We start from the raw sequence: 121,896 nt of genomic DNA on the forward strand, positions 1-121,896 counted from the left end.
CCCTGTAAACCAACAGCAGAAAAATGAGATTGCCTTTGATGTTTTAGTTGCAACTATTCTGTGTCAGGTGGGACTGCATCATGTTAAGTATCCCAAACTCCCACCTGCTAAATGCCAATAGCTTTTGCCATCCCCATTATTGCAACCATGAAAAATGACCTCCTACCATTTCTAAATGCCAGCTATTGGGGCTGCCTGGTTCCTGGTTGAGAACCACTGTGCTGAACTCTGTCCAGCTGATATGTTAGTAGGTTAGTAGATCCTCATCCTCCCTAAGTATACACTTCAACTTGGGCCTTGGGGGCCTCAAGTCAGAGGAATTAGTGCTGTGGACCTTCTAAACACTGGGCCAAGGCAAGGATGAGTGGTTTCTGGGGAGGAATTAATCACACCCCAATCGGGTGTTGGCACAATGACTACCAAGGGCAACACCTGTTATGGCACTGAACACTGTATTGACAAAATGTAACAGAAAGCCCAATCACTAGAAGTTCAAATATCCTGGAATGGGCAGCCAGAGGCTGGGTTTGGAAAGCTCCATTATGCAGAGATAGGATTTTTAGGGGACACCAACCACAGCCAAGAGGAATGGCTGGCAGCCAGTCATTATCAGGCAAGAGATCAGAGGTGTATCAGGTGACCTATTAGAGCCCAGTTGGATTGTCCCCGTTCATCTACAGAGAGAATCTGATTCTTGAGGGGCTGACCTTGGATCCCCCTGGTGAGCAGCTACCCATGGGTTACAAGGTTCTCCTCTGAGGGTCTCACCCACCAAAGGGCCAGCAGAGAGCTCAGAAGGGAGGCTAGGAGGCTAGGAAGGGAGGCTCCAGGTGTCTTTTTACAGCCTTTGATAATGTAAGATTTGCTTTGTGGCTGCTTCTTCTATTTTCACTGACATCCTCTCTTATTTATTTTTTGAATGTAGTTAACATTTGAATATAGTTTTGTTACATGCCTTATTCCTTTATGGAATAAGAAGGTGGGAGAAACAAATTTGTGAAATAATAAATACACCTTTTGATGCTACTCAAATCACTCTCATATCAGGCTGACTACTGTATCAGCCAGAAAGTCTGCCCTGACCATGGTCAGCAGCTACAGCTGGTGGGAAACTCCATCTTCCAGAATCTTCTTCACCGCCCACTTGGAAATGTTTCCTGCTGTTTATCTTCTCCAGGCATCTTGTTGCCTTTGCTTTTGATTCATGGCATCTGGGGAAATTCTTGCTCTCCAAGAGGCCATGCAACTCTAGATGAATCACTTAGCCTCCTACAGTTCCTTAGCTTTAAAGTTGTGATAACAACAATACCTTCTCTGCCTGACTCAGAGGGTCATTGGAGAATGGTTGAGAAACTGTAACAGAGGTGAGATCTTGTTTGCAAAAATGGCCACAATTGTTCTTCAGCCTGTATCCTTGCAATCCGATTTTGTAGCTCCTCTCAGTGGGTGACATTTGTTTCTTGACCCCATGAATCTGGTTTTGTGACTTGCTTTCATCAGTAGAATGAAGCAGAAGTGATAGCATGCCAGTTCTGAACCTCCACCCAAAAGACCCTGCATGCTACTGCTTGCTCTCTTGGACCCCTGCCTGCGTTGTGTGAACGTGCTCAGCCTGGCCTGCTGGAGGATGAGAGCATATAAAGCAGAGATGAACTAGAGGCTGCTTAGACCAACACAGACCACCCAAACCTGAGCCAATCTGGAAGCTGACTACAATAGAATGAATGAACCCAGTCAAGACCAGAAGACCCAACAAGCAAAGCCCAGTCCAAATAGCCCACACTTGGAGTCATAAGCAAAATATATGGTCACTTTTTGAAGCCATGCAATTTTGGGATAGTTTGTTATGCAGCAAAAGCTGACTGATGCACTTGGTGTACGGTAGAGGAAAGCTCAGTGGCATTAAGGCCAGGTATTGTGAAGCCAGGATGGGGAGATCTGGGCAGCTCTTGAGGAAGTGCAGGGCAGTGAGATTCCAGAGCAGCTGCCACCCCTCTGCACCCTCAGGTCAGGCAAGGAAGTGCTGAGCAGTTGGGTATCAGATGTCAGGGACCCAAATTGCATGCAAGCAGAAAAAAAAAATCTAAGGTTGTTATTTATAGCAAAAATTTAAACAGGGAAGCTCTGTCAGTTTTCTGAATTACTGACAGTTGCAGAAATGTTAATACAAAGCTTTATAAGACTGGCCAGATGTTCGATATTAAACAAGCATCTGTTTTGTCTAAAAGACTTTTTATGCCCCCGGCACACTGTCTCTTTCTCTCTCTCCCCTTCTCATCCCCCTTTATTTGTCCTGATCCCAGGCTGGATCAGGGCAATGGCTGAGGGTAATTGCCTCAGCTATAGTTTTATTTAGTTTCTGAATGCTGGTGTCCATGGTGTCAAAAATACACCCCAAAAAATAACCCTGGGAAAGGTTAATAATGGCCTTTCTGGTGTCATATTCTGCACTTTATATGTTGTGGTAATTATTATCATTAGGGCTGTAAGAATGTCTAGTTATCTTTCTTAATCACATACTCTAAAGAAGTACTTCTGAACACATATCTATTATTTAATCAAAATCTCACAGTTATTGGCATTTGTGCTCCACCAGGGCTGTGTTTATTTTCTGTTTGCGAGGGGGAGCTTTGCCTCCCAGAAAAGAGGGGGTCCCGAGTCCATACCCACTTTCATCGCTGTCATAGCATGTGACACTTGGTGCTATTAATATCGGAGACACCAAACACATGTTATTACTCCCCACTCCCCCTTTTGACTGCATTCTAGGAAAAGCACTTTTATTAACAAATAAAGGGGCAAACACATGGCACAGATGAGTCTTGCTGCCTGGAAGAGGAGATTTAGTGGGGCTGAGACCTTTGGGGATATGCTATTTCCAGGGAGGGAGAGCAAAGCAGGTCAGTGGGGGCATTATGGACTCCCTGTGGTGGCCACCTTGAGGCGTACTTACCCACTGCTCAGGAGGGAACTGCTCATCGGAGGAAGGAGACTAACCCCTAAAGGGGGACCACTATGCTCTGCTTGTTTTGAGGGTGCTTCAAACCTCTCTTCTTCTTCGTAATCCTCACAATGACCCTGATATGGTTTGAATTTGCACCCCTGCCCAAATCTTATGTCAAATTGTAATCCCCAGTGTTGGAGGAGGGACGTGGTGGGAGGGGATTGGATCATGGGGGCAGATTTCCTCCATGCTGTTCTCATGATAGTGAGTGAGTTCTCATGAGATCTGGTTGTTTTACAGTGTGTGGCACCTTCCCTCTCTCTTCTTTCTGCTCCAGGCATGTAAGACGTGCCTCCTTCCTCTTTGCCTTCCACCATGATTGTAAGTTTCCTGAGGCCTCCCCAGCCATGCTTCCTGTACAGCTTCCAGAACCATGAGCCAATTAAACTTGCTTTCTTTATAAATTACCCAGTCTCAGGTAGTTCTTTATAGCAATGTGAGAATGGACTTACATAGACCCTATGCAGAATGTGTCACTGTCACATTTTACAGAGAGAGAAGTCAAGGCTCCGAGAGACTTACTTGCTCAGGGTCACATAGCTTGTGAGCTGGAACTTGAGGCTACCGCTTGCTTGATTCTAATGTGTATGGTTTTATCATAAAGCCATGCATGCTTCCCAGCCAGCACTGGCCAAGACAGTGGCCACTCACCTTGTGTAGCTACTGAGCACTTGAAACGTGGCTAGTCCAAACTAAGATGTGCTTTAGATAAAAAAACACTCACTGGAGTTCCAAGACAAAGTACCAGGAAAAAAAAAGACTATTCATTAGTAACTTTTAATATTGATTACATGTTAAAGAACATTTTGTATAATACATATTGGGTTAAACAAACTATATGATTAGAACGAATTTCACCATTTTCAAAACTTTTAAAAATGTCGCTACTAGAAAATTTAAAATTACATCTGTGGCTTGCATTTGTGGCTCACATTGTATTTGGACAGCACTGTCCCCAACTGTGAGTCTCTGCGTGCTTCTTCAACAACAGTTTGTCCTATTGCTTAAGAGCAGTGCTTTCCAATTGGGGGTGGTTTTGTCCCCCAGGAGACATTTGGCAATGTTTGGAGGTGTTTTTGACTGCTGCAGCTTGCGATGGGGAGGGTGCTACTGTCATCTAGTGGGTGGAGGCTGAAGATGCTGCCAAACATCCTACCGCACACAGGACAGTCTCACAACAGAGCCTTGTCCAGCCCCACATGTCACTCGTGCTGAGGGTGAGACGCCCCAGCGTAGAGACATACCTTGTATACTTTGTTCTCCTGCTGGGGTCCCCAGGGATGTCAGCAGTGATTTAAGAGAAAGAGGAACACTGCTGTGACGGTGTCTGTATTGGTAGTTTCTTCCTCCATTTCCCTCTAGAACACCCTCCTTCCTGATTTTTTCACAGAATTAAAAACCAACATCTGACCATAATTGTCACATATCCCTGCCACGTGACCTATATTTTTTGGAAACATATGCAAGGGTGGCTATATGTCTTCAATGGCGTTTTTAAGTAGCAAACTTCTTCTTTCCAGAAGAACACACAGCTCAAGTGAGGGCAGGAAATGCTATTGGAGTTGGGAAGATCTGGCTGGAGGAGGGGAAAGGGGGCTTCCTAGAGAAGAGTGAAGGAGGGCTGACCCTGTGTTGGAAGCAGGCCCTCAGACAGACTTGGGGTGGAGGTCTTTGGGGCTGACATGAGCTCCAGCTGGGAGAAAAGGCCCAGGGAGAAGGAGCTGAGCCCTGGCTTGGGACACCTACAGCAGTGAAAATGATCCAGGCATGTAGCAGGTAAGGAAGGTCATTTTGCATTAGGGGTTGACTCTCCCTGGACCCTGGCAAGAGTGGTGGATTCTCTGGGCAACTGAGGTGGTACAGTGCTCCTGGAGGAGTTAGATATGGCTGAGGCAAACCCACAGGGGCCTGACAAGTGGAGGCCTGGGGGGGAAGTATGGAGAGCTGAGGTGCACCCTTCCCACTTTGAGCAGAGGGGAAGTACTCAGAGGGAAATGCAGTGCTGCCAGAAACTGGAGCCTTCAGGAGCAAGCAAAATAACTAATTGTCTCCAGTTTAGGGTCTGCTGTGGTCTGATGTTTGTCCTGTGTTGAAACTCAACACCCAAGGAGATAGTATTAGGAGGTGGGGCCTTTGGGAGGTGATTAGGTCATGAGGGTGGAGCCCTCATGAATGGGATCAGTGCCCTTATAAAAGAGTCCCCAGAGTGCTACCTCACCGTTTCCACCAGTGCTTTCTTTCTTTTTTTTTAAATTTTTTTTATTTTTGAGATGGAGTCTTGCTCTGTTGCCCAAGCTGGAGTGCAGTGGTGCAATCTCAACTGACTACAACCTCTGTTTCCTGAGTTCAAGCGATTCTCCTGCCTCAGCCTCCCACGTAGCTGGGACTACAGGTGCATGCCACCATGCCCAGCTAATTTTTTTGTATTTTTCATAGAGATGGGGTTTCACCATGTTGGCAAGGCTGGTCTTGAACTCCTGGCCTCAAATGATTGGCCCACCTCAGCCTCCCCAAATGCTGGAATTACAGGTGTGAGCCACTGTGGCTGGCCTTCCACCAGTGCTTTCTATGAACCAGAAAGTAGGCCCTCACCAGACGCTGAATCTGCTAGCACCTTGATTTTGGACTTCCCTGCTTCCAGAACTGAGTGCAATAAATTGTGAAAAATAAGAAGCTGTTGTTTAAAAGTGACCCAGTTTATCGTGTGTTATAGCAGCCCAAACAGAATAAAACAGGACCTAAATATGTCCCCAGAGGGTGTGGCCTGGAAAATACATTTGTTACAGTTGTGTAACGGGCACAAAACTCAGACCATTAGCTTACGTGTGTAAGAAATTTTACTCATTTTCTCATTACTAGCTGTGGCATAAATGGCCAACTATTCACCAGGGATTCATGAATCCCTTCAGGAATGTCTGGGAATGGCTGTCCAGCCAGGGGAGCCCCTGGCCCCCAGCATCTAGGTGGGGTCACCGACTACTTCTCAGCAATGTCATTGCTAGGTTGTGGGTAAGAAACAGATGTGTCTTCTTTACCCAATCTTTTCTCCCTCATTCTTCTCCCTGTCTCTTGAACAACTTCCAGGTGGCTATCAAGGCCTAAGATGATCTTGGAAGCTGCAGGCTGAAGATGGCAGGGCCTGAGTCCCTGAGCTACTGTGTGGAGTAGAGCCCCACCTCCTGCTGACCAGGAATATAGGCACTGGCGGTTACGTAAGTAAGGAATCAACTTCTGATATGTACAGTCGCTGAGATTTGGGGGTTTATGTGTTACGGCTGCTGATGTTACCTTAATTTCTATTTTGAACCCTGTAGTGGGCTGAATTATGTTCCTGCCAAGAACTATGTCTAAGTCCTCATCCCCAGTACGTGAGAATGTGACTTTATTTTAAAATAACATTATTGCAGATGTATTGAAATTATGGATCTAGACTTGAAATCATCTTGGATTTAGGGTGGGCCTTGAATCCAATGATGAGTGTTCTTAGACAGAAAAGGAGGAGATGCGGAGAGAAACAGAGAAGAGATGATGTGAAGCCTGAGGCAGAGACTGGGGCAATGCATCTGCAAGTCAAGGTTTGCCCCCAGCAGCCAGGAGTGAGGCATGGAGCATATTTACCCTCAGAACCTCCAAGAGGAACCAATTTTTCCAACACCTTGATTTTAGTCTCCTGGTCTCTGGAGCTCTAAGAAAATAAATTTCCATTGTTTTAAGCCACCCAGTTTGTGGTCATTAGTTAGGGCAGTCTTTGGAAACTAATCCAAATCCCATTCCACTAACTGATGTTCACCCAGTTGTGATTCTATGCGACCTCACTGTAGCTCTTTCCCGCCTTTCTCCAGGGTTCTAACTATGTCCCAGAGCCTTGCATAATGCATGGAATGAGGCCAGGGAGCAGAGTGTCTATTGCTCAGTCATTAGCCATCCATTATGCCACTGGCTGAGATGTGCATCATCTTCTCTGGTCCCCAAGCTTTGACCTGCTGATGTGCAGCTGAGCCATCGCTCATCCTGACCTTAACGCCTTTCCACATCAGACTGTATGGAAGTCACTTCCGCAGGCCCTCTCAGGGGGAGGGGCAGAGGCCAACTCTTGTCCTGGCCACTCTGAGGCTTCTAGAACATAGAAGAGACTGTCTCAGGTCCTCTCTGCCTAATACCCTGTGTAGCCATTTATACCTTAATGTTCTTTCTCCAGACTTGGTGCAGCTTGCCTCTCCCCCATCATCTTCCAGAAAAAGAGGGACAGACCCTATTGCTCCCAAGTCCTGCCCCATTACTTCTGAGTTTCTTCTCAATCTCCACTGTGCCTCCTGTGAGGCTCAGCCAGATTTTAGAGGCAGGGCTGCTAGGGTTCATGTTCCCTTCTTGGGCACCTACCACCATCAACCCTCTTAATTCCCTCCTGCCCTACTCTCTCCCCAGCAAAGGAAGTTTTAATCTCTAGTGTGGTGTGGTAGGTGGAATTCTAAGATGGTACACACACCCGGCATCTCGTTTCCTTGAGTGTGGGTGGACCTGTGAATAAGCCATTTACATACCTTTTATAGATGTCACTGCCATGATTAAGTTACTCATAGGTTAGTTAGTTGGTTAGGCTAGTAACCTGCCATGATTAGGTTACTTATATGTAAAGATGAAGGGATGTTGCAGATGTAGTTAAGGTCTCTAATCAGCTGGCTGTAAATGGTTCAAAAGGAAGACTCTCCTGGTGGGCCTGACCTAATTAGGCAATCCCTTTAAAAGAGACACAGTGGGAGTTTGTGTACTGTGAGTCCCCGGAGGCCTCTCCAAGAAGCACAGGCTTTTGTTGCTTGAGTTAGGGACGTCTGAGAAATGGTAGGTGGGTTGCAGGTATTTTGAGAGGCATTCACGAAGCACCTATTATGTAACAGGCTGTGTGTTTAGACCACAGGGCTACAGAGATGGGTGTGAGTTCACAGCCAGCAGGAGAGGAGAGTCACATAATAATAATGATCACCTTGATTGAACACATCTTACTTTATGCTAGGCTCGACTGTAAGTGCCATATATTAGCTCACTTAATTCTTCCCATGACCTTGCTGTGAAGGTGATATTATTATTGACATTTCATTTTCACAGATGCAAAAAACAGAAAGGTTGAGTAACTTGCCCAAAGTTATACAGTCAGATGGTAATAGATCCAGGATCGAGGCCAACCGGCTCCAAAATCCACACTCATTACTACCATGCAAGACTGCCTCTTGGGATAGAGAATAAAAAGCATACAACTCTCCCTCCCCAAAAACAAAATAATCTGGATCCTCTTTCTTATTCTCTGGTAGGGTTGACTACACCCTTCACTTGTGTACCCATAGAATTTTGTTAAGATAAACTTAGAAATTTATATGTGTTCACAGTTTGTGGAGAAGAAGCGGGTGTATTGGTTTTGTAGCAATAATGATGTGCAGCAAATCCAAATCTCCAGGGTTTTCTAAATAAGCATTTCCTTCTCTCTGTGGGTCTTATGGCCTTCAGTTCAGATCCACTCTTGTCCCAGGATTGGGGCTGAGAATGCAATGACCACCTTGGACATGCCTTTTCCTTGCAAATGGCAGCAGCACAAGAGCACCAGGTCACGCTGTGCTCCTTAACGCCCCACCAAGAACTGTCATATCATCCTTCCACCCACGTTTCATTGGCTACAGCAAAGTCACCTGGTCAAGTCCACAGCCAATGGGGTGGGAAGTTGACTCCACTCCTAAGGAAGCCACAGTGAAGGCAGGGAAGGAAGGAAGACTGGTAAGAAAATGACAGGTGGCTTCCAGGCACTGATAGGAAGGGGTTTGAACCCAGAAGACAGGGAGAGATGAAGCTCATCCAGAAGGATGGGACCTCCCCCTGAGAGCTCGAGGAAAGTGGGCGAGGTCTGTGGCTGACACCCCTGAGCCTGTAGGTGTGGGGGCAAGAGGTGGCAGATGTTCAATCTCAGGCCTCTGTTTTCCCTGCAGAGTAGTGGGTGAGTCATTCCCAGAGGGTGAGCAGAGGAGGCCACGCCTCCAAAGAGTGTAGAGAGGGTTCCAAGTGCAGCTGACTCTGGGAATGTGTAAGGAGAGGAGCAGGGCCACGGCAGAGATTGCTGGGCAGTTTCAGGGCCCTACTGAAGCTGTAGAAGCTCCTGGCCTCAGGATGGAGGTTTTCTGGCCCCCACCTCCCGGAGGCTCCTTCCTTTTGCAAAACTATGACCTCTCTTCTACCCACCACATTGACGCTGTCTCTCAGTCTGGGAATGAATAGGATGAGAACGGTGGCAAACCATTTACAAAGGGAAGTTATGCATCTGGCCAACGGTGAAGGATTTCTTGAAGTCATTGCAAGTGATATTAGAGAACTGGTTGAACTACTGCAAAAGCCATTGGCAAAAGGAAGACCCACCTTAGAAGAGTTAGTGCTTAAAGTATAATAAAAATTAAAAAAAAAAGAAAAACAGAAATGTAAAAAAAAAGAAGAGTTAGTGCTTAATTACCATCATGAGTGATGATCTGATTGATGTTTTGAATGATTTCATATCAATGGATAGAGAAAAGCCTCTGAGACAATGGATTAAATCCTTGATTTTTTTAAAAATAGATTTTATTACTATACCGGGAGGCCAAACATGGAATGAAGGATGTTATAACCTGTTGTCTTGCAATTTTGTTGGAAAAATCATGCCCCCTCACCAATTGACCACTGATTCATTCTAAGAATTAATGCACAGCTGCTGTTATAATTTAAATTTTATTAACTTTATTAAAAACAAGCTTGATTTTAAGATTTTTAGCTTAACTTTTTAAAACAAAGTGCATCTGTCACATTTTTAACCAATCGCATGTGGATTTATTCTTAGTAGAGATCTCCCATGCCCAGCCTTGAAGGATTCATTTCTTCCTCATGCTGCCTGGGAACTGCACGGCCCTGTGGCTCTTTATCCTTTTTGAAAACTTGGCCCTTTGGTGATGGTCCTATTACAACAGAGTCAGCCCTCCTCTGGGCCAAGGCCATGGGAAGGGTATGTCCGGGGCCCATTGATGGGAAGTGTTCTGTCCTGGATGGAGTTCAACCCTTTGTTGTGTGATATTACGATGACATGACATGTTCTGTGTCGTACCAAAAATAACTGCCTTGGAAATGAAGGCTTAGGACGTTACTGTTGAATTGCATCACACCCAATATGAAATGGGCTATAATTACAGTCTGGGGAAGTCAAAATACAACCCAGCATGGGGGAATTGTTAAAGTGATTGAAACATGGAAATGAATCTGAACAGAAAGGTCTAAATCTTACCTGGGTTAGCATTATTCTTATAATAAATAATCACAATAATCCCATACATTTTATAGCTTACAAAATTCTTCTTATAGATTGCTTCATTTGACTAGGTTAGGGAGAATAAATCTTAAGGTGTAATTTCTCTTGGAAATATCAATCTCTAGTCTATACTACACCTGGCTGCCTTTTTAATGGTCCCAAAACACAGCTTCCCCATTCATTCTCCAGCTCAAAAACTTTTAAAAACTTTCTGCATCTAGAGAATAAGCTCCAAATTCCTTATCCTGGCATTCAAGACCCTCCAGTACCCTGACCCAACCTCTCCTTGCACTGTTTCTCTCGATCCTCCTTGTCAGGCATCTCACCTTCACAACTAACTGAAGCACCTGCTTCCTAGGTGCACAACCCGGTTCCTGCACTGGCACCCTTGTCCACAGAGCCACTTCCTTGTGAATGCTCTTCCCTCACCTCTTCATAGGCATGTGGCTGAGCCAACCCATCTTGCAAGACCCAGCCTCCAGACACTTCCTGAGTTCCCCTGTGGACCTGGACTTTCTGCCTTTGTGCTCTCTTAGCACTTTCTCTGATTGTCCCTGAAGACAGCCTGACCTGTAAAAGTCTAATAGCACCCCCAACTTATTTCTTGCAACTGTAAACTCCTTGTGGGCAGGACCCAAATTTGATCCTGCTTTGTATCTCCTTCCTCTGCTATTGGGGCCCTCTCCACCCTGCCAAGTGACCAGCCCAAGAATCCACAAAACCTTTTCTGTAAATGTTTCTGATAGTAAATATTTTCAGCTTTGTAGGCTATAAGGACTCTTGCAACTACTCAGTTCTGCCATTTTAGAGTAAAAGCGGCCATAGCCAAAATGTAAACAATGGGCACAGCTATGTTCCAATAAAACTTTATCTACAAAAACATCAAGCTATCAAGCTGGATTTGGCCATGGGCTGTCGTTTGCTGACCTCTGGTTCAGCCAGTGTTTAGCAAAGGTGTTATGTAAATGTTTGTTGATTGTTGGGATGGACGGGCGGGGGTATGGATGAATGGATGACAGAAAGAACAACTTGTGAGTATTTGGAAACTGGGTTAACCCAAGTATATAAAGTCGGAGCCCTGCTACTAACCACATGGCCACTTGCACAAGAGGGAAAAAAGAGTTGCCTGTGTTCAGGGAGCATTGCCTCGCTAAGAGGAGGATGGTCTCTGAGAAAAGCTGGAGGGGCCCCTAGGTGTGGTGGCATGGGAGGAGGGTTGGAGGGTGCAGTGAGGCCAGCCTTGTGGATCAGTGATGTGAGCAGTAGCTAGCAGAGAGCAGAAGCTTGCCATAGTCCTGCCCAGGATGCTGCGCCACTTAGCTCACTCTTCTGTCACCCCATTGAGTAAGGAGGCTGGCGTCCTGGGGTTGACGCCTCCATGGAGTTGATATGGTTTGGGCAGTGTGGACCTTCTCAACTAGTATTGTTTCTTGTCTGCCTTTAGTTGGCCCAAAGCCAAGACAGTGGCCTCCATCATCCAGAGAACCAGGCAGGTAGGTCCTGAGTAGCCTCTCCAGTGTGGCCAACATCGTCCTGTGCCATAAAACCTGGAGCCTGGCACCTGTACCCCTGAGGAGGACACCTGACATCCATGTAACCCTTTATTGTCCACACAGGGCTCTCTGTGTCTCACCCCACTTGATCCCTCCTCCAACTTTTCAAGGTAAGCAGCAGTTATTATTACTGTTCCCATTTGCCCTGGAAAGAAACAGGCTTGGAGAGTGTATGCAGATTTTGCTCAGGACCACAAAAGGTGGCTCTGTCTTCTCTCCAAGCAGAGAAGAAGGTGGCTCTCAGGCAGCCCATCTCCAGCCTGGGGCTCCCTGACACCAGCTTTGCTGCCCCGAGGTGGGGCCCGTCCCTTGCAGACACTGCCGTGTTGTATTTGGTTTGAGTCCGTCTGTCACCACGGCACACAGGTATGTTCACCAGCTTTCCACAGGATTTGCAGAAACCCTCGCCTTTAGGAAAACTGTTTGCCAAGGGAGCCCCTTTCAAAGGGCTGTGACAGGCACAGTTGAGGATTTAAACTGGGACCCACATCGGAAGGAAGGGCTATGAACTGCTGGGGCTGATACAAGGACAGGTGCAACATGGAACTGATGACCCACCAGACATTTAACCATCCACATATTTCCAAGCTGAAAGTGGAGAATTTTTCCAGCTTTCCCAGGTAATTAATGATCTGGTGATCATCTGAATTTCCCTCTCCTCCTTCTGTATAACGATGCAGGCAAAAGGAAAACAATAACCACATTTCTTAAAAAGAAATAATATTATAGTGATAGAGTGGTGGTATAATCTCTCATCCATGGTTCTTTGGATAAAAATGCTTCCTTGGACAGAAATATAATTCTCTGTAATAACACCCATGATTTTTTTCCATACACCTGGAGAGCTAGGGGAGAACTTTAAGAAGTTGACGTGGAACACAAAGTTTGATTTTTGTATTCTGTCAGATGGGCAAGTTCAGGACCAAACCATTTAAGAACATTGGGGAAATAACTTGAAATATAATGATCCATTCAATACTTTTATCTTTCTTTTTTAAGAGGTGAGATCTTGCTATGTTGCCCAGTTTGGAGTGCAGTGATTATTCACAGGCGAGATCATAGCTCACTGAGGCCTCGAACTCCTAGGCTCAAGCGATCCTCCTGCCTCAGCCTCCTGAGTAGCTGGGACTAGAGGTGCATGCCACCACACCTGGCTCTATACTTTTACAAATAAAACAGGCCAGGAGTGGTGGCTCATGCCTGTAATCCAAACACTTTGGGAAGCCAAGGTGGGAGGATTGTTTGAGCCCTGGAGTTTGAAACCAGCCTGGGCAACACACTGAGACTCCATCTCTATAAAAAATACAAAAATTAACCAGGCATGGTGGCACACACCTATAGTTCCAGCTACTCGGGAGGCTGAGGCAGGAGGATCATCAGAGCCTGGGGAGGTTGAAGCTGCAGTGAGCCTTGATTGCACCACTGCACTCTAGCCTGGGTGACAGAGTGAGACCCTGTCTCAAAAAACAAAAAATAAATAAAATAAAGGATCTTGAGATCCTCTTCATCTTTCTAATTTTTTCCTTTTAATGGACAAGAGAAAAAAAAGTGATCAAATTATGACATGAAACAAAAAGGGGAACCCAAATGTGGGGTAATACACCATTTCCTTCCATGATTCTAAGAGGGACAATAAAAACATCCACTTGGGAAGGGAGGCCCCACTCCTTTCCTCTCTTTGCCAAGGTTTCCGCTTGTCCCTGGATCACTTCTTTTACTTCTTAAGCCTCACTTCTCTTTCCTGTCTCTACCTCCTCCTTCAGTGTTTAAAGCTGTGCCTCCCCACTCTCTCAACATTTTAAATATTCTTAATGATGCAACCTGAAGTTGCCATGGCAACTAATTTCCTTGCTGAGGCAGAGGTAGAGGCCTGTGGTCGGCCTGCCATTGAAATCTCCAATAATTTTCCTTTTCTTTCAAAATTAAGTAGGGCATCTCAAGTGTTCCACTGTGGTTTTCCCTGCCCCCAAAGAATCAGACTCCCATGCACTGAAATATCCAGTTATTGCATTTCCCTGGTATCTTTTATGACTTCCTTCTTCACTGGCATACACACTATCCCTCTGGAAAAATAACAACAACACAATCTTTGTTATTTCTCTTTTGTCAGTATGAGAAATGGTTCTGATGAAGTCTAATGACATTTGATGGGTTTTCCCTCCTCTCTCTCTCTGTCTTCTTAAAAATTGCCTTTAGTTTCCCATTCTTAAAAACAAGTTTCTTTCTCCTTGAATCTTGAGGACAGCTTTGTAAATAGCACTTCCATGCACAAAACTATTTGAGCCCAAGAGGCTGCACTGGTGTCACCATGTGGACTTGCCTGGGAGCTGTGCCTACCTCCTCTGTGTGCCTGAGTGGTTCTCAGTACAGGTGGGGCTGGGCACCTTCTCTCAGGATGCCACTATTCCTGTAGCACCTTGAACTAGCCCCATCTTTCTGCCCTTCTTGCTTCCCATCAGTTCCTCCAGCCAGGGACATCCAGCTCCTTCCTGTAGCAGGCCACTGAGTCTGCTCTCCCCAAAGTCCAGTAACTCTGTAACACAATGTCAGTGTGGCATGCTTCCTGCCTCAGTTTCCATGGAGAGACCTGTCATTAAAGTGAGCAGGAGAATCTACAAAGGAAACAAGGAAAAATCAGTTCTGTGGTTCTGGGGCCCTCAACCAGGTCCAGAATATTTAAAAAGGAGTCAGAGTGTGGAGCAGGGAAGGGTTTTGCACAGAGGCCATCTCTGGGCAAGTTGGGCTGTGCGGAGGAGGGGGAAGGTGGAGAAGCAGGGGGCGTTTACCGTGGCTCTTCCCACTGCTAGCTGATGAGTCCAGTGAATACTTTTCAGTTCTTCTCTTAACCTCCCTAGGCCCAGGACACTGTTATTACTTCCTTCTTTTTGAATTCTTTCCTTCTTTGCCTTTTACAATAGCAGTCTCTCTGGGATTCCCTGCTACCCCTCCAACTATTCGTTCTCAGGACCTTCCCAGTCATCCTCTGACACTGACATTTGCCAGGGTTACAGACTCAGTTGCTGCTTCTTTCCTGCCCCCCTCCCCCACTCTCTGCGCCATCTCATTGTACCATCTGTACAACTATCCCAAATGTGCATTCCAATCCAAAGCTCCCTTCTAAACAAACTCTACACCCATGCAACTGGCTCCTGAAAGTCACACTGGGCTGTCCCACAGACCCTCCAACTAAATAGGTCCCAAACAGAACTCAACATTTTGCCCTCACACTCTTCCTTTGGTCTTATAAACATGGTAAGTTGTATCATCATCCACACAGGCCAGAAACCTGGGAGGCAGCTTTAAATCTTCTCTCCCACAAGCTCTGTGGTCGACCAGTTACCAGGGCTGTCAAGGTTCCATGTGAAGAGCCCCCTGGGCTATGCCCAGCAGGGCTCACCACCCCTTGGATGGCCCCCTATAGCAGCCTCCCCTTCATGGCACCACCTGCCACCCGTCCTGCCCTCTCTGCCCCAGAGGAGCTGTTTCTCCAATGCAAACATATCTGGGACAGGACCCTGCTCAGAGCAAACCATCCTTGCCTTGAGAATGCAAGTCCAAGTCCCTATTATGTCCTTCAGGTCTTGCAGAGATTTCAAGGGTCAGCGCAGGGCAGGGAATGCCTCCAGGCTGAAAGGAAATAGGAACAAAGACCAGAGTTATTGTGAAGGTCATGTTATTGTCCCTTCCTCACACACGATGAAGCAAAGAGGGGGTCTCTGCAGTATACTCGCAGTGCACTGGGGCAGAGCCAGGACATGAACTTGAGCCTTCTAAGTCCTCTGCTTTTCCTAGAGGACTAGGACTCGTTGCTGCAGGCAGGGGCCTTGGAGTCTTTTTTCCTCTGTCCCTCAGACCCATGGATACAGCCCACAAACCATGACAGTGTGACCGTCTCTTGCCACTTGGCTGGCTCGGTTATTCATTCAGTTCCCATTTGTTGGTGCACCTGCTCGGGGCCAGATCCTATGCCAAGTGCTGGGACGTGGAAACGAGTAAGAAACTCTCTCTGTCCTCCAATAGCTCCCAGTCCTAGGGAGTGTTTGGGAGCTGGATGCTGGATCAGACCCCTAGGAAACAATGGTGGAATCAGGGGAACCTCTTAACTTTTCTAGCTACCAGTTCAGCCTCTGTGAGATGAAGGGAATTATATTTTCCTATGGCTGAGCTTGGCAGCTACACAGGCCTGGTTCAATTCCTGGCACCCCCACTTAGTAACTGTGACCCTGGTCACATTGCATAACTACACAATCTTTGTTTCCTTACCTGCAAAATGGAAACAGTCAGAATCTCCACCTTACAGGACTATGGCAATAGTCAGATGAGCTGATGCATGAAAAATACTCACTGCAGCAACCTAACCTCCAGTGAGCACTTGGGATACCTGAAGGAGAGAACTTAGAAGGGGAGTTGGTCAGGAAAGGTGTGCTGAGGGAATGAATGGCTTAAGTTAACGTGTGGGGATAAGAAACAGCGAGGGAGTGTACACTGTTGCTGGGAATGTGAGTTAGGGTTGCCATGATAGACAACAGTGTAGCAGTTCTCACAAAATTACCATATGACCCAGCAATCCCTGTTGGTTAGATACAAAGGAACTGAAATCAGCACCATGTAGAGATATGTGCACTTCCATATTCAATACAGCTTTATTTACAATAACTGGGATACAGAAACAAAATATCCATGTCTCAGACAAATGGATATACACAATGTGTCTTAGTCTGTTTTGTGCTGCTGTAACAGAGTACCTGAGACTAGGTAACTTGTAAAGAAAAGCTTATTCTCTCACAGTTCTGGAGGCTGGGAAGTCCAAGATCAGGGCACCTACATCTGGGAGGGCCTTGCTGTGTCCTCACATGGTGGGAGGCCAAAGAGCAAGAGAGTACCCAGCTCTCTCTGTCAAGCCTCTTTATAAGGGCACCGATCCTATACATGAGGGAGGAGCCCTCATACCCTAATCACCTCTTAAACCCTTACCTCTTAATATTATGACATTGGCAACACCTGAATTTTGGAGGGGACATATTCAAACCATAGCACAATGGAATATTGTTTAGCCTTTAAAAAAGAGATCCTGCCATTTGTGACAATATGAATGAACCTGGAAGATATTATGCTAAGTAAAATAAGCCAGACACAGAAAGAAAAATACTGCATGATTTCACATGTATTTGGAATCTGAAAAAACAAACTCATGGTGGGTACTGGGGAGAGGAATGGGAAGATGTAGGTCAAAGGATACGAAGCTTCAGTCACGTAGGATGAGTAAGTGCAGAGATATAATGTATAACATGAGGACTGGAGTTTAATAATATTATATTGTATACTGGACATTTTTTAAGAGTAGATTTTAGGTACTCTTACCACACACACACACATATGAGGTGACTATGTGAGATGATGGACATGTTAATTTGCTTGAGTGTGGTAATCATTTCACTATGCATGTGTATATCCAAACATCATGTTGTACCCCTTAACTATATACAATAAAAAATAGCAAGAGGGAGTGTGTGTGTGTGTGTGTGTGTGGTGTATACTATGTGTGTATATGGAGTGTTTGTGGGTGTGTGTGTGTGATTTTGTCATATGTGCATAGTGGTGAGAGATGAGGCTGGAGAAGGAGGCTTAAGGGTGGACTTAGGTAACCAAAGATGACCTTAGGCCTCGTTAGGTGGTTTTGGCTGTAACCTGAGGAGCCCTGGGAGCCACTGGAAAGTTGGTTGCAGGTAAGGTGATGTGTGGCCTGGTCCCTCCAGCAGGCAGGACTGTGGGGGATAGCCTGCAGGGGTGAGCCAGGGAGAAGAAAGGATGGCCAGGAGCTGTCTGTGGAGCCCTAGGGGTAGAGGCAGGCCACGGACCAACTGGCGTAGAAAGTGTCTGGATGACTCCCATGGAGCCACCAAGCGAATACCTCTGAGCCCCCGACGGGCAGGTGTGCGCTGGTTGCGGGCATCAGGACACAAATAAGCCCAGCCCCTGTCGCTGTCATGTCCCTGAGATCTGAGACGAGTACACAGCTCTCTCCACAGATTCTTGATTTCTGATTTTCAGGCCTGTGATTTGGCAGCTTGGAATCACTATTATTTAGCACCTAAAATAAGTAGTCCCTGACACATAGTAGACACTCAATAAATATTTGGGAAAAGAATGCATGATTTCTGGGTGCATTTCCCATCTTTGTTCAAATGGCAGAAGTATTCATGTCTTGATTTAAAGCAGAAAGTGTCCTGAATTAAGGCCTTGGCCTGGCCCTGCAGACAAGCTCTGAGTGTCTTCAGCTGACAAACCTTTCCAGCCTCAGTTTCCTTCTGGGTCCTGCTGCCCTCTTCCCCTTGCACCAAGGTTAAAGGAGAGAACAGATGCGGTGCTGTTTTTGCAAACGGCAGAGGCTAAGAGGTCTTTGCTACAGTTTGCTGCATGAGCAGCTGGAGCAGTGGAGGGGACGGGACAGAATCCATCCCCACTAGCCTCAGGGCTATGCCAAGGGAGACTGCATTCCAGGACAACAGCAGGGCTCTTCTGCACTTTCTATTTTGTCTGCACCCGGGAGGTATTAGGTAACTCCGTGAAACCTAAGTGCCTTAAGGGATTAGAGAAATTCAATTAAATTCAGATAACCTTCACACTCATCATCCAATTTGCACATACCAAACCAAACAGACCCCCGAATCATCTCAAGTTCACCCAGCACTATCTCTCTTCTCTTTGTATTCCTCCTACTATCTACTGAGATAAATGGAGTTCCATGAGGAAAATTCCTCCCTTTGAGCCTTTTCAGACCTCCTAAGCAAAAATGACTTATCCAGCATCATTGGAGGTTAAAGAATGGCTCAAAGCCTTGAATGGAAACAGAAAGTGTATCTATTTACTTGGAGAGTTTCCTCTCCAACTCCTTCACATTAGGCATCAATAGCGCTGGTGGAACAATGCCTGCAACCCATCTGGCGGAGGAGCCCCAAAGCAGAAGGCAATGTGATTGACTGCGAGTCAAGGTCTCCCTGTGATGGAAGGAGAACACTCGGTAGCGATGATAAAGCACTCGGAAAGTAATGATGTACTTAAATGTACACATGAAGCACTTTTAATGTTTCTTCTTTTGACAAAGAGAAAACTGAAGTGGGCAGCTTTGGTGAAACGAACACCTCTGTCCCTAACTTATGCTGAGTGGTTGATCTAGGAATGTGAGCACTGTCAACAAAGGCATTATCACCAACAAAGGATTCTTTTAGAGGCTGAGAAGCAGGCCTTTGCCTCTGTTGCTTTATCTTTGCCTGTGAAAACATTTCTGTTAACATGCTGCTGGAAGAGAGAGGTACTCCACCAGTGTCTGCAGGAGACGGACATTTGGAGCAAAACTTGTACATCAAGGAGGTGAGACAGTATGGCGGTGAGGGAAAAACATGCTAGATTCCTTTCCAGGAGAGATGGGGTCTATTTCAGGCGTCTAAGTTAGCAGATGGCAACCTAAGGAGCCCCCCAAGGAAAGAGATGTATTGGTTAGCTATTGCTACAAAATGCTGCATAACAAACCACCCCAAAACTCAGTAGTCTCAAACATCACTTATTCTTACCAATCTGCAGGTTGTCTGGGCTCAGATAGCAGCTCTGCTTCACACTTGGATCTGGTGGTGCTTGGTGGGGCATCTCTGCTCTATGTGTATCTCCTTTCTGCGCTCAGGCTAAGAGACAGCAGCTACCCAGGTGAAAGGTTTCTTACAGGAATGGCAGAAGCTCAAGACAACAAGGTCTCCTAAGGTTTACGTCTGGAAATGTCCAGCTTACTCCTGCCCATATGCCACTGCCAAGGAAGTCACACCACTAAGCCCAAAGTCAGGAGGTAGGGAAAAGCGCTTTGTCTACAACAAGGCCATCTCAAGCTTGTGAGTGCAGGGAAAGGTGAGGAATTGGGGCCAATCATTTAATCTGCCTCAGGAAATGGCATCTGCTGAGCATCCACCATGTCCCGTTCACATATGCGGGTCTGTGATACATACTTTCTCATTTGTTTTTCTCAGCAATTCTGGAAAATAGGCATTACTATTTCCACAGATGAGATTTGACAAAGGAAAGTAACTTGAAGAAGCTGACACAGCAGCGTTGGGATTAGTACTTAGGTCGGCCTGATTCCAAAACCTAGACTTTTCCTGGCCATGCCACTGACCCATGCTGGGATTTTTCCTGTGGCAAATAGGATTGAAATCCCATTTTTGCCTCCCTTCACAAGCTTGTGTGAAGCTCAAACAAGATAATGTATAGAAAATTGCTTTTGAATCTCAAAGCACCATATAAATGTAAGGCTATATTGTTTAATATTATCCAAACCTTCGCTGTGATTAGTATAGAATTTGAGTGAGGCTACCTCAGTCCCAGTTCCAATTAACTTCATGAGTAATCCTGGTCATGTCCTCTTTCCTTGGTCTACCCCACTCTTTTCATTTTGAAGAGGGGATATGAATTATAGTATTAAATAGTGATGTTTTGGATGGCCATGGGCAAAAGGGATGGGATGGTTGACTTTGGGCACCTCTTGCCTCAGGCCTGACCTCGCCATTGGCTATTCCATTGGCTGGTGGAGTTGCGATCCCCCGGCCTAGCCTCTGACTCTCTGCTCTGCCATTCTCCTTAGAGCCTGTGTCCTTTTGCCCATTGGCATCTTCCTGGCTTGTTCTGACCTCTAGGATTAGTAAACAGCCTCCATTGAACTGATTAACATAACTAGCCTTATTTTGCCTTGACCACATTGCTTCCTGGGCTCCACCCTTCCTCTGGCTTCTCCCAGGATGTTTCTTAAAGGTTCCCAGCTGGGAAGTAAACCAGTCTCAGAAAGTGGGCTGTCCAGGGACTACAGGTAAGTAGGAGTTCTGGCTGGAAGAAAGGGAAAGCGGGCAGAAAGAAGAGTAGAGACTGCCTAAGAAAGACGAGTAAATGAACCCTTTGTGAAAAGACTGAGTGTTAGAGAACCATGACTTGCATCAATATTTTTAGTGGGCATATCATCTCCAGAGAGTTGTCCAGACCATTTGTGAATCCACCTTTCCATCTATCCATCATGTAAACATCAAACATCCATCCATCCATCCATCCGTCTGTCGGTCCATCCATCCATCCATCCATCCGTCCATCCACATATTCACCCTTGCAGCCAACATTTCTTGAGCACTGATCATAAGGCATACAATGAGTAAATAAAGGCAGTAAAAGGGCGAAGTTTTCAGAATGCCTACTATATACAAAGCGCTTTACATAAAATGTCCAGTTTAATTCTCACAACAACCCTAAGATTATGTGTGGTTTGACAACAGTGAAAATGAGATTCAGAGAAGTCTGTCACTTGCCCAAGGTCACACAGTTGTCAAAGACAAAGCCATAATTCAAATCCAGTCCCTCTGACTCTCAAAGCCCTCTTCCTTCCAAGTACTGGTCCATCTGCACTCCTTAAGTTTGTTTCACTAGATGGGCACATGCCGCTGTAAGTCCTAACCATTTCTTGGTATGAAAATCCCATCATGGCCCTTGGCCATGACACCCAAGGAAGCCTGTGCTGCAAATTACAAGCTGGAATTTGCCCCACAACACTGCATCTCTGATTGCTAGAGATAGCAGAAGAGTGACGAGAGCTGGGACAGATGAAGAAGTTTCTTGGTTGCTCATGGTGCCATGTTGACGAGCCTCTTGCTAGAGCATCACCTGCACTTTGTGCTCCTTACCAGGCTTCTGGCTGCTGCTGAGAGGACCATTGTTACTTCTGGATGGCTGCAGTGTCTTCCTGAGCCCCCAGGAATAGCCTTCTGGGGATGGGAGTATTATCTTGAGGTCACATAGCCAGAGAAAGTTTGAGTTAGAGGAGACCTGAGCTCTCACCTTGTCCAGATGGCAAAACTGAGCCTGGAAAGGGTAGCAGAAGCTTCACGTGTCCCCTCAAGTTCACTTGTCCACTTCATCCCCTGTGATCACTTGATCATTTTCTGGCTCACAGGCTGCTGATGTGTCTCCACTCCCAGCAGCCTGCCGTAGGTCTTTGTGCTAGAGGACTTCCTTCAGCACATGTTCATGAAGGCCTGGCCAAGCTTGGGAACTGGGTTGATGTTCTGCAGAGGCCATCCCTTCTCCAGTGATGGACTGGTACAGAGGTATAAATGCTGCAGCTCCCTCACCCTGACTGGGACAACTCTCAGGTCGGGGCACTGAGCCGCAGTTGACCTCCATGGAACTTTGTTCGATGCCAATTCCTTGTTGGCCTCCTTCCCTCCCCTGTTCCACCTCCTCGTCCCCCTACCTGATTTTCCTGGAACACTTCCTCATTGATTATTTCACAGGAATCCTCATTTCAGGAGCTGCTTCTGGGGAACTCATTTTAAGTCAGAGAGGCAGAGTGGTCTCAAGGAGAACCAACTGAGAATCTTGCACCAAGCAGAGCCAAGCTCCGGGTTTTCAACTCTCCGAGTTTTCTCTGGGTCATATAACAGTGAAATTGGTTGCTGCTTCTACTCCTACAGCCTTCCATGATAGCTGTACCCAGAGTTATCAGCGGTTCAAACCCAAAAAGCTGATTTATCACTCACACTACAATCTAATGCAGGTGTTCCTGGCCAGTCAGCCACCCTGTGTTCACTGCGCCCCTTCCATCTTGTGTTCCTGTGTCTTGGGGTGCTCTTCTGTTCAGCCAGTGGATGTGGAAAGAGCTTGCAGGAGCGCATGGAAGGGTGTTATGTGCTGGGCCTAGACGTGGTGCCCATCCCTTCAGCCTGCATTTCCTCGGCCAGAACCCAGTCTTGTGGCCACACCTAACAAAGAGGCCGGAGCATCTCATTAGCTGTGTGTCCCTGTGGAAAAGGAGAGGAGTTTCAATGAACACACACTGTAATCTCTACCACAGGCAACTGACTTAACCTCTCTGACCTGGTTCTGCTGTAAGTGGGGAGCCATAACACCCCCTTCCTCTGGTGGTGTGAGGTTGCCTGTGCCAAGACATAGCATGAGCTTCCAGAGGAACTGCATACAGTAAGCGCATGGGACACGTTGACTCTCATTTCCTTCTTAAATTGTTGTTTTCAAATCTGGGCTCAGCACCACTGCGTGGGGACAAAAACTATTAGTGCCCTTGTCAGCATCTCATAAAAACCTCCACTCTCCAGCCCAAAAGGAAGCCCCACGGCCTCCTCTTCCAGATCCCACAAGTTGTCTGAGAGCTGAGGTCTTTCATCCTCCCCTGCCTAAAAGCATGAGATAGAAACACAACATACGAAAGGGCACCGTGAAGCGTACATTAACCTCCGACCTCGTTAGAAGCCGCGTGCTCAAGGCCTGTTGGTGTCTCCGCATCACAGCCGGTCCCCTGCGCCCCTCATAGGTGTTGTCATTGTCATTCAAAATACCTGGGAAAATGTACTTTATTGAATCTGTTTCCAATTGAATGCAAACATGCAAGTCTGCTTCTTTCAGCAGAAATGCTCTGAGTTCTTTTTTTCCCCCTCATCAAATTCCTCCTTCCTTAAATAAAAGACTCCTTTCCCCCCACCTTGGCAGTGTTGTTCAGCAGGTGGTATTATATGGATGTTTTTCTACAGTGGAGGCCTTCAGTGACCCTCATCTTAAGGAACCGCTTAAGCATTCAATAATAGCCCATACAGTGGCTCTCTAAAAATAAACATCTGCTTAGAAAGAATTTAACCTGAGGACACACTTTAGAGGAGAGGGCATCCTTAATGGACTTTTAGTGCAGAGCCGAAAAGGAGTCCATTGCAGCTGAAAACTGCCGGCTTCTCGTCGTCATGATACCCGGGATGTTGTTAACTACTGGGCCAGGTGGGCTCAGGGAGTGGAGGTGACGGCGGCCTGCCGAGGGCGAGAGCCGGGGAGAGAAGGCGCTTCCTGCCTGGTTCCTTTGTTAGTCTGTGGACCAGCCTTTCTACACACATGAAGAGGAATGAAGGGGAGAGGAAGCGCCCTGGGTGTGACGTGAGGACAGCCGTGGGCTGCAGCCGGGCCTGGCGTCCTGTTCTGGTTTTGCCGCGTCCTGCTTGGGTGACCCGTGGCAAACTCTCTACCTTCTGAGCTTCACGTCTGCATCAGAAAACTGGAGCTGGGAAACCTCTCTCAGAGTGGCTGTGAGGATTAGAGACTGCATCTGGGAAACTCCAGCGTGGGGCCTGGCAAATCACGAACGTTCGATAATACAGTGGGTGTGGTCACCAGATCCCCGAGCTGCAGAGGAAAGGAAGCGGCATTGCTGGTGCAGCTCGAAAAAAGATGAAACTCATGTGTCAAATCCCAGCAAGCAGAATGGGGAAACACCCAGGGCATGGTTTGGAAAGTCCCCGACATTGCGTAGGGGGTTATGTGAGGCAAATTCAAATAACGGATCATGCAAGTGTCATCTCAGGCTCTCCCCACGACAGCCCCATGAGAAAGGTCTCATGATCCCATTTTACAGGTGAGGACACTGTGGCTCAGAGCTGTGCATATGCCACCCAGCCTGCAGGGGGGGCCAGAGTTCAGTCTCAGAACTGGGCTCTTTCTACCCCGCAATTCTACTTCCCTTAGTGTCTGCCTTAGAATTTCTCCCCCAGAAGACACGACCTACTACTCTTCAGTATAGATTCCACCATTTTCCATTGCACAGAGTGCCTGGTATGGAGGTACAGGTAGGAGAGAGTGGCTAAGGTAAAGTTCCTGCACAGCTGCGGAGCTCCTTGCAACGGCATGGATCATGAGTTAGGGAGGACCAGATAATAACAGGTAATGGTGAGGATGCGGAGAAATCACAACCCCATACATGCTGGTGGACATGTAAAATAGCACAGCCACATTGGAAAGAGCCTGACAGTTTCCCAAATAGTAAACTGTAGACTTACCATATGACCTAGCAATTCTGCCCCTAGGTACATACCCAAGAGAAATGAAAACATGTGCCCATGCAAAAACTTGTACAGAAATGCTCATAGCAGCATTGTTCATAATAGCCAAAAGGCAGAAACAACCCAAATGTCCAACAATGGGTGAATGGGTACACAAAGTGTGGTCTATCCACGCAGTAGAATACTATTCAGCTATAAGAAGGAACAAAGCACTGACACATACTACCATGTGGAGGAACCTTGGAAACACTGTGCTAAGTGAAAGAAGCCAGACATCAAAGACAACATAGTACATGGTTCCATTTATAAGATATGTCCAGAATAGGCAAATCTATAGAGACAGAAAGTAGGTTCGTAGTTCCTTAGGTCTAGGGAGATGGGGGAATGAGGAGGGAAGCTAAAAGGGGGTACATCATTTTATTTTCATTTATTTATTGTTTTGAGATGGAGTCTTGCTCTGTCACTTAGGCTGGAGTGCAGTGGCTTAATCTCTACTCACTGCAACCTCTGCCTCCTGGGTTCAAGCAATTCTCATGCCTCAGCCTCCCGAGTAGCTGGGATTACAGGCCTGCGCCACCATGCCTGGGCAATTTTTGTTTATTTAGTGCAGACAGGTTTCACCAGGTTGGCCAGGCTGGTCTCGAACTCCTGACCCCAAGTGATCTGCCCACATTGGCCTCCCAAAGTGCTGGGATTACAGGTGTAAGCCACAGCGCCCGTCCCAGGGTTTATTTTTGAGGTGATGAAAATGTTCAAAATTGGCTGTGGCGATGTTTGCACATAGCTGTGAATATATTAAAAACCACTGAGGCCAGGCATGGTGGCATACGCCTGTAATCCCAACACTTTAGGAGGCCGAGGCGGGAGGATCCCTTGAGCCCGGGAGTTTGAGGCTGTACTGAGCTATGATGACGCCACTGCACTCCAGCCTGGGCCACAGAGCAAGACCCTGTTTATAAAAATAAATAAATAATAAGACAGTAAAAACCATTGAATCGAACACTTTAAATGGGTGAATTGTATGGTATGTGATTATGTCTTAATATAGCTGTTATTTGAGGAAAAAAGAGTTGTAGGGGGTGGGTGCCTAAAAAAAGAAAATTGGGTGCCATTTTTAGAAGATTGGAGAACAGATGCTGGGCAGGGAAAAACGGTCAATGCTCACTTTCACGCGACTGATAGATGAAACGCTCTCATGTGTAAAGGTGCCTCGCCTGTGCCTGCTGGTGGCAGGACTTCAGCAAACATGAGTTTCTTTTCCTTTCCCTCCTCCTTGAATACCTTTGTGTAGACCCCTAGTCTCAATGGACTTACCAAGCGGAACAGAGTTTCCTCCCTGCTTTGAGGTGGGAAAGAAAACTGTTATAAGCCAGTATTTCTAAATGAGAGGAAGCGGATGGAAAGGCACCCATAGTCAAGGAATATAGGGCTGTGCTTGGTGACATAGAAGGTCACTGGCATCTTTTGGAGTGTGCTGTGTGCTGGGCCAGGACCCCCCTCCCCTGCCCCTCCCACCTAGAAGCACCGAGTGTGACTGGTTTCCTACGGAACCCCCTTTGGAAAAGAGCTTGAGTCCACAATCAAAGTGTCAAGAAGTGACTGACCTCTCCCAGCCTCTACCTGCCATGGTCTCTGAGCTCTGGACTTGGTTCCCAGTGAGAGACTCCACATCCCCTGAGGGTCCAGCCCTGGCTCGAGAGCTGGCCCGATCCTTTTGCCTGGGGCTCGGCAGTCAGTTGTACTCTGGATGCTCTTCCTAATTTCATCTGAGGCCTCACTGTGTTGACCTGGCCTCTTCCTGCTTGCCCCTCAGGCTACTCCACTCCTCAGCCAGCAGGTCTCACTAAATATTCCAAGGCCACTTGGTCTTGGGGACAAGGTGAGAGGTCAGCAAGGCTGGGAGCATCTCTTGTGTGTCTGGCCACTTAGGCCATGTGGCCAGGGGAGGGGCTTGATTCTCTTGGAGCCTGAGATATACGTGCAGGCAGCACAAGGGGTTGGGTTCTGACAGGGTCCTTCTCAAAAGACCTTCTGGCTCCCCCACTTGACCTCTCCACTAGCATTGTCACTCAATCCTTCAAGGGCCAGCTCTGTATCTGTGAAATGGGGTCATAATGCCTATTTCTTGAATTGCAGGGAAGTTTAAATGAGAAAAGTTTTGTGGTAACACCTAACAGAGTGGCATAAATAGGTGCTCATTAAAGCTTTTCATCGTCACTATCATCATCAATGATATAGCCTGGTGGGGGGTCAGTCCTTCCAGATCATTCAGGTAGATGGGTCCTTTCTGCAGAGTATTGTGTGCTGTATCCATTTTATTTTTCCTGGATTGGAAAATTGCCTTCCCATTCATTTTGTTGTGGAAACTGAGGCACATCCAGGTGACTTAGCTGGGGTAAGTTCCCCTGTGAGCATACGGTATAGGTCAGCTTTCAACCGAGATTGCTTGGGGTGTGTGTCTCTCTCCTCTCCCTGGGAGCCCCTGCCTTCCCCTGGGATGAGCCTGGCACAGTTTCAGCAGGGGACTGAGCAGGTCATTAATGAGGGACCTGTTCAAAAAGCCAGAAAATATCACCCCCAAGACATCCACATAATGTATTCATGCCATAGGTCATTGGCTGAGCCTCCCTAATTAAGGAGATCTGCCTGTCGGTACCAGTTTTGAGGGAGGTATGTGTCTGTAGAAAAACTGGCTGCTTTCATCAGCCTGGGCAGAATGTGGCAGGCCAAGCCCCTGGGCTGCTGATCTTAGCAGAGGGAAGGGCCTGGGAGCCAGGCTCTGGGGCTGGCTGAGAAACACCCATGGGGGACAGACCATCCCTGCCTGGTAGCTTGGTTGGTGCCTTGAGGGAGAGGGCCATTTATTCATTCGCTTGACAGCTATTGAGCACCTACTACGCACAGCACAGTGCTAAATGGTAGCAGACACGCAGCTAGTAAGTGAGCATCATCGCTGCCCTCATGTTGGAGGAAGACAGAAATAATCACGTGAGAAAACACAGTAGAGGGTATGGTAGTAAGTGCTACTGGGGAAAATAAGCCAGAGTGGGGACGGGGTGAAGGGGGGTGGGAAGGACTGTGACCTCCGTTCCTTGTGGGATGAGTGGCCAGCAGGGTGTCTGGACCTGACTTACACTCTCCCTGGGTTGTCTGTTGACCAAAGTGAGCCTTTCTCCAAGTGGTTTGCTACTCACCTGGCACCCACTATGGACGGGGCACAGGGGACAGACTGCAGGGTGGTGGCTTGGTGTTCTGAAAAGCAGAGCTTATGGAGGGAGGAAGTGGGGTTGCTCATAGTAACAAGGAACCTCGAATGTGGACGTTGGGTAGATTCTCCAGATGAGGTTACGGACACAGTCTCATGGACACACTGAAGGATGGAAACAAGGAGACTCTCTCTGTGCAACTTCTGTGTGTGTGTCCCACAGAGAACCTGATATGGTTTGGCTCTGTGTCCCCACCCAAATCTCATCTTGAATTGTACTCCCATAATTCCCACATGTTGTGGGAGGGATCCGGTGGGAGATAATTGAATCATCGGGGCGGTTTCCTCCATACTGTCTCAAATAAGTCTCACAAGATCTGATGGTTTGATAAGAGGACCCATGACCTTTGCTTGGCTCTCATTTTCTCTTTGCCTGCCGCCATCCACGTAAGATGTGACTTGCTCCTTCTTGCCCTCCACCATGATTGTGAGGCTTCCCCAGCCACGTGGAACTGTGAGTTCTCCATTAAACATCTTCCATTTGTAAATTGCCCAGTCTCAGGTATGTCTTTATCAGCAGCATGAAAACGAACTAATACAGACCCTGTTCCTGGGGTGGAGGCAGGGTGGTAAAAATCCATTAAGCAAAACCAATGCGGTCATTATCTTGTGACTAGCACAGTAAATTATACTGTATTTTTTTCATTAAAAGCGTTGGTTTAGTAAATGTACACATGTGATGTGTATCACAAACATTGTGACTGTTGTGGTGTTTCTGTTTTTCTGACCCTCTCTTGACCTCAGAGAAAGTAGTTCTGATACCTGGGCTGGCTCTCTTCGTTGTTCAGCATGGATTAAATACTTACTGACTGCCTACTGTATGGGCAGCTCTGCTCCGGGTGCAGGGATATGGCAGGGAGTGAAACAGGCCGAAGCATCTGCCCTCCTGAGGCTGTGCTCTCAGTGGGTGGAGACAAACAAGTGGGTGAATGTGTCATATGTCAAATGGATGTGCTATGAAGATGATGCAGGAGTTGAGGCTGGAGATTGGGGAGCTGGGCAGGGGCAGGGGGTTGAGCCTGGGGCAGGGAATGGGTTGCATGGTGGGAGAATAGGTCCTGGGGGTTGCCTGGCTTCCCTGGACCATACAGGGATGAGGAATAATGTCGGAATTCCCAGCACCTTCGGGGAACTGATGAAGCCAGAGGGGGACTCACTGCACTATTTTTCCCCATGACCTCAAGGCAGATGGAGGGGTGAGGCTGTGAGTGGTGGCGGTGGTGGGATGCAGGGAGTGAGTGAGGGGCTTCCAGGAGCAGGCAGGCCTCCTGGGGCCCCCTCTTCACCTGTGCTTGGCCAGAGGCAGGAAGATGGAGCTAGAGCAGGCAGAGCTCCTGGGTTTGAGTTGTGGGTCCGGAAGGGGAGAGGAGGTAGAGAACACTTTGTTGGTGCCCACGCATGCCCCACGGCCTGTTCCAGAGGCTACCTGCAGGCAGCTGTTAGCCCCATGCTGATGATTTTCTGTGTCTTTCTCCCACCAAGGGTGTTCCCTCCCCACAGGGCAGTGGTGAGGCCCGGGAGCTTGTAACCATGGAGGACCCTTCAACCCGTGAGGAAGGGTGGCTGGTAGACAAATGCTCCCCGGCCCCCACTTCCTTGTTCCTATGGGGGATGGGTCAAGGGTTCCCTGAGGGTCCCCAATGCCACCATTTACAGGCTCTTGCCCTACCTCAGCCTCACTTCCCAACTCCCTCACCTGCTTCCTGGGATCACCTCTGAAACAAACGACTTGCACCCAAGTCCTTGTCTCAGGAAGAGATGGGGGAACCCAAGCTAAGATGAGGAGAGAGGCATTCAACCCTCATGTTGCCACCAGCTCCCTCAGCCCTGCTGGAGAGACTCGTGGCCAGGAGGGAGGAAAGTGATCTTGCAAGATATGGACATCTTCTGGCCCCAAACCTCATGGATAAAACTGGTGCAGACACTGTCTCCATGGTGCCTCCTTCCCCTGCCTCCACGTGCCCTGTGTGGCAGGGCGGCCAGCCCTCCCTGGTCTCTAGATGGTCTTAGTTCTCTCTTCAAATTCCTGGTCATTTCACAAAGAAGCAGTGTCCAGGCAAGTTTACTAGGGCCAGAAAGTGACATTCAAATCTCACTCCCAGCCCTGGGAGAGAGATTCACTGAGCAAGTGTCTAGCTGTGACATGCTGGGCACGTGGCACGGGCCTCTCCGGGCTATGCTCTTCTCTTCTGTATGTTGGGGTGATCGTGCCCCTCAGAGCTGCTGTCATGTCACTGTGACAGCAAAGCTCACCGAAGGCCAGTGCATATCCATGGCAATGGTTATCCTCCATGGGAACTCAAAATCCTGAGTGCGAAGGCAGTGGGTGGGTGCTAGGGCAGTGGTGACTTAGTAGATTGGGGTGTTCCTGCACCCCGGATTTTCCAGCACCTCCAACAACTAAATAATGGATTAACTGATTCATTGCATTTTCCTCTCCCTTGCGTGGGGAACACTTTTCTCTGCCCCGAAGTTCCCAATTTGGCCCATAAATAGGAAGTGATGTCACCCTCTGCCTCACCAGGGAAGTGCTGGCCACCTTCCTGCAACACCTCAGCCGTTTGCAGGGAGGACTGAGTGGGAGTTTCCCTTCCCCCTTCCTCCCCTGGGGAAAAGGATATCTTGAGAGGTCCAGGCCGTGGGCTGGGGTCTCTCTTGGGCCAGGTTAATAGGACAGAATCGCTGCTCCTCCATGGCCCCTCTTGTTTTATCCATTTCTTTGGATCAGCAGTGGCTCGCAAACAGTTTACACTGGCTGGATCAGCTGTTTACCATGGAGCAAAAGCCGGCCATGGTTCCATGCTGCGGGTCCCTCCTGCTGGCCAGTTATAGAGCCCCTGTTTTACCTGCGTGGAGCCCACAAGCCTGTTCCCAATCTCTTCTGTGTTGATCTTGGAGGGGGAAGGGAGGGGAACGATGTGGCTTAATATCAACCTTGGGCTGATTTTAAATTATGATTTTACTTTTATAACTTGACGATTGTGTCTTTCATTGTGAACTGTTTTAAATCCGCCCCAGAAAATGCAGGATGTGGACAAATATAAAAAATTCTTTTGGGGGCTGGGTAAGGATGAATTTTATTTATTTGTTTGTTTCTAATGTCATTTTATTTTATAATAGGGGTTAAATTTAAAACGAAATGAGATTTAATTTTTCTCTCTAAAAGCAACCTGAAACTATTAGACATCTCTGTCAGCACTCACCAAAGTTCTTCACACACAATGGCTTTGTGGTCAGGCCTCTGTACGTTTTATCAATAAATTCACAAACTAGGGAGAACTTCATCAGACGACTTGGCTCCATTTGGATGAAGAAAATATGGTCGCCAGGTGCGTTGTCACATGCCTGTAATCCCAGCACTTTGGGAGGCCAAGGCGGGTGGATCACCTCAGGTCAGGACTTTGAGACCAGCCTGGCCAATTGGTGAAACCCCGTCTCTACTAAAAATACAAAAAATTAGCTGGTGTCGTGGTGCATGCCTGTAATCCCAGCTACTTGGGAGGCTGATGCAGGAGAATTGCTTGAACTTGGGAGGTGGAGGTTGCAGTGAGCCGAGATTGCACCACTGCACTCCAGCCTGGGTGACAGAGCAAGACTCCGTCTCAAAAAAAAAAAAAAAAAGAAAAAGAAAAAGAAAATATGGTCTTCTTGAAGGGGATAGAAAGGACAGTGGCTTGGGAGCAGCTGCAGTCCCTACTCAGCCCCTAAATGGCAGTGTGGCCTTGGACGAGTCACGGCCTCTTAGTGAGGGGGGCCTCAGTTTCCCCATTTATAAAATGACATGGCTGAATGAGTTGATTGGAAAGCCTCCTTTGCCCTCTACTTCTAGGTCTCTATCAAATACAAATCAAAACAGTTGTTAGTGTGAGTGCTGACATAAATACCCATTTTCCAAGGCTCTGAATCCACCGGGTCAGATTGTATGTGCACCTGCCCCATGGAGATTCAGTCTGCCTGCTGGGATGAAGCCTTTGTACACAGAGTCTTGAAGGATAATAAGTCCTTTGCTTAGGGAGCAGTGCATTAGGGAGAAGATGACTATAATTTCTTGTCTGCAAAGATACGGCTTCAAAAGGAGAATTCCTACTTGCAGAAGTGCAAGGACAGCAACGACAACAACAAAAATGTATGTGAAATTAGAGGGAAGAAAGGAAGACTCAGGCATAGCTATTTTGGAGATTTTCCATCATTCAGATTGTTTGGGAAATAGGAAAAGCACATTGTCTGCTTCAAAAACCCTTCAGGAAATTATTAAAAACGCTGAATTCCTGTATAATCACCAAATCTCCTGAAGTGCACACATTATACACATTGTGAATGAGAATAAATTTATGACTAGGAACTCACTTGAAATGAACTAAAAGTTGGACACTCTTTGTTGTGGCGCTAAATGAGATTTTAAAAGAGAAATCTTTTAAATAGACACATCCATATTATACTCAAAGGGGAAAAAAACCTATCAATAGATTGTTGGGACGTTTCTTTTTCATTTGTGTTGAGAAAACAATACGACAGCAACATTAAAGAGAATCGTGAAAAAAATCTCTTCTTCTTACTATACAAATCTTCCAACAATTATTTTCATTTTTCTATGTTTTATTGTCTATGAGCATACATATTTTATAATACTCTAAACACGGTATAAATACTTTGTTATGTCTTCATCTTGTTCTCTCAACAGTACATCCTAAGCATCTTTCTGGGTAGTACAGTTTTTTTTAATACCACAGTTGTTCAAAGCTGTGTAATATTCCCACCAGCAGGAATATACCAGTCGAGGGGTTCATTCCCCGAGACACAAACATTGGGTTCATCTCCCCTCTGTTTTTATTGTTGCTGATCAAGGTTCAGGTAATATATTTTTCTCCCACCTTGTCATCTCTTGAATTAGTCTCAGGAGTGGAAATTGCTGATTCAAGGGCATTTTTAAGGCTTTTGATAGTTCTTATCTTTCACCATCCTAAAGCAGTCCATTGTAACAATGCACTATTTTATCAGGCCTTCAACTCTGTCTCACAAGCATGGCACAGGTCTATTTAAAATAGATCCCCCCCCAGTTAATTGTTATGACCTGGTATTTCAAGGGTGCTTTAAAGTGAATTTCTTTGCTTAATAGCTAGAAATAGTATTTTTGCTTGGGTTTACTATTTGTACAGTTTCTTCAAAGAGTACACAAAAGTGTACAATTTGTACACTTACTATTGTACAGTGTGATTTTATACCTGTTCTTCGTTCTTCCTCAATTGGCAATAGCAGCAGTGATCACAGTAGAGGTAATAATAACAGTAGTAGCAGGAGTGGTGGTAGCAGCAGCGAGCAGTGGAAGCGGTCTCAGCAGTGGTGGCAATGCCGGTGGTACTAGCAGTAGTAGCAGTGGTGGCAGTAGCAGCAGCAGCTGTATTGATAGCAGCAGTACTGGCAGCAGTAGCAATCGTAATGGTAGTAGCAGTGATTGTGGTAGCAGTGGTAGCATCAGCGCAGTGCTAACAGTAGCAGCAACAACAGTACTAGTGACGGTGGTATTAGTGATAGTAGTAGTGTTGTTTTGATAATAGTGGTGCTAGCAGTGGCAGTAATGGTGGTCATGGTGGTGGGAGCAGCAGCAGTGTTGGTCATTGTGGGAGTAGCAACAGTTGTGGTCATGGCAGTAATACCACTGGTAGCAATGGTGGTAGTGGTGACAGTAGCAACAGCGGTGGTAATGGTGGCAATAGCAGTAGTAGCAGTGGTGGCAGTGGTGGTGGGATTAGCGGCAGTGGTGGTGGCAGGATTAGCAGCAGTGGTGGCAGTGGTGGTGGCAGGATTAGCAGCAGTGGTGGCAGTGGTGGCAGGATTAGCAGCAGTGGTGGCAGTGGTGGTGGCAGGATTAGCAGCAGTGGTGGCAGTGGTGGTGGCAGGATTAGCAGCAGTGGTGGTGGCAGGATTAGCAGCAGTGGTGGCAGTGGTGGTGGGATTAGCAGCAGTGGTGGCAGTGGTGGTGGGATTAGCAGCAGCGGTGGCAGTGGTGGTGGGATTAGCAGCAGTGGTGGCAGTGGTGGTGGGATTAGCAGCAGTGGTGGCAGTGGTGGTGGGATTAGCAGCAGTGGTGGCAGTGGTGGTGGCAGGATTAGCAGCAGTGGTGGTCATGGTGGTGGCAGGATTAGCAGCAGTGGTGGCAGTGGTGGTAGCAGGATTAGCAGCAGTGGTGGCAGTGGTGGTGGCAGGATTAGCAGCAGTGGTGGCAGTGGTGGTGGCAGGATTAGCAGCAGTGGTGGCAGTGGTGGTGGCAGGATTAGCAGCACTGGTGGCAGTGGTGGTGGCAGGATTAGCAGCACTGGTGGTCATGGTGGTGGGAGCAGCAGTGGTGGCATCAGTGGTGGCAGTAGTAAAAGCTACTGTGTCTTGAGCGTTGCCAAGTGCCACGCATTCAGTCCACCCAACAACTCTGTGATGGTTTTTGCCTACTCCCCTTTCACAGGTGAGGAGAGACAAGTGGACAGGAGAGTGGGGGTCTACTTGCCAGGCATTCCAGGGGTGAGTTCCTGCTGGGCCTGGACGGTGGGTGGAGGGGAATGAGGGTGGGTGTGAGTGAGGGACTGATTCTGAAATTTGGCGCTCATTCTGGAAGCAACAGGAGGCCATTATCGCTTCGTTCTGCTAGCACCATAATTAAGCACAGGCCTTCTTTCCCCAGATTTGGGTTTTGTCCATCTCGTATTTCTCCATAGAATCTAGCATCAAGCTATGCAGCAGTAGCACTGAATGAGTACTGAGTGAATTCATGATGTAGCCCCAGTGATGTTTCAAACGCAGTCCTGACCCTGCCGACACCTGCTCAGGACCCTCCCTCTGCTTCTCAGGGCCCCTACGGTGGAGTCCAAGCACCTTCCCCAGCCCGCAGGTCCCACAGCAGCCCATGTCCTGCCTGGGTTAAAATCCCAGCTCTGCCACTTACTAGCCATGTGACGAGTGGCATCTCTGTGCCCCATTTCCTCACCTTTGTGGAGAGAACAGGAGAATCTTACTTTAGGATTAAATAAGAGAATGCATAGAGGACATTGTTCCTGGCACAGGAGTGTCGCTGTTAGTACTTTGTCCACCACTGTAACCTCCCCAAGGGCACCCTGCGTGAATAAGTCACCAGAAGAAAGTGACCGTAACCACCACGGACACACTCTGCACAGAGTCAGCTGCAGCCCTCTCAGGGTGTGGGCCCCATGGAGGGCAACAGGTGCAAAGATAATGATTATCACCCTGGTAATCAGAAAAAAACAACAAAACTCTTTGCATTTTAGGAAAAAAAAAAGAAAGAAAGTGATCTCACTTAAAACTGGGCTTGTTTCAGTTTATCTGAAACCTTTTCATATTTTCAGTTTTAATAAGATGTGACGGAAGCTGACATTTTTGCAAGCACCAAGAACTCGCGTCACTTTGAAAACTTGCAAGTTGATTTGAAGAAGCACCAAGAGGTAGCCAAGACTCGCTCTGCTCACAGATGGTGGGTGATTAGGTGCCAGTTTGCCGAAAAGCTTGGAATTGGCAGACGGTGGAGGGCAGCCGGCTGAGCTGCCCGTGGGCAGGCAGGATGGGCTGCCTGGCAGGAGGGTCTTGAGGCCTCGGCCATACCCCACCTGGCCCAGGTGAGGGCTGCCAGGCCCAGAAGGCGATCTGAGCCTGGGCACAGCTTAACCTCTTCCAGGGGCTTATGTCCAGGGCAAGACTGGCTCCAGGGACTGGGAAATGTTGTGTGGCCTTGGCTCATGCAGGTTCTAAAACTCAGGCTGGGACCCATTTTTGTGACCACCTACCTGTGTGGCCTTGGGTGAGTCATTAACTCTCTGGGTCCAAGTCTCAGCATTGGGAGAAAATGAAATGAATATTTCTGTGAGGCAGCGAGAACCCCAATCTCTTAGGGTTACTGTAAGAAATAAGATCATACTGGAGAACCCTTTTTAAAGATAAAATCTAGCTAGTTAATTATCCAAATTGGGTAACATGGGGGTGCAAGGGTATATGGGGAAAATGAGGAATTTATAACTAATTATTAAATGTTTAAATGTATTTTTACTTATTATTACTATTATTATTTTTAAGAGACAAGGTATTGCTCTGTCGTCCAGGCTGGAGTGCAGTGACATGATCATAGCTCATTGTAACTTCAAACTCCTAAGCTCAAGCGATACTCTTGCCTCAGCCTCCTGAGTATCTGATCTACAGGTGTGCACCATCAGGCCCAGATAATTTTTTTTTAATATTTTTTTTGTAGAGTCGGGGTCTCACTATGTTGCCCAGGCCGGTCTTGAACTTTTGGCTTCAAGAGATCCTCCCGCCTCAGCTTCCCAAAGTACTGGGATTACAGGCATGAACCACCGTACCTGACCTAGTTATTGAATTTATTAACCATGCCTATATTCAGTTATTCTGGGTGTGACCTGATCAAAAAGCTGAAGCTGCAAAGATGAATACCCCCGAGGAGTTTTGAGACCTTTCCTCAAATATAGCTGGGGGAGGGGTGATGGAGGGGCTCAGAGAAGAGGAAATGATTCCTTTGTCTGGGAGCAGAGAATGCAGACAGGCAAGGTGAGAGGGCACCTGGCAGAGGGGAGGGCTGAAACAAGCCAGGGCCTGAATGGAAACGGGCCCCTGGGCCATTCAGGTGGCTGCAGCCTGAGGGCGGTCCGAGGCTGGGCAGGGGAGCACACATACCGAGTTAGGATATCCCGGGCCATTTGCTGCATTCCAGTTGTTTCAGTGTGGCGCGCAGTTGAGTTGTCCTAGCAGGAAATGCGTGGCTCTCTCGTGCCCTTCTTTGTGTCCAGGGCCTGAGCTTCTCCTCTGGGCCCTCCCTGAGGGCTAAAGATGGCTCAGAGATGGTGTCTCTCCTCCTGAGAAGCTTGAGTGGATGAGGAGGGAGGCTGTTTCCTCTCCTGAGTAAGTCCTGGCTCCCTGAAGTGGCAATGCCAAGTGCCAGCCCCGCAGTGCCGGGCAGTGGGAGATGCATGGACAGGCCCTAGGGCTCAGTCTCCCCTCTTGACGCTCCGGGACCCTGCTCAGCACACGGTTCCTAATCCCTTAATAAACCTCTCCTTATCCTGCACCCCGGGAAGGCTTCAGGTTCATGGCAATGCAGAAATAATGATTGGCCTGTATTCACTGATATGATTGAACTAACAATAAGTTCACCCTTTCTGCAAGTCAGGAACTTGGGTCTGGAACGGAGCCGGTCTCCAGTTGCAGGACAGATGCCTTTCTGAGTGTAGCCAGGAGGTCTGTGTGAGGAGGGGGTTTTTGGTCCCTGTGTGGGTCTTCCTCGGACACCCCCATCCCTGAAGGGAACCTACATCCTTCCAGGTGTGAAGTAATGAAAGACCAGTAGTCATTCAGCTCTAGCTGCAAATGCCTGCTCTCTCACCTCTAAGCTGTGTATCCTCGGGCAAGTCACCTGGCCTCTCTGTGCTTTCTGAGACTGTCCACTCATGCCGCTATCAAAGGGGTGAGAGAACTGAGATTAAACTAGGGGAGGAGGCCGGGCATGGTGGCTCACGCCTGTAATCCCAGCACTTTGGGAGGCCGGGGCAGATGGATCACCTGAGGTCAGGCGTTTAAGAGCAGCGTGGCCAACATGGGGAAACCCCGTCTCTACTAAAAATACAAAAATTAGCCAGGTGTGGTGGCAGATGTCTGTAGTCCCAGCTCCTCGGGAGGCTGAAGCAGGAGAATCGCTTGAACCTGGGAGGTGGAGGTTGCGTGAGCCAAGATCATGCCACTGCGCTGCAGCCTGGGTGACAGAGGGAGACTCTGTCTCAGGAAAAAAAAAAAAAAAAATGAGGGGAGGTGCTGCTGGAAGTGCAGGGCCTAGAACAGAGGATTACTTAGAAAATGTTTGTTGACTCTGAATCCTAAGACACTCTTCCACCTGGGAATGAGAATAGATAGATGAATGAGAAGCGTGGGTTATTGGCCGATCAGAAGTACCAGCTGTAGACGTTGGTTCATCCACATCAGGGTGAAAATGAAAATGCACTCTTATCCCTTTCCCCTCTTTTTAAAAAGTTTCCCCACAACCCTCCATAACTGTGGTGGAAAGAGTGTACAGTGAGGACGTAGGGACATTTAGCTAGAAGCATCCCAACCAGCCTCCTGCCTGATAATAACAACAAGAGCTAACATTTATGATTGTTATAATAAACACTAACATTGGTTATGGCTGGGTACTGTGTAAGGTGTTCTCCCAGCAGCACCCCATCCATGCTCGCACCAACCCCCTGACCTGTGCCCTGGATTCATCCCTATCTGGCATAGAACGGAACTTTCTAGGAAACAGAGCTTGCCTGGCCACATCAGCTCAGTAAATGGCAGAGTTGAGACACAAACCCAGGCTGCCTCCCCCAAAACCCAAACCCACCAAATTAGATTGTCTTCCAAATGCAGAAATCCTCTCTGCAGCCCAACTTGGCCCAATTCTCTAGGTTTTGGGAGAAATACATTTCCTCTCTTCCCGTAGCCTAATTCGAAAACGAGGCATCTTTCACTTCACATTTCACAGCCGCAATTCTTTCTTGCACATAAAATCTATCCATCCCGCTGGACCCCTTCCCTCTTCTGGGCACATTACAGGCTGTTGGCGTGTGTGTCTAAATAAACACCCATCAGCCTGGATCCTTGCAGGCTGATTCTAAACATTTGGCTCCGAAGGGTAGCACTGGGGGCTTGTAAACCCTTCACCTTTCTCCCAGCACACTTCAAACATTCCCCTTCCTGCATCTAGGAAAACCAGAGCGGTTGGTTTCTCTCTCTACTCTTACACAGAACTTTGTGAAAACCTCTGTTAGACTGAAATAACCTTCTTTATTTCTGTCTTGCTCCTCAAGCTGAGAGTGTTTCTAGGTCAGGGTGGAGGGCCTGACATTTACTGTCTCCTTGGTACCAGGCTCTGTGCCACACATTACGCACCTTGATTTATTCTTTTTAACAGGACCACGTGAAGTATTAATGGTCCCCCTTCACAAGTGAGGAACAAGAGGCTGAAAGGAGAGGCACATTTTCTCAGATAACGTGGCCACTTTGAGGCAGAGCTGAGATTTCCGGGCCCCACCTCACTGTGCTAGGGAGACCCTGTTCTATTTAGCCCCATCCACCTGGAGCCTCCAAAGGGCCTGGCACAGCTTTCCAGCAAATGTTTGTTGACTGACCAACTGAGTGACTGAATAAAAGAATGAATGAGCAAGTGTCTAATTTCCAGGAGAACTGTGGAGTGGGAGCTGTAAAGTGGTCCAGGTGCCTTGCTTAGAAGCACAAACTAGGCTGGAAGAAAACTAGCTAATAGAGTTGTGGTCAGACATGGATTACACTTTTCCAAGCATTGGAATATGGCAATATTAATCATGTTTCTACAAATCGTCTTTTATTTCTTCTTTTTTTTGAGACGGGGTCTCACTGGAGTGCAGTGGTGTGATCTTGGCTCACTGCAACCTCCGCCTCCTGGTTCAAGTGATCCTCCCGCTTTAGCCTCTTGAGTAGCTGGGATTACAGGTACATGCCACCACGCCTGGCTAATTTTTGTATTTTCTGTAGACATGATGTCTCACTATGTTGCCCAGGCTGGTCTCGAACTCCTGGACTCAAGCGATCCGCCCGCCTCAGCCTCTCAAAGTGCCGGGATTACAGGCATGAGCCACCACGCCCAGCCCACCTTTTGTTTCTTCTCATTCTGCATATGTGGAATTTGCTGCATCTGGTAAGTCAGGTCAACTACAGTTGACCCTTAGAGAAAACGGGTTTGAACTGCACAGGTCCACTTCTCTATGGATTTTCTCCCACCTCTGCCACCCCTGAGACAGCAAGACTACCCTTCCTCCTCCTCAGCCTACTCAACATGAAAGAGCAAGGCTGAAGCCCTTTATGATGATCTACTTCCACTTAATGAATAATACATAGATTTTCTCTTCCTTATGATTTTCTTAATAACTTTCTTTTCTCTAGCTTACTTTATTATAAGAATACAGTTTATAGTACAACAAATAACATACGAAATATATGCTTAATTGACTGTTTATATTATCAGCAAGGCTTCCAGTCAACAGTAGGCTATAAGTAGTTACGTTTTGGGGGAATCAAAAGTTATACACAGATTGTTGACTGTGCATGGGGGGCGGGGTCAGCGCCCCTAACCCACATGTTTTTCGAGGGTCAGCTGTACTTCATTTAGTCCGTTGACTGAGAGGAAGGCTTTGCACATTCTTTAAATTATTTAGAATCATTGTTCAACAAACATGCAGGTACAACAGATGCTGTGTGTGTACAGAATAGAGAGTGGCTAAATACTTTTTACCATGGTTTAATTTACAAACCTCGTGGCTTGGACTTTTAAGATCAACATTTGGTTATCTGGCATGAATTGCTCCTAATTTTCCCTGGCTTTTCCCCTTTAGTAATGGTCTCCAAGAGGAGTTGCTATAATTTTCTTTCTTTCTTTTTTGCTTTTTTTGAAGACAGGGTCTCACTCTGTCACCCAGGCTGAAGTGCTGTGGCATGATCGTGGCTCACTGCGGCTTCAACTTCCCACACTCAAGTGATCCTCCTATCTCAGGCTCCCAGGTAGCTGGGACTACAGGCTTATACCACCACGCATGACTACTTTAAATTTTTTTTTTTTTTTTTTTTTTTGGTAGAGACAGGTCTCACTATGTTACTCAGCCTGGTCTCAAACTCCTGGCTTCAAGTGATCCTCCTGCCACAGCCTCCCAAAGTGCTAGGATTACAGGCATGAGCCACCTTGCCCAGCCACTAGAATTGTGATAGAAGAGAGCTTAAAGTTATCATCTGGGCTTCCTGTTTTAAAAACGAGGACATCCAGTTAAACGTGACTAGGAAATGGCAAATCTCAAACCAGAGTTCAGGTCTCCTATCACCCAGCCAGTGTTCTCTGCTTAAATGAAAACCAAGCAGATCAGCTTCACCATGCAACTGTGTACACTGCAGTCCTGCATCCCCAAGGTTCCCCTCGGAAAACAGAGTTGATTTAAATGCATGCACTGATCATCAACCTGAGTCTTAAAAATGATGACATGGTTTGTTTCTATAATATCCCTCCTAAGAATTGACCCCAAGAAAATAATCAGAAATGTGGATAAAGATTTACGCACCAAGATGTTCATTACTGAATTATTTATAACAGAAAAAAAGAGACTGTAACCTAACAAAGAAACATCTATAGTATGGACATTTATAGTCTGCCATTAAAATAAAGTTCTGAAGACTATTTAATGACTTTAGAACTTATTCAGAATAAAATACTAAGTGAGGAATGTAGGACAAAAACACACGGTCATAGAACAATTGCAATAGTAAAAATATGCAATATACATAGAAAAAAGACTGGAAAGAAATATACCAAAATGTTAGCAGAGGCCAGTCGTTCAGTGATCACACAGTGCATTTATGGATCACTGCTATATCTCAGACACTGAGCTCTTCACTGGAGTGGGTTCCTACCTTCCTGGGCCCTACTGTCTGGGGAAAGGATGGGCAAAGTGACATTATTTTTAAAATAATCATTAAGGCTGAGTGTGGTGGCTCATGCTTGTAATCCCGGCACTTTGGGAGGCCGGGGAGGGTGGATCACCCGAGGTCAGGAGTTCAAGACCAGCCTGGCCAACATGTGAAACCCTGCCTCTACTAAAATTACAAAAAATAGCTGGGCATGGTGGCAGATGCCTGTAATCCCAGCTACTTGGGAGGCTGAGGCTGGAGAATTGCTTGAGCCCAGGATGCAGAGGTTGCAGTGAGCCGAGATCGCATCACTGCACTGCAGCCTGGGCAACAGAATAAGACTCTGTCTCTAAAAAAATAAATAAATAAAATAAAATAATAAAAATAAAAATAATCATTAAAATAAACCTGTAATTACAAATCATGATCATTACTATTACGAAGGCTATTTCTAGAGGTTGGGATTATAGTTGAGTGTCATTTTTTTTGGTTTTGGTTTGTATTCTTTTATTTTTTTTCTTTTTATGTTCTTCCAATTTTTCTTCACATCTTAAATTTCTGACAGTGGGACTTTATTAGAAAAACAGAGGACTTTTAGAAACACACAAACACAAATGCCCAAGCACCTGCATGGCTTCCAGTGGCCCCACTGACGATGGAGCCTTGGAGCTCCTCAGAAGGAGCCTGGAGTGCCTGCGGAGGGAACGAAGCCCTGTCCCTGGAGCTTCATGACTGTCTGAGTTTCCTTTGCTGCTGTAAAAATTCCTCAAACTTAGTGACTTAAAAGAGCAACATTTATTTTCTTACAGTTCTAGAGACCAGATCTGTAAGAAATTTTGTTCAAAATTGATGTCAGGCCGGGCACAGTGGCTCACGCCTGTAATACCAGCACTTCGGGAGGCCGAGGTGGGCGGATCACGAGGTCAGGAGATTGAGACCATCCTGGCTAACACGGTGAAACCCCGTCTCCACTAAAAAATACAAAAAAAAAAGTAGCCGGGCATAGTGGCGGGCGCCTGTAGTCCCAGCTACTGGGGAGGCTGAGGCAGGAGAATGGCGTGAACCTGGGAGGTGGAGCTTGCAGTGAGCCGAGATAGAGCCACTGCACTCCAGCCTGGGCAACAGAGTGAGACTCCATCTCAAAAAAAAAAAAAAATTGATGTCAGTGGGCTAAAGTCAAGGTGTTGATGGGGTCAGTTCCTTCTGAGGTTCTAGAGGAAAATCTGTTTCCTTGCCTTTTTCAGTTTCTGGTGGTCACCTGCAATCCTTGGCTCATGGCCTTTTCCTCAAATGCACCACGGCTTCCACCATCATGCGGCCTTTGACCCTCTCTCTCTCTCACAGCCAAGCCTCCCTCTTCATTTTAAAAGAACACTCATGATTATATTTAGGGCCTACCTGGATAATACAAGATCATCCCCATCTCAAGATCCTTAACTTAATCACACCTGCAAAGTGCCTTTGCCCGTAAGGTAACATACAGAGGTTCCAGGGCTGGGGACCTGGACATCTTTGGGGGCTATGATTCAGCCTTCCGCAGTGTTTTGTCAAAAGTTTGCAGATTTACTGAATGCTAAACCTTGTTAGCCAATCCCAGAAAAGCTTTGCCTAATATGTGTGAGTTTTTTCCGTTTTGTTTTGTTTCTCTTGAGAAAAAAGAAAGAGTGGCATGTCTGAAAATTCATTTGTGCCATTAGCACTACTTACACCTTTGGTAACTCTCCACACACCCCACCAGGTCTACTCTGTTAAAGAATTTGCTTGGCAGTTTGTATCAAAAACGGGAGGGATGTCTGTATATGCAAATAAAAAGAGAGAGAGAGAGTAAGGGACAGAGACAGAGAGAGGGCGGGGGAGGATTATTGTAAGCTAATGCTTGCATTTCAAACATTCAGTCCAGTTAAAACGTTGACATCAAGCATTGTGTATGTTCCTGGGAGAGGGCTCTCTGAGTTGTGTATCTCATGGGTGTCATTGAATGTTATTGTTGCCTCGCTAAATATTCATGGATGAATATGTGGAATAAATTCTCTTGTAAGCTGACAGAGAGCAAGTAAGGCCTGTCCTTGAGTCTCTCATCTGCATCCTTATTTCTGAAAAACTGTCTATTTGGGCACGAGTGTGTGTGTGTGTGTGTGTGCATGCAAAAGTGCGGGCACTACGTACTTGGTTAATTTAAGCAGAAGAATCCCATTTGCTTTTCTTTTCTTTCTTTTTTTTTGAGACGGAGTTTCGCTCTTGTTGCCCAGGCTGGAGTGCAATGGCACAATCTTGGCTCACTGCAACCTCCACCTCCCGGGTTCAAGCGATTCTCCTGATTCAGCCTCCCAAGTAGCTGGGATTACAGGCATGCGCCACCTTGCCTGGCTAATTTTCTACTTTTAGTAGAGACGGGGTTTCTCCATGTTGGTCAGGCTGGTCTCAAACTCCTAACCTCAGGTGATCAGCCCACCTCAGCCTCCCAGAGTGCTGGGATTGCAGGCGTGAGCCACTGCGTCCGGCCAAGAATCCCATTTTCAGAGTAGAAAAGATGGATCTCTCCAGTTTGGTGACCTCAAAGTGGGTGGTGTTTAAAGAAAGCAAGTATTGCTCATCGAATAGCTTTGATAAAACTGCTCCCTTTGCTCTCTTGTTTCAAACTTCAAAACCAGCCTCACTTTTTCTGTCTTTTTTGTTTTTTTGAGATGGAGTCTCACTCTGTTGCCCAGGCTGGAGTGCAGTGGTGTGACCCTGGCTCACTGCCTGCAACCTCCACCTCCCAGGTTCAAGTGATTCTCCTGCCTCAGCCTCCTAAGTAACTGGGATTATAGGTGTGTGCCATGATGCCCAGCTAATTTTGTATTTTTAGTAGAGACAAGGTTTCACCATGTTGGCAAGGTTGGTCTTGAACTCCTGACCTCAAGTGATCTGCCCGCCCCGGCCTCCCAAAGTGCTGAGATTACAGGCGTGAGCCACTGCGCCTGGCCAAAACCATCCTCTTTAGGGGTTATAGTTTGTTTGTTGAGAAGTGAGGTGGGTTCTAAGAGTTCCAAGAATGTACACACGCATGTGCACACTCACAGAGAAGAGCTTCTTTTGACTCAGAACAAAGTCTCTAGGGGTGGCCATGGGCCAGAGTGCTTCTGAGTGGAGAGAGAGAGAGAGTGGGGGTGGGGACACTGAGGACATCGAGTTACAGACCTATGAGACATAGAGGATGAGGAAGGAACGGTGATTCCTGGAGACTGCCTAGATGCTGCCTTCCTTAGGACACCTACTGTGACCCTGGGTCTTCTCCTCCACCAGGACTGGCCAGTTGCCCAGCCTTGGGGTTCCCATGCCATGCTGCATGGACACCCATGAGAGCAAACTATCCCCTGATGGTCTGAGGGCTCCTCAAGGGCAGGAACTCCCTTGCTGCTGTATCTCTAGCACCCCAGCCATGTGCCATGTACTTAGAAGGTGCTGGTGGAAGACACTTGCTCTTGTTCACTCCATCCTCCATAGCCACAGAACTTTCAACGATGCCCACGGATGCTGAGAATGAGAACTGCATTTCTCTGCCTTCTTTGCAGTGAGGTGAGGCCAACTGCACCAGCAGGAATGGGAGGGAATCCATAGGATTAACTTCCACGTCCTGCCTTTTTAAGAGTAAACACACACCTTCCTCTGCCCCTGCAGGCTGGCTGGAATTCGGGCGTGACAGAGAGCCCCCTTGAGCTGTGAAGCCAAGGGCAACGCACTAACAGGGCACAGCAACAAGATAGAGGGGGCCTGGCCCATGATGCTGTGAGGCTGCCGCCCAGCCCTGCACTGTTTGCCCCAGCTGTTTACCTGGGGAGATAATTACAGTTCTATCTAGGCAAGGATTTGGTATCTTGGGTCTCTGCTTCAGCAGTCCAAGCTAAACACTTTACAATGCTCAGAATGTTTGCTCATTCACAGATGATAACAGGCTCAGAGCCTTCCCTCACTATGCCCAGCCAAGACTCTTCGTGTCTCCTTGTTATAGGAAAGGGGTCCCGCTCCAGACCTCAAGAGAGGGTTCTTGGATCTCACGCAAGAAAAAAATTCAGGGCCAGTCTGCAGAGCAAAGTGAAAGCAAGTTAACGTAAAGGAATAAAAGAATGGCTACTCCATAGACAGAGCAGCGCGGAGGGTGGCTGGTTGCCCATTTTTATAGTTATGTATTGATGATATGCTAAACAAGGGGTGGATTATTCAGGCCTCCCCTTTTTAGACCATATAAGGTAACTTCCTGACGTTGCCATGGCATCTGTAAACTGTCATGGTGCTGGTGGGAGTGTAGCGGTGAGGACGACCAGAGGTCACTCTCGTCACCATCTTGGTTTTGGTAGGTTTGGATCAGCTTCTTTACTGCAACCTGTTTTATCAGCAAGGTCTTTATGACCCGCATCTTGTGCCGACCTCCCATCTCATACTGTGACTTAAAATGCCTTAGCCTCCTGGGAATGCAGTCCAGTAGGTCTCAGCCTCATTTTACCAAGCTCCTATTCAAGATGGAGTTGTTCTGGTTCACATGTCTCTGACACCCACACTGTGAACAGAATAATCCCATCCCTCTAGGAGGTGTCCACATCCTAATCTCTGAAATCTGTGAATATGGTAACTTAAGTGGCAGAGAGATCTTTGCAGATGTGATTAAAATAAGGATGGGAGTGAGGAGGCCACGTGTTGTGTGACCCTGGAACCAGATTCAGGGAGCACAGGGCAATGCTGCAAAGACCAGTGGGTGCCAGAGCAGGGCATCCAGAGACCTGACAGCCACATGTCTCCTTACAGGACAGAAAAGGGACTAGGGCTGTCATCTATCATCCCACGGGGTGGGTCACACCCTAACTGAAGGTCACTGGGAGCCTCAAGCAACATTTCCCCATCCCCAGCACCTCACTGACCCCTTGACCCCAGATTCCATCATGAAAGGAGGAGGGGAAGATCCTGGAAAATGGAGCAGAAGCCTAGAAAGAGGTTAAGATCTCACCTGACAACCACTGAGCAGCCTTACTTGGCAAAATCGAGGCTTCTGCCATCACAGGATTGGGACTCGAGAGCAAGAGGAAAGCAGTTATAGACAACACAGCAAATCACTTTTTTCTTCTTTTGCGCATCTGCACATCTGCACAAATCCCAGCCAGCTACTGAAGGGGAAGCGAAATGCAGGAGAGGAATGTGGAGTCCACTCCTGTCACTGACTTTCTAGAAACTTCTCATTGGCTTGTTGCTGGGAGAGTTTCACAAGGAGAGCACGGAAGTAGACACAGCAGGGTCTGTGGGCTGGTGGAGGCTGAGCCAGCCTCCCTCTGACCAAGTCTGTCCCGGGAGCTGCGGGGAGCAGCAAGGGGCATGGTCTCTATTCTCCAGACCTCTACAGGCTCCTTTCTGCTTTTTGCCTCACTCAAAATGCCCCAGAAGTGATCAACTGGGCATTCATCTTTTTCTTTTAAGAGTGAACATTGTGAGCCTTCTCTGGGTATTCCTGAAGGTCACTCAGCTTGGGAAAAGTTGACACAGCACCTGCAGGAAGGATGGAGCTTTGTGAGAAATGGCCTTCCAATTGCTGGGGCCACTCCTGTTGGGGTCCTCAGTGCAGGGCTTGGAAAGGCACCCCGTCCCTCCATCAGTGCTGGCTGAGCTGGCCTGAGGGTGGAGTGAGAGAACCCACATTATGCCCTTCCTGAGATGGTTTTCCTATCAGGGTCCCTTGAATGGAAAACCTTCTCCATGTCCAAGGGCTGGGGGCAGATGAGGCCTGAGGTAGTAATTATTATTGTTTTATTATATAAAAGAGAAATCTTTGAGGCTTTGACAGGATGGAAGTCTGTTCATGGCATATGACCAAGCAGATCCAACTCAGATGCTGAGAGTCACTACCTCTAAGCGTCTCTAAGGCTCTCAGTCTCTAAAGCTAACTCTTGCCATCATCATGATGGCCACGAGGGAGCTCATTGTCTTGTAAAATCTGACCCAAGCTTGGACACAGCTCTCCTCCCGAAAGAAAAAACACTATGCTGACAAGCAGCAGGTGCCCACTAAAGAGTACTTAAGTAAGGAGTGCTTAAAATGACGAGGGGCCCTGTCTGCCTGGGGCGTACTCCCAACACCCTACTTTACAACTTCTATGGGGGCTGATAGGGTCTGGGCCATTGCCATCTACCCAAAGTCCAGCTGAGGCTTGTCACAGCCAGGCCCGAACAAACACGCGCTGTAGTTGAAAGAGCTGAGACTCTCGGCTTGCTTGAACTATGTGGCCTCCCCTGACGTCTAAGATTGCAAGTTGAGTTGTCCATTTATTCATGCAGAAAGGATTTCTTCTGGGTGCTTGAATAAGTTTTATTTCCTCTCTTACTTCTGGGTTTCTCATTATTAAGAGCGACATTCCAACTCTCAAGACTAGGACCAGGGGTCAAATTTCCAGGAAGCCTCCATGGATGGGTGGGGCCTCTTTCTGCCCCCAGCCCTTTGAGCTTCCCTCTACCCTCCAGCGGCACTCCACTCGTCCTGCCGCTGTCTGCTGACATCAGTTTTCCCACGCAGAGCTTGAGCTCCTTTATTGTCAGGGGCGTGGTTCTCAGCTGGGCCTGGCACCATCTAGGCCCTCAACGCGTGTTCGTGGGATGAGCCAAGGAAGGCAGGGATAGATGCAAATCCATAATATAACCCTAGGGATAAGACTACCACACACCATGGCAGCAACGCCCTGGCAGCAATGCCCAGGTAGAGGTGGGACCTTTGCTCTGTGGCGGGAACACACTCTCCTTACTATGCATTCAGAGATTCGCATTCTGGAACATGACTTTCAAGGGGAGAGTTCCATTAGTGAATAGGAAGCTCTGACCTACTGTGTTGCCATGACGGGCAGGGGCAATGGAGGGCCCTGGCTCATTTCTTTATAAACCATGTCTGCTTTAATGCTCTCTCCTCCTGTCTGTTCCCCCAAATAAACCATGAACTGAGGGATGACAGGAGACTGAGGGGTGACGGGAGAAAGTGAGGCAAAGTCTTTATAGCTTCTGCTCCTTGATTCTGGCCTTCCCAGCTCTGGGCTGGCTACCTGGGTGGATAGGGGGTCCCCAGGGCCAGGAACTAGACCCATAGCACATGTAATTTCCTCCTGGGCCTGGTGTGTGGATACGGGGTCCCCAGGGCCAGGAACTAGACCCATAGCGCATGTAATTTCCTCCTGGGCCTGGTGTGTGGTGCTGCAGGTGGCACTTAATCTTGGCTGGTGACTGACTGGCTGACCAGAAACCGGATTCCAGATGGGAAAGGAACAGGCATTTGCCCCCAGCCAATAGCTCATGAGGACAAGCAATCAATTATTCAGGGAGCAATTATTAAATTAGGGACCTGTCTGGACCTTCCAGCCTCGACTGCTCTGTTCCTGCTGCCTGGCGGGGTGGATTAGCACCCCCAGAAAGAGGAAAGAAAATGCATCCAAGCAAGGCACCCCAGCTCTGTATCCCAAGAGACTGTGGGAGTGCAGGGGTTCCAGGACCTCCCGACTCGCTGAACTCTCGGGGACGAGCCCGTTCGTCTCTCCGAGACTTGCTTTTCTTGTGTGTTAGGATTGTAAACCCTGTTCTGCCTAACTCTCAAGTCGGGTTGGGATGGGGACTTTGCTACCTGTAAAATGTGTGCCACTATGAACAAGCCATTGTAGGTAGCACCCCCCAAAACCTTGGCAAGAGAGGAAGTGGAGCCCATTTGCTGCTGTGAGGATCTGGGTTTTCTGTGGGTTTTGTTTGCCTGCCAGCCCCATTTGGCCAAGGCTTGGGAATCTGACCCGGATTTTACCAAGCTGGACTCAATGCGAGTGGATGCTGTGGTCCATGTTCACAAGTCACTGTGTGGCCTTCCCTTCAACCCTCTGCCTGTGGAATCTGCACCTGAGCCCGACCTCCCCTCAGTGCCTACCCTGCGCCGAGCTCTGTATCCCTAGGGATAAGACTACCACACATCATGTGGATGCATGTGACACATGTGTGGGTTAGTTTCCTCCTGTGACTATAACAAATCACGACACATTTAGTGGCTTTCAAGAACACAAACTCATTCTCTAACAGTTCCAGAAGTCAGAAATTGGGTCTTACAAGGTGAAAATCAAGTGCGGCAAGGCTGGTTCCTTCTGGAGCCTCTCAGGAGAATGGTTTCCTGCCTTTTCCAGCTTGCAGAGACTGCCTGGATTCCTTGGCTTGTGGCCTCTTCTTTAATCTTCAGAGCCAAACAGGGACTATCAGACTGCTCCCTCCTCGGTTATTATAGACCTTCTTCTCTGTCCTCTGACCCTAGCCTCCCTCTTACAAAGACACTTAGGATTATACTTAGGGCACACCCAAGATCATCCAGGAGCATCTCCTAGCTCAAGATCTTTCACTTAATCCCATTGGCAAAGTCCTGTTTGCCATGTAAGATGACATGTTCACAGGTTCCTGGGATGAGGCGGTGGGCATCTTTGGGGGCCAGGATCCAGCCTATCTCACAAGTTCTCTGCCCTATGGGTGGAAGGGATGGGCAGCACCCCCATTCCACTTCCCAGTAACCCTGGCCACCCTGGTCTGAGCACGCATCTGGGGATCCCCACTTCACCAGAATGCTCTACATGCAAGGAGCACATCAAACTGGACTTAAACAATGGACCTAGTTAGTAGGGTGAAGGAATTGGTCTCCTGAGGAGTGGCAGCAAGACATTTTTTAATTATTTAGCAGTGTGTGCATTAGAAGGCCATTATATAGAATAGCTAATTATAAACAACAACTTCCACAATAAGGTAATAAAATAAATAATACATGAACAAGGTGCAGTGCTCCCGAGTCAGAGGGGCTGACAGTGATGGCGCCCTGCCAGATGCAGCGGTCTGCTGGAACAGAGGCCAGAAAGCTGCGCGTACTAAGTGAAGCAAGTGAGTACTAGGGGCTGGGCCTCCCACCTTCCCAGCCCACAGGTGTCCAGGGCCCAATGAGGAAGGGTCACCACCAATGCTGAGACAGCTGGGCTGTGTCTGTCTGAAGCTTATTGTGAGGTTTCCTGTGAAGCCGCCCGGCCACACTCCCCTCAACTCTGGACTCTGGGATGACCACCACGACGCTTACAGGTGCCGTGACGTTAGTCGCACAGGTTCTGGGTCTCGACAGCCTGGATTCAAATCCTGGCTCTGCTGCTTACTGAGCCTCCAGGTTCTCATCTGAGAAATGGGAGTGATGACAATGGTATGTCTCTCATAGCACTACCAATGCTGTGACCGGCACTCGTGAAGCTCTAAGAGTACTGGGCATACAGTAAACATGCGATGACTGTTAGCTCTTTGTTTTCAGCTATTATTATTATTATTTTAGCAATAGGGTCTGGCTCTATCACCCAGGCTGGAGTGCAATGGTGCAATCACAGCTCACTGCAACGTCGAACTCCCAGGCTCAAGAGATCCTCCCATGTCAGCCTCCTGAGTAGCTGAGACTACAGGTGTGCACCACCATGACCAGCTAATGTATTTATTTTACTATTATTATTATTTATAGAGACAAGGTCTTGCTTTGTTGCCCAGGCTAGTTTTGAACTCCTGGGCTCAAGGAATCCTTTCACCTCGGCCTCCCAAAGTGCTGGGATTACAGGCGTGAGCCACTGCACCCAGCCAGCCATTACTATTGTAGTAGGATGAATCATGGCCCCCAGAGATACATTTCCAGGCCCTAATCCCCAGAATCTGTGAATACGTTACCTTGCATGGCAAAAGGGACTTTGCAGATGGGATCAAGGGAAAAACCTTGAGATGGAAAGATGATCCTGGATAATCCGAGTGGGCCCTAAATGTAACCATGAGGGTCCTTCTAAGAAGGAGGCAGAGGGGAAATTGACACAGAAGAAATGTGACAACAAGCCAGATGCAACACTGCTGGCTTTGAAGGTGGAGGGAGGGGCCATAAGCCAAGGAATGGAAGAAAGGCAGCTCTGGACGCTGGGAAAGGTGGGGAAATGGATTCTCCTCTGCAGCCTCTGGAGAGCACAGCCCTGCTGACACCTTGATCTTGGCCCAGTGAAACTGGTTTTGGACTTTTGACCTTCAGAATGGTAAGAGAATAAATGTGTGTTGTTTTAATCCACCCATTTTGTGGTGATTTGTTCTGGCAGCCATGGGAAACGAATATAGTTATTATGCACTGCGCGGTTTCTGTGTGTAGTAGTAGAGGATGGTATTAAGAAAAGTCGTGATGTTCCCTAAGTACGTCTTGTTCATGGATCTGCACATTTATTGAGTACCTGCTATGTGCTCAATATATTTTTATTTTGTGCTATAAGGCAAAGCTGTGCACAGCCTATTGTAAATAGGAAATGTCACTCAGACCATGAGAGAAGTAGGTGGTGGGCTCTGCAATCAGTGACCTGGATGGCAATTCTAGCTCTAATTAGCTATGTGCCTCTAGGCAAAGTGTTTAGCCTCTCGGGGCCTCCCTGTCTGAGTCTTTTCAGTGGGAATACTATTAGCATCTCCCTCACAGGGTCCTTGTGGCGATTAAATAAGTAAATACACAAAAGGATTTTGGAACAGTGGTCTGAGACATGCATTACTCACTAAGCAGTGGCTATCATTATGACAGAACAAAACAGGAGAACCATATTCCAATGAGAAGGTCAGGAGCATTCCTTCTGCATTCCAGTCAGAGAGAAGAGCATATGCAAAGGGCCTGGGGCAGGAAGAAGCTGTGAATTCAAAACAACTAGACAAAGGCCAGAACAGAGACAGAGTGGTGGCATGTGGGCATGTGGGGATGTGGGGCAAGTTGAGGCCAGATGCAGCAAGTTCCTGGACGTCACAGTGAGGCTTTCAGGTGTATCCTCGGAACCATGGGAAGATTTGGAGTGGTTTTTAGGCAAGCAAGTGATACAATGTGATTTGCAGTTTAAAAAAATTACTGTGAGACTGGAACAGAGAGGAGTCAGAGAGGCTATTAGGGAATCTGAGACAGGGCTTTTGCAACTTGGGTGAGACAGGTGTCTGGAATCAGGATTAAGAAAATTGAAAAGTCGAGAGGAAGTCAGAGGGGCAAAAGAAACAGCTTTTGTAGAGGTCCAGCTGCTGCATGGGGGAGGCTGGTGTGTGCATTGGAGTGAGGAGGGGTGGGAAGCCGGCAGGGTCACACGGTGGGAGGAAATAGGAAGCAAGAGCAGCATGGTTGGCCAGGCGTGGTGGGTCATGTCTGTAAGTCTGTAATCCCAGCACTTTGGGAGGCTGGGACGGGTGGATCACGAGGTCAGGAGTTCGAGACCAGCCCCTGTCTGTACTAAAAATACAAAAATTAGCCGAGTGTGGTGGCGCACGCCTATAATCCCAGCTACTCTGGAGGCTGGGGCAGGAGAATCGCTTGAACCCAGGAGGCTGGGTCACAGTGAGCCGAGATCATGCCACTGCACTTCAGCCTGGGTTATAGAGTGAGATTCCATCACAAACAAACAAAGAAACAACCCCGGTGTGGTTCAGATGTCAGAAGGGACCCTCTAGGGCTGCCATGTGCAGTGGTGCTGGTTGTTCACAGCACAAGTATACCAAAGTAGTTGGGGGAGGTTGGGGCAGGTGAGAGGGGCTGACATCCAGCCAGTGTTCAGCCGGTAAAGCTGGGCTGGGTCTGCCCAGGGGAAGGGCCACCTTTTCCTGTGTCCCACAAATATGCCCTGTGGGCTCTGAGGGCAGCATTACTCTCATCATACCAGAGCAGGGTTGTGGTCATTTTGGGGTGAGACAGAACACATCTCGTGGCTCCCACACAATCTGTGGTGGGAACAGACCAATGGCGTGGAGCTCATGACTTGGAGTGACTTGGGGTGAGCTTCCGCTCACTCACAGAGTGATCTCCGGCAGAGTAACCTCCAGTAACCCCTCTGGCCTTGATTCCCTTGTCTGTAAAAGGGGACAATAATGCCTCTCATCTGCATTGCTCACAGGAGTCTCAGGGTTTAGAAAGGATGCAGAGAAGCCGGGCAACACCCGGCACTCCCTGCAGACCACAAAACTCCGGACTTCATGCACCCGGTCCAGCCTGGTTTTCCTCCTTGCCATGTTTACACCTGAGCCTCTTACCCAGCTCTTGGGGTGAGAATGAACTCCATCCGTGACCATCAGGAGACCCCTACTGTTGTTTCTCTTAACCCTGCTTACTTTAGCGCAGTCATCCCAATTTATACTTAGTTTCTTTTTTATTTTGTGTTTCTTTTTTATTTTGTTTTTCTTTTTCTTGCCTCATAAAACAATAAAGTATCCATTCTGTCTCAGTCACTTTTGTATCTTCAGAGTCTAGCACAATGCTTGATGGATATTTGTGGATACTGATAAATATTTGTTGGTGAGTGCAGGGATTCAGTGCTCCTGGAGAACCCCATCAAATGGCTGGGAATATCTATCCCACACACACAGGTGCACATCAGCGCTGACCATGTACACACAGCAGCCGGCTGAGGCCAACTGAGATGAGTGTGGGGGAAAAGTGCCTGCTTCTAATTTCTAGAAAGGGGCAAGGAAATGGAGGAGACGAGAAATGGAAACTTGAAAGGGAACAAAAGGACAGAGAAAGAAGATGTTTATTTTGGGGTTGTTTATTTATTTTGTTGAGGATTTTATGATGTACCAGGATTTGCCTGATGCCTGGAATGACCCAGCTTTTCTCTAGCCCTGATGCAAGCCTCAGACAAGAAGGTTGATCTGAAGTCACTTACGGCTGATTTCTGCAGAATGAGAAAGCCAGGGTACAGAGAGACTCAAAAGGGGCACCTGAAAAGCAGGCTCTATTGGTCCGATCCATAGCATATTAATTATGAATTATGAGAACATTTCAGAAAGGTGTGGTGGGCCCCTCTGGGATCCTTTCTGTGGATATGTCTTCGGGGAGGAATTTTAGACTTAACATTTAAGGAATCGCTCTGCGATCTTCTGACAGGCAGCCCCAGCAAAAGAAAAAAAGCCTGCAAGTCTGGTCCTGCGTCCTATTTGTGTATCTGGGAAACTGGTCTTCCGCATCTGTTCTGATTTCCCTCTCAGCCAATGAAATAAGGTTTCTTCACTGCCTCACACTTGTCGGATATTTATTCAGGACTCATTTTAGAACCAGGAAGCTCCTTAGCCCAAGCGATTTGCACTTCTTGGTGAACTCTTCAACACAAATGTAGAAAAATTAAATGTTTTTTTCTGTAATGAGATTTTCCTTAATGTCAATTTCCTTGGACATTTATTTATTGGCTGCTTTCTGAGCTGTCTTCAGGTGCTGTGGCTGCAGCCCCAGCCCATGCTTAAGCTATATGTGATTTTGCTAATCAGAAGGGCTTGGGAAATATTTTACCCTTGACAGTGACCTGTATTACCATTAAAGCTTATGATGTAGGTCTCTTATTTGCCTAAGGAGACAACAAGATTTGCTATGTAATTTGAGAAGCACTTACAATACAGCTATCCATGCCGTAAGCTGATTATAAATAAAGTTCAGCCCAATTGCTTCCATCAGAATATCAGCATTCACAGTCAAATAAAAGGGCACCACCCTGATGCACAGTTGCTCTGTATTGCTTTTGTACATAAATCAGATTCTCTTAGCGACTGCTGCATATCATGTTTATTAAACACCTTCTGGTTATTACAGAGCAGGGTACTAAAAAATCCCTCTCAAAGAGTCTCAGAAAATCTTTTCGCTTATCAACTATTTTTAAAGTCTACTTGAGATGAACAGTGTTTTCTGCAGAAGAGGCCCTTTGAGGGCTTGGCGTATTGGGTGGGCTCTGGAAGTCACATGAGCAGAGGTTTTTAAATTTTTTTGCTCACTTTGCAAACAGAGCAACATGCCTCCTGCCAAACCCTTTGCCTCATTGTGTCCGTTAGGGTTCATAGGACAGAAGGAAATTTAATCGTTTCTCTTGTCATGGCAGACAGACAACTGGGGATTCTTTGAGCTGAAAGAGCTTCGTGAAGCTGCGGTATCCAGCTCCCTGGCTGGACAGACGAGGAGGCCAAGGAGCAAAAAGAAGAGGTGACCTGTGACTATATGATCACCAGGCAAGCAAGGGGCGGGGCCCAACTCATAGTCCTGCGCTCATTTAGGGGTACAAGAGCCTTCAAGCTCCTTTAGTCATTCAGCTTATTTATTTATTCTATTAAACACAACTATATTCTTAATGTATATTATTCAAGCCATACATAATTAGTGGGAGCAAAAGGTGAAGTGTCCACTACTCTCCTCTCGATGCCACTTCTGTTCCTTGACTACCGCAATGAGACACCTGAAGCAAGAGGCAGATGTGATTGAGTTAAGGCTCTTGAGATGGGGGAATTATTCTAGATGCTCAGGTGGGCCCCAAAATGTAATCACCCGTGTCCTTATCAGAAGGAGGCAGGGGTGGATTTAACACTCTCACCCCTTTTGCTCAGCATTTTATAAACCTATGTGTATTTGCACAAAAGTAGGTTGGTGTTCTTTTCATAGACAAGATCATACTGTACATATTGCTCTGCAAATCGCTGTTTTTTTTTTGTTTTTCTCTCCTTTAACATCTCAGAAATCTTTCCACGCTGGTGTACTGACACACACACACTATACATATACACACACACACTATACATATATACACACACTATAAATATATACACACACTATACATATATACACACACACTATACATATATACACACACTATACATATATACACACACTATACATACATACACACACACATTGTATATAGATCGTCCTCTTTCGTTTTAATGCTTACATAGTATTCCACAATAGTAATAAACATCATTTATTTATACTTCTCCATTATGAACATTTAGCTCACTCCCACTTTTTTGATACTATTAATACAATCAATGTTTCCATGAATACCATATACAAGCTATTTGCATGGATGTTTGAGAAAGTCTCTAAGATAGATGCTGGGGAATGAATTTGCTGGATCAAAGGGTATGTGCAGTTTAAATTTTAATACGTGCTGCCCAATTATTCTCTAAAAGGACTGAAGTAATTCACATTCCCACCAGCGGTGTTAGAGGCTTTTCTAGGTAGGCAGACAACTTTGCTGATGATTTTATATCAAGGACTTCACTTTAAAAGATTATATTTAGACACTATCATGGGATCTTTTAAAAACAAACCCTTAAAATATTATGCAATCATCACTTCCTTTGTAGAAAAAATTAGAAAAAGTGGGAAATATATATGTATATAATAAAAGTAAAAATCGTCCAGTGATGATCGCATTAGTGAGCTTTTCTTCTAGACTTTCTGTAGGGAGAACATACATTTACATAATACAGGCCTAGGATCACTATATTATATATACTGTTTGTAGTTGACTGTTTACATTTAATGGTGTATAGCGGAGCCCTGCCCATTGAACCGACTACAAATCGACGTAACGTTTCAATGGTTTATAATATTTTTTTAATCCCCTATTGTTGGGCACAAGCATTTCCAGGTTTTTGCCATTGTAGAAGATGCAGTCATGACTTCTGCTCTCAGATCTGTGTGTGCTTGCTTTGTGTCTCCCATGTATTTCATCTCTGTTTTCTGCTGCTCTGCTGTTCCAGAGCCTCTTCAAGATACTGGAAACGTGACGCTGCCTCAGATTTTAAGACTCTGAGGCTTACCACTAGTGCGTCGCTGGCTTTGGGGTGATGCTCATTTACCCCACTTCTGAGAGTGTGTGTGCGTGCGTGTGTGTGTGTGTGTGAGAGAAAGAGACAGGGTCTCACTCAGTTGCCCAGGCTGAAGCACAGTGGTGGTATCACAGCTTACTGCAGCCTTGACCTCCCAAGGTCAAGCAATCCTCCCACTTCAGCTTCCCGAGTAGCTGAGATGACAGGTGCATGCCATACCTGGGTAATTTTGTGTATTTTTTATAGAGACAGGGTTTCACTGTGTTGCCCAGGCTGGTCTCAAACTCCTAGTCTCAAGCGACCCACCCGCCTCAGCCTCCCAGAATGCCGGGTCACACCTGTAATCCCAGCACCCCCTCCACTCTCAATGTACGTCCATCAAGGATTCTTCCTCCCAGCCACTACCTTGGACTGCCCTGATCTCCTAAGATGACAAAAACTCACCTCTGCCCAGAGAGGTCTGTATCAGTTTCTGGGGCTGCTGGAACAAAATACTATAAACCAGTGGCTTAAACCAGCAAAAATTATTCTGTCACAGTTCTGGAGGTCGGAAGTCCAAAATCAAGGTGTTGGCAGGGCCGCACATCCTCCAAAGGATCTGGAAGAGAATCTGTCCTTGCCTGTTCCAGCTTCTGGCGGCTCCTGGAGTTTCCTGGTGTTCCGTGGCTCATGGCAGCATCACTCCAATCTCCGCCTCTGTCTTCACACGGCCTTCTCGGCATCTGTTCTCTTTTCTGTGTCTCTTGTAAGGACCCACCATTGGAGTTAGGACCCACCTGGATAATACAGGATCTTGAGATCCTTCAGTGAATTACATCTGCAAAGACCCTTTTTACAAATAAGGTCCACATTCAGAGCAGGCAACAGGATGTGGACACAGCTTTTTGGGAGTCACTGTTCAATCCACCATGAGACCCCTCCTGTGGCTGCCTTCCATACTAGTGCCTCCTGCCATCTTTACCCACCTACCCCTCGCCCTGTGAGCAGACAAAGCACCTTCTCAAACCACGCTGTTCTGGGGCTTTTGGTTCTGAAGGCCTTTGAAGCTGCAGCCTTTGGGGCTACTCCTCAAACCCTGATCACAGGATGAGACCTAGTGTTGGGGCATCCCAGTCACCTACATGCTTCTCAGAGCAGGTCTTAACAATTTGTCTCCTTCAAGGGCTGTTTCTAGACTTGCCTCTTCATCCAGCCTTCCCACCAGGCATCACAGCCCGAGGCATCCGGCCAAGACGGCTGGGGCCCCGAGTCTCTCAGCCAAGCAGGAATGGCGCCCACCAAGATATTAAGGCCATGCATTAGAAAGCACAGGCCCAGAAGGTAATCAAAAGTAATGTAGCTTTGCTCACATTTCAGAGCTTCGGTTCCTCTTTTGAATCTCCCGGACCTTGGCAAATCTCCATTCTTTACGGGTAGATTTGATTTTTAGAAACAGTCAGTAGCCATGGGGGACTAAAGCAGCTCCTGAGATGGATGACGAAAAGCTGGAGAAACCATTTGGAGTCAAGAAGGATGGCGGATAAGGAAGCCGGGAGGGGCGCAAAGTAGAAAGCGGTTCTGAATGTGGCATGGGGGTTGAGCCCCCCAAAGTCACTGCTGCCAAGGGAACAACATGCACACTTGAAAATTCTCACATTTTTGTTCTAAAAAATACTCATTTTATTATTTGTATCACTCAAAAATAACTGTGAGTAGTTTTATGGGGGACATTTGCCTTTTTGCCTCCCAGTTCTTCTTTCTCTTACCCTCAATAAGGGTTTAGAATTGGGAGATTTGATCAGAAATCTGAATGAAGCTGTAGCCTCAGCCATTTGTTCTAAGCCCTTTATGTTTATGAGCCAGAAAAACATGAAACAAATTTGGGGTGAGAGAGGCTAAGAGAGAGTCGCTAACTTTTGAATTTTGTCAACGTTGAAAATGTAGAAAGAAAAAAAAAACAGCTTCTCACATACTGTCACCATAATTTCATAAACAAAAGGATGTTTAAACAGCAAAGAAGAAGTAGAAATGACATCATCTCATAATAAAACAGCCCTTCCGATGGAAAGGATTTTGCTTTATGAAAAACTCCACATATTATCTTCCTCGTTCTCACTTGGCTGTAGGTTAGTGAAAACTTGTTATAAACCAGCACCACCCGTGAGTCATGGGCTGCTGTGAATAGGAACCTGAAGGCTAAAAATCCTAGAGCCAGGTGTTTACCAGACTTGACCTTTACTCCTGACAGCAGCGCTGCACCGCAGACACCGTTAGCTCCATTTTATATATGGGGGAAGTGGGACTCTGCTGGTCTAAGTGATTTTGCTCGAGGGCCACAGATCCAGCTATGGTAGAGAGGAACTGGACCTTCCGTGGCCTTGACCCCAACCCCTGTCTTAGTTTCCACCGAGGACATTGTCTCTCACTCAGCACAGGTGTGTTCTCCATTTGAACAGCCCTGGGCTTTACAAATTCACCGGCACAAGCATTCATGGAGCCATTTCTATGTGCAAGGCTCTGTGCTAGGTTCTGGGGTGACAGCGATACATAAAACACGATTCCTGACCTCAGCGAGCTCGCCCTCCCATTGAAACAACCAACAGATTCACATAAAGCCACTGATGAACGAAGACGCGATAGTCATCCCAGTCACTGTGAGAGTTCACAAGGTCAGGTCCACGTGGAGTCTGGATGTGTAGACAATGAGCTTTAAAAGGACCACACTTTCAGGAGACACTCTCACACTGCTGGCCAGCATGCAGACCTTTCCAGAGGGCAATTTAATAATATGTTGTTTTTTAAAATATGTATTTTCTTTGACTCCACAACTCCACTCCTAGGAAATTATTTTAAGGACATAGAGAAGTGTGCAAAGACAAATATACCAAGGATGTTCATTACAATCCTACTTACAACACTGAGACCTGTTTAGAAAAGAAATCCTTGCCCTCAAAGAGAAATGTGCTCTATGAGAAAGTATAAGCAGAGATGTCTCTTCTTTTTCCATCAAAGAAGAGACAGATGTGCGGCCTGGGGTCTGACAATGCTGAAACCCGACTTTGTGACCTTGAGCAGTTACTACCTCCTTGGTCCTCAGTTTTGGGCTCAGGAGGTGGGATAAGAGAAGCAATGTCCCCGGAGCCGTTGGAAGGTGGGCTGCATCATACAGGACACAGAGAACCGTGGGCTGCATCATATAGGACACAAGGAACCCTTGGCTCAGGTCCTGGGAGAGGGAAGACACCCCGGGGGTGGGAGCTAATTAATATTATTTTAAAAAGTGATTTCTGACCTCAGCTTAAAAACCCTTGGAATTACAGAAACCTGGAGCAGGGCAAGTTGAAGACAGGGATGAGCCAGGGGTGATGGGGAGGGGCTGCTGGTCTGTCCGAGGGGAGCTCCCGGGCTCCTGCCCCTGGGAGCCCCTCCGCTTGCAGGAGGGTGCAAAACCGCAGGTCATTTACGCTCCCCTGGTATTTAGCATGAGAGGAGGAGTAATTGCCCTGGCAGTGTCCTGGCTGAGTTCCAATTTGGGTGATTACATTCTGCCTACTTAAAATTCCCCTCTCTGGTATCCATGGTAGAAGCATTCTTCAAACCCTCTCCTGTTACGGGGGAAAAAAAATAAAAAGAAAGGAATCAGCCCAGCCTTCTGTATACGCATGGTATAGAGGGTTGCTCTGTGCACCCCAGAAGTGGTTTCCTTTAAAAAGGGGGGTGGAGGATCCCCAGTGGAATAAATCCATCAAACATGTTGGAATTTTCCAGAAAGAAAGATTTTGTTTCAGGAGGGAAGACAGTGCGGGTGGGAGCTCTGCGGCTGAGTATGGAGAACACTTAGGTGAAGAGAGTCTTTTAGGTGAGGCCGCTGTGTCACCTGCTTGGGGTCGCACTGGTGGGCTTGGGGCTCAGGCCTCAGTCCTTTACCCACTCCCCCACCCCCTCACCATAATGCCTCCTGCCTGTTGCATTCTTGGTGTTGCTTAATTATAGAATATAAAATTGTTTCTTTTCATTTGGATGCTATTGGGAGTGATGTATGGATAACAGCTTGAGAATTCAAATTATTCTACAGATCAACATGACCCGAGAGAAGAAAAAATGTTTTGACTATTACACTAAACAAACCGGGCTGGATGTCAGAAAGATGCTGGGCTGTGCACATCTCCGCGTGCACGATTTGCACTCGTCCTAAGTGGCTTTATTAATTAAAGCGCACCAGGACTTTGAAACATTTGTACCAAATGTATTTTTTAGACACACACACATGCACAACAAATGGTTCGGTAAAAGCAGTAAAGTTGGATTTCAGAAAGTAGCCCCCTCCCTTCGAGCCCTTCCCGACTTGCAAGTGATCCTTCAGAAGTCTCGGCTTCCTATTTCCATGGGTCTGAAAGAATCACAATTAACCCCTGATTTACGGGAGGGCTGTAGAGGTATGAAATATGAGAAACCTCGGCAACAGAGACAGAAACGCAGGAAGACTTGTGTGCAGGGATGATGCGGGGAGAGCCTGTCTTCAATCACAGTGTCTGTGCCGGCGAATTTACGATAGTGTCAATGCACAGCTGAATAAAAAGCCAAAATATCCACTACAGATGAAACCTGTGTATCTCTATATGTATTTGCCCATCTATCCAACCATGTTTCACAAAAGGCAACTGTCCCTCGCATTCCTGTGTTCAACCTCTCCCTATTAGGCAACAATGGCTGTAAGCTCGTTGGTTTTGGTGGATTTGGCGATTCTCATGCCTCTTTTGATGACCAGGTGAGACTGAAATAACACATGGTTAAACTGCAGCTTCTCTCATCTTAGTCCCCCACCCTTAGACGGACAAACAGCCAAGGTTGCATCTTGCCGCGAGTTTTTGTTCTGCTGATGTTCATGTGAGCAGAAGGAAATCTTTCTACTTGAAAATCCTAATGACTTGGAGGGATGTGTTCATGCACCTGGCTGCTCTGGAGGGATAAACCTAACTGCCAGTGTGTCTTCCACAATGAACCTGCGAGTGTTCCTGTCACTGCAGCTATAATTGCCTAGAAAGATCGACCCTCTGGTGAACAACTGACTCGACTCCATTGCTTAACACTTCGAATGCGTTTCCATCCCAGGCCTGTCCCACATGGTCGGGAAGGGGGTGTTTTGGTGTCAGAACAAGAGAGGGTTTCGGTCAGAGCCCTGGATCTGTGCGGCGAGGCTACCCAGTGCTATTTGCCTGCGTATCTACATAAACTAATCCTGGCGAGTGTGATCTTTGGTGGCCCTCAGCTAGGAGGTTCTTACCACAAGTCTGGCTTGGGTTCCAACTGCAAAAAATAAGACACAATAAAGAGGCTGAGACTCAGCAGTAACCCAGAGAACAAAGTGACAGGTTTCAATTTCCTCCAAATTGTACGTATATTTTTCCATAATCATATTTTCTAGTATCCAAGCCCTGTTTTAAAAAATTTTTAATGCATGCTTAGACAAATTATTTTAAAAGCTCTATGAAATATTAGCACCATTTTAGCAGGTATGTCTCAAAACAATATCATACAAAAGAAAAAGAGGAAGAAAATAAAAGGAGATGTTTCCAGTAATGGTCAAAATATATCAATCTGTACACCCCTTTCAGAACTGAATATTAGTTTTCTGGTCCAAACCATGATATATTAATATCACCACTTTAACAATAGGCTTTTATTTTCTTACAGTGAAGCTGACTGACAAGGGATGAAGAGTGAAAATTACAATTTGAGAACCTCTTTGGTCAGCTATTGGGAAAGAATGAACTCTCCCCTGTGCAAACCACCTCATGATTTTTCAGGAAGCCAGGGCGAGGAACTTGGATTCCAAAGCCTAGAGAAAGATGTGAGCGGCAAAACTTTCTTTTGGTGGGTGAGGAGACTGGCGTGGGGAGAAGCGGTTTCTGCGGGAGGCGTCTCCACTGCAGGGTAGGGGGGCGGTGTTGGGAGGACTTCCACTTGCTGGCGATATTGACTAGAAAACAAGACTCATTTTGTCTATCTTTTCCTGGATAAAGGACTGATCGGCTCCCCCCACTGCAGCTGTTTTGTTCTTCAAATATATTATCACTTTTTAAACGGATGGTAAAGGAAAAAAATGCATTCATTTTTTCAGCCCAAGGAGACTGCAGGAAAAAGCAGTTCTGCTGCTGAGGTACAACGTAGCATAATGTTTTTCAAAACACCACCAGTTCTGCCTTCCCCTTTTAATGGTATTCATTTTCCTTCTTAGAAAAGGGGTTAAAATTAGTAGGCACATTTCATATTAGCGTATTTCATGCAATAAAGCATAAATTATTTAAAATAACACGACCTTTTATCTTGCACCTTTTGAAGGAAGCAAATTAAAAATGTAAATTGGGAGCTAATTAATATGCAAATGTATTCATTCGCAGTTAACAATTAGCAATTAAACCTGCAGTGTCTACAAAGAGCACGGACAAAATTAGTAACTTAATTTATCATTAAAAAATGAAAACGTACACAAAATTTTAATTGACTTTCAAAATATTTCCCCTGCTTTTTTCCTTTCATTTTTTAATACCAAAAAAAAATTTTTTTTTAATATTATGCCTTACCTCTACAGATGAAATTGGGTACATGCAGTGTTCAGGGGAGTTCATTAAATAGGATTGGAGAAAAGCATGTTAGGAAAAGTTTGCCTTTTATATGAGGTATTAAAAGATGACATTTAAGAGTGTTGACTTGTGTTGCATAGTCGAGTTCAAGAGAGAAATAAATACATAGATTCTCCTGTGTTTGGGAATATAGAGATGGCAGAGATTTGTAGAGATAAGGGGGAGTATATGCGGCTTATGCGCATAGATGTGGGACCGGCTGTGTGTGTGTGTGCGTGTGTGTGTGTCTACACCTTCCAGAAGACACACAGCAAACGTACAGGGTCATTTAAATGCTTCTGGTTCAGCTTTGAGAATTCCAGTACAAAACAGTTGCATGGAAAATCAGCAACAAATAGCTTAAGATGTAAATAAGATACTCTCGGTTGATCATGAGACACATTAGCATTCTATGTTTCATCTATCCCTCCTCACTACAACCCAGACACACATATTTTCCACTTTCTGTTTTCCTGTAGAATTTAAAGAGCAAACCTTTTGCATATTTTCCTGAATTTGGGGTTCATTTGCTGCGTCTCCTCACCATCAGCCTAGCTCTGCCTGCAGATGTAGCCTTATATTTTTACACACTCCCTTTCTAATGTCATGCAGCATAGGAAAGAACCCAGCAAACATAGGATCTGTTGCTTGCAACCTTATTTTGGTTATTTAAACAGCACCTGCTGCTCCAGCTCCATTGAGAGCTTTAAGTTTCATTCACAAGTGTTTTCTTTTGGTTTTTCTTGCTTCAGGGCTGACTCGGGGCGGCTGCGCTGCGTTCTCTCCCCTGTGAACTTTGCTCACGTTTTGGACTGGGCAGCATCTTGCAGTCTGCTCGAGCGGGCTGCCCTTCTGCTTAGAGCTGGACAGTGTTCTCATATGCTAGAACGGGATTTTATGGTCAACAGGACATTGCCATGTGTCACTGCAACACTTAGAGCGTAGTTTGAACTGGGATTGAAGGTCTGTCTGGCTGCTTTCCCCGGCAGGCCCCAAACTGGCTTGGATGCAATTGAGCCAGCATTTTCCAAGGTACTCTCATTCACAGTCATAAGGGACAAACGCATCTCATGTGAAAAACTCAAAGGCCAAGGAGGCCAGGGCATGAGGTATTAAGTTGATTTTATTTGGTTTCACAGAAGGCAGTTCTGTCTTGTTGACTAGCAACATTGTGACAAATTGTTCTCGATTAAATGCTTATTATTCTTATGTGTTTATTTAGCTGTTTGCCTGGAACTAGAGAAGAAAAAAAAATGTGTTACAGTGTATGGCAATATTCTACCCTTTCATAATTGTACCAGAGAAATATGGCATTTTCTCTCCTAAATTTGTACTTATTTGGGGCTCTCTCACACTCTCCTGACAAGTCTGATACTCCAGAACTTCCCAACAATAAGAGAGACCAGGGAAAACAAACAAAAAAACTTGGTTTTAATGGAAAATAAGAGAAAAAGCTAAATATAGCTCTTGACTTTCACAAAATTGTGATTCAGATCTGCTAATTTCTATTTGCCTGGGAGAAATTTTAAGAGTCTCATCGCACCCCCCCCCCCACCGCCCCCCGCCCCATGGCCATCCCCACCTCCCCAGACTGGAGGGCCCGGAAATAATGACTGGGAAGGAGTTTACCTGTCATCTGTGACACACCCGAAAGAAAGGTTTTTCAGCCAGGGGACCCAGCTACAATACCCAGGCTGGGAACTGTGTGGTTCAGAGGTTCGTAGAAGGCATTTAGGAACCAGCTTATAAAAATTAATGTTTTCTTCTTTTATAGGAAATATGCACCATTCTATTTCAGTATGGAAAAAATACGGACCTTGTCACTGATCATTTTTCATGGACTATTTATTTAGGTTTTGAGCATCTCAGAAGCCTTTTTATTCCTTTTGAGCTCCCCTTGGGATGCTGAAGAGAATAAAGATTTCTTCCTTCCAATACCGTGCACACATTTCACTGTGGGAACTGCCACCAAACTAAACAAAAAACTGAGTCCAAGCACCTTCCACCTCGTTGGCCAAAAAAGACCCAAACGGCCCTCATATTTTTATTTTTGCTTGTGCGCCTGCGATATTAAGCAGCTAACAACAATCTGAGAATTAAGTTACCACAATTAGGAATTAGAAGCAGGTGGCATAATAATGGCGCTTTTTTCATTTCATTTATTAGCAAAAAGAGAGAGAGGAGCTTCATTTATTTTCATCAGCGCCTCAGTAAAAGCATAGCAATTTGCAACACAAAAATCATTTCAAGTACCTCAGCCTTGTGCAAATCTTTTTTTTTTTTTTTTTTTTTTTTTTTGTTGTTGTTGCTTTAAAAGCCTTTTAAAGTTCACCACCTCCCCCGCCCAACCCCATTCTGAAAGGACGTGCGTGTGTGTGGAGAGGTGAGTACTGGTGGGATCAGACTATTTCTCCCCCAAAGCAGTTTTGGGGGCTCCATAACCCAGGGAGCGAGGTGCGGGGCATCTCCTGCCCTGCCTGCCTCCGCCTGTCTCTCATTTAGTTTTGCACCGGCTTGTTTCAGTCTTGCAAAGATTTAATGCAGGGGCAACCTCTCTCCAAATAAATAAAGTGAGCAACACCTCTTTGCATGGCACCCTCCCATCAGCCATCCGGGCCAGCGCCTCCAGCACCCCACTGCCCGGCTCCGCGGCACCCCACTGTCCAGCCCCTAGCACCCCACTGCTGGTGCCGACACCCGCAGGCCCTACGCTTTTTGCGTTTCTACCCGCCGCTCCTCGCAGACCTGGCGCGGCGCAGCAACCTTTGCGCGCCCTCTAGCGTCAGCATCGGGGATTACCACGAGCTGGCCCGCACGCCGCCGCCGCCGCCAAGCACCACCCGCCCGCGGGAGAAGCAGCCCCGGCTGCAGCAGAGGCTGGGGGGCGAGGGGGGCGAGGGGGGCGAGGGGGCGATGAGGGTGAGGCGGGCGAGGGGCCGAGGGAGTGCCTGGGCTCGTGCATTTCCACGAAGTCCCTCCGAGACGGAGGCGGGCGTGGGTGATTTTATTGCAAACTTTGGGGAGCCCCTTCCTTGGCTGCGGCCGCCCGCTGGTGTTGCCCCCGAACCCTGGGCATGGGGCGAGTGGCCCAAGCCCGAACCCTTGGAAGTGGCGCGGCGGGGCTGCCTTTCCTCGGGTGTTCGCGGCTCGGCGCGACCCTCTCTCCCGTCTGCTCCCCGCCGCTCTGCTCGCCCCCTCCCCTCGACCAGGTTCTGGCTTTCTGGCCTGTTCCGGCCTGGGGGACTCCCGTGTCCTGTGCCTCCCCGTTCTATTCTCTGTCCACATACCCCTGAGTCTCTCTTTTCTCCCTGTTTAATTTATTTTAGAGCAGCGGATCACCATTTCTGACTTCCACTTTGCTCTGTCTGCCTTTCCCCATCCTACAGCATTCTCGCCGTTTGTCTTTTTTTCTTCCCTGTAACTTTTTCTTCTCTCTCTCTCTCCCCTCCCTACCTGTCTCCTTCCCTCTCCCTCCCTCTCTCTCCCCCTCTCTCTCTCTTTCTCTCTTTTTGAGAGAGTCTCCCTCCAGGCTGGAGTGCAGTGGCGCGATTCCGGCTCTCACTGTCGGGTGCCCGCCACTATGCCCGGCTAATTTTTGTATTTTTAGTAGAGACGGGGTTTTTCCATGTTGGCCAGGCTGGTCTGGAACTCCTGGCCTCAAGTGATCCGCCCGCCTTGGCCTCCCAAAGTGCTGGGATTATAGGCCTGAGCCACTAGGCCCTGCCTTTTCTCTCCTTTTCTGTTTCTCAGCCTCCAACTTCATATTTCTGTTTATATTCTTTCTGCCTCCTGTTCCCCAGGGAGTTTCACAGAAGAGTCACAGGCCTCTAGCATAGTCATCTAGAATGCCAGCCACCTCTTTTCCATCCAGCGTCTTGGAATTAGTCTCCACTGGATCTTGCTGCCTGAGCTTCTGGTCTGCAGGGTCACAGGTGCCTTCTGCAGCCCCCTCAGGCCAGGCTTGTTTTTGTTTGTCCTTTGCTTTATAAACACAGACAAATAGCCGTTTATTTGGAATTCACTGTCCTCATTGAAGAGGTGGCATTAGGTGAGTGTAGGAATGGTGATGGGGACGGGATACCAGAGTCCAGAAGGCCGTGGTCATGGAGAATCCTCCACAAGCTCCCAGAGTTTGGACTTTCCAGGACAGCCTTGCATCTTCCCTGCCGATCGGGCAGCCTTGGAACCTGGCACAATTTTATTAAAGATATGTCCAGTTTTAGTGGCCACCAAACTTTTCAACGGTTGTTGGTATTTGAGAGAAGTCTCCATCACCAAAATAATAAAAGGAATTCAGATAAAACAATGAGTTAGTACATGAACCTATGAAGTGAGGAAAGATTACAATAAAATCCAAGGCTGGTGAGGGAGGAGAGAAGACAGGATGTGCAGTGGCATAATCTTGGCTCACTGCAGCCTCAACCTCCTGGGCTCAAGCTATCCTCCCACCTCTGCCTCCCAAAGTGTTGGGACTACAGGTGTGAGCCACCACACCTGAGCTTTGGGGGTATAAATTGGTAAAAAGAAATTTGGCAATCTGTATTAAGAAACTTTAAGATACTCACACCATTTTTTTTTTTTTTTTTTTTTGTGATGGAGTCTCTCTCTGTTGTCCAGGCTGGAGTACAGTGGTGAGGTCTCCACTCACTGCAACATCTGCCTCCTAGGTTCAAGCAATTCTCCTGCTTTAGCCTCCCTAGTAGTTGGGATTACAGGCATGTACCACCACCTCCGGCTAATTTTTATATTTTTAGTAGAGATGGGGTTTGGCCATGTTGGCCAGACTGGTCTTGAACTCCTGGCCTCAGGTGATCTGCCCGCCTTGGCCTCCCAAAGTGCTGGGATTATAGGTGTGAGCCACCGTGCCCGGCCAGATACACATATCTTTTGATCCAGTAATTCCACTGCTGAAAATCTATCCCAAAGAAAGATTCTGAAACGTGGAAAAAGCTGGAGAAGTAAACCAAGCTGCCATACTTGAAAGAGAAATTGGAAATAACCTCGATGTCCAACAAAAGTGGATGATGATTTGAGTAAACCAGGGTCCACCCGCCACTTAAAATTGATGCTGCCGTGGAGAACCATGTTGGTAAGAGTACAGTAACCTGGGAGTGCAGGTGATCGCGTGCTGAGACAAAAAGCAGAATTCAAAGCTGAATCCACAGCATGATCACAAAAAAGATGCTCCACAAAGTAAAAGTTACACAGAAAATACCCGCACAGTGCCTGTCTTTGTATGGTTGGAACTATGGGCAAAGTTTTTCCTCCTTTATCCTTCCACTTCTCTTTTGCCTTCTAATTTTCTTGAAAGAGTGAGATTTTACTTTTAGAATAGAATAAAAGTCACCTTTCTTTTTCCTTTTTAAAGTGGCTGTGAAAGTGGCACGGGCTCTGGGAAGAGAAGTAAGGAGGACTGCTGGGAAGGAAACCAGGTTCTCGGATGAGCAGGGGCTGTGATATGAAAGTGATCAAGAGGTAAGTGTGTGGGGGGTAGGGACGGAGCATGGGTTTTGGAGAAAAGTGTAGCTAGATTCCAATCCGGCTTCCACTCCATGAGGTGGGGCTGTGCTGGGCTCCACCAAAGGCTTGCTGCTGCCTTAGCTGTTAAACACGGGCTTGGTTTCCTCAGCAACTGACCCGAGCACTGTGTATCTGTGGTCATCACCATGCTCCTGTGTGCTGATGAAACAAGGAACATACACAGTACAGTCTCACTGGAGACAAAGCTACTTCCCGATGGGTGTCTTAGCCCAAGCCGGATGATCTGTGGGCCAGCACCTGAGCACCTGAGCAGTAGTTGCAGCCCTGGGCTTCACCTGCTCACACAGGGCTGTGTTTGGACAGGTGCGTCCCAAAGCATGCTCCATGGAGCACTGTCCCCAAGATGGTCCAAAATGCCTTGACACATGTATTGAGCACCTACTGTGTACCAGGGCTGTAAATTCCTCAAGGGCAGGGAGCAGATCACCCAGCAAGAGTCTCACTACAGGGCCAGGTGTGGTGGCTCACACCTGTAGTCCCAACACTTTGGGAGGCAGAGGTGGGAGGATGGCTTGAGCCCAGGAGGTCGAGGCTGCAGTGAGCCAAGATTATGCCACTGCACTCCAGCCTGGGTGACAGAGTGAGACCCTGACAAAAAAAGAAAGAAAGAAAGAACAAGCTAATGAACAAAAGAAAGAAGAGAGAGAGAGAAAGAGAAGAGAAGAGAAAAGAAAAGAAAAGAAAAGAAAAAAGGAAAAAAAGGCTCAGCACAGTAGAGGAGCTCAACATCTTAACTTTCATTCATTCAATCCATCCTTCATTTGAGGCTGATCCTCGGTGAAATTGGGACATTGAGGAAGCTTATTTTAGCTGGCCCTTCATCTTCCATGTCACAGCTTCTCTTCTCTTGCTAGAAATTCATCCTGCCTCCCTCCTTCCCTACAGTGCTAGCTAATAGAACATTCAATGAGGATGGAAATGTTCTAAAATGTGTGCTGTCCAATGTGATTGCCACTAGCCACATGTAACCACTGAGCATCTGAAATGTGTCTAGTGCCACCAAACTACTGAATTTTTAATTGTAATAAATTTTAATCTAAACCAAATAGCCACATATGGTTAGTGAGTACAGTATTGGACAGCACAGCTCTGTAAAAACCTGTCCTCAGTTTTGCCTCTGGTCTCACTCAAACTCAAATCCATCATTTGTGTCCACTCTGTAATGAGCCCTTCAGGCCTTGCTCTAGATGTCACTTCAGTGGCATGCTGGAGTCGGCCTCCACTGGCTGGCACCAGCTCACACCAGCTTGCAGGAGCACACGTTTGCATCTCTTCCCAACCTGCAGTGACTTAATATTGGTAGCTTGACATCAGCAGCTATGGAAGCATTTACACCATGGGAATGGGCAAACACTACACATCAGGTCTGTTTCCCCCCAGAGCCAGTCATGAAATGGCAGCGTTTACACCAGGGGAGTGGGCAGACACTACACATCACGTCTGTTTCCCCCCAGAGCCAGTCATTGAATATTTTCCAGTGTATCCATGAGTCACAGGGGCAGGACTTGCATTCCCCACAGACTGAGTGTCTCCTCCAGCCTTGCTCACCCCCATCCTGGCTCTGCTTTATTCACCTGGCTTCCCAGTGTCAGGTTGGACTCTTGGACTGGGATTCTGTGGCTCCCAGGGCTTCCAGTTCTCACTGGACTCTCACACTGCAGTTTTATGTCTGCTTCCTCCATTAGTTTTATAATCTTTTGAGAATAGGTAGCTCCTGTGACCTGTGAAGTGCTGAATCCCCAGGGCCTAGCACATAGTAGGCAATCAATAAGTAGGTATGGAATAAATAAAGACAGCATGGTGGAAAGAGTGTGCAACTGGGAGCCTGTATCTAGGGCCCTAAGTTGGAATCTTGCTCTGCCTGTTACCAGCTGTGTGACATTGAATCTGGCCCCTCTGTGAGTCAGTGTCCTTGCGTGTTACACAGGCATAACAATCCCTTTCCTGTCCACCTCATGGGGATATTGGAAGGGTCACATGACATATAGGAGTGCTTTAAAAGACCACGCAAATAAACAAATTGCTTTTGAAAGTCCAGGAAAGCTGAGCATGGTGGTGTGCCCCTCTAGTCCCAGCTACTCAGGAGGTGGAGGTGGGAGGATTGCTTAAGGCCAGGAGATCGAGACCAGCCTGGGCAACACAGTGAGACCCCATCTCTAAAAAAAGAAAAGAAAAGAAAGTCCAGGGACATTGTGAATTCAGTTTGGTCTTTTGCCATCTTGGGTTTGTGAATCACACGGGTGAAAGAGGACCATAGGGAATCTGCATTCTCCCAGTGTGTTAAATGAAATGGGACAAGCACAGCAACCTGCAAGGAAGGGAGAGGGGGTTGCACGTGTAGCTGGCCGGGCAGGTGGCCTTGAAGGACAGGCTGCAAGCCCCTTTCTCTTCCTCAGCAGAAGAATTCAGCCTGGCTGCGCCCGAAGATGGTTCTGTCCATGGCCTTGTACGAGGAAGGAGGGACTGATGGTTCACGCTGAGCTCTTGGATGAGAAATGGTTTCTTTCTGGCATTTAAGAAAGAAGTTCTCTTTTTAAAACCCACAAATATTTGTTAGTTATTTTTCTCCTTGAGAAATGTTTTCCTGAAATCTGCGACGCTGAGGCTCGTCGTGGACATTTCGGCTTCTGTGGCCTATGAAAGTTGACTGTGAACGAGGGCTGCTCCAAAGGGGTTAATTGCATGTAGGCATTGGAAAGTGATTATCTAATTAAACTTTGAAATGGAATGGTAAAAACACTGGGTGACAGACTGTCTGTAGGAGGGTCCCCTGAGGTGTTCTCCATTTATTGCTAATCATCTCTGCCCAGGCTGTGCCTGCCTCCAGCGGAGCCCGCCTCAGACCTCGCTCTCTGGAACTCTGGCTTGGCTCAAAGATTTGTCAAACAGACCTCCCCCTCGGTGTTCCGTGCCCTGCCTGAACTCTGCAGTTGAGCCTGGATGTCTTGGAAGACTTTCGTCACTTGTCTTCAGCTCCGCAATTTCTATTTAAAATTGAAAGGTTATTTCTATTCTTAGAACCATGAAATCAAAGAAATGTGAAGTGTTGGGAGTTAATTCTAGATATTTATGAATATTGCCCAGAATATTTGGGTTGGAGACCTAGCATACCAGCCATAAAGCACATGTATTATACCCCTCGCATTTAAGTCTGCCGGCGTTTATTCAGTCCTCTGAGCCAGGCCCCTGCTAGACATTTTGGTGATGGAGAGGTGACGCTGATGAGTAACCTTGCTGTAAAGCCACCTTCAGGCTGGAGGGGCACCGCTGGGTGAATGCACATTAACGTAGCTCTTTGTAACTTAGAGAGCTCTCCTCATTCCCGCCTGGCCATTTTATAGATGAGAAAACCGAGGCTCAGACTTGCTTAAGAGACTTACCGGAGCCCCTCAAAGCCAGGCTTCCTGACATTAAAAGCCACTGTTGCCTGCTGCCCCGGGGTAAGCAGCTGTCTGTGCTGGATGCCGGGGAGAATGGTGAAGATGGTACGCATTTCTGCGGGAGGCAAAGAGGGAAATTTCATAGAGGAGTTGGCGTCTGAGTATGATTTTAACAGCAGGGGCCAGGCCAGGGAAGGCACAGAGAAAGGCAAGTACACATTGACTTTGGGGACCAGCAAGTTGGCAGGAGTGATGTGAGACCTTTTTTTTCATATTTTTAAGTTTTGAATGATTCCTTTATTCAGCAATAAACGCTCAGTGAATACCTATCCTGTGCTGGTGCATGGAGAGAAACATTCTTGCAGAATAGTTGCAATCTTCTGGGCAAGACAGCATGTGCTCAGAGCTGGGTATTGGGAGACAATGCCGAAGAAGGCTGCAGGCATAAAGATGGGAGAACAGATCTGAAAGCAGCTTAAGCTGAAATTCCAGAATTGCTTCCACTTCCTTTTTGGTCTAGAATCAAGGTGCTGGAGTTACTCGATTTCCCCTCTGGAATTGTTTCATGGAGCAACACTTTAATATTTTGCCCTCAGCAAAGGTTCCACGGTGATGCAAGAGCCGCCCAAGGAACATCACTGCATTTTTTTTTTCTTTTTGTAAAATGACTATTGGGGATATAATTCATTACACTGCTCAATGCCACTTATGTAAATGTCTGTATGACAAATGCATTCTAGGGCACTCGGCCAAGAAAAATTGGTTCTCTTGACACACGGGCTGGTCCTACCTCTGAGACAATAAGAACTCCACGCCCAGCCGGCCTTTGCTCCAGACTCCAGCTGTTGGGAAGCTCAGAACAAGATTTCGGGCTTAATTTCTACAGCATTACCTGTAATATTACACCTCCCTGCTTGATCTGATTTTTACTCTGTTTTTATTGTAAGATGTTCTTCTGGAAAGAGGGGTGGCGAGAAAGGGGAGTGATGAAATCAATCAATAAATGGTTTGAAATAGCTTCTGGCAGTATTAAATAGTGTTTGCATATATCTCTCCAGCACCATTTCCAAAACTCCGTTCCATGGCACACAAAGGTTCCGTGAGATGTTCGTGGGTATTCCAAAGGACAGGAGCTCTCACAGCTGGTGGCATTGTTCATCTTAAATTCATTTTAAAGTGTACATTAGAAAAATGCAAAAAATGTATAGAGTGGTTCTAATTATTAAACAAAAGAGGCTGTGTGGTATAACAGTTAGGAGCACCGGCTCAGGAACCAGAATCCCCAGGTTCAACCTGACCTGGAAATTACTTGACCTCTTTGTGACTCAGTTTCTTCATCCATAAAATTACCCTGATTGTGGTATCAGCCTCAGAGAGTTAGAACAGTGCCTGACACATGATACATCTTTGACTACTGGTAGTTTTTATTAGTTTTGTTTTATTTTATTTTATTTTATTTTTTGAGACAAAGTCTCACTGTGTTGCCCAGGCTGGTGTGCAGTGGTGTGATCTCAGCTCACTGCAACCTCCGCCTCCCAGGTTCAAGTGATTCTCCTGCCTCAGCCTCCCTAGTAGTTGAGATCACAGGTGTGCGCCACTGCGCCCAGCTAATTTTTGTATTTTTAGTAGAGACAGGGTTTCACCATGTTGGCCATGCTGGTCGTAGCTTTTATTTCTAAGTGCTGATCTTCCTTTGGGAAAGGGTCTCCTGTACCTGACAACAATAGAAAGTCCCCTGATAAATCACCTTAGGCAGGAAGCATGAGGTTCAGCAGCAGGTTGTATATTTTGCCTCTCACTGCCAGGCTGTGTGCGTTTCTATTTGACAATTGCCAGTCTTTGTTATGCATTTTATCTCATGATTTTAACATTTATTGGTGCAAATATTCAATGTTTACTTTATATTAAGCATATGAATCAAATTTTGATCATTTCTTACAGCAATTAATTCAACTCTGAGATCATTTTTTTTCTGTCTGCTTCAACTTAAACAGTATCACATAAGGATGCTCTATTGGCATCCTGACAAAAACAGAACAATTTAAATAACATGCGGTGGTCAGACAAGTTTGGGAAATGCTCCCTGAGGTTGTATTTTCATCACATATGACCCCTTTGAGCAAGTCTGCTTCGGACGCAGACACAGCACCAGCCAACGTGGCCTTCCAAAACACCACCATCCGTTATAATGAAAATTTGATGGGTCTAAGCCATAGGCATTTTTTTTTTCCCGTGGGTAACAGGTCTGCCTACCTGTTCTCAGCTTTAAAGCAATGCCTATGTGTTTATCATTCATCCATTCAGGAATTATTTACTGAGTGCCCCTTGTGTGCCAGGCACCACGTTACACACTGGTGACATGGAGTTTTGCCTTCCGTTATTCAGAGCTGCGCTGTCCAGTACGGTAGCCGTAAGCCACATATGGCTGTTAAGGACTGAGATGTGGCCGGTCTGAAGTGAGGCATGCCGTGCCTGTTAAATACACGCTGGACCTCAGAGGCTGGGCGTGAAAAGGAATGCAAAATGTCTGTTAAATAATGCATATATATAATATAATAGAAACATATAATAATTTAAGTAATTAATGTTGGTTACATGTTGAAATAATATTTGGGGTGTATTGGGCTAAATGTAATGTATTATTAGAATTAATTTCACTTTCTTTTTACTTAAACTAATTAATTGTTTATTTCTTAACTAATTAATTATTTATTTATTTTTGAGACAGGGTCTCACTCTGTCACCCAGGCTGGAGTGCGGTGGCACGATCACAGCTCACTGCAGCCTCCAATTCCTGGGCTCAAGCAATCCTCCTACCTCAGCCTCTTGAGTAGCTGGGACTAGAGGTGTGCACCATCATGCCCAGCTAATTTTTAAATATTTTATAGAGACAGGATCTCACTTTATTGCCCAGACTGGCCTTGAACTCCTGGCTTCAAGTGATTCCCTGCCCTGTAATCTCCCAAAGTGCTGGGACTACAGGTGTAAACCACTGCACCTGGCCTCTTTTTTACTTTTTAATGTAGCTACTGAAAAATTTTAGATTATACACCTGGCTCACATTCTGTTTCTGTTGCACAGTGCTGGCCTAGAAGGTTCACAGACATGTAATTAATTTAATCCAGCACAACAAGGGAAATCCTATAATTTTCCAGATCTCCTCACCACCCCTCTGCCCCACTGCTGAGGCCTGACATGAGGAGGCCTCCCCAGAGGTGGCACGGAGAGATCAGCCAAGGTCCTAGCTGGATGGAGAGGCACGAGACCCTTACTGAAGTCGGGGTCAGGAGTCTGGAGTTGGAATCCAGGGAATTGGGAGTGAACACAAACACACTGGGAGCAGATGGTAGTGTGTGGCTGTAGAAGTCAGCTGTCGCTGGGTGACAAACAATCACAGATCCTCAGGGACATACCACAATATGCATTTGTTTCTCTCGCACACCTCTGCAGGTTGGCGGGGGTTCAGCTGATGTAAGCAGGACTTGGCTGGGTTTGGCTTCTCTCTGAGGACTGGGCTCAGATCTACTCGAAGGGTGTTCATCCCAGGGTCCAGGCTAAAGGGGCAGCAAGTTATTATTTAAAAGTCAAAAGATAACAGATGCTGGCAAAGTTGCAGAGAAAAGGAATGCTTATTTACTGCTGGTGGGGATGTACATTAGTTCAGCCATTGTAGAAAACGGTTTGGTGATTTCCCAAAGTACTTAAAACAGAATTACCATTTGACCCAGCAATCCTATTACTGAGTATATACCCAAAGGAATGTAAATTGTTCTGCTATAAAGACACATGCACGTGTATGTTCATTGCAACACTATACACAAGAGCAAAGACATGGAATCAACCTAAATGCCCATTAACAGTGGACTGGATAAAGAAAATGTGGTACATGTACACCATAGACTACTATGCAGCCATGAAAAAGAATGCGATCCTGTCCTTTGCAGCAACATGATTGCAACTGGAGGTCATTATCCTAAGTGAACTAGTACAGGAACAGAAAACCAAATGCTACATGTTCTCACTTATAAGTAGGAGCTAACACTGAGTACATACGGACACAAAGAAGGGAACAACAGATACCAGGGCCTACTTGGGGGTGGAGGGTGGGAGGAGGGTGAGGATTGAAAAACTACCTATCGAGTATTGTACCTAGTACCTGGGTGGTAAAATAATCTGTACACCAAACCCCTGCAGCATGTAGTTTACCTACATAACAGACCTGCACCTGTACCCCAAACTTAACATAAAAGTTAAAAAATAAAATAAAATTTTAAAAAGGGGCAGCAAGTACCTGGGAGAAGCGCTCCGCATGATGCCAGAGGTGCAAGGGGTGTGGCTCACTTGTGCAAGTGCTTTTCAAATTCAGCTCAATGATCTCTGCTAACATCCCATTAACCAAAGCAAGTCATGGGGCTGGGACCAAAATGCAACAGCAGGGAAGCAAACTCTGCCCACCGTGAGGCCAAAGCGGTCACACGGGCAAGTCCTGCATCTGCTGGATAGGGAAAAATATTCCTCCCATGGGACTGGAGGTCAGGAGGGAGTGAATATTTGCTGAATAATCATCTACACTATCAATGGGGTGGGGACATGACTGGAGGTGGGATAAGGCAGATCTTTTCTGAATGCTTGTTCTGAAGGCAGGGGAAAACTCATGGCCCATGAGTGAGCCCATCATTCACCGTTCACTCTGGATGCTTCTGAGGGTCGAGGGGCCTAGGAAAAATTACACGGGAACAACAGGGATAATCCAGAGTTGTCTCGGGTACACGAGGACATATGGTCACCCTAGCTACAGGCCAAATTCCCAACACTGTTTTGTTTCACTGTCATAGCACTTTCTTTTAGTTTTTCTTCTTTTTTAAACAAAAATAAATGTGAATATTCTCCAGGGAGGCGTATGTTTTCATGCTCAACACAGGCTCAGGCATTCTCTTAGGTCCTACACATAGTCGCATCACCTGCTTGGCCTCTCAAAGCGTTGGAGCTATGGCTCCGGATGTAACATCTGCAGTTGGCTTTTAGTGGTCAGAGGCCACGTGAATGGTGTATTTGACTCATAGAACTGCTGTAACAAATTGCCACACATCTGGTGGCTTAACACAACAGAAATTTGTTCTCTTACAGTAATGGAGGCCAAAAGTCTGAAATCAAGGTGTCAGCAGTGCTGGTTCTTTAAGGCAGGGGTCCCCAGCCCTCAGGCCATGGGCCAGTGCCTGTCCATGGCCTGTTAGGAATTGGGTGGCCCAGCAGGAGGTGAGCAGCAGGTTAGTGAGGGAAGTTTCATCTGTAGGTACAGCCACTCCCCATAGCTTGCATTACTGCCTGAGCTCCACCTCCTATCAGATCAGTGGTGGCATTAGATTCTTATAGGAGTGCAGACTCTGTTATGATCTGTGCATTTGAGGGATCTAGGTTGCACATTCCTTATGAGAATCTAGTGCCTGATGACCTGTCACTGTTTTCCATCACCCCCAGATGGGACCATCTAGTTGCAAGAGAACAAGCTCAGGGCTCCCACTGATTCTACATGATGGTGAGTTGTATAATTATTTTATTTTATATTACAATGGAACTAAAGTGCCCAATAAATGGAATGTACTTGAATCATCCCAAAACTATCCCCCCACCCAGTCTGTGAAAAAATTGTCTTCCATGAAACCAGTCCCTGGTGCCAAAAATGTGGGGGACTGCTGCTTTAAGGGGTCTGTGGGAGAGTCTGCCCCATGCCTCCCTCCTGGCTTCTAGTGGCTGCCAGGAGTCCTCGGTGTTCCTGCCTCGTGCTGTGTCGCTCCCACCTCTACCTCCATCTTCACATGGCCTTCTCCGTGGGCCTTCCTGGGTCTCTGTGTTACATCTCCCTCTCCTTTCTCTTACAAGGGCACAAGTCCTAGATCCAGGATGATCTCATCTTGAGATGCTCAAGTTAATTACATCTGCAAAGACCCTATTTCCAAATTTGGTCACAGTCACTGGTACCAGGAGTCAGGATTTGGATATATCTTTTAGGGAGACACAATTCAATGCATGCAGGTGGACTGCTGAGTGGGCCATGGAGAAGAAAGTGTGCGTGGGCAGGTGCAGGGCACGATGGTGGCAGAGAGCGAGCAGGCTGCCACCTCTTCTGGGAAGGAGGCTGGCGGGGGGTGTTCTGCAGGGAAGCATGCCCTTGAGGGGGGTCTTGAAGGTGGGGTAGAGCGTGGGGGACATGGAGAGGACACCCGAGGCAGAGGAAATGAAATAAGCAAACCACAGACCTGTCCAACAGCCTGGGGGCAGCTTCGGGGGTCCTAACTCACTGGCTTTGAAGTGGCTGGAGTATACACAGGGTGTGGAAGGGGGAGAGGGAAGGCCAAGGAATGAGGCAGGGAGTTTGGATACCACATCGTGGTGTTTCACAGAGGAAATGCCTAATTGCTCATTTTCTTCGCTTTATATTTGAGATCCTGGGTGGGGAGTGTCAGAGACCAGCTAGTTGTTCATTTTTCGTCCTGGGCACATAAGTGAACTACAAGTCCCAGGCTTCCTTGCAGTTAGGTGCCGCCATATGACTGAGTTCAATGGAATGTGGGAGAGATGAGGTATGCCCCTTCTAGACAAGGTCTTGGAAACCTCCCTGTTATTCTCCACACTCCCTTGTCCTTCATCTGCCTGCTGGACGCAGATGGGACAGTGTGGGACCCTGACCCCCAGATGGAGGAGGCCTGGCTGGTGGGATCACTGCATGGAGCAGAACACCCTCACCCACCCATGCTGGGCTGTGTTGTGTTATTTATTTCTTATTTAAAAAAAACTGTAGAGACTGGGTCTCACTATGTTGCTCAGACTGGCCTGGGCTCCAGCGGTCCTCCCACCTTGGCCTCCTAAAGTGCGGAATTACAGGTGTGAGCCACTGCGAGAGGCCTACACTGTGTGTTATTGAGGGAAGCCACTGAGAGGTGGGAGTTTATCACAGCAGTGGTCTACTTTGACCTTAACAACCACTTCCCTGCTGCCAGAGCAAAGAATCCTCTGCAAACAACTGAGCCACATTAGGCAAAGGGCTCTGTGGGGGAGTGGAATGGGGCCAGATGGAGGCCTGGGCAGGGATAGGCTCAAGTGGCTCAGAGGAGGTAGTCCATCTGCCCCACAGGGGGTCAGGGGAGGTGGCCTGAGAAGATTAAATCCCACGGGACCAGCCAGGGCAGGCGTGCCTCCTAAGCAGATGCAAAGCAGATGGATGTGGAGCCAAGGATTGGGAATTCCAGCTGGAAGTCTCTACATGGGGCCCAGAGTCCTCAGCAGCCAGGGGGAGCAGCTGCTGCAGGAGTGGGAGCGAAAGCAAGGGTTGGAGGTGAAGGTCAGGCACTCGGCCTTTGTCTAGATCAAAGCAGGCGCCGGCTGGAATCGGGGGAGATGTCAGGGTCCCCCCGTACAGCCAAACCCCCTGGAGGTCTCTGCATGCTGCTTGGCAAGGATGGGCATGAAATGAGAAGGCATATGCCAGGGTGCCCTAACAAAACAGGCTGAAACCAGGATGCCCTGATGGAGGCAGCAGGTGTCATTCATTTATTTACTCATTCATTTATTCATCCACACACATTTTCTCGACACCTACTATGTGCCCAGCCCTGAGCCAGAGAAGGGGAAGGCATACAGGCCAATGTATCTGCATCAACGTACAGCATGCTCAGAGCTCTGAAGGGAGGAGAGGGGCATAGGGGAGGGTCCGGGATGGCATCTTTCCAGAACCCTGGGGCCCGTGGTTCTGATGGCGGTGTCCACCCTGAAGTCAGCCCCTCCACCCCGAGAGTGAGTCAGAGCAGGCTCACCAGCTAGGGGATGTGCTCTGCTCATTCACCAGTGAAAGCCTCCTTTGTCCCTCTTCCATAGGGAAGGACAATGTCGTGCCCTGGTTTCTTTGTGTTCAGGGGCCAGCAGGCTCTTAGCGAGTGTTAAATGCAATAATACCCACTCATCTTAACAGCCTCTGCTTTGGTGCCCACTGGTAGCTCAAAAATTCACACACACACACACACCCCCCCATGGGGTCTGGCAGATGCAATTAGCCTCTGGGTCCCTCAGAATTAGATGCAGGTGGCTAATTGTCCATGCCAGGAGGCAACTGTGGGCACAATTAGTCATGTCTCTTTCCCCACTCAGGGCTAATAATGGGTGGTAATCTGCAGGGGGAGCAGAAATCTGAGGGGGCTCAGGCTCTCCTTGCCTGGGCTGTGATGGGCAGCTCTTGGTGACATTGCTCTTCCCTGGGCCTGGAAAAAGCTGTGGGGTGGGCAAGAAGGGAAGGCGGAGGGGGCAGCTCTTCTGGGGATCTGGGCTGTGGTGCCCCTCCATCCCCTCCCTGGCCCTGCCAGCACACGGGCTTCTGCGCATCCGAATTTATTAATAATGCCAACCCCTTGCGTGCGTGTAGCTTATTAGAATCTCAAAGCCCTTTTGCATACATTATTGCATTGCACAGCCACATGACAAGGAGGCAGGTGTAGTTATCACGTCCCATTTTACAGATAAGAAAATGGAGGTTCTACTTGCAGAGCCTGTATTAGAATGCAGGCCTGGCCAGGTGCGGTGGCTCACACTTGTCATCCCAGCAGTCTGGGAGGCCGAGGCAGGCAGATCGCCTGAGGTCAGGAGTTCGAGATCAGCCTGGCCAACATGGTGAAACCCCCATCTCTACTAAAAATACAAAAATTAGCTGGGCATGGTGGTGCGCGCCTGTAACCCCAGCTACTCAGGAGGCTGAGGCAGGAGAATCACTTGAACCTGGGAGGTGGAGGTTGCAGTGAGCCAAGATGGTGCCACTGCACTCCAACCTGGGCAACGGAGTGAGACTCCGTCTCCAAAAAAATAAATAAAGAAATAAAATAAAATAAAATAAATAGAATGCAGGCCCGCCTGACGCCAAGCCTGTGTGCTGCTTTTTTGCCGCATCATGCTGCTTTTTGTCCCTCCTGCCCTTACTTTCTTGTGGGGGCAGAGAGATGGCTCCCCAGAAACTGAATGATAGCTTAGGGCAGAGCAGACTTGGGAAAGTCCCGAGGTAAAAGTTGCTTCAGCAAACAAGTTCTGCAGTTGTCCCCTGTTCAAACCCCATCCAAGGTGTGGTGGGGGATACAGAGAGGAAGTAGCATAATCCCTGCTTATCAGGAGTTTACAGTCCAGTGGAGAGAATCAGCTATGTACATAATATCCATTCTATGAGAGAGAATGTGAGAAGGGCTCTGTGTGCTTTCCTGAATCCAGAAACTTGTTGAGTGACTTTGGTGTTGCCTCTCTGGGTCTCAGTTTCCCCAGCTTAAGTTTCCTCAGCAGAGTGTTGAGCCTCATTGATGACTCAGGCTTTGTTCAGTTCTTTCTACTGATTTCCAACACAGTTGTGGATTTCAATAAGGAAGAGATTAATTCTGGTAGGGGGAAGAGGATGGAGGAGGGTGCACAAAGAAGCAGCATCTGAATTGGGCTTGAGAGGGAGACAGGAGAGCAGGGCTGCATCCTAACCTAGGCTGTGGTTATGGTTGTGAGTGGCAAACTTGCTTGTGGTTGCAAGTGGCAGAAACCTAAATTTACGGGCATCGAAGTGAATGTATTGGCTGGCATATCATGGTAGTGGGTCTCCAAAAGTAGCTTCTCAATGACTCATGTCTTCTGTATACATGCCCTTGTGTAGCTTCCTCCCCTTGGATCTGGGTTGGCCCTGAGACTTGCTGGTAACACATGGACATGGCTGGTAACCCATGGAAATAACGCTGCTGGCCTCCAAGGCAGAAGTGGAAGCTCTCACCTTGTTCCCTCGGAACACTCACTCTAGGGGAAGCCAGACACTAAGTAGGAAGTCCTGCTCTCCTGAGACCTCCGTTCTGTGAGGAAGTCCACACCAGCCATGTGGGAGGCTGCATGGAGAGAGATGCCTGGCCAGTCCCCAGCTCATCCAGCTTGATTGGCATCTGAACACAATAGTGTCAACAACCCTGAGCAAGACCATCTAGTTGAGCTCATCAACCCACAGAACCATGCAGATAACGATAAATGACTGTTCTACACCACTGTATTTTGAGACGGATCGTTTGCAGAATCAGAATACATATATAATATAACAGTCCAGGGAGATTTAGTTTCAGGCATTGCTGGATCCAGGAGCTCAAAGAATATCACTGGGTCTTGTTTTTCCCTGTCTCATATCTTGCTCTCTTGTGCTGGCTTCTTTTCTAAACCACCTGGCTGTCCCCCAGAACTCCCAGACTGGTTTCACCCCTGCTTCCAGCAATGCCAGTGAACAAACCTACTGTTGCTCACTACTTTCAACAAAAGTCCTGGAAATCCACCTCATTGGCTGATAACAGGCTCTTTTTTGAAACATTCCTGATGTGGCCAGAAGGGAGGGGTATGGAAGGAACATTCTCTACCCCTCCAAGATGGAACAGGCATGAGCTCTGCCCACATCAAGTCCTGAGCATGGGGGAAGACATCTCTTAAGAAGATCTCTAGGCCGGATGCAGTGGCTCATGCCTGTAATCCCAGCATTTTGGGAGGCCAAGGCGGGCAGATCATGAGGTCAAGAGATCGAGACCATCCTGGCCAACATGGTGAAACCCCATCTTTACGAAAAATACAAAAATTAGCTGGGTGTGGTGGCATGCACCTGTAGTCCCAGCTATTCAGGAGGTTGAGGCAGGAGAATCACTTGAACCTGGGAGGCGGAGGTTGCAGTGAGCCAAGATTGTGCTATTGCACTCCAGCCTGGTGACAGAGCGAGATTCTGTCAAAAAATATATATATATATATATATATATATATATATATATATATATATATATGGGAAATATCTATTCTGAGGGGAAATGGACCCTGGATAGACACAAATAGACATCCGTTTCTGTGACCTTGTATAAGACACATAACTTTCCTAAAGCTTGTCCTGCCCAACTCATTGTAAGACTCAGGTCTGAAAACAGCAAGAAGCCTGGGAAAGCTGTCACAGAAGCAGTGTCTACCTGGGAGTGGGGGACTGTTTGCATCAGTAGCCATCTGGAGAGGGCTCAAAACTGAGCAGGACAAGGTGTGACTGCCCCAAACCCAAATCCTTTTCATAGAGAGGAAGGGAACTAAAACCCAAGGTTTCTGATCAGAAGGCAAAACAGAGTGGCCTCTCAACAGGAGGCACGTATCCTGTGTGTTCTGGAGTCACGCATTTCTGTACATTAGCAGAGTTTATGTCATCTGAGAATTCCCAGGAATGAAGGTTTCACATTGAAGTGAGTGGGAAGAGACTTCCTCAAAAACAAAAGCACATCCCGCTGAGGCAGGACAGAGATATCTTTGCTGGAAGGAGGAGGTTTCCCCTGAACCTGCAGAGGGATCAGAGACACTGCACAGGGGGCTCAATCTAGAATGATCAATTTTACTGGAAGGCATATTGTTTTTTCTTTATTTATTATTCTCCAAAGGCTTTGAACATATCTAAAAAAAGGAGACTTTTATGTTAGTCAAGGACACAGGGCAAAACCACAAAGCAATATCAAAAATAAGGGCGACTACAGGCTGGGGGTCAGAAAACCAGCACTCTTTCCACGATGAAAGCAACTCGGTTCTTGAGATTCCAGTTATTCCAGTCTGGAGTGCAGTGTAAGTGGTACGAATTCCCTCATCCATGTGATAATGCTTCCTTCGATGTATTCATTCATTCACCTGGGCATCCACCCCTTAATCTGTTCACTTAGTCAACCATCCAACAGGTCGTACCCACACCAATGTCAGTTAAGGCAAAGCTGCTATGCCTGCTAGAGGCTAGGAGAGAAATTCTCAGAGTAGAGAAATGGTTAAAATAAATCAAAATAAAATCTGAGTTGGCCGTGGTGCTTATTCTTAATGACACACAGGAAACTATAAACCAGCCATGCTACATAATTGACCACTGAGGATTTTTCACTCTCAGTCAGTTTGAGATGTACCGAATCCAATATCATATCAGTGATTTGATTTGTTAATAATCAAATTGCAAATACCTTTTCATTTGGCTTCAAAAAGCAAACAGCCATTCGGAATAATTTTTATGGGTCTTGGAATGCAATATAAACTTAAAATATTGTGTTTGCAAGTCCTATTGGCATGACCATATTATAATTTATATTGGCCTATTTTGATGTACAGTGGCATAATGAAACTTTAAAAAATATATTTTGCAAAGCTGCATCTAAGCCCAAGCCGGCAGCACAGATTAATGTAAGAACAGCATGGGGATTCTTTGCATATTTTTTTTTACGGAGATTTCTAGAGAACATTCTACTCACCAAAACTTTAACCTAAGCAAGATTTGCAAAGATTTTCAGAATCCGTCTCTTGTCACATTTCCAGGCACACTGCCTGATGCCTTTCTTCCTGCCTCACTCTTCCCCATCTCATACATCCCCTGTCCTGCCCTCCTATTTGCAATTTTATGAAGCTTTTGTGTGTGTACATGTTTGCATTCTGTTTCTATTCCCTCCATCTATAATGCCCTTCTTCCCGTCTCTGCTTGGAGGATATCTCTTAGACATTCTTCAGCTCCTGGCTAACGTGCTATCCCTGCTGGGAACCTTCTCTGACACCCCCAGAAGTTATTACTTCCATTCTTCCACAGCAGTTGAAAAGGAACTCTGTTACAGCTCTTGTCATAATGTGTTACTGTTATTTGTTTACATGCACAAACTCTGAAGTCCTTGACAGCCTGACCATGATATATTCAATTCAAAAACCCCAGTGCCTACCACCATGCCTGGTGCATAATACATGCTCTGTAAATGTTTGTGTAATGGTGCTGTGGATGAATGAGTGGGTAGATGGATGGATAAATGGAAAGATGGATGGAAGGATGAGGAGGTAGCGAATGAATGAATGGATGCAAGGAAGGATGGGTGGGCTGTTGGACAGATAGGTGGATGGATGGATGGATGGGTGGGTGGAGGAATGATGGGTTGGTGGATAGATTGACAGAACAGATCCTCCTGGAGGATAATGCTTTCCCTGACATTGGAAGCATTTAAGCACAGGTTATACAGAGACTTCAGGACCTAAATGTGTTGTTAGACAAATTAATCTATTAGATGTTTCCAACAAAAAAAGCCCTTGATTCCACCATGTTCCTGTAGAGCTACGCTTCAGCACAGAATTGCAGTAGAGGCTTACTTTACTTTTAAAGCCTGTTTTTTGTTTGTTTGCTTTTTGTTTTTTGGAGACAGGGTCTTCCTCTTCTGCTCAGGCTGGAGTGCAGTGGCACAATCATAGCTCACTGGATCCTTGAACTCCTGGGCTCAAGTGATCCTCCCACTTCAGCCTCCTGAGTAGCTGAGACTACAGGTGTGCAGCAACAAGCCTGGCTAATTTTATTTTATTTTATTTTTGTAGAGTCGGGGTCTCACTGTGTTGCCTGGGCTGGTCTTTAACTCCTGGCCTCAAGCAATCCTCCTGCCTTAGCCTCCCAAAGCACTGGGATTACAGGCATGAGCCACGGCGCCCAGCGAAGCCTATTTTTCGAAAAGGGTCAGGAAAGGCCTCATTAACAAGATAACATTAAAACAGAGGCCTGGGGGAAGAACAGCCAGGCCTAGGGAACAGCAAGAGCTGAGCCTGCCTGCAATGTCCAGTAACTGCTAGGAGTGTGGCTGGAACAGAGGGAAAGATTTGAGATCTGACACTTTACGGCTTCTTTTGTGCCTTGCTGAGGGAGGTCTTGCTCACTTGGCATTCTGGAGACTGTTCCCCTATCTTTTAGTCATACACTTTTATAGTTTAGAATTTTACTCTTAGCTGTTTGATTTAACTAGAATCTATTATTGTATATGGTGTGAGGTAAAGTTCTAAAATTATTTCTAAATGGAGGGCCAATTATCTCAAGGTTATTTCTCGAATAGTCTGTGCTGTCCACTAATGTAAGATGCCATCTTTACCACCAACAAAATTGTCATTTATCCAACAGTTCTTTTTTGTATTCTCTCTTATTTCATTGATCTATTTGTCTGTTTCTGTGTCTGTTTCTAGTACTTAAGCTACTAGAACATGTAAGATGTTTGACGTTTTTGTTCTTCTTGGACTCAAACAGATGGACTTTAAAATCACTTTATCAAGTTCTATAAACTTTTTATTGGGAATACATAACATTTAAAAGTGAATTTGAGGAATACTGACATCTTTATAGCAGAGTACACCATCTACAAATAGTATGCTCTTGATTTTTTTAAAGCTTTCTTATATCATTGAGAAAAGCTTATAGTTTTTTTAAAAAATAGAATGTGCACATTTTTTGTAAAGTTTATTTCTACATATTTGTCAGTATGTTATTGTTTTTTTTGTGAACAGGATTTTTTTCCTATTATATTTTCTAATTGGTCATTGTGTATAGAAAACCTATTATCAGGATAAATAGCTAATGCATGCGAGGCTTAATACCTAGGTGATGAGTTGATAGGTGCAGCAAACCTCTATGGCACAGGTTTACTTATGTAACAAACCTGCGCATCCTGCACATGTATTCCAGAACTTAAAATTTTAAAAAAAAGTAATAAAAAAGAAAACCTATTATATATATTCCAGAAACGTATTGAAATCTCTTATTCTTTCTAGTGCTTCTTCAGTTAGAAAGCAAATGATCATATTGCCTGCACAAAATGGGAACGTAAATTTCTTGCTTTCTTATATTTATTATTTTATCCCTCTTCTCACCTAATTGCTTTGACTAGTACCTCCAGCAAAATGTCGTATAATAAAGATGATAGCAGGTATCCTTTTCTTGTTCCTGACTTTAATAGGGAGGCTTCTAATGATTCATCGTTGGAAATTATGTTTGTGGGGTTTTAGGGCGTAGGCTAAATGGTACAAGAAGACTCCAAAATACTATGGCTTAAATAAGATAGAAGCTAACTGATCTCTTACATAAGAGTTCACAGTGATAGTCCCGGGTAGGCAGCACAGGGCTGGTTCTGCTATTCTCCTCAGGTAGCTTCCAAACATGATCAGTCATTGCTGTTTTCCAGCTAGCGGGAGATAGGAAAGGGATGTCGAGCTTCCTCTTTAAAGCAGTAACAAGGCAAATTGTAGGTATGCCTTCTATTCACATCCCATTGGCTGAAATTAATCACCTGACCACTCTCATGGCAAAGGAGCCTGGGAAATGTAGTCTGTAACTTAGTGACCACATACCCACCTAAAGCTATAGTTCTAAACTATAACTAAAGCTAGGGTTTAGGAACCATTACAAAAGGGAGGAAGTGAGAATTGATGATGGGGGACTACAGCAATCAATGCCACAATGTTCTTTATCAACATAAGGAAATTTCCTCCTATTTCCAGGTAATAAAAAGTTTTTTTTTTAATTTAAATCTGGGATTAGGTATTTTATTTTACCAGATTATTTTTCAACATATTTTGAGATGACCATATGATTTTCTCTTGTGATCTGTTAATAAAGTGAATTTCCTAATGTTGAACCACATTTGCATTTCTGGGATTAGGCTCTACTTGATTAAGTTGTGTGATTTCCATAACAGACCATTGATCATATTTTATTTAGGATTTGCTTCTATGTTTATAAGTGATACTGACCTGTAGTTCTCTTTATCTGTGCATTATTTTTGTTTTTAATATCAGGGTGATGCCAACCTGAAAGGATGGGCTGGGAAGCTTCCTATGCTCTATAAAAGTCAATAGATCTAAAACAATTTTTTAAAGGTTTGGGGGAATTTGTTCTTAAAACGATCTGGCATGGTGATTTTTTTTTTTAAAGAGATAGATCTTTGATTACTGCGGCAGAGACTCCTAATTGTCCACAACCTTGGTTCTCTCCTTTTTCTAAGATAAGAGAACCCTTGACTTGTAGCTGAGTGAAATGCCTAGAAGGAGACACTTTCCTGGCTTCTCTGTGGCAAGAGGTGGCCAAGTTTCAAAACCCAGGCTGTGAAAAGTTTCAGATTTTCCGTTGTGAAGACAAGTAATGTTTGTGTGCCACTTCTGGCACACGCCTTTAAATGTGGAAGTGTTCCCCTTATTTCCTCAATTTGCTGCTTTGAAAGGGGACTGAGAGGTGGGTCAGGTAGCAAGTTAGGGTGGCAAATCCAGAAGGCAGAAGGAGCCTGGGTTCTTAGTGCCATGAAGCTGCCATACCAGCTCCTAGACAAGTGAGTGGACGTTTCTCTTTTCTTTGAGCCACTTATTTTGGGTTTTTGCTATAATTGCTAAGCCTACATTTAATTCATATAAGCCAGGGGTCCCCAACCCCTGTGGTGGAAGGAGACAGAAGGAGGAAGGAGTGGCAGGAAAGCAAGTGAAGCTTCATCTGAATTTACAGTCACTCCCCATTGCTCGCATTACCACCTGAGCTCTGCCTCCTGTCAGATCGGCGGCTGCATCAGATTCTCATAGGAGCGTGGACCCTATTGAGAACTGTGCATGCAAGGGATCCCTGTGGAGGGAGCCACAGGCAAGCACCAGAGGGCAATCAGAAGGAGCTGAGGGGACCCCCAGGTGATCGCCAAGAAGAACTTACAGTCCCAAGGAACCGAATTCTGCCAATAGCAGGAATTGCTTGGAAGAGGACACCAAGCTGCAGGTGAGAAAGCAGCCAGCCAACACCCTCAGTGTAGCCTTGTGAAGTCCTGAGTAGAGTCCCGCGATGTCATCATGACACCTGACCTTCTGAACTAAGATAATAAATGGATGTTGTTTTAGGTAGCAGTCCCCAACTTTTTTGGCACCAGGGACCATTTTCAGGGAAGACAATTTTTTTTTTCATAAACCAGGGGTTGGTGGGGGATGGTTTTGGGATGATTCAAGCCCTTTACATTTATTGTGCACTTTATTTATTTTATTTTATTTTTATTTTTTTATTATACTTTAAGTTTTAGGGTACATGTGCACAATGTGCAGGTTTGTTACATATGTATACATGTGCCATGCTGGTGTGCTGCACCCATTAACTTGTCATTTAGCATTAGGTATATCTTCTAATACTATCCCTCCCCCGTCCCCCTACCCCACAACAGGCCCTGGTGTGTGATGTTCCCCTTCCTGTGTCCATGTGTTCTCATTGTTCAATTCCCACCTATGAGTGAGAACATGCGGTGTTTGGTTTTTTGTCCTTGCAATAGTTTGCTGAGAATGACGGTTTCCAGCTTCATCCATGTCCCTACAAAGGACATGAACTCATCATTTTTTATGGCTGCATAGTATTCCATGGTGTATATGTGCCACATTTTCTTAATCCAGTCTATCATTGTTGGACATTTGGGTTGGTTCCAAGTCTTTGCTATTGTGAATAGTGCCGCAATAAACATATGTGTGCATGTGTCTTTATAGCAGCATGATTTATAATCCTTTGGGTATATACCCAGTAATGGGATGGCTGGGTCAAATGGTATTTCTAGTTCTAGATCCCTGAGGAATCGCCACACTGATTTCCACAATGGTTGAACTAGTTTACAGTCCCACCAACAGTGTAAAAGTGTTCCTATTTCTCCACATCCTCTCCAGCACCTGTTGTTCCCTGACTTTTTAATGATTGCCATTCTAACTGGTGTGAGATGGTATCTCACTGTGGTTTTGATTTGCATTTCTCTGATGGCCAGTGATGATGAGCATTTTTTCATGTGTCTGTTGGCTGCATAAATGTCTTCTTTTGAGAAGTGTCTGTTCATATCCTTTGCCCACTTGTTGATGGGGTTGTTTGTTTTTTTCTTGTAAATTTGTTTGAGTTCATTGTAGATTCTGGATATTAGCCCTTTGTCAGATGAGTAGATTGCAAAAATTTTCTCCCATTCTGTAGGTTGTCTCTTCACTCTGATGGTAGTTTCTTTTGCTGTGGAGAAGCTCTTTAGTTTAATTAGATCCCATTTGTCAATTTTGGCTTTTATCACCATTGCCTTTGGTGTTTCAGACATGAAGTCCTTGCCCATGCCTATGTTCTGAATGGTATTGCCTAGGTTTTCTTCTAGGGTTTTTATAGTTTTAGGTTTAACATTTAAGTCGTTAATCCATCTTGAATTAATTTTTGTATAAGGTGTAAGGAAGGGATCCAGTTTCAGCTTTCTACATATGGCTAGCCAGTTTTCCCAGTACCATTTATTAAGTAGGGAATCCTTTCCCCATTTCTTGTTTTTGTCAGGTTTGTCAAAGATCAGATGGTTGTAGATGTGTGGTATTATTTCTGAGGGCTCTGTTCTGTTCCATTGCTCTATATCTCTGTTTTGGTACTAGTACCATGCTGTTTTGGTACCAGTACCATGCTGTTTTGGTTTCTGTAGCCTTGTAGTATAGTTTAAAGTCAGGTAGCATCATGCCTCCAGCTTTGTTCTTTTGGCTTAGGATTGACTTGGCAGTGCAGGCTCTTTTTTGGTTCCATATGAACTTTAAAGTAGTTTTTTCCAATTCTGTGAAGAAAGTCATTGGTAGCTTGATGGGGATGGCATTGAATCTGTAAGTTACCTTGGGCAGTATGGCCATTTTCATAATATTGATTCTTCCTACCCATGAGCATGGAATGTTCTTCCATTTGTTTGTATCCTCTTTCATTTCATTGAGCAGTGGTTTGTAGTTCTCCTTGAAGAGGTCCTTCACATCCCTTGAAAGTTGGATTCCTAGGTATTTTATTCTCTTTGAAGCAATTGTGAATGGGAGTTCACTCATGATTTGGCTCTCTGTTTGTCTGTTATTGGTGTATAAGAATGCTTGTGATTTTTGCACATTGATTTCGTATCCTGAGACTTTGCTGAAGTTGCTTATCAGCTTAAGGAGACTTTGGACTGAGACAATGGGGTTTTCTAGAAATATAATCATGTCATCTGCAAACAGGGATAATTTGACTTCCTCTTTTCCTAATTGAATACCCTTTATTCCCTTCTGCTGCCTGATTGCCCTGGCCAGAACTTCCAACACTATGTTGAATAGGAGTGGTGAGAGAGGGCATCCCTGTCTTGTGCCAGTTTTCAAAGGGAATGCTTCCAGTTTTTGCCCATTCAGTATGATATTGGCTGTGGGTTTGTCATAGATAGCTCTTATTATTTTGAGATACGTCCCATCGATACCTAATTTAATGAGAGTTTTTAGCTTGAAGGGTTGTTGAATTTTGTCAAAGGCCTTTTCTGCATCTATTGAGATAATCATGTGGCTTTTGTCATTGGTTCTGTTTATATGCTGGATTACGTTTATTGATTTGCGTATGTTGAACCAGTCTTGCATCCCAGGGATGAAGCCCACTTGATCGTGGTGGATAAGCTTTTTGATGTGCTGCTGGATTCGGTTTGCCAGTATTTTATTGAGGATTTTTGCATCGATGTTCATCAGGGATATTGGTCTAAAATTCTCTTTTTTTGTTGTGTCTCTGTCAGGCTTTGGTATCAGGATGATGCTGGCCTCATAAAATGAGTTAGGGAGGATTCCGTCTTTTTCTATTGATTGCAATAGTTTCAGAAGGAATGGTACCAGCTTCTCCTTGTACCTCTGGTAGAATTCAGCTGTGAATCCATCTGGTCCTGGACTTTTTTTGGTTGGTAAGCTATTAATTATTGCCTCAATTTCAGAGCCTGTTATTGGTCTATTCAGAGATTCAACTTCCTGGTTTAGTCTTGGGAGGGTGTATGTGTCGAGAAATTTATCCATTTCTTCTAGATTTTCTAGTTTATTTGCATAGAGGTGTTTATAGTATTCTCTGATGGTAGTTTGTATTTCTGTGGGATCGGTGGTGATATCCCCTTTATCATTTTTTCTTGTGTCTATTTGATTCTTCTCTCTTTTCTTCTTTATTAGTCTTGCTAGCGGTCTATCAATTTTGTTGATCTTTTCAAAAAACCAGCTCCTGGATTCATTGATTTTTTGAAGGGTTTTTTGTGCACTGTATTGCCCAGGCTGGAGTGCAGTGGCACAATCTAGGCTTACTGCAACCTCTGCCTCCCAGGTTCAAGTGATTCTCCTACCTCAGCCTCCTGAGTGACTAGGATTACAGGCACCTGCCACCATCCCAGCTAATTTTTGTAGTTTTAGTAGAGACTGGGTTTCACCATGTTGGCCTGGCTGATCTCGAACTCCTGACCTCAGGTGATCTGACCGCCTCGGACTCCCAAAGTGCTGGGATTATAGGCATGAGCTGCCATGACCAGCCATGAAATAAGTGATTTTTATTTTTACCACCATACATTTTGAATTCTTCAAAATTTCTCTATTTCATGTAGAGATAATATTACATGTATTATTTTTATTTTTATGTTTTATGATTAGGTTGATCCATTTGAAATGCTGGTATTTGACCAATTTTGATTTATGCAAATGGCAATTTCATGTAGTTCAAACTAAAATTTTATTTTCAGAAAAACAAAGCTAATAAGGGATCTAATTAAAAAAGAAATCGACCTTAATGTAGTGGGGGATTTGGGGCAAAAAATCAGATAAGAAGCAGCTCTTCTGTTTAGATTGAAAATTGAAGAGGATGTCATGAAGGTCTCAAGTCAATGAAAGAAGCTGAAACAGATGGAAATCAAGGAGGTAAAGCAGTGAATGGACCTTGGGGACCCACATTTATACATGAAAGCAAGGAGGCACTCCTAGAGAAATGCCCACAGAGGGCACAACTAGGAAGGCACACTACAGTTGCAAGAACGAACGGGAAAACAGAGGAAGTGAGGTCAGCTGAAGGGAGATAAAGGGCAGAGCCTCCACAAGCCAGCCTATGAGTGCCCCTCTCCCCTTGCTCTCCTTCCCTTCCTCCTCCCTCCCTTCCTCCCTCCTTCTTTCCTTCCTTCCCAGCCTTGCTTCCCTCCCTTCCATCCATCCTTTCTTCCATCCCTCCCTCCCTCCCTTCCTCCCTACATCCTTCCTCTCTCTCCCTCCCTCCCTTCCATCCTTCCTCCCTCTCTCCCTTCCATCCTTCCTCCCTCTCTCCCTTCCATCCTTCCTCCCTCCCTTCTTCCTCCTTCCCTTCCTTCCTTCCTTCCCTTCCTCCTTCCCTTCTTTCCTTCCATCCTTCCTCCTTCCCTCCCTTCCTTCCTTCCTTCCTCCCCTTCCTCCTTCCCTTCTTTCCTTCCATTCTTCCTCCTTCCCTTCCTTCCTTCCTTCCTTCATCCTTCCCTCCCTCCCTGCCTTCCATCCTTCCTCCTTCCTTCCTCCCTTCCTTCTTTCCTTCCTCCCTCCCTCGCTTGCTTCCTCTCTCCCTCCCTCCTTCCTATCTTCATTCCTTCCTTCCTCCCTCCTTCCCTACTTCCTTCCTTCCTCCCTCCCTCCCTTCCTCCCTACATCCTTCCTCTCTTTCCCTCTCTCCCTTCCATCCTTCCTCCCTCTCTCCCTTCCATCCTTCCTCCCTCCCTTCTTCCTCCTTCCCTTCCTTCCTTCTTCCTTCCTTCCTCCCCTTCCTCCTTCCCTTCTTTCCTTCCATTCTTCCTCCTTCCCTTCCTTCCTTCCTTCATCCTTCCCTCCCTCCCTGCCTTCCATCCTTCCTCCTTCCTTCCTTCCTTCCTCCCTTCCTCCCTCCCTCCCTCGCTTGCTTCCTCTCTCCCTCCCTCCTTCCTATCTTCATTCCTTCCTTCCTCCCTCCTTCCGTACGTCCTTCCTTCCTCCCTCCCTCCCTCGCTTGCTTCCTCTCTCCCTCCCTCCTTCCTATCTTCATTCCTTCCTTCCTCCCTCCTTCCGTACGTCCTTCCTTCCTCCCTCCCTCCCTCGCTTGCTTCCTCTCTCCCTCCCTCCTTCCTTCCTATCTTCATTCCTTCCTTCCTCCCTCCTTCCCTACTTCCTTCCTTCCTCTCTCCCTCCCTTCCTTCTTTCCTTCCTCCCTCCCTTCCTTCCTATCTTCATTCCTTCCTTCCTCCCTCCCTTCCTATCTTCATTCCTTCCTTCCTCCCTCCCTCCTTCCTTCTTTCTTCCTTCCTTCCCTCCTTTCTTTCCTTCCTTCCTTCCTTCTTCCCTTCCTTCCTCCCTCCCTCACTCCTTCCTTCCTTCTTTCCTTCCTCCCCCCTTCCTCCCTCCTTCCTTCTTTCCTTACCTCCTTCCTTCTTCCCTCCCCTCCTCCCTTCCTTCGTTCCTTCCTTCCTTCCTCTGTCCCTCTCTCCTTCCCTCCCTTTCTTCTTTCTTTTTCTCAGGTCATGTTATACAAGACACCATACCACACCCCACGTTGTGATGATAATGCTCACAGCTAGTGAGGAAGGCCATAGAAAGCACACTTTGGTGCCTGCATTGAATGGTACAAGACAGCACCCCCCAGCCTAAAAGCGGGTCAGCCTTGCCTACCCAGGCATGGAGAGGCAGCAGGGAATGAAGTTTCTGGTTAGTTCAGTGATCGGCCTTACCAGGTGTATTCATGTGCTAAGGCTGCTGTCACAAAGCACCACAAACTGGGTGACTTAAGCAATAGACGCTCATTCTTTCCCAGTGTTGGACGCCAGAAGTCCAAGATCAAGGTGTGGGCAGGGTTGTGCTCCCTCTGAAGGCTCTTGGGAGGGATCCATTCCAGGTCTGTCTCTGAGCTTCTGGTAACTCCTTGGCTTGTGGCAGCAGAACTCCCTTCAAATCGTATTCTCCCTGTGTGTGTGTCTGTGACCACGTTTCCTCTTTTTATAAGGACACCTGTCATATTGAGCTAGGGCTCACCCTACTCCAGTATGACCTCCTCCTGACCATTACATCTGCTATGACCCTATTTCCAAATAAGGTCATATTCTTAGGAGCTCGGAGTTAGGACTTCAAGGTAGGAATTTAGGGGGATACAATTCCGCCGTGAATATTGGGTAATGTGGAAATCATTCTTTCAGAAAAGTGGTTTTTATTTCAGAAAATTTTCCTAAAACAAATAGTTATATCTCCCTCTACAGCATAGCAAAAAGAGTCTTGGCACTCAATAAGATAGGGACCTACTGTCTTGGGTTGGGGGTGGGGGAGTCTCTACCGTCCTGAGGTCCAGGGGCAGGACTGTAGGGGTTGTGTGAGGCAGAGCTGGAGTCCTAGAAGCTGGGGTTTGTCTCTGAGAAGCCCCATGAAGAGCTAAGACTCTGGAATCTGGCGCATTAACCATCTCACCCAAAGGGGATGTGTGACCTCAGCATGTCACTCGTTAAGCACCTACCTCCCCAGTCACAGCTTCTTACCTCCAAAATACAGGAGACATGCCTCATGGGGTTGTGTGGGGAACTGTGGTAGCCTGAATAATGCCCCCCAAATATATCAGGACCCAATCCCTGGAACCTGTAAATGTTACCTGATTTGGAAAAGTGTCTTTGCAGATGTGATAGAGTTACTGCCTCAAAATGGGCAGATCATCCTGGATTATCTGGCGGGCCCTAAATACTATCACCTATATCCTTATAAGAGAGAGGCAGGAGGAGATGTGACACACACACAAAGGAGAAGGCAATGTGATAATAGAGGCAGAGATTAGAGGGATGCGGCCATAGGCCAAGGGATGTGGGCAGCCACGTGGAAGAGCCACCAGGAGATGCAACAGATTCTCCTCTAGAGCCTTGATTTCAGCACAGTGATGCTGACTTCAGAGGTCTGGCCACTAGAACTGTGAGAGGGTCCCCTTCTGTTGCTTAAAGCCACCCAGTGTATTGTGATTTGTTATAGCAGCCACAGGAATCAACACAGAACTAAGCGAGGCAGCCTCCATGGAGTGCTGAGGGCCCACCCGTGAATGGTTGCTGTGGATTGCAGACAACCTCAGTGGGGGCTACTGTGCATTCTTGAATGCATGACAGGGCAATGCTATGTGTTCTTCAGTCCGTATTTTCCAAGTACTGTTCACGAGTCAGCCCCTGTCTCCTGGTGCTTTCAGGCAGCATGACAGGCACAGAAGCAAGGGATCGGAACATTCTGGATGCAGAACACCATAAAAGAGTATGAAGCAGAGGAGTGAAATCTCCAGGCGGGAATGGGAGAGGCCACTCTGGCTGCGGCACCAAGAGGCCAGAAGACCCTCAAGAGGCTGATGGAGGCCAGCAGGGCCACGCTCTGGCTGTCATGAGTCTGAGACACTATTGTCTTTGCGGGTCTCTTCCTCTAAGAAAAAATATTAAAAATACTACCTCTCACCCATTGGGATGGCCGCTATCAACCAAATCAAACCAAAAAACAGAAGTGAACAGTGTTGGTGAGGATGTGGAGAAGTTGGAACCTTTGCCTACCATTGGTAGGAATGTAAAATGGTGTAGCTGATGGGGAAAACAATATGGTGCTTTCTCAAAAAATTAAAAATAGAATTCTCATATGATCCCCAGCAATTCCACTTCTGGGTATATACTCAAAAGAATTGCAAGTAGGGACTCACGGATATTTATATGCCCATGTTCACAGCGGCATTATTGACAATAATCAAAAGATGGAAGCAACCCAAGTGTCCACCTATAGACGACTGGAAAGCAAATGTGTTCCATCCATACAATGGGATATTATCCAGCCTTAAAGAGGAAGATGATTCTGACACGTACTGCAACATGCATGGACCTGGAGTTCATTATGCCGAGTGAAATAAGCCAGACACAAAAAGACAAATACTACCAGGGCCAGGAGTTCAAGACCAGCCTGAGCAACACAACGAGATCCCTCTCTCTACAAAAAATTTAAAAATTAGCTAGGTGTAGGGGTGCATGCCTATAGTCTCAGCTTCTTGGGAGGCTAAGGCAGGAGGATTGATTGAGCCCAAGAGTTCAAGGCTGCAGTGAGCTATGATCATGCCACTGCACACCAGCCTGGGTGACAGATTGAGACCCTGTCTTTTTAAAATAAACAAACAAAAAATATTGTATGATTCCACTTATATAAAGTACCAATAGTAGTCAAATTCATAGAGACAGAGAAGAGAATGGTAGTTGCCAGGGACTGTGGGAGAGGAGAATGGAGAATTGTATAATGGGTACAGAGCTTCAGTTTGGCAAGTGAAAAGAGTTCTGGAGATAGGTTGCACATCAATGTAAATGAACTTAACACAACTGAACTGTACACTAAAAAATTGTTAAGATGGTAAATTTTATGTATATTTTATCACAATAAAAAATTTAAATGTGTTAAAGCTATATTTTATGAATGCATGAGTATAAAGACAAATATATTAACATTGCATATTAAAACGTTTTCTGTGATCTAAAACTTCTTCCCCCCCCCCCCCCCCTCTAATTCTGAAAGAAAGTCAGACGTGTTTGTAGGCTCTGGAAAGTATCAGGGGCCTGGCTCTGGGCCTGTGCTGCCTGGTGGGGAAGTCGGCCCTGTGGGCAGGGCCAGTTGGCAGGTGCCAGGGCCTTTCTGAAAAGGGAGAGCCCAGGGTGGGTGCAATAGCTGCAAAGCCATGCTGCAGACCCACAGGACTCTACCCCCATCTCTGTGCCAGACCCCCGGGGTGTGCTTGTGAGAGGTTTCATGCCCCCTTTTGTTGGTCAAACATGCCCAGTTGTTTGTCCATCATAAGCAAAGCTTCTAGAACAAAGGTTTGAGTAGGGACATGCTCTCCTTAGATCTGAGCTTCCTCCTCCTTCTCTCAACTTCTGCACTTCAACTAAGTGGATAACGGGTTCTCCTGAAAGAACTGAACTCAGTATGCAAAAAAAAAAAAAAGTCATCCTTTGAACAACCTTGTCTGAGGGTTTGTCTGAGGTTTCTAATCCCCGCTGTTGGGAATAAAGGCAAAGCCCTACCTTGATGAAAAGACAAAAGGTGTAGGGGGTGGTAGGGGGCCCATGGCCAAGCTACTGGGTATGTTGGAAGTCCGAATTTTACAATTTCTCTCTGCACATTTTACTTCTTAGAATCGTACACATGAATCAACTGATCTACAGCAAGGATCTAATAAGTAAAATGAGGTAAATTAACATAAAAGAGCAATTCACAATAGGCTTCCATTTCACAATAACATGTAAGCACAAAGGCCCCAGGTTATAGCGTTCATTTTGAATTTGTTACTCCATAAGCATAACCTACACGAGGCTTGAATAATTGAAAATTCCCAATTACGGTTCCAAAGAGTGGGGTTTTCCAGCCTCTTGTGAGTGACGTTCTAGACAGTCTGGCTAAACCTGTCCTAAAGGGAGAGGGAGATGCTCTCCCTCCTGCCTTTCTTCCCTGAACAAAAGCTACGATGCCTTTGTCAGGCATCTCTTGGAAACACAATATCAATCTTGCCTTATCCATATTATTGATGGGTTGTGGGTATTCTACTGTAATTATGTCAAAAATGAAATATTTCAAAATGTGATTGGCAGGCTGATTGCAATAATGCATGTGATTAAGCCCAGCACTTGCTTATGCAACCTAAGAGAGAATGTCAGTGGCAATTAACTGTATTTTCTTTAAAGTTTGCCAAGATTTCTCTTATTTTTTCATTGTTTTGTTGTAAAATAACCCTCCAAGGCCCCTGGTGGTAGGCATATTTAAGTATTCTTCCTGGGAAGAACCAATGGGGTTGGAGGCAGGGATAATAGGAATCTTCAACTCCCATCACTGCTAGGTGAGCTTTGTCAGCCTCTGGAAGGGAGGAAGGGACTCGAACCAGGGACAAAGGCTGTGTGGATTGTGTGTGTGTGTGTGTTATGTGTGTGTGTCACTTTGTCCCAGGCTCTCTTTGTGTCTGTCTCTCTTTCACCATCTTTTTTCCCCATCCCTTCAATTCAGAATCCTCAGAGAAGGGGCTGATTGGCTCAGCTTGGGTGAGATGCCCCGTGTACTGCCATCTTGCACGGTGTAACTTCCTGCTTCATGACCCATTGCGTTGGTCACAGATGGGCTGACTTGATGAGTAGGTCCATGCCCCCATGTGAAGGAGCAGGTGTCCCAGTTGTCTGCAGAAGCTGTGCAAACACTTCAAGGCCACTGCGGCAACTGGGACCCCAGGAATAGGCTGGGCTGAAGTCCAGCTCTTCTCTCACTTCTGTTCAATGAACAATTTGAGAGAATCTGCTATGTACCAGGCCCCAGTATGGATCCTGATAGGGGTAGAGTCAGGGAAATGAGACCCCTCCCTGTGCAGCGGAGTTCATATGGAATTGCAGAATCATAAGAGGCCTGGCTGACCCTCCCCAGCAATCTGGCTGCTCTTCTGCTGACGAGAACCCCTCTGTGGAAAGGAGAGTCTTGTCTTGGTCACATCCAGATATTCTGGGTTTTGTCTTCAGATGGGAGAGAGTGAGCCCACTGCCAGAGTCCCCAAAGTGAAGCAGAACATGGATGCTTATGGAATGGACAACTTGTCCCTCACAGTCCTGGGGGTTATCCAAATTTTGGATGTCACTTATTCTCATAAGCCCTTCCAGATTCCCTGGGTCAGGTTGGGAGCCTCTTCTCTGCATTGTGTTCATTTTGAACTTAGCACGTTGCTTTTCACATTGGTTTGGTCAGGTTGCCATAACAAAGTACCACAGATTGGGGAATTACACAACAGAAATTTATTTTCTCACAGCCCTGGAGGCTAGAAGTCCAAGATCAGGATGTCAGCAGGACTGGTTTCTCCTGAGACCTCTCTCCTCAGCTTATAGATGGTTGACATCTTTTTTTTTGAGGCAGAGCCTCACTCTGTCACCTAGGCTGGAGTGCAGTGGCACAGTCTCGGCTCAGCAACCTCCGCCTCCTGGGTTCAAACCATTCACCTGCCTCAGTTTCCCAAGTAGCTGGGACCACAGGTGCATGCCACCACGCCTGGCTAATTTTTTGTATTTTTAGTAGAGACGAGGTTTCACCGTGTTAGCCAGGCTGGTCTCGATCTTCTGACCTTGTGATCCACCTGCCTTGGCCTCCCAAAGCGCTGGGATTACAGGCATGAGCCACTGCGCCCGGCCAGATGGTTGACATCTTGCTGTGTCTTCACATTGTCTTCCTCCTGTGTGTATCCATGTCCTAATCTCCCCTTCCCATAAGGACACCAGTCCTATTGGATTGGGACCCACCCCAATGACTCATTTTAACTTAAGGCCTATCTCCAAATCGACCGTCACAGTCTGAGGGTTAGGACTTCAACATATGAATCTAGGGGGGACACAATTTGCTCATAACACTTTGTGATAAGTTTTTCTCTCAAGGGGACACTTGAGCACAAAGAGACATGTGTCCTACTCGTCTCGGTACATGGGGCCCAGGACATGAGAGGAGTTCCAGGAAGGCATGTTTGCGAAACAAATCAACCTCGTATTAGTTTCCCAGGGCTGCTGTAACAAAGTACCACAAACTGCTTGGCTTAGAACAACAAAAATTTATTGTCTCACAGTGCTGGAGGCTAGAAGCCCAAGATCAAAGTGTGGGAAGGGCCATGTTCCCTCTGAAGGTGCTAGGGAAGGCTCTGTTCCAGGCCTCTTTTGGAGCTTCTGGTAGCTCCTTGGTTTGTGGCCGCAGACTCTGATGTTCACACAGTATGCTCCCTGGGTGTGTATCTGTGTCCTACTTTCCTCTTGTATTAAGCATATCAGTTGTGATGTATTAGGGGCTCACCCTACTCCAGTATGGCTTCATCTTAACAAATTATATCTACAATGACCCTGATTTCAGGTAAGCTCTGATTTTAGGTACTGGGGGTTAGGACTTCAACATATGAATTTTTGAGAGACAAAATTCAACCACAACAATCCTTTAGGCTCATGGTAAGGCTCTTCCTCCCAGACCTGATAGATAGTTTGCAAGTTTAATACCCCAGTGTGACCCCGTGATACCTGCCACTGAGACAGAGAAGCCCCCATCATGAGACAGAGAAACCCTCATAATGTCACAGAGACTGTTAGGTTCAGAACCGGGAGCTGAGCACAGGTCTCTGATTATATTTCACTCTGAAATGTGAAGGACACATAACAAAGCACTCTGAAACATGAGTGAAATATGATCAGAGACCTGTGCTCAGCTCCTCTCTGGCAGTATCTTGGTGAGGATGCTCTCCCTAGGACCCTCCCCAAACCCTTTCCCCTTCCTGCAGAATGGCTTCACCTCCCCAAGGCCTCTCAGCACCTCCCCTGCACTTCCAATACCAAAAGCAATGGGAGGCTATGCTTCGTCTTCGGCAGTGTCTAGGCAGACTTTGAGCCTTGGGAGAAGACGAATGTCTTGAAGTGCCCAAAAGTGCCTTCCTTGAAGGGAGGCTTTGGCTGGCTTTGCAGTGAGGTCTTCGATTTGACCCAGGAACATAAGAAATCACTGCAGAGATGGTCTTGCCATGGGAACAAAACGACTAACGTGGTGTTGTTGCTTGGCTCCTGGAATTGTATTAAATTCTTATTAATTAATGAAACCCACCTACTAATGAGGTTCTCCATATTTATGGCCATGTTCCTTCTCAAGGGACACTGACCCCAGTGCTTCAGAATTGTGGCTATGAAGTGACACATGCTAGGGCAGAGGACATGGTAAGATTGTGCTGTGAAATAGGAAATGTGTCTGAGAAGTGTGTGTGCGTGCATGTGTGTGTGCGTGTGTGCATGCGTGTGTGTGCATGCATGCGTGTGCACTGCTCCCAATCTTTTCACAAGACTGAGAAATTTTTAATTGTGTAAAATACACATAACATAACATTTCCCATCCTAACCATTTTTAAATGCACACAGTTCAGTGGCATTAACCATATTCCCACTGTTGTGAAACCGTCAGTACCATCCATCTTCGGAATTCTTCATTTTCCAAATGGAGACTCCGTAGCTATCAAACAGTAACTTCTGTTCACAGGATGGTTTCACTAGATGAACTTCAACTTGAATTTGTCCAGTATCATGTTTATCTCTTGCAGTGTAACAAACACCCCAAAAGTTAGTGGCATAAAACAATAGCCCCATTGTATTATATGCACAGTTTTGTAGGTTAGGAATTGGGGCAGGGCATGCAAGATAGCTGGTCTCTGATTCACAATGGCTCCACCTCCGCAAGGATGACCTGAACAATAAGAGATGGCTGGGGGACCTCCCGGAGCTGTGTTACTGGGGCCTTGGTTCTGGCTGCTGGCTGAACTCTTTAATTTGTCTCCATGTTGTGTTTTCTAGACCTGGATTACCCTAAATGGCATTTGCACTGACATGTCTGATGATTTGACTGGGATAGCTAGCACAGTGGGTCTCTTTGAATATGCACCTCTCCATGCGGCTAGCTTGGGCTACCCTTAGAGCAGCATGGTCTTTCCTAGGGGGATTGGACAGCTGACTCTCTCTAGGGCATGGGTGTCCAAACTTTTGGCTTCCCTGGGCCACACTGGAAGAATTGTCTTGGGCCACACATGAAATACACTAACACTAATGATAGCTGATGAGCTAAAAAAAAAAAAGGCCCGTGAATAATTTTTGTGATACCCACCACCACAAAATGTCCTCGCATTCAAAGGGTTGGACACTACTGCTCTAGAGTGAGTATTCCAAGAAGCCTAGGTAGAAACTGCAAGGATTCTTATGACTAGGCTTGGAAGTCCCTTCTCCCACATTCCATTGGCCGAGCAAGCCACTAAGTCCAGCCCAGATGAAAGGGGAGGGGAAATAAACGTCATCTTTCAATCAGGAGACGGACAAGGAATTTGCAGCCATCTTTAACCTTTTAAGCACATCCTGCCTATGAGCCATTATCAAATGTTCTGGGTGGTTTCTCCAAGCCCACCTCCATAGGGTTTTAGGACTGTTGTTAACCACAAATCTAACCATGTCACCTCACCTCCACACTAAAGAATATTTGACTATTCCATTGCCTCTGGAGGATGCTTAAGGATACCCTTGGCATGCACGGCTCAGTACATTCTTCATGGCCTGCCCCCTACTTACCTTTCCACTCCTCTCCTCTAATCCCTGGCTCTCTATCCTAATTTAATTCCTTGTAATTCCAGAAATCCCCTCTGCTATCTTCCTTCTGGGCCTTTGCATGCATAGCCTGTGCTGCATCCTGCCTTCCTTGACTCTTTCCTAGGGGCAGCAACTCATCCTTCAAACAAGGCTTCTCCCCAAACCCTCCGCACTTCCACCAGGCACACATTTATCTTATGAGCCTTTTCACTCTTTTTTACCCACGTGTCTACCTTCCCTTTAGCCAGGAGCCATATTTTTGCAGGTGTTCTCTTTGCCTAGGAGAGTACATGGGAAGTGGAGTGCGTTTTGTCAATGTGACTACATGCGCAGATCAATGAATGCTTTGAGAACAGTCAATGATGTGGCCAAAGAATAGCTTGGCATTGGAATACCCAAATGGAAGCACTGAAGTGTCAGCAGGAATACTCAATGTAGGAAATAGTTTAAAAATTCCACTTGAGCTTCTGGAATCTTGGAGCCCTGCTCCCTCAAGTGTGCTCTGCCCTCCATCAGTGCTGTGAAATGGTGCTTGGGAAAAGGTGTTCCATGGTGAAATAAGTTTGAGAAGTCTAAGATTAAACAAGATTATTTTCCCCCTCTGACCATAGAAATTAAACACAATGATGGGCATTGGAAATCTTGCAGAAAGTGCTGGACGCAATATTTCCTATACTTATTTCACTTTGGAACTCTGATAGGGCCACTGGTCCATGGTGCACTCTCTGGGAAATGCTCTATTACTCCAGCTCTCATTGCCTCTCTGCCCACAGCCCCTTCATGGGATACTCCTGCCTATAGCCCCTGCTAACTTGGCAGTGGACCAAATTTCCCTGGTCCCCAGCTATTGATAAAGGGTGAGTCAATGACTAAGAAGTGCTGATCATATTCTCTTTTCCATGGCAGGCAACTGAGCTGAAAGTTCATGTGGAATTCAGGTCGGAGGCAGCCATATTGGTCCATACACAACATGAGTGACAGTGACAGTTCTGTGACATATTAAAATGCCTCTTTATATTGAGGAAATGGAGGCTTAGAGAAGTGAATTAACTGCCCAGGGTAAAGCTAGGATGTCAGGGGTCTCCCTGCTGTTAAGTGGGGGTTTTTTTCCACTACATCTCTGTTCTCTGTGGGACCTGAATCCCTCAGTTATGAAGGAAGCACACCAACCAGGAACAGGGAAACTGCATTCACCAGGCACCAATATGGATCAGGTTTCTTAGAAACTGCAACTGACTGATCCCTACAGGAACACTGGATACTGGTTTTATTATTATTAATAATAATTTCTGAGACAGAATCTTGCTCTGTCACCCAGGCTGGAGTGCAACTTTGTCTCCCAAGCTCAAGCCATTCACATGCCTCAGCCTCCCAAGTAGCTGGGACCACAGGCATACGCCACCGCACCCAGCTGATTTTTGTATTTTCTTTTTAGTCGAGATGGGGTTTCGCCATATTGGCTTGCCTGGTCTAGAACTCCTGGCCTCAAGTGATCCGCCCCCCCTCAGCCTCCCACAGTGCTGGGATTACAAGCATGAGCCACCACGCCCGGCCTGGATACTAGTATTATTGAACCTATTTTACAATGAAGTGACCTAATGGAGGAAACACACTGAGATTAATGAGGGGAGTTAAACTCAAACTTCATGGCCTTTCTGGATGGCTCAAATGTCTTTGCTTGGAGTGATGTGCTTAAAGCATTTTGTTGCAGCCCATCCAGAATGCTTTGGTATCTGCATATGGGCACGCAGAAAGCACAGCCCTCTGAAATGTGTCTTACTAACCCGCAGGAGACCCAACCCTGCCATGGGATTTGCTTCTGCAACAGCTGCTTCCAAAAGCAGTCTTCAGGGGAAAAGGATCAATGGCAAAATTGGTAGATCTAGCAAGGCTTTTGCAATAAAAGCTTTTTATGCTTCTTGTTCAAAGCATTTAAGTGCCTTTTAGATCACAGATTGAACCATCGACATTATAAAGTGGAACCTTTTAATACCAAAATACACTTCCAGAGTAAAATTCCATTATGGGAAAAAAGCATTTCACGGCACCAGGCTAGATAATAATTCTCTCATGTGTAATAGGAGGTATATGAAATGTTTGATGATAAACAGAGTTTCTCAGTATTGTAATAAGACAACTCACACTGCAATGTGAGTGTGTGCATATGTGTGTGTTGTATACACATAACAAGCCTCTTCTCATCTCTGGACACCAGTTTCTTTATCTGTAAATAGTGGGAATTGGACTTGACGGGCATTCAAGATTCAACTTCTTTATCTGTAAATAGTGGGAATTGGCTTGACGGCTTTCTGCTATCAGATTTTATGGAAAAGCTACTTTTTCATTCTGGGTTTCCATCTTCTCATCCTTAAAATGAGGGTTTTTTGGTATCAATCAGGAAACTTTTAGTTGCAAGTGATAACTTAAAGTGGCTTAAGCAAAAAAAGAAAAAAATAGGAATATAATTACTCTGGCTTATGTAACTAAAACTAGAGCTTGGGCAAGAGTGTTTGGAGCATGAGTGTTTGGAACTCAGGCAAGGTTGCATCTAGACGCTCCAGCAATGTCAGTGTTACCAGGACTCGGTTTACCATACTCAAGCTCCCCTTCACACTGACCTCCCTGGCTCACATAGTGAGATTCTCACTGCTTGGCAATGCCAGCAGACAGAGAACTTCTTTCTCCAAGTATTTTCAACAAAAGCCTCTGGACTGAATCTCATTGGCTCAGATTGAATGGATATCTATTCCTGAACAAATCACAATCTTCAGGGTACAAACTGCTCTGATTGGTTAGGCCTAAGTCACATGCTCACTACAGAGCCGAAGTGGTCAGCTCTTTTCAACTGCAAGGTAAAAGTTATAGATGATGGTTCCCCACTGGAATGGTGAAGTGCAGGTAATAGAGGAAGGGGGAAACGGTGTCAGGCAATGGAAACAACCAATGTCTATTTGGAGTTTGAATTAGCTCTGGTGGGCACTGAGGCTTGCCCAAGCTCTAGGAGCTTCAGAACAATACATATTTAGTGCTAGAGGCACTTTTGAGATATTAAAGCCACGTTTTTGCTGAAAGCTGAGGAAACTGCCGCTCAGAGGGGAGAAGTGGCTACTCAAACTACTGAATCTCAGGTCTCTAACGCTCATTCCATGCTAAAACTCTCCTATCTGAACTGTTCGGTTATGGAGGCCTCCCAGAAAGGGCTGACCATGGGGAATCTGGCTGAGACTTTGCTGTTTAAACTTGATTCCATTAATAGCAATCCTTCAACACAGCCAGTTTAGGATCTTTCAATTGACTGATGTCTTCCAAGTTTTCTGATGCAGAATCAGGATTCCCAGGTCTGATTTCTGATTTGCTATGTACTCCTGCTCCAGTCACTTAACCTCTCTGGGCATCAGTTTCTCAATGTGTGAGTTTACCCTTATACCAAAGCTCCATCTTAGTGTCTCTCCCTATGTGCGTGCCCCTGGGGTTTCTCAGGTTCTAGAAGAAGATGATTTAATATAGTCTTCCACAATCTGGGTTTCTAGCAAGTCTTGGGTAACCTCTCTCAGGAAGAGACTGTATTTTAACAAATGAGTTTTGAGAATACAGTGGCTCTTTAATAGAAGTGTTTCAGGCAGTGTGGGACGGCCATATCCCTGGCTTTGGAGAAGATGCACCTGAATTCAAACATTGCACCTCCATGTATGTGACCCTGAGCAGCTGATTTAACCTCTTTGGGTATGTATTTCCTTCTCTGGAAAGTGGGGACCTTGCAGAGTACTTGTGAGAATAAAACGACACCCATTACTGGGCTTGGGTCAGAGCAGGCTCCAATTTGGAGAGAACATGTAGCCGTGGAGACATGCCCAGCAACACCCGGGGGCAGGGGAAGTTGACTGTCAGGGCAGTCTCCACTCTTTTTTTTTTTTTTTTTGGTTATTTTCTACAAAAATTTAACCAAATAGTCATAATTATGACATAAAATATACCAAGACATATCAACATTTTAGGAATCATATAATTTTGGAACACCTGTTAATAATATGCATATATAAGATAACTCAAAGAAGGTTAAACATCATTTCTTTACTACTACAGTTTTTGCTTCCTATTAATACTACACAAACATCTTTTTCAAAAGAGAAAACCAAATTTTATACGTGTTTCTGTATTCATACTAAACCTAATTTTAATAAAACCTTATAAACAAATTTATCCAATCTCAGTAAGCTTTGACCACACAAAATTTCCATAAATCTTTTATAACCTCTTATATTTTTCTATTCTCTTTTTATATCTGTTTAGTTTTATCCATGTCATTTTTTTATTCCTTCAATTTAGTCTCCACTCTTTACCTCCGTTAAAGGGAATTACGCAGCAACATCCGCTGCAGTGGGTTGAATTGTGTCCCCCAAAAGGGTACATCCAAGTTCTAACTCTGGGTACCTGTGAACGTGATCTCATTTGGAAACAAAGTCTTTAATTTAAGGATGTGGAGATGAGATCATCCTAGATTCAGAGTAGGCCCTAAATCCAGTGACTGGTTTAATTAAAAGAGGAATGAAAGAGAGATCTGAGACATACAGGGGAGAAGGCCATGTGCAGACAGGGGCAGGGTTTGGAGAGATGCAGGCAGTAGCCAAGGAAAGCCAGGAGCCACCAGCAGCTGCAAGAGGCACGGAGGGATTCTCTCCTAGAGCCTTCGGAGGCAGCACAGCTCTGCGGGCACCTTGCTTTAGGACTTTGGCCTCCAGAACCGTGCACTTCTGTTATAGGTCTCCACGTTGGTGGTCATTTGTTGCAGCAGCCCCAGGAAATTAATGCAGCTGCCAGCCTAACACACAATGAAACAGAAACTTTAATGGCCCGGTGCGGTGGCTCACACCTATAGTCCCAGCACTTTGGGAGGCCAAGGTGGGCGGATAACCTGAGGTCAGGAGTTCGAGACCAGCCTGGCCAACATGGTGAAACCTCGTCTCTACTAAAAATAAAAACAATCAGCCAGGCATGATGGTGCATGCCTGTAGTCCCAGCTACCTGGGAGGCTGAGGCAGGAAAATGGCTTGAACCTGGGAGGTGGCGGTTGCTGTGAGCCAAGATCGTGCCATTGCACTCCAGGTTGGGCAACAAAAGCGAAACACCATCTAAAAAAAAAAAAAAAAAAAGCAACTTTACATGTTCAGTGGCACTGACTCAAACTGCTTTTCTGGCTACAAAAGAATTCTTACCTCTGTCCTTCTCTCTCCCTCTTTTCCCTCCCTTCATTCATTCTCAGCATGTGCCCTGTCTTTATGTTCAGTCTGATTACCCATAGAAATTTTCCCTACTGAGCTGATTAATCAAAATACCGAGCCATTCATACTACGCTTAGGAATTCCTGATCATGCTTAAAAATAGTCAGTAACAGATATGTACAAACCCAGCTGTAAACGAGAGTGATTATTGGTGATTTAATTCACTCCAGGATCACAAGGGGGTGAAATCATATGGCATGGATGCGTTTTCAATGATATATTTTTGCTACCAGGAGAGATATTAATACATTATACACGCTCAGGCATTGGTAAATCAGCCATACCAAATGATTCATTTATTCATTCAACAAATATTTCGTGGGTGTGCCAGGGGCTAGGTGAGCTCTCTGCCCAGGAATCTTCGCCTAGTGCAGAAGACAAACCACCAAATATGCAATTGTATTTGGATATTGAATTTGGTGATGGGTGCTTTGAAGAAAAAACGCAGGGCACAGAGACAGAGGCAGTGGAGGGCAGTGGCAAGGGCATGGGCTATAGGGTCTGTCATCCCAAATCACGACCAGAGGGAGGCTTGCTAAAAGAAAAGCACTTTATTTGGGAACAGAGCATTGGAATGGGGAAATGCATGCTCTGGTAAACTACATGCATACTCAGGAAGGTAAAGGAAGACAAAGGTTTTTAAAGAAGAAAAATGAGGAGGATTACACAACTGTTTGGAAATAATTATCCTTGGCTACAAAGATCAATAACAAGGGTGATGCCAATCTGAGGTTAGACAGGCAATTGCTGGGAAGATGTCCTTGCAGAAGGATTTTTTCTGCAATGGCCTTTGCGCAAGATTGTGGTTTTTGCAGTCTTTCATGATAGCTTTTAGTCAAAGACATACAAGCATGAGGAACTTCTCTTTATGGCCTTCCCCAGCTGTCTTTGTTAGGATTTCCTTAATATCCATGACTTCATTTTGATTCTGACAACTTCGACAAGCCAACCAGGTGGGTTTGAATCCCAGCCCTAAACTCATTAACTATGTGCCTAAAACAACTACTTGACATCATTGCATCTCTGTTTCTTAGTTCCTTAGAACTTGGACATAGCCTTTCATCTTCAGTCGTGGTCTTTTTGCAGGGTTTCAATGGACAGCCTGAAATGTTTATTAAGCTCCTCTAACTTGGCAGTACTCAAACCCCAAACTTGGTCTCCCTCACAGTGGGCAGTTGCTGAAATCTGTGCACTGTTCTTTTAGCCTTCCAATTATTGTTTCCCCCTTGGGCTCCTTGAAATCTTGCTCATGCATGTGCAATTCACTAATCAGCCTGTGATTTCGGGGTGTATATATGGGGGTTTTAGGGCTGCCCCTCTTGGCTACCGCCATTGTGGGATGTCTGCCTTCCCTCAGTTTCCAAGTGCTCTAGCAGTTCAGAACCCCATCCTCTGACTCCTCAGGGTAATAAAACTGTGGTTTTCCTCTTTTTTTTTTTTTTTTTTTTTTTTGAGATGGAGCCTCACCCTATCGCCCAGGCTGGAGTGCAATGGCGCAATCTCAGCTCATTGCAACCTCTGCCTCCTGGTTCAAGCTATTCTCTTGCTTGGCCTCCCGAGTAGCTGGGATTACAGGCTCGCACCACCATGCTCGGCTAATTTTTTGTGTCTTTAGTAGAGATGGGGTTTCACCCTGTTGGCCAGGCTGGTCTCGAGTTCCTGACCTCATGATCCGCCCTCCTCAGCCTCCCAAAGTGCTGGGATTACAGGCGTGAGCCACCGCACCCAGCTGGTTTTCTTCTTGAGTTCTAGCCACCCTGTGGCATGCAGAGTGCGAAGTGTCCTCAGTAGAAAAGTCAAATAAACAAGGCGCTCCCCCAGTGTGGCTCCTTCTTTCAAGGGTCAAATCCCCTTTGGTTTCTGCCTGCTTTTGGCTGCTGTCTTGTGGGAGGTTAGTATGATGGAAGCTACTTCACCATTACCACTGACTCTGATTTTTTTTTTTTTTTTTTTTTGTGGAGACGGAGTCTCACGCTCTGTCGCCCAGGCTGGAGTGCAGTGGCGCGATCTCAGCTCACTGCAAGTTCCGCCTCCCGGGTTCACGCCATTCTCCTGCCTCAGCCTCCTGAGTAGCTGGGACTACAGGCGCCTGCCACCACGCTCGGCTAATTTTTTGTGTTTTTAGTAGAGTTGGGGTTTCACCGTCTTAGCCAGGATGGTCTCAACCTCCTGACCTCGTGATCCACCCACCTCGGCCTCCCAAAGTGCTGGGATTACAGGCGTGAGCCACCGCGCCTAGCAGGATTTTTTAAAAATCTGCACTCACTTCTTAGGGTAGCTCATCCGTCCTCATGAATGATCCACTCCCATCTCCAGCAGACAACTAGATGTTAATAATTCCTAAGTTTTCATCTCCACCCCCTGATATCCATGTAGATTTGAACATAAAGATCCAAACATAAGCTGGGTGCGGTGGCTGACACCTGTCATCTCAGTTATTTGGGAGGCAGAGGCAGGAGGATCACTTGAGCCTAGGAGTTCGAGACCAGCCTGGGCAATAGAACAAGATTCCATCTCTTCAAAAAATTCTAACATAAAGATAGAGAAAAGGGCCTTGAAGACTTAGAAATTGGAGCCAAAGAAGAAATGTTAGCGTAAGGAGTTTTCGTAGAGAAAAACAGAAATCAGGACAAAGCAGTGTTATAGAAGCCAAGAGAAAAAAGTACTTGAAGAAGAAGAGAATGGTCAATTGTGGTGAATGTTGAAAGAGCCCTGGTGAGATAAAAACTGAACAATGGTAATTGTAATTAGTACCACGTGGTCATGGGTGGCCTTAGCAAGGATGCTTTTGGTGGTGTGAAGGAGGTAGATGCTGCGTTAGAGACGGTTAACGTATGGCTGGAGATGAGGAAGTGAAGACAGAGATCCATCCAAAGAGAGACGCCAGAGCTAAGCAGGTGCCATCCCTGGAGAGTCAAGAGATGAGGGTAGCAATTTCTCAAATGCACTGAGCTTCTTTTATACTTCCGTGCCTTTGCATATGCCCTTCTCCCTGCCAGGAATGCCCTTCCCATCCCTATTTGCTTGAGTCATATCTACTCCTTTTTCAGAACCTCACTCAGGGGTCCAGCCTTACCCACCAGCCCCTTCCCTGCACTGGGTTGGCTATTTCTCCTCTTTGCTCATGCATTTCCTCCCTCTCACCACTGTCATAACTACTGGTGATTGAATAACATTCTTTCTTTCCCTCTGAGTTTGGAAATAAATGGAAGTATAGGCATAGAACCACACAGATGATATCAAAATGCTAGCCTTATTATAGGTAAAGCTTGATTGGAGAATATGGGTTGACCTGTGGCCAATTGAGCTTCATTAGACTTTGGCTCCAGATCTAAATTTTGGGGCAACTCTGCTGAGGCCAGCCATTCACAGCCAAATGCAAGGAGTCCCTGCCCCACACCTATGAGCCTCCAGAGAGAGATTTGTCCTTCCAGATCTAGTTAGGAAGGCAGGTCTTGGGCCTAACCCAAGCTTTCTTACACCTTGGATGCAGGGGCAGGCAAGCAGATAAAGAGAGACAGTGAGAGAGTGGGTGGGTCAGGGGAACTCAGCCTCACGTTGGATGCTTTCTCCGTCTTACTGATCTGGCAAGTCACTTCTCTTTACTCAGGAGGAGTGAGTGGGAGAGAGGCTACAATTTCTTTCCAAGAGTACATCCCCTGGGGTGTGGAATTGAACTTTCCTCATGAAAACTGGCCGGTGGGAGCAGAATTCCACCTCGTAATGCCACCGCCCCCTTGTCCTATCATCATAAGTTTGTGTCCATCTGCCCCCTTAGAGTGTGGACACTTGAGGACAGCAATCTTTTCTTGTTCATTCCTATCCTGAGAGCCTAGTGCAGTGCTTGGGACACACTAGGTGCTCAGTCTTTATTTGTTGAATGGTAAATGAATAAACATCAGGTTAAACCAACGGAGGTGTCCAAAGGCCCTGCAATACGTCCTGACTCCTCTTAAAGCTGTCTAACAGATTTGCAAAACACCTGAGGCTTATCTCTGTGTTAAGCTGAGACCAATGACAGTGAGGGGAAAGAATGATCAAGTTCACAAATTATCCTTTGGTTTATATTTTAATTCCCAAAGATAAATGGTACTTCAGTTAGATCATGCTTTCTGTCTCTTTTGCAGGTGTTAGCTTATGAAAACATTGGCTGAGCTCAGCTCCCTGGTGTGAAATGCAAGTCCTGGGAAATTGAAACATACTTGTGTGTGGTAGCCTGGTTTATTTTATTAATGGCCACTAATGGTCAGCAATCAAGCCACACCTGTGAGAGACAAACAACAATTGGCTTGTTTGCTTGAAGTGAGTATAATTTATGAACTTGCTGATTATTCATTCTCTCTCTTGAAGTATTAGCTAGAGACATTTGTGCAGAAAAAGAGAGGAAAATGCCCACTTATCTAATTTAATAGGCAGTATAGGGTTATCATGGCTTCGGAGTCAGATAGCCTCGGCTATAAAACCCCACTGTCACTAACTAGCCATAATTACAGCTAAAGATCTTATTTCTCATCTGTTAGGTCGTGGTAATCATACCTGTCTTTCAGAGTTGATAGTGAAGGTTAAACAACTCAGCATTGTCCGCAGACCTCCCATAATAGGAGTGCAACACAATTCCTTTATTATTATTATTATTATTATTATTTTCTTATTAGGAATTCAATGTGGAATTTTTTTCTGTATTTATTATTTAATACTTTTTTCTTTTTAGGAATTCATTGTTGGACATCGTTTCATTCCTGCGCCATTCTGCTATGTTCCTAGGAGTTCTATCAATCTATTTAACATTTAAAAGTAGTTGCATCAACATATCTCTCTCTCTCTCTCTCTCTCTCTCGATTCATGCTTTGGCCTCTTAGAAGTTTCCCTCTAATCTGAGTGGCAGAAGAAGAAAGGACTCCTGATGGGGCTCACACATAGGTGGCTGCAAGATGCTGGTGCAAGATAGAGATGGAGCACTGAGCCCGGAGCCACAGCCCAGACCTCAGGAGGGGCAGGGGGAGCCAGGCTCTGGGGTGTGGGGATTGGCCCAGATCAGAGCCGCGCAGCTCTGCAGCTCTAAGGTCAAGTGTTAGTCCACTAGGGCAGTCATAACAAAATGCCAGACAGTGAGTGACTTGAACAAGAGAAGCTTATTTTCTCACAGTTTACTTCTGTTCTCACAGTCCAAGATCAAGGTGTTAGTAGAGTTGGTTTCTCCTGAGGCCTCTCACAGCGTGTGGATGGCCGTCTTCTCCTTGTGTCTTCAGAGTCTTCCCTCTGCATGTCTCTGGGTCTAAATTTCCTGTTTGTATAAGGACACCAGTGAGATTGGATGAAGGCCCACCCCAGTGACCTCATTTTTAAGTGATCACGTCTTTATAGGCCCTGTCTCCAAATGCAGTCACATTCTGACGTCTTAGGGGTTAGGACTGCAGCACAGGAATGAGAGGGGATGGAGTTTAGCCTGTAACACCACAGAACCAGTGCCTGAGGGAGAGAGTCCAGGATACAGGTGAGACCTGATGCTCTGAGACCCATCAAATGCATCCCCATGTGAGATTCTGTCTCCTCCACTGTCTGGGATTTGGTCTTGGGGCAAGCTACAGAGAGGGTCCTTCTCAAAGACACCTTGGCAATGACACTCTTTCTCCCTTCCTTCTTCTCTCTGTTCCTCATTCTAGGAAACATATCCACTGCTACACTGGAAAAAGGTCTTCTGAAACTTCTGCTATGCTCTGGCCTTTCCTCCAAGGCCTTGACATTTGATACTCCAAAGCATACATTTCTGAAACTCTGAAAATCTTCTCTGAAATACATTGCTTCTACCATGAGTTTCAAGATTGTATTTTAAAATTTGGAAGCCAAGAATTGCCATCATCTTTGTTCCCTTTCTTGTGGCATTCTTTGAGGCATGGGGCTGGAAATCCCTTGTTGCCTGAACTAGGAGGAAACCACGAGGCCAGAGAAATTGGTCAGGGAGCAGGGAGGGGGACACGGTAATTCATAAACAGAGTATAGCCTCTGAACTCTGTCTTCTCGAAAACCCTGGCTCACTAAGATTTCTGTGACACCTCAACTGCTGGGACAGCTACTAGTGTGCCGTCACTTGACATTTATCTTGATAATCAGATTACAGATTTCTGAGGATCAGGGACATGTACCCATCTTTGCTGTGCAATCCCGTATTCCCTTTGACATAGAGGAAGTACGTAATCATTGATATCATACAGCTGCATTCAAATCCTGACTTTGCCTCTTTTTAGCTATTTGCTTAGGCAACTTTGAGCAAGTTGCCTAAGTTCTCCAAGGCTTAATTTCCTCACCTGTCAAATGTGCTAATAATGATACCTACCTCTGGGAAGAGCTGCTGGGAAGACCAAATGAGATACAAGATATAAAGTACTTGGGACCATGCTTGGCACATGTAACTGCCAAAAGATGTTAGTCATTATTATTTAAAATATTTGTAGATAGATTAATTGATAGGGTGTGGGTTTAGCTACAGCACGGTGGTGGCAATGGTGATGACGTGGGGAAAAAAGGAAAAACGCATTTTCCATGCAGTAACTATATTTGGCAACAAGTCTTTCCAATTCTCTGTAATAAAAGGATTTTGTTTTGCTCAGAGCCCCCTTTGAGTCTCATAATAATGCTTATATATAGTGCCTTTTGTCCCAGAATCTTGGAGCAGCCCTGAAATCAAAACACGACAAGAGTTGGATGGTTGCAAAAATAAAAGCAACAATTTGCTTTTGTTTTTAACACAACTCTCCTTCCTTTCCCAGTTTGCAAGTTGGCGACTGGATATGAACATGTATGTATATTTGACTTGAGTCTATGTCTAGCCACGGACAATAAATGATAACAGCTGCTTGCAGCTTGGCTCTGGGACATGGAGTGATGTGAGAGGCAGACCTCATGATGTTCAGAAGGAGAGCAATAAGAGAAGGATGAGCAGAAGGAGTAGGGAAAGCCTTTACTGAGTGCCTACTAGGGCCAAGAATTGTATAGAGGCTATCTCATTTAATCCCAACAGCCACTGTCATTTATAGATGAGAAGGAGACTCAGCAAGATTAATAATTTATACAAGGTCACACAGCAATTAAGTGGTAGAGGAAGGTTTCAGATTCAGGCCTCTCTCAATCACGAAACCCATGTCCTATTGTATTAGCACATTGCTTCTCTCTTTCTCTAACAGTATTTGTCTTCACTTTCAAAGAGCGTAAAGTGAAAGAAAGGAGGAAGTCCACACCCTTGGGTTTGGGGGCATCGGATCCAGTGTGCAATGTGAGAAGTAAAATGAAGAGGAGAAATGATCTGGAGAGACTTTCTGATGAAGCAAACACCAGATATCCTAGAATTTCAGCAAATCTAAGACTCCATCAAGTGTTAGATGCCCCATTATTTTATGTATTATTAATAAAGAAAAAAACACTGCCAATTATAATTGGCATTGATTGAAAGATACATCCAGATTTCAGAGGTATTCAAGTAGGAAAAGCATGCATCTTATAATTGATGACAGATCGCATTTATTTGTGTCTCTTTTCTCTTCTGTATTAGTCAATATTTAACATGGGACACAGTTAACTGTGTCCTGTTAACCTGTTAACCTGCTAGGTGTTTAAAGCACAAAGGGATTTAGTATAGGGATTAAAAAGCAGTAGCTCAAGCATTGCAGAACTGCCTTGTCAGGGGAGCCACCAGCTCTGCAACAATCTAAAGGGGAAGAATGAGGAGGCTGCCACTGGGGCTAGAGAGTTTGAGAACTCTGCAAGAGTGTTAGCCAACTGTACAGTTGGAGAGAACATAGCCCGTAAGACTTCCCTCACTTCTGAAATTAATTGCAAAATCTGAGGGGCTCCCTAAACCTTTTTCAATTTGGATAATTTGCTAGAAAGATTCCTAGAACTCATTAAAAGCTGTAATACTCATGGGTATGGCTTACTACAGGGAAAGGTTACATGTTAAAATCAGCCAAGAGAAGAAGCAGAGGCTAGAGAGGGTTCCAAATTCACAGTTGCGTGGTCTTCTTTTCATGGAGTTAGGATGGTGTTTCTTCCCAGTATCACTTTGTGAAAATACACATGGAGTGCTGTGGACCAGGGAGGCACATCCAAGCCTTGGTGTCCAGAGTTTTTACTGGGACTCTGTCATGAAGGTATGGTTGTCCATATGGCTGATCTCAGTCTCTGGTCCCTATGGACCACACTGATACAGTGTGACCCAAAGCACTCACCCTAAATTGCATTGCTGGTGTTTCTGGCATGAGCAACCAGCATCCTAAGACCATCTGATATGACCAGCCCCCACCCTACATTATATTTAGACTATCTGGTGACCCAAGGCCCCCAGGCAAACAAAGACAGTTCTATCGAGCATGATATTCCAAGGGCTTCCAATTGCGGAGAATGAAGGCCAGACCTCTCTTTGGGCAAGTTCCATATCTTTACTACATAAACTCACAACTATATCAGGAAGCTGATACTGTTACCAACCCAACAGATGAGTGTCTTCTGACAGTCATGACATTAGGGACAAGGCAGTGGAACACGGCTGTGGAAAAATCCCAAGACAACACCATGACCATGTTGCCACCTCACCCTGCCCTCCAAATCTTCTTTGAGGACTTTAACTGGTGGAACTTTTTGCATCCAGAGCCCTAAGTACTAGGGTTTCTGGGAAGCGCAATTTTTAGTTTTGCAGCCTGTGCAGTAGGAAGGTACAGAAGAAGGCAGTAGAAATGGATGCTGAGTGTCGACAGATCATATCGAGCACACCTCCCAACAGGAAGGCAGAAAGCAACCCACCTGCAGGCAGCTTACAACATCCTCAGCTCAGAGAATTTCACCAGGGCACTGGGAAACAATTCAGTCATTGTGGGAGGCCCACACATTAAATTTCCCTCTGTTATTAATCCCTCAGGATTTCAGGAAGATAAAATAGCCATGGCATTTTGAAAACCAGCTCAGAAGATATAAGCATATGAAATGGTGAGTGTTTGGTGAACTGCACAGTAGAGTGGTTAAGCATTTGGTCTTCTGAGTCAGTCGAAACTTTGGCTTAAGGCCCAACTGCATCATTTACTAGCTGTGTGACCTTCAGCAAGTGACTTACCTTATCTGAGCTCCAGTATCCTTATCTCTATACTGGGGGTAAAGTTACCAACCTCCTAAAATATTGTGAAGATTTCTGGAAATGGTGTTTATAAAGTATTAGTGCGGTTCTTGGCAAATGCTTCAAACTCAATAAATGGAAGCTGCCATCGTCAGTGTCATCATCATCATCGTTACCATCATCACCACTGATGTCATTATCAGGAGGAAGAAAAGAAGAAGGAAACATTTTCTAGGCTTTTAAAACTTGTTTCATCCACTTCTGACCTCAGAATAATTATAATAATCTATTACTGTGTCATAATATCTAAAAGAACCTATCTCTACCATTGTGGGAGGAACCATATTAGTTCAGCAGAGTAACTGGGTTCATGCTGCCTTCTCTACCTTCTCAGGCTTCTCTGTGAGGCTTGGTAGAACGATTTACTCTTCTTCCTGCATTCTTACTGTGTGGAGTCTGTGTGCCTCCAGTTAGCCCTTGCCTCATTACCCTTTCCTGTGTCAACAGCTGTGATTGATATCAGGATGGATTCGAAGTGAGGCAGCTTTACTGGCCACTAGCAGTGTGACCTTGAGCAAATCAGTTCATTTCACTGGGGCTTTGTCTCTTCATCTGGACACTGGGGTCGTATCACCCACCTCACAAGGTTACATGAGATGGTTTTCCCAGCATGTAATAGGTTCTCATAAAGATCATAGTTACTAGAATTAGTGGACGTGTCTGGTTTTCCCACTGTATTGTAAACGTGTTAAGGACTGTATTAGTCTGCGCTCATGCTGCTAATAAAGTCATACCTGAGACTGGGTAATTGATAAAGGAAGGAGGTTTAAGTAACTCACAGTTCAGAATGGCTGCGGAGGCCACAGGAAACTTACAGTCATGGCAGAAGGGGAAGCAAACACGTCCTTCACAGAGCGGCATCAAGGAGAAGTATGAGTGAGGTGGGGGAAAGCCCCTTATAAAACGATCAAATCTCAGGAGAACTCACTCCTACCCATGACACGTGGGGATTATGGGAACTATAATTCAAGATGAGATTTGGGTGGGGATGCAGCCAATCCATATCAGACACTCTGCCTGACACATGGTAGATCCTCAAAAGTCCTTGCTAAAAGGGAAATAAGGGTTCTGGGCACTTGGGATGAGATAAAGCATCAAGAGCAGGTCAGGGAGTACAAACCAGGGTCAGGGTACTCAGAAGACCCTGATCACATTCTGCCCCTCACTCCTCTCTCCTTTCCTTTCTCCCAGGAAGTAATATTTTCTTGGGCTTTTCTTAGGCCACTTACACTGAGTAAGGACACCCTAGTGACTTTGTTCTGGATAGATCAAAGCCCTTCTCAAACATTACCTCATCTGCCTCCCATCAGCCTGGGGTGGCAGAGAGCCGGTTGGCCCAGAATGATTGCTCCCATTCTATAGATGAAAACAACAAGGACAAGGATGCATAAACTGACTCACAGGTTGAATCAGTGCCTCCTGGGCAGCCCACCAGGACGATGTTGCTTCCTAATGACTATGGCGTTTGTTTGAAGTTTATAGATTGAGTTTCTGCCACGGTGGAGCCAACACCAACCTCCTCACACTTTCCCAAAGTGCCTGGATTATTTTTATTTTTCTATACCTTTGTGTTAGGGCTCCCAGAGATGAAAAAAAAAGGAACTCTGGGGTCTGACTATGCAGCAAATCAATACAGATCCCATGTATACATTTTTAGTTGGTTTGCCTTTACTGGGAAGCTAGAAAATTTTTATTCACTAGGTCACCCTGCTTCATCCATGATGACCCCTTAACCAGGAATCTCAGTACTAGGCTATGATAGCATTCTGTACAAGTCTCCACCACTGTGCTAAAATTATTTCTTTGTAAGGATTGTCCTCATGTATTGAGGCTGGGCATAAAGGGGCAGTAAAAAGAAAATTTGGAAGTAGATTCAGGGGACCAAGAATCATTGTCTAAATTCTTTGAGACTTTTTTCCCCTCTAAGAATTGGGGAAATAATATGTGTGAAAAATCACAGTGCCTGACAAATCGTAGGGCCTCCTTAAGCATTAAACCAGGATCCCTGGAATTTGGCTCAATCCCTGGCTCACAGTAAGTGCTCTGTAAACATTTGATTGGACCGTATAGATATTTTGAATATATGGCAGGATTACTTTTATGAACCTTTCCTGCCTAGTACAATTCTTAATTTCCTCTTCTTCTTCTTCTTCTTTTTTTTTTTTTTTTTTTTTTTTTTTTTGAGACGGAGTCTCACTCTGTTGCCAGGCTGGAGTGCAGTGGTGCGATCTCGGCTCACTGCAACCTCCGCCTCCCGGGTTCAAGGGATTCTCCCGCCTCAGCCTCCTGAATAGCTGGGATTACAGGTGCCCGCCACCACACCCAGCTAATTTTTTGTATCTTTAGTAGAGACAGGGTTTCACTATGTTGGCCAAGCTGGTCTCAAACTCCTAACCTCGTGATCCGCCAGCCTCGGCCTCCCAAAGTGCTGGGATTACAGGCGTGAGCCATCAATTCTTAATTTCTAAAGCCCACCAACAGCAAGTCCTCACTGGTCAATCTTATGTATGACCCTGATCTTGACACCAAGCTATCAACTCATAAAAACGTGTCAAGGGTCTGCTAGCTTCGAGAGTTGTATCCCCATCTATAGCATTTCAGACGTGTTGTCTCTGTGACAGCAGCTTGGACTGGTGTCCTGCCATGCTCTGCACTGGGAAGACATCTCAGCATGTGTGGATGATGTTGTAGGTGCCGGCAACTGCCTTGGAACAGGGCTGCACGTAAGGAGTGTTTAACAGTGAGCCATCAGATCAAGGGTGCCAGGGCCAAGAGCTCCAGAATAAATACATTCCATTCTTACCTTACACTGTTGCTGATTTAATTGTGCTTTAAAGTCAGTCAATTGTCAACCCAGTGTGGAAACAGGGACATTTCTTCACGTGTCTATTGTGAGGTTAGGGGAACATGGTCACACTATGACAGATAAGTCCTGTTCCAAGTTTTCTTAACATATGTGTGTATTTGTGTGGGTGTGGGTGTGGGTGTGTGTGTCTTTCTCTCAGTGGATTCTGGCCACAGAGTCTTGCTGGGGGATTCCACACCCATGAGATGTGTGAATCTTGAGACTTTTTTGCTGACAGATTTTATCGAGTGCTCACCTTGCCCATGCTCTGTTAGGGTCTCAACAGGAAGCAGATGACATAATTCGAAATAGGATAATTTGAGGAAGGTTATTTGCAATGAGACTATTTATAATGGTGTTGGGGGTAGGAACCACGAGGGAGGAAGCAGTAACTTGTGGGTCAGCAGCAGCCGTGATGTCATCACTTCCAGACCTGAGGCACAAAGGGAAGGGCTACTACTGCAAACTGGAGGGAGGGCCAGGGAGCAGTGACCTTCAGCTGAGGGACCTGCCGACTGGAGGTGACCTTGCCAGTCAGGATCCAGGGGCTTAACCTACTCTAACCAACCTTTCTTTTTCCTCCAATCTTCTGTGGGGTTCTCCACTGGGCACACCCCAAAGCCAGGGGGCACAGGGAGCGCGAAGTAATTTGTAGAGGTCAGCCTCCTGGGGCAGAGGGCAGGCAGGAGAAGTATTTGGAGCAGATGAGGGTATCTGGAGGGGAAAATGTAAGACATCAGGCACTATATTGCCCTGTCTAATGGACAGAGTGATTCCAGGTTTTGTAGGGACTGAAGCTCACATAATTTTGGGGGATCTACTTTAAGAAAAATCAGCTGGGTGTGGTGGCTTATGCCTGTAATTCTAGCACTTTGGGAGGCTGAGGCGGGGTGGATTGTTTGAGCTCAGGAGTTCAAGACCAGCCTGGGCAACATGGTCAAACCCTGTCTCTACAAAAAATACAAAAATTAGCCAGAAGTGGTGGCCTGTGCGTGTAATCCCAGCTACTCGGGGGGTTGAGGTGGGAGGATTGCTTGAGCCCAGGAGGTCGTGGCTGCAGTGAACCGAGATCGCGCCAATGCATTGCAGCCTGGGTGACAAAGTGAGACTGTATCTTTAAAAAAAAGAAAAAGAAAAGTAAAATCGACAAATAAACCCCCAAAGCTATGTAAACTCATTGAGGGACCTGCGCAAGTGAGGTCCTGAAGCTTACGCTTCATTGGCTTCATTGTTAATCTCCCTCTGCCTGTGACTTCAGTGATTTTGACCTAGAACAATGACCCAGT

At 46.2% G+C, this 121,896-nt stretch overlaps 1 long non-coding RNA gene across 1 annotated transcript; it reads left to right on the forward strand.

The window, feature by feature from the left end:
* The first annotated feature begins 65,425 nt into the window (after positions 1-65,425).
* Positions 65,426-116,028, forward strand: LOC130540804 (uncharacterized). The gene is made up of 4 exons (XR_008954807.1): positions 65,426-66,072; positions 69,058-69,164; positions 78,089-78,146; positions 115,787-116,028. It is a non-coding gene; the product is annotated as an uncharacterized LOC130540804 (long non-coding RNA).
* Positions 116,029-121,896: the final 5,868 nt, after the last annotated feature.

The sequence above is a fragment of the Pan paniscus genome, chromosome 15 (genome assembly GCF_029289425.2).
Source record: "Pan paniscus chromosome 15, NHGRI_mPanPan1-v2.0_pri, whole genome shotgun sequence".
NCBI classification, from domain to species: Eukaryota; Metazoa; Chordata; class Mammalia; order Primates; family Hominidae; genus Pan; species Pan paniscus.